General features: G+C 44.0%; 1 protein-coding gene and 1 long non-coding RNA gene across 3 annotated transcripts; one reads left to right on the forward strand and one right to left on the reverse strand.

The window, feature by feature from the left end:
* The first annotated feature begins 20,224 nt into the window (after nt 1-20,224).
* LOC141981518 (uncharacterized) lies at nt 20,225-84,034 on the forward strand. Of its 2 annotated transcripts, none has more exons than XR_012637809.1 (3): nt 20,225-20,343; nt 77,765-77,893; nt 83,682-84,034. It is a non-coding gene; the product is annotated as an uncharacterized LOC141981518 (long non-coding RNA). The 2 variants fall into 2 exon arrangements; XR_012637810.1 differs by lacking the exon at nt 20,225-20,343 and adding an exon at nt 69,721-69,788.
* A 21,123-nt stretch (nt 84,035-105,157) lies between these two features.
* Nucleotides 105,158-138,976, reverse strand: LY86 (lymphocyte antigen 86). The gene is made up of 5 exons (XM_074943175.1): nt 138,621-138,976; nt 117,156-117,242; nt 116,209-116,337; nt 109,866-109,918; nt 105,158-106,886 (listed from the first exon to the last, which is right to left on the reverse strand). Exons 1-5 carry the CDS (start codon nt 138,787-138,789, stop codon nt 106,803-106,805), a joined length of 522 nt encoding a protein of 173 aa, XP_074799276.1. The 5' UTR covers nt 138,790-138,976; the 3' UTR covers nt 105,158-106,802.
* Between the last annotated feature and the right edge of the window lie 5,203 nt (nt 138,977-144,179).

Raw genomic sequence — 144,179 nt, forward strand, 5'->3', positions numbered from 1 at the left:
GCAGTAGCTAGGTCAATGGAAGAATCATCCTGTGACCTAGGTCGGCTTAACTACATCACTCAGGGGTGTGGATTTTTCACACATCTGAGCAATGCAGCTGGGTCGACCCAACTTTTAGCACAGACCAGGCCTAAATAGACAAGATGGACAAAGAGCAGAAAGGGTAAAAGTCTGATCTACACCTAAAACTTAGTTCTACCTAACGATGTCGCTCAGGGGTTGTGAAAATCCTTCTGTCGACCTACTTACTGCCTCTTGGAGAAGCAGATTACTTACAGCGACAGAAGGGATTCTTCCATTGTCATAGTGCTGCAGATGTGCTGCTGTAGTGTTTCTACTATAGACATACCCTCAGGCCTGGTCTACACTAGGAAATTAGGTTGGTATAACTACATTGCTTAGGGGTGTGAAATATCCACACCTCCTGAGTGACGCAGTTAAACTGACCTAACTTCTGGTGTAGCACGAGGCCAGCAAAGGAATTCTCCTCTTGACCTAGCTACTACCTCTTGTAGAGGTGGACTACCTATGCCAGTGGGAGAAGCCCTGCTGTTGGCATAGGTAGTATCTTCACTGAAGTGCTACAGTGGTGCAGCTGCAGTGGGGCTGCTGTAGCATTTCAAGGGTAAACAAGCCCTAATAGGAGTCTTTATCATCCTTTCAGTTAGAAAGCATTTATCAGAGACCCTTGCTAACTCACAGTATGAGTTGACCTGTCATTGGTAATCACAGGCCTTACAAACCGGTAATTAAATGTAGCAATCTGCCTGAGTAGTTCTGATCTGAGATGTTTACAAGATGGTGTGCAGAGACCTTGGGTTTTCCTTCCCAAAATGAAAAGGTTTCAGGGAAAGTGAATGAAGGCTCCCAGACCAGTGTTGAATTAACCAGGCACCTGCTTCTGCCAGTCACCTGGTGTCATGAAAACTCGTAAACAGATTGTGATGGGTGGTGCTGAGAATACTCACCAAGCAGGCTCCTCATGCACTGCTGATGCTTTGGCTGTGAATCTTGGTTTCAGGCCACACATTGATTCAGTCATCTGTGGCCAGAATACTGAAATAGCTTTACTCTGAGTAAACTGATCTAAGTATGGACTAGTGCACAGTGATTTTTAACTAGGAATGGGCCTGTGCCCAAACCTCAGCTCCAAACACCCCTCCAAACTCTGGGGGAAGTTCATATCCAGCTGTGTATTTTAACTAAAGGATGTACATAATGTAATTGCAGTTACACATGCAGTGCCAGATCTTTCACGGGTGTAAATGGATGTAGATCCTGTGACTTCAGTGGAGTTGTGTTGATTTATGCCAGCTGAGGAGCTGCAGTTTTGCCAACCCCAACTCGAAGCATTCACAAACCATAAGTCAGGCACCCAAAATCATGAGATTGGTTTAAGGAGGTGGCAGTTTAAGAAAAACACCAATATTGTGCGATTTGTGATAATATTGCAAGGGTTTGCAACACTGGATCCAGCCTAGAATTTTATGTATGTGTGCAGTGAATTCATATGTAGCGAACCTCCACCTAAAGCCAAAGAAAATGAAAGTCCTGTATTGTTCCACAGTAATGCACTTGGCAAACTATAGTTCTGATGATGACAAAGCTCTGTGTTTTATAGTGGAGTTGTTCTGTGATGAAAATGACTTCACTAGATTAGGATTTTAGTGCAAGAATGATAGTGTTGCACTAGAAATGCCATAGTTACTGCTGAGATTGTGAAGGCACTTTTATTATACAGTAAACCATTATTTCTGGCTCTCACTAGTTTGATACAAATTGGCCTTTATCTAATCGAAGACAATTTAGAAAAAAAATTGAGAAGGGAGGCAGATTTTGGGCAAAGTTCCACTGAGGTCATAATATGGAGGTTTTTCCTCCCCCTCAAATTATGGGCTAGATCCTCATCTAATGTCAACTGGTGTATGCCAATTTCCAGTAGCCAAGGATCTGGGCCTCTATTTTTAGCAAGCTAATTTTGGTCAGAGAAACCAAATGTATTATAATAATAATAATTAATTAATAAACCCCTTCAAACTTGCTCTGGATATGGCAGTACTAACTTCACCTCCCTTCCCCATCAAAATCTGGTTAAACTTGCCTGGTTTGGGGTTTTGATAGAAATACAAAGTTCACAGAAGATTTGGTTTTGGATTTGTCTGGAACTGTCCCATAACATTCTCTACCTCACTTTTCCACAGGAAATCTCCCGAGGGGAGTATGTGGTTTTTTGTTGTTATGTCCTGTCCCTCTCCTCCCCAGTCTGTGCTCCAGATTGGGAAACACTGTTTTAAAGAGACCACCTACATTTTAAAGAAATAAAGAACTCAATGAAAAGTATAGGCCAAAGCTTATATTTAAGGGTCAGATCTCTACAATATTTATGTAGTTGTCTGAGCTGGTGTTGGGCGTAATTTTAACTGCAGAGAAGAAAAAAGCATTAGCATGTAAGGGCTGGGAAGGTTACCTCTGTAAAACCTAAAAACAACTGGAGGTGTGCCAGCAACAGGAAGGGAAAATGCCTGGGAGACCTATGAGGTATGGTAAGGAACGGGGCAGAGAGAGAGCACTATTTGTAGAATGGTGGTGGGACAGAGCTAAACTTTTTTATTTGGGGTCTGCATCTTGCATCATTTCAGAGATTTCTCCCTGTTCCTAAAGGGGGAATTGAGACTTGATGAAAAATGGAACTCTGACAAGAAAATGCACTTTTCCTTTCAGACTACCCCAAGGGGTCCGTAGGGCTTTCTGCTCTTCAAATTTCACATTTTTGTAAAAAAGACAAACTAAAAAAGAGAGAAGGAAAAGAAACCCAGTAATTTGGAGCAAAGATCTCCTTTTCTCACCAATGTACTGAACTGGAACATAAATTGTAGGCTATCTGTTTCAGGGCTCTTTCACTACACTGCTCTCTCAAGAGCACCAGTGTAAGATAATCCTTTTGAGTTCACAGGCAGTGTGTTGTTAGCAAAAGCACAGAGGTTACATTTTACTGGTGTCTTGGGTACCCTTGTCCTAAAGAGGTAGTACCAGCCAGGGACCATGTAATCTCTCTCCCGAGCCTAATTATATGTTCATTATCCAGACACCAGGTTATTCAACTACACTTAATTAATATTAAGGATCTGATTTAAAACCCACAAATGCAAGAAAGGTTAGAGTTAAGGGTGCAAATTCAAGCTAACACTCTAGCTTTAGGTGGCACCATTTAAAAACAATTGCATGAGTTATGGTTAGAGAGCCACACTCTGATCTGTTACATTGGGGTAAATCCAGAGTTACTACTGAATTACAGTCGAATTACTCTTGATTTACATAAGTACAATTGAAAGCAGAATTGGACACCGTTTGTGTCCACCTGGATTTCAGTCCTTCAATCAAATTTCTTTTGCCTTGTGGGTTTAATAGTTTTTTTTATTTTTAAAAAATGTCTGTACATATTTTAAAAATTCCACAGATACATTTTCTTGTGGTGGGACATCAGGTAAATTCCTTAAGACTTGCTTTAAAAATGTATTTACCAGACTGGGATTACAACTAAGGTAAGGAGTTACTTAAACATAATCCATAAAGATTTTTCTTCTTCAAGTGCTTGCTCATGTGGATTCCAAGTAGTTGTGTATGCGCTCCGTGCACGGTCGTCGGAAGGTTTTTCCCCTTGTGGTACCCGTCAGGTTGGCTGTGGAGTCCCCTAGAGTTATGCCTTCATGGTGGTGTATAGGTCCCTGGTGACCCGCTGCCACTTCAGTTCCTTCTTAGTGCCCATGACGGTTGTTGGAGCTGCATTATTTCTCTCTTGCCTCGGCAAGTGTTCCCTTAATGGACTCTCTTGTTCAATTCCTGTAAATAGTTTAGATTAGAGTTAGTGTTTGTGTAGTACTTTAGATTAGTTAGAAGTTTTCATTTGGGGTTCCCCCCCACAACGATTCCCTTCCCCAGGACTGGGACATGCCTCGGACCCAGGGTTTCAAGCCATGTGGGTCCTGCCATAAACCCATGCCAAAAGGCAATCAAAATGACTCCTGCTTTAAGTGCCTGGGTGAAACCCGTCAGACCAATCTCTGCATGATTTTCAGAGGTTTTCACCCTGTGACCAAAAGGGAGAGGGACTTTAGACTGAAGCAACTGCTCATGGAAGCAACTCTTTGTCCCCAACCAGCCACAGGCCACTCGGATCCGGCACCCAGCACTTCGGTGTGGAGTGCGTTAGCCTCAATTAGAGAGGCTACGGCACCAAGGAAGGACTCTGTACCCAATGCCTCTTGGCACCGCCATTCTCCAGCACCGAAGCCTGTGCTGCCAGCCCGGCACCACTCCTACTCGCTGGTGCCTCACAAGAGGCACAAGAAAATGAACAGGGGGTGGTCACCCACAACAAGATGGTCCCAGCACTCAGCGCTAGTGAAGTGCGTCCCGTGTTGGGGCACGTGGCGCTGGCGCCGAGTGCCCTAGAGGCAGCACTGTGGACTTCAGCCCCGCAAAGGGGTTCCGTCAGGTCCGGCGCCCGCGGAGTCCCTGTCAGAGTCTCAATGCAAAAAGTCTATCTGGGGAACTCCCCACCACTGGAAGATGGTGTTGACGACGTCCGGGTGAATGAACCACTCGTGACTGTGGAAAGATCTGTTTCGATGGTCCACCAGCTTGTTTTAGGGCCTGGGAAGGTAAGAAGCCTCTAGGTGTATTGAGAGAGCAATGCGCAAGTTCCACAGCTTGAAGGCTGGATGAGGAAGGAAGCCAAAGAAAATGAAAGTCCTGTATTGTTCCACAGTAATGCACTTCTGTGAAGGAAGGAAGGTTGGATGAGGCGATAACTGGACTTTGTCCTTATAGAATATCGTGTATGGGGGTTTGGCTTCCTTGCATAGGGGAGATGAGTGTCCTCCACCCTGTCTATATAAAACATCACTGTTGTACTGTCCATCATAACTAATATACACCTGCCTTCCAGATGGGATTGGAAGGTTTAGCAGGCTAGGCGAACCGCTCTCAGCTCCCTCACGTTGATGTGAAGTGAGAGCTCCGCCTGGGACCAGAGGCCTTGAGTTCTGAGATCCCCTAGGTCTGCTCCCCACCCCAGTGCTGATGTGCCCGTAACTAGAGAGAGTGAGGGCTGGGGCCTGAAGAAGGGGACTCCGGCACATACCATCTGGGGATTGAGCCACCACAGGAGGGACTTGATAACCGGGGGAGGAAGCAAAACTATCTTGTCCAGGTTGTCTCTGTTTGGTCTGTATACTGATGCCAGCCATGCCTGCAGCAGTCTGAGTCGCAGCCTTGCATGTTGAACCACATATGCGCATGTGGCCATGTGACTGAGCAGCTTCAAGAAGTTCCATGCTATCGTGGTCGGAAAACCTTTGACGCGCTCTATGTTGGAGCAAATGGCTCGGAAGCGAGACTCTGGTAGGAACGCCCTGGCTTGAGGGGAGTCTAGAACTGCTCCTATAAACTCTGTCTTCTGGGTAGGGGATAGACTTAGGCACGTTCAACAATAGACCCAGCCTGCTTAAGGTCACCCGTATCAGGTTTACATGCACTTCTACCTGCACCCTGGAGCTGCCCTTGACAAGCCACTCGTCGAGATACGGGAACACCTGCAGTCTCCTCAGGAACGTGGCAACGACTCCCATGCACTTGGTAAATACGCGAGGGGCTGCCAAGAGGCCGAAGGGGGGGGGCGGGGCGGCTGTAGACTGATAATGAGTGCAGTTCACCATGAACCTGAGAAATCTTCTGTGGGCCAGACTATTGATATATGAAAGTATGCATCCTTCAAGTCAAGGGTGGCATACCAGTCCCCCGGATCTAGGGAGGGAATAATGGCAGCCAAAGATACCATGCAAAACTTTGGCGAAATCTCAACAGACTCATGAAGAAGCTGGTCGAGAATGGGTCTGAGACCCCCTTTGACTTTCGGGATTAGGAAGTATCAGGAATAGAATCCCTTTCTCCTTAGCTCCTGAGGAACCTCCTCTACTGCTCCTATGCGTAGGAGCAATTGCACCTGCTATACAAGAAACTGCTCGTGAGAAGGGTCCCTGAAGAGGGATGGGGAAGTGGGGGTGGGAGGGAGGGGAGGAACAGAATTGGAGAGAATATTTCACTTCTACCATGCGCAGCACCCCGTGGTCTGAGGTTGTCTGGGCCCGTGCACGATAGAAGTGATACAGATGGTTCAGGAAGCAGGGAGAAGGATCCGGGCTCTGGGCTGGTATCACCCTCCAGGTGCACCTTCAAAAGGCATGCTTGGAGCTGGAGAACTGCCTTACTGAACCCTGGCCCTGGTTAGACGGGGGCTGAGGAGGCCTTTGTCTGTTGTTCCTGCCCTGCTTCCTAGAGTAGTCCTGCCTATGTTGTGTGAGGTAGAAATGAGAAGGAGGCGGCTGGGGTTTGAAGTGCTTCCTCTCTGCAGCTGGTGTATGAAGCCCCAAAGATTTCAATGTTGCCCTTGAATCTTTAAGGCTATGGAGCTTGGAGTCAGTCTCCTCTGAAAACAGGCCTGAGCCCTCAAAGGGCAAGTCCTGGATGGTCTGTTGGACCTCTTGGGGGAGAGCTGACACTTGTAGCTATGATGATCTTCTCATGGCGATGGCAGAAGACATTGTCCGAGTAGCCGAGTCTACCACATCCAGGGCAGCCTCCAAGACAGTTCTTGCCACCACCTTGCCTTCCTCCACAACCACTGTGAACTACAACCTGGAGTTGAAGGGGAGCAGTTCCTTAAACTTTGTCATGGTATCCCATGAATTAAAGTTGTAACGGCTCAGGATTGCTTGTTGGTTGGCAATCCGAAGCTAGAGCCCGCCGTGGAGTACATCTTCCTGCCAAAGAGGTCCAGCTTCTTTGAGTCCTTGGACGTGGGTGTCGGGCCCTGCTGCCCCTGCCTCTCCCTCTTATTTGCGGCTGCGGGTAAGTAAAAAGGTACTCATATCCTTTAGAGGGTACGAAGTACTTTCTTTCAGTCCTCCTAGCTGTTGAGGGAATAGAAGCAGGCGTTTGCCAGAGAGTTTTAGTGGTAGCCTGGATAGTTTTTATGAGAGGCAGTGCCACCCTTGAGGGGCCCTCTGGTGCCAAAATGTCCACCATGGGGGTCCACTGACTCCATCACCTCCTCTGCTTGGAGCCCCAGATTCTGGGCCACCCTCTGCAACAGCTCCTGGTGAGCCCTGTTGACCATGGGGACCGGAGCTGATGAAGTCCCTGCCACCGCTTCGTCTGGGGAGGACGAAGAGGACGCCTTTGGCGGCACTGGGCCTTCCTGACCTTCCGGCTCGCCGTGTTCATCCTGTGTCACAACCTCCAGCTCGATGCCGGGGCCAGCTCCGCTGTCGATCCCTGTGTCAGCTTTCGTTCTATGGGGTGGTACGCAGTCCCCGGGCAGTAGACTAGCCCGTCCCTCCAAGGCGACGGACCAGAAACTTCTGGAGAGAGGCCCCTGGGCCTGGTGGTATACCCACGGGGTCCAGAAGGGCCATTGCACTGGCACTTGCCACTGGCCAAGGCATCATGGCAGGGACTTGTCTTGCATCCTGCCTATGGTGGCGCCGCTCCGACTGGTTCCAGCTTCGTCTGGAGACATAGGACTCCACTTCCTGGAACTGTCAGTAGCCACTCCGATCACTCTGCCATTGGTGCCAGACCTAATCATTCAGGATCACAGCCACCTCCAGCATCCTAACCTTGAATCTCTCCATCTCACAGTGTGGAAGCTTCATGGCTAAATCCCATGGAGTTGACATGCTTAGAGCCTGTCAGAGACGTCCTCCCTAGCAGCCAGAAGCCATCCACTAGAGCTACTTACTTAGCCAAATGGAAGAGATTTTCGATTTGGGCAGTACAGAAGGGCACGTCTCTGATGCAGGCATCAATACCCTTCATTTTGGACTATCTGTTGCACCTGAAGCAGTGAGGTATGGCGGTGTCGTCCTTAAAGGTTCACCTGGCAGCGATCTCGGCGTTACATCCACAGACTGACAGCTGATCAGTCTTTGCTAGCCCAATTGTGGGCTGCTTTCTCAATGGACTAGACAGGTTATACCCTCCAGTTCGCCAACCAATACCTGCATGGGACCTTAACCTCGTGCTCTTTAGCCTGATGGGGGCGGGGGGCCCTGCTTCGAGCCCTTAGCAATTTACTTGCATCTCTACCTCTCCTGGAAGGTAGCATTCCTGGTTGCTATAATCTTGGCCAGGAGGGTTTCTGAGCTTAAGGCCTTGACATCCAAACCCCCATACACGATATTCTATAAGGACAAAGTCCAGTTATCGCCTCATCCAACCTTCCTTCCAAAAGTGGTATACCATTTTCACACAAGCCAGGACATTTTCCTTCCGGTGTTCTACCCTAAGCCACGTGCCAACAGTCGGGAGCAAAGTCTCCACTCCCTAGACATAAGGTGGGCATTGGCTTTTATATAGAAAGGACAAAACCGTTTTGCAAATCAAAGCAGCTCTTTATCGCAATAGCAGACAGGATGAAAAGCCTCCAGGTCTCGTCCCAGAGACTTCCATCGTGGATCACGTCCTGCATTCGAACTTGATATGACTTGGCAAAGGTGCCAGCCCTGGCTCTGAGGGCACAGGTCTCCTCAGCCGCATTCCTGGTGCAGGTCCCTATTCAGGAGATTTGCGGGGCCGCAACTTGGTCATTGAGCCACATGTTCATCTCGCATTATGCCATCACTCGGCAGGCCAGGGACAATGCAGCTTTTGGCAGAGCAGTGGTCCGATCAGTGAATCCATGAGCTCCGATCCCGCCTCCAGGAAACTGCTTGGGAGTCACCTACTTGGAATTGACATGAGCAAGCACTCAAAAAAGCAGTTACCTACCTTCTCACAGCTGCTGTTCTTCAAGATGTGGTGTTCATGTCCATTCAAAGACCCATCCGCCTGCCTCTCTGTCAGAGTACTCTGGTAAGAAGCAACTGAAGAGGTGGCAGGTCGGCAGGGACCTATATACACCACCATGAAGGCATGACTCCAGGGGCCTTCATAGCCAACCCAACGGGTGCTGCTAGGCGGGAAAACCTTCCGAAGACCGTGTACGCCGTGTGCACTCCCCTACTTGAAATGGACATGAGCAACATATCTCGAAGAACAACAGTTACAAGAAGGTAGGTAACTGTTTTTTAGCCCTTGAAAATATATGCTGCTTTTTTTTTTCTTCCGATTCAAAATATCATAATATTTTAAAAAAAAAAGTTGCAGTTTTTTTTTGAGCCACAATAAAGTCCATTATTATTTATTATTGTTACAACAATGTGGCTGCTTTAAATTAAAATGTATTTGAGCCACCGCATCATTAACCGAACTGGTAGTCAGGAGATCTATGCAGTTTCTGCCTCTGCCACAAACTTACTGTGTTACCTTGGGCAAGTGATTTTTAAGTTGGATTTTCAGAAGTTGCCATTTGTTCCAGGAGTCTCATTTTTGGGAAACCTGATCTGAAGCCATTTGGTTCTGATTTTCTGAAGTGCTGAACACCCACAGCTCGAGATGAAGTCTAAAGGAATGGGATCTGCAGCTACTGAGCCCTACTGCAAAAGCCAGGGACAAGGTGTCTCAGGTTGGGCATCCAAAAAATGGAGGTGCCCAAAATCAATGACTACTATCAAAAATGTGGCACCTTACTTCAGCTTCCCTGCCTGCAAAATGTGGATAATATTTTTCTGCTTTGCAGGGTTGTTGGGGAGGCTGAGTTCATCTATGTTTGTAAAGCACTTTGGGCTCCTTGGCTGAAGATGCTATAGAAGTGTGGAGGATAATTTTATCTAGTTATTGCGAAAGATATGGGCTACTAATTTGCATTTACTATTTTCCTATATAATACTTTGATTTTAAGTTAAACCTTGCTAGAGAGGCTAGAGAAAGGATTCTTGTGTTAGGATTTAAAGGATCCTGGATCAATCTGGGAGATGAGGATACAGTGGAAGCAGAGGCTGCCCTGGACCAAATGGCGCCCCAGGCGAGGAACGTCTTCAGCACCCCCCATCCATTTGTTAAACTTTTGAATACTGTAGCATTACTTTTTAAATGCATTTGTAGCCCTTTTCACATCTTTGATGCACCATCTGCGTGGATGATTTCTTCTTGTCATATAAGACGATAAATTTGCACACTAGGATCTGTAAATCTGTATTTACATTTTACTTCAAACATTCTGTTTTTCCTTTTGTCATTAACAACAAAAACAGCACCCCGAGCCCGGCGCCCCGCCACGCATGACACCACAGGCAGTCGCCTGGGTTGCCTCCCTCTAAATCCAGCTCTGAGGGGAAGGTGCAAGGATGGAAGGAGAATGTGAGGCAGAAAGGAAGCAACAATTTAAAAAAAAAAAAGCTGAAAAGAGGTGAGAGTTGAAATTCAGCTTCCAGAACTAGAGGGCAGGGTGCCAAATTCATTTAATGAGACTCAATCCTGGCCTAGCAGTTTACTAACGGATAAAGCATACCAGGGCAGACTGAGTATCGGCCATCCCATTGGGGATGGTTGATAGTGATATTGAACATCCATCAGTGGCTAGTGACCGAGGTGGCACTTCTGTCACGGCTACCCTGTCTTATAGGAGTTGCACACGATTATCCTGAGAAGGGTGCAAAGGTAGATTGGCTCTGTTTTCAAAGGCTGAAAATTCATTACTATTTCATTCTGAAAAAAGGTAGAACCTAAATGAAAGCAGAGTAGGAAATAAAGGAGCTCTTGCATGCCTTGATCTGGCATACAGTACAGTTATTGTCTGGGAGCTTTTTCACAGAGCATGAATTGGTGCACAGTGTATTCCTTTAACATTTATGAGAACTATTATATGCCTCCACATGCTGTGCATAGAGTTTTCTGTTTGTGCAATAAATTTTTTTTTTAAATTCTCTGTGAAGTAGCTGTTTGAAAGGAGTTTCAGATACTATATGGTCATGAGACATGATTGTGGTCTTATGGTTAGAGCAGGAGACTGAGAGTCAGGATTCCTAGGTCCTGATCATTCCATCAACCGTACTTGCATGATGTATGTGTATATGCAACTCTCATTGAAATCAAAGGGAGTTGTGTGTGAGAAACTGATGTGATATTTGGGCACCCAGAGTCTGTTCCTAGTTCTGCTAGTAATTTGCTGTGGGACCTTTGACACCTTTAAGATGCTGAGTGCTCATGGGTCCCATTGACATGATTTCTCAGCAAGTCTGAGGCTTAGCTCCCCCTAAATTCTTGTTTTGCCTTTTACCTATCAATAGGTGTGACAAATGTTATAATTCATAGCTACCTCACACACTTCAGATGTGTTGGGGCTTGCTTAATAAATCCATTTCTAAAGTGCTTTAAGATCATGTGATACAAGGTGTTTATTTAAGGCCAAAGTGGAACTGAATTTATTTCTGAGCTGTTTTCTCTATGATGTGTCTGGTCTACAGAATGCTTCTTGGATCTGAAAACTTTTTTCTTTATCAGCATAAGCAACCGTCAACTGCAGATCTAATGTCTCTGCATTCTGTTTTACATACTGTGCAGTAATGTCTGTGTGACAGAAGTCTCTGCACAAGGAAACACACTTTTATCTAGATTGTTCAACAGCACGTAGGGCTGAACTCAGCTCTGTTACCCCTTTCAATCCCAGTGACTTCAGTTTCACCTGTGAGCAGAATTTGCCTATAGCCTCTTTGAAGAAGAGTTTGCTCTTTATCAAGATAGGCTCAAAGTAGGTTGGGCTTAAAGAAATTAGTGGATATATGTACATTCCCTCTTGCTCCATAGCCAGCCTTCTCCTACGCAGGATTGGTAAAGGATGCAGAGGTGGAAGTAGCAAAGTTACAGTTTTAATTGTAAAAATAATCTTTGCTCCTGAAATGAGTTTGGTAACCCCCCCCCTGAAAATGAAAGGTTATCTGAGGGACAGATGTAGCAAAGAAAAGTGTGGTTTCAAGACAAGGAGGGCAGGGAGCATGAAGCTTTTTTTGTGCTTTCTGTTTTCTCATCTTAAAGCCTCATCTGTTGGTACTGTTTATATTGCAGGCCAACACTTTCATAGTGAGTCTTTAAGTCTGTTTTATCGGGCAACACATGGTTTTACTCAGAATGTGGTCAGGCTTTGTAACAAGGTGTACTCAAATAGACTTCCCACACACATTTGCTGCAAAATAGCGAGGCAATGGGGAGGCATGGGAGAGAGCGTGTGTGTAACTTTTTTTTAACTTGCTGTTACAACTGGAGGCCAAGGACAAGATTTATTTTTTTTTAAATGGGTGCCTCAAATGAGGCTCCTAAATCATTATTTAGGCCCCAAAATAAATTGGTCTAACATTCAGAATACTGAGCTCTCCTCACCTCCTGCTGTCTTTAGGATCTGAGCAGAGTCTGGCCCAATATTTTTATACTTTAAATTATTTTAAGCTGAATTCAGTGAGAACTGTTGATTGTCATATGCCACTTATTTAGTGCCCAAATATGCACTTAAGAGACTCATTTTAACCACCCATCTTCGAAAAAATTTGGCCCTTGAAACTATAGGCTTATCTACATGTGAAAGTTGCACCAATGTAACTTCACTTGGGTTTTAAACCCATTTAGTTAAAGCAGTGCAAAAGGCTATTTGGACACTCTCTTTCTTCCGTTTAAAAGTTGCTTACTTAGTCTGTAAGCTTTTTGAGGCAGGGACTTTTAGCTCTGTGTTTGTGCACCGCCTAGCACAATGGGGTCCTGGTCCATGATTGGGGTGCATAGGTGTTATCATAATGCAAATAAATAATAATTTTGGTTAGCCACTCAAACCATAATAAGAGTGTCCACATAACTTTAATTAAATTACTTTTAAAATCATGCCTTAAATTATACTGCTAGAGCTCTGGAGGATCTAATGGGCTTGATCTAAGGTCCCCTGACTTCATTGGAAAGACTCCCATTGCCTTCAATGGGCTGTGGACGAGGCCTTTAACACACAGCAGCAGAACAGTGTCATAACTGCAGCACAAACTTGCAGCATCCTCTGGTGCTCTTTCACTTCCCTTTTTTTAAAGCAGTTAGAGGAACCAAAGCATAGATATATCCTGGTATAATTTTAGGATAGCTGACTCTTCCTGTCTTGATATCGTATTCTCACTGCATTGCATCAGCACAGTAGTGGAGAGACAACCCTTGAAATGCTGGTATGTGTTCTGTTTTCTGCCTGGAACATGTAGTCGCTTGTGAGATTTCACAGAATGTATTCTCCATTTGATGAGCTAGGCAGATGAGTCACAAGCTGAAGAGTAGTTGATTTTCTGCTCACTCTATAAACACCAGACATATGTGCTGCAAAGTTTTAACTCTTAAAACATTTATAGGGAAAGCATAATATTGTTTCCAGGTGACCTACACAAAATAGTTCTCCATCTCCAATATATCTGTGCGTGCCCTGTTTACATCTGTGACTGACCCAAATGTAATGGGTTACATCATCTTTGATACAACCAATACTGCACTTCCACCTAATGTGGAGTGAGGGCAGTCGGGGCTGTCTTTAAGCCCCAAGAAAGCAAGTTCATCATGCTTTTGGGTACCCTGCATCCCATGCAAGTTCTTTCACTTCTGGGCTGGTCTTATATCCTTTTCCCACAACAGGAAAATAATCTCTCTATGAGATATCCCTCCTATTCTAGGGTGAAAGAACTAGATGGCGAGACAGCTCATGGCCTGGTCCTTGCATCTTCAGGCCTCATGTGAGGCCCTCCAAATAGCAAAGGAGACAATTTTCTCAATCAGGCATGTTTTAACTCTCTGGGCCTACTTGAGCCCTGGTGAAAACTCCATCGTCTCAATGGCCCAGGCTGTGTACAGGGTAAATTCAAGACATGTACATTGATACTTGTGTCATGCCCTTAAAAAAAAAACCACGTGGAGTCTGACAGCTGGTTTGAATACGGTCACATTGTGACAAAGTGGAAAACATCCCTGGCTTGGTCCTCAGCTGAGATCATCAGTGCCACGTGGGGTCATGCTAAATAAGCCTTAGGAACAGATTATCTCCAGGGTGGATGTTTTATAGGACAGTACATTATATGATGCTGCTGTAGTACATCCATGTTGCAACCATTCATGCTGCCAATAATTCAGTGGCCCTGGCTAAACTTGTACAATGTATATTTGAGGGCTTACATGAACTCAGTCACTCAAAATATATGCCAGGCTGACAGCATATGAGAGGCTCAGGTCAGGTATAATTTATTGGTGTACAAAATGAGAAAAATGCACTTAGGACTGGTAAGCTATGATGTATGGAAAGAAATGGAAGAGTTAATAATCCAGAATGCTTTTTATTCGTTCCTAAATGCTGAATTCTGCTCTCAGTGGTGTAAATCTAGAGCAAGGCCATTGACTTTAACTGGCTTTACTCAGTTACTGAGAGCATAATTTGGCCCAATATTTTTATTAATATTTTAATTGACTTTTCTTTTCAAAAAGATAAAAATCACTTCGATAAATGTGAAGTAAAGGCTGTGAGGGACTGAAGAAGAAATAACTATTTAAATGTTCAGATTTTTAAAGGAAAATATTTAAAGGGTCATATCCCACCACTGAATCGCATGATACTTCTACCATTGCTTTTTAGGCAGTACGCCTAACTGGAACCCAAATGCAGGAAATAATGCACAATCAGCAGGATTTATCAGCATTGTCCCATGTTCTTCTTTGAGTGCTTGCTCATATTGATTCCAAGTAGGTGTGCGCACGCCGCGTGCACAGTCGTTGGAAAGTTTTTTCCCCTAGCAGCACCCGTCAGGTTGGCTGTGGAGCCCCCTGGAGTGGCGCCTCCATAGCGCTCTATATATGACCCTGCCGACCCGGTGCCTCCTCAGTTCCTTCTTACCACCAGCGACCGGTCAGTCGTTGGAACTATGGCATCTTGCTCAGCAAGCTCTCCACGTTTCTCTAGTTCTATTTACTTTAGTGTTTGTTTTTTCCTTAGTTAGTTTAGTTAGTTATTAGTTAGTATAGTGTTAATAGTTTGCTGCCAGGAGTGGGGGTTTCCCCTTCAGCCCGACCGCACTCTCCCTGGGGACTCAGGGTATGCCTAAGGGGTTCAAACCCTGCAAGTCCTCCAACAAGCCTATGCCAACAGGCAACCCCCACAACACTTGCTTGAAGTGTCTGGGGGAAACACATCAGGCGGATAAGTGCAGGATTTGTAAAGGGTTTCGTCCGAGAACGAAGAAGGAGCAGGACTTTAGACTGAAGCAGCACCTCATTGAGGCGGCACTTAGACCACATCCAGCATCGGTCCAGCAGGACCTGGCGCCGAGTGCATCAGTGCGTAGTGCCCTGGCAGTGGAAGAGACCCACGGCACTGCCACTCTCCAGTCCAGAAACCATCAGAGACGACTCGGTGCCAGTCCCATTCCCTGAGGTCAGAAGCAGCACTGGAAACAAGGCAGAAGTGGTTCCCCGACTTTGGGACCCAACCCCTTGGAACCAGCCAATGGGGCATGTCCCAGGGAGGACCCCCAGTGCCGAAAACTTTAGAGCCAGTACTGTTGACTTCGGCCCCGCCAGGGGGGCCGTTGAGTCTGGTGCAATTAGACTCACCTTGTCCGGTGGTAGAGGAGGTACAATTGCCTTCCACCCCAGACACATCTGAGGCCACGAGAGACATGACAGCACCGTGATCTCCAATCGTTCGCGCCAAGTCCCCGATGCCACAGTGTGTGGCACCGTCCTGCGGAAAGGCTGTAATGCTACACCCCTCAGCGCTGTCAGGGACAAGACACTGCTTGGAGTCCTGGCGCCGATCACACTTATGGTGCTGGTCTGACTTGTGGCACCTCTCCAGGTCCCACCAGCAATCCCGTTCGCGGCATCGATTGCCGTCGCTCAGCAGGTCCCAGTCCCAGCAAAGTTCATCTCGGCACCGTTCCAGGTCATCACACAGAACCTGCTCGCAGCATCACCATCCAGTTTCGTGGCACTGCCCTCCAGCCTTGCGGCACCGCCCCCCGACTCAGCAGCACTCGGCACTGCCTTGGTCCTTGTGGTCTAGGTCCAGGTCTTCGGGCTTGGAGACAAGGTCTAAAGTCTTGGCGCGAGCCCGATGCAAGCTGGCGCAGGGCAGACCAGAGAAGGGTGTGGGACTATGGCCCGCACAGTGGCAGGGGCCAGCACATGGCCATTTTGGACCCCTTGGGTGTACCGCGAGGCCCAAGGTTCGCAGTCCAGGGGCTCTCGTTTGGTGGCGTCCGAGGTGAGCGTCCTGAAGGCAGCGGCCAACCGTCCCACCCCGAGGGCTGCGGAGGAGCTACCAGCCCTACCACCTTCCCTGGAACCCACCCTATTTCTGAGCCTGACCCTGGAGGGGCTGACCCTGGATCAGAGGCAGGGTGGGAGGTACCGGAGGACCAGGAAGGTCAGGAGGACCCAGTTCCCCCTCTGGCCTCCTCCTCGTCTTCCCCAGATGAGGCTGTGGCGGGCACCTCCACCTCTGGGCCTCCCTCTATAGATAGCTGTGCCCACCAGGAACTCCTACGGAGAGTGGCATGGAATATGAACCTGCAGGCCGAGGAGGTAGTAGAGTCCAAGGGTCCTATGGTGGATATCCTGACACTGGAGGGACCATCGAGGGTTGCTCTACTACTCATCAAAGCTATCCAGGCCAACGCAAAGACCATTTATCAGACTCTGGCCTCCATCCCTCCCACTGCCACGGGGGTGGGGAGGAAATATTTTGTCCCCTCTAAAGGGTACAAATACCTGTTCACACACCTGCAGCCCTGTTCCCTGATGGAGGCTGCCGTGAATGAGAAGGAGAGGCAGGGGCAGCATAGCCTAAAGGATTCTAGGGCGACAATGAAATCCTTGGGTGTGCACACCCCGGTAACCCAAAAAAGGCCCTTTAAGCCCCAACTGCAGCAACAGTGGCCATATCCTCGTCAGCCAAGGCAGGATCCCTATAGACGCAGGGGCAGAAATGGCAGGCACAAGCCCTCCCATCCTCAGTCTGGGCAGGGCCAGGGCCTGACTAACCTTCGTCGGGCTCAAAGCAGTCATTTTTGAAGGTGTGCCTGAGGACTGAGCACCTGTCTCAGCATCGGATCCTTCCCCATGTTTTCTGAACCATCTATCCCACTTTTACCGTGCTTCGTCCCAAATAACATTGGACCAACGGGTCCTTCCCACTGTAGAAGTGGGATATTCTCTCCAATTCTGCTTCTCCCGTCCCTCCCATCCCTCTTCAGGGACCCTTCTCATGAGCAACTCATCCAGGAGGTGCAGTCGCTTCTCGCCATAGGAGCGGTGGAGGAGGTTCCTCAGGAGCTAAGGGGAAAGGGATTCCACTCCCGCTATTTCCTAATTCCAAGGCAAAGGGGGGTTTCTGACCCATTCTGGACATGTGAGGACTCAACGAATTCATGGTGAAGTTGAAGTTCCATATGGTCTCCCTGAGCACGGTTATGCCTTCCCGGGATCCGGGAAACTGCTGCCCTCGACATGAGACGCGTACTTTCACATAGCCATTCGCCTCTCGCACAGGTGATTTCTGAGGTTTGTGGTTGACCACAGACGCTATCAGTTCATGGTCCTCCTGTTCAGTCTGTCGACAGCCTGTCGACAGCCCCCCAAGTTTTCACCAAGTGCGTGTCAGTCGTAGCAGCCTGCCTTCGCAAGAGACAGGTGCAGGTATACCCCTACCTCGACGACTGGGGATTGGGGGCGCACCAGGGAGCAGGGGAAATCTCAGGTACAGTTCGTCAGATCCACTTTCGAGAGACTGGGCCTCCTCCTCAACGTGAACAAGTCAACCTTGTCTCCGACCCAGAGAATACAGTTCATCGGAGCAGTGCTGGACTCGGTGCAGGCAAGAGCATTTCTGCTGGAGACACTATTTCAAGCCATGTCAAACATCATTCAAGGCCTCAGGCGATTCCTGACCCCTACTGCAAGGAGTTGCCTACGTCTCCTCAGCCCCATGGCAGCCTGCCAGGCTGAGGCTCGGACCCTGCAAGTGTGGCTTGCGTCAGCCTTTCGCCTGGGATGCAACAACCTGCACTTAGTAGTGATGGTACCAGAGCACATACTCGAGTCCCTCCAATGGTGGCTCAACCCTTGGACGGTGTGCGAAGGACTCCCCTTCCACAGCCCTCCTTGCCCCTGGTAATGGACGCATTGGCTCTGGGTTGGGGGGCGCATTTGGGAGACCTGCAAACACAGGACCTATGGTCTTGGGATGAGCTCTCCCTTCATATCAATATCAAGGTGCTCAGGGCGGTACACCTAGCATGCCAAACTTTTTGGGCCCGGCTGCAAGGCCAGTGCGTGGCAGTGAGGACAGACAATGCCACTGCCATGTTTTACACAACACGCAGAGTGGAGCCCGTTCTTCCCGCCCCATGTCGAGAAGCCCACAGGCTCTGGGAGATCTGCATAGCCCACTCCATTCACCTGGAAGCATTCTATCTACTAGGGACTCAGAACGACCTGGCAGACCACCTCAGCAGGTCCTTCCGCAACCACAAGTGGTCCGGACGTCATACACTCCATCTTCCAAAGGTGGGGGTTTCCCCAGGTCGACCTGTTTGCCACTCGCAGCAACAGGAAGTGCCTAGCATTCTCCTCCTTTCAGAATCATAGCCTGGGCTTGGTCACGGACATGTTTCTGCTAACCTGGGGAGGCTGCCTGTTGTATGCCTTTCCCCCGTTTCCTCTGGTGCACAAGGTTCTTCTCAATGTCTGCAGGGACAGAGCGGAGGTAATCCTGGTGGCCCTGGCGTGGCCTCGACAACACTGGTACACCATGCTCTTGGAACTGTCAGTGGACGCCCTGATTGCATTGCCACTCCACCCTGACCTGATCACAGGACCAGGGTCGCCTGCTCCACACAGACCTCCATCTCACAGCTTGGAAGCTTCATGGTTAAACCCCATGGAACTTCTGTGCTCAGAACCTGTAAAGGAGGTCCTACTTGGCAGCAGGAAACCATCCACCAGGGCCACTTACATAGCTAAGTGGAAAAGGTTCACCTGTTGGTGTGCCCAGCATCACACACCTCCAATCCAGGCGCCTATACAGGAGGTCGGACTAGAGCAGGAGGTCAGACTAGATGATCATAATGGTCCCTTCTGACTTTAGTATCTATGAATCTATACCCCACATCCTAGAGTACCTCCTACACCTAAACAACAAGGCCTGGCAGCGTTATCCATCAAGGTACACTTCACTGCCCATTGCGGCCTTCCACCCAGGAGTATCTGGATGTTCTGTATTTGCCAACCCCATGATGGGACATTTTCTCAAGGGCCTGGAATGCCTCCATCCCCAGATTAGATGGCCAGTCCCTGCCTGGGTCATGAACTTGACCCTCTCCAATCTAATGAGGGCCCCCATTTGAACTGCTAGCAACTTGCTCCCGCCACTCTCTCTTGTACAACGTAGCTTTTCTGGTCGCCATTACCTCAGCACGCAGCGTGTCTGAGTTGAAGGACCTCACCTCTGACCCACCTTACATGGTCTTCCACAAGGATAAGGTGCAACTTAGGCCTCACTCAGCCTTTCTTCCTAAGGTTGTGTCCCATTTATACACAAGTCAAGACCTATACCTGCCTGTTTTCTTCCCTAAGCCTTATGCCAGTAACCGCAAGCAGAGGCTGCACTCCCTGGATGTTCGGCGGGTGCTAGCCTTCTACATTGTATGCACTAAGTCGTTCAGAAAGTCTTACCAGCTATTTGTAGCGGTGGGTGACCGGATGAAAGGACTCCCAGTATCGTCACAAAGAATATCTTCCTGCATCACATCCTGCATCTGTACGTGCTACGAGCTGGCCAAAATCCCAGCTCCGGCACTTACAGCACACTCCACAAGGGCACAGGCCTCATCGGCAGCATTCCTGGCCCAAGTCCCAGTCCAAGAAATCTGCAGGGCAGCGACTTGGTGCTCGGTGCGTATGTTCACCTCTCATTACACCATCATCCAGCATGCTGGAGATGATGCAGCTTTCGGCAGAGCAGCACTCCTATCAGCATTTCCTTAACTCCAACCCCACCGTCTAGGTAAGGCTCGGGAGTCACCTAAGTGAAATCGATATGAGCAATCACTCGAAGAAGAAAAAACGGTTACTCACCTTCTCGTAACTGTTCTTTGAGATGTGTTGCTCATATCCATTTCAAACCCACCCGCCTTCCCCTCTGTTGGAGTAACTGGCAAGAAGGAGCTGAGGAGGCGTCAGGTCATATGTAGAGCACTACGGAGGCGCCACTCCAGGGGGCTCCACAGCTGACCTGACAGGTGCTGCTAGGGGGAAAAACTTTCCAACGACTGTGCACACGGCGCACACACACCTAATTGGAATGGACATGAGCAACACATCTCGAAGAACAACAGTTACGAGAAGGTGAGTAACAGTTCTTTCCGTTTACAAGGTTCTGAGAGAGGAAGGAAAAGGAGCTAAGAGCTGCTGTTCTCTCTTGAAGTGGATTAACTATAACATTTATCAATCAGTTCATAAATTGCCACGCTTAAGAGTATTGTGCATCTGATACTCTTGGCAAGAAGAGTATTTCACTCACATGCAGGCGAACTCTTTGACATTTATAAAAACAGTGCATAATCCTGGCTTGATTGTCCATAGAATTCCTGTCCTCTCCTGAGGCAGACCTGCCATTACACATAAGTCACCTTTGTGTAACTCCACTACAGTTCAGTGAAATTATACCAGGGATGTACTAGTTATTATCACTGCCACATCCTTTACTCACATGAATGGTCCTTATGGGACAGACTGTGTTATCCTCACTCAGGTTACTCTCTGACTTATTGCCATTGAAGCCAACAGGACTACTTGTGGAGTAAAGTACTACTCAGTGTGAGGAAAGGTATCACAATCTGGCCCTATGGGAGTAGTCTCATTGACATCAATGAGACTTCTCTTACTCGGTGTCTATACAGTGCCTGGAATAATGGGGCCCTAATCTCAGATGGAGCCTCACACTACTGTAATGTTACTAATGGCTGTTCCTAATTAACTCCATGTGTGGACACTGATTCTGGATTAACTTTCATGTGAATTAAGGTATTTTTGAATAAAGCACTCTGATTCCATAGAACAAGCGTCCACACATGGAATTAATCTGGAATAGTTAATCTGCTTTAAATCAAACCCTACTTTATTTCAGATTAACATTCATCTCTTAATATTCATATGGGCGTACTGTTTATTAGGAGCCAATCCTGCAGGGTGCTTAGTGCCCTCAACTCCCAAAGACGATAACAAAACTGAGAACATTGTGAAACTTTCAGAATCAGGCCCAAAGTTCTTATTTCATAACCCTTCATTTACTTGAATTTCTCCTTTCATTGTGTGTGCACTTTTACATTAGTTAATGGCATGGTGGTGGCTGGGAAATGACAGCTTTGCGGCAGACAGCTGTGTGCGTGCATGTGCCTTTGTGGTAGTGAGAACAGCAAAGTTATATGAATCCCTTTGCGTGTGTCTGCGTTACAACGCTTTAAAGTGCTAACATGTTTATGGAATGCTGTGAGCAAAGCAAAATTGTGGCTACTAATCACTTGTGTAAATTCCAGATGTGACAATCCTTCTGCTGGCAAACAGCCGTTTATCGCCATGCAGCCCTCACATTGAATTAGCTGCTGCTACTAAAAGCTTGCTTAAAATCTCCTGCCTGCTGCTGGGGTGGCTACGTAATGGTCCGTCTTCCTTCCCTCAGGGAGGGAACATAAAGTATCTCCCCATATAAAACATGTTTTCTGAGTTCTTGGGCAAACCATGCAGGGCCCTCCAGAGTATTCTTTCTTCAGAAATTGGATCTCATTCCTGAAAGATAAGACCGGATTAGGGCTAAGGGAAAATGAGTGGCTTAAATGGATGTGAGTTACAACAAAGCTCAGCAAAATGTTTGCCCTTCCCCTCTTTTATTTTTGTAAGGGGGAGGAGGAAAGAGGCCTGGAGGTTGTGAAATGGACAGAAGAGGAGGAGCAATATTTATGCTGCCTTATTGCAGAAAGCATATGAATTCTGTAATGGCAGGATAGCCCTCACTGCTGCCACATGGCTGCACACTTGGGAAACCCTCCCCCCACCTCTCTTGCCACCCCTCTTGAACAGACAGGCACTAGTTATTAGGGATTAAGTGGAACAGATATATGTAAAATGCTTACAGCCTTTTCCAGATGCAATCCCACTTTCCAATCAGCTCAGAGGAAACAGGGTAACTAGATGGAATCGCGGACAGAGAGCAAGATGGAAATTAGCCTGTTCCTACACCAAAAGATCCCAGGCCCACCCCTTCAACTCTCCCGGCCTCCTTTCCTTTCCCCTACTCCAGTGCTTCATGTCATTTCAAAGCTTTTTTTGGTGGAGGCAGCTGATGTCAGCTAGCTGGTGCCAAACAGTCAGGCCTTTGCAGCTGAAATTACTTGTGATACTTTAGCAGGGCCATTAATCAACCGTGTCCCTTTAAAAAGCAACATCTCTTGGACTTGCTACAATGTGCTCCAGGAGTCTGTCATCAAGGGTGCTGACTGGGAACCATGGGTTTATATGATGATCCCAAGGGCCATAGTTTTAAAGATATTAAGGTGCCTAAAGATAGAGAGAGGCTCCCATTAGGAGTTAGGTAGCTAGGCACTTTAAAAAATCTCACTAGGCACCTGTCTGCATGTTTAGGTGCTTAAATACCTTTAAAAATCTGGTGCCTATGGATTAGGAGCTAGCCTGACACCACAATTCATTTCACTTAGACTGCTGAGTAGAGAGACGATAACTATTTCCAGGCACTCCAGACCTGGGGCAGATTTGAAGCAGTGGTTAAGAGGTTCCTTGTAGCATTCATTACCAGCCTTTCCCTCAAGCTCTCACCCTGCCTGTTTAACTTTTGTGGACAGTTTGTATTGCTATTTATCAGCAGGTGACACTCACTCAGGGGTGAAAATAACATAAAAGTCTTACCGGTAAGGGGGCCTGGCTCTGGGCCCCCGGAAGGGGGTGGAGCCTCAGGTGGAAGGGGCGGGGCTGGGTGGGGGTCAGCCACCCCCAGCCAGCCCTTCCGTGCTGCATGGCCTGCACCACCCAGGACTGCAGCAGCAATTTAAAGAGCCTTGGGCTCCCGGCTGCTGCTGTGGTAGTGGCAGTGGTGGCCAGGAGCCCCAGGCCCTTTTAAATCGCCAGGTCCCAGTGCAGCTGCCTCTTTTGCTTCCCCCCCGTCAGCGGCCCTCGGGGGCGCAAAAGGGGCAACAATGTTAAAGTGCTGCCGCAGCAGCGCTTTAACGTCAGCTGTGTACAGGCCCGTACCAGCGGCCACTCCATACTGGTGTGCCGTACTGGCCCACTTTCACCCCTGCGCTCACTGCAAGGTTTTATTTTAAAACCATGAAAAGTCCAACTCCTTTTAGAAAGGCACCAAAGGCAGCATTCCCCTGTGGAAGAAATTTTCCAAGTGACAGTTCAGTTCCGGAATAAACAAGCAGCAAGAGGCTCACAAGAGGGCAGCCATCACAGCTGTAACTAAGCAGAACAGAGCTAACCCTAGACTGGGGAGAAGGCTGACTTTTCAAGGCAAACTAACTCGCAGTGCCTGTTTCTCTCTCCAAATTGATGTCTTCGGTTGCTCCTGATGTGTGGCACCAATTTGCACATCATGGGTATAGTCTTCCAAGATTTACATGGGCTTCCTCTATTAACTCCTTCACTTCTGCCATATGCTGTTATTGAAGTAGGAGCTTCACTTTAAAGGTCCATTCTCGAGCTGCTGGGAAATTTTCCCACAGCACGTTTTCCTGTCAGACAGTGCTGATTCAGCAAAAGCGAAATGTGTCAATTTTGGTGAAATTTAATTTCAAAAGAAAAACTGAAAGTATTTAGAGAAGGTCAAAATGTTCAGCCTTTTTGGAACAGAACATTTCAATTTTCTGTTTCAAAATGGCTTTTTGTTTCAACTTTCTTGTGTTATATAACACAAGGTAAAGTCAAAACCAGAAGGTAACATTTCAGTTTTATCAGAACAAAACATTTCTCTTGACTCTTTTTACTATTATTTATTTAAATGTGCAGGGAATTTGAACTTTTTGTTTTGGTTCCAGTTTGGAATGGAAAAAATGCAAAATTACAGATTTTCCCATGAAATGAAAAATCCAGTTCCCATCTAGCTGTAGTCCATTCAGATAGATGTAAAATGCTGAAGTATCCAGGCAGTTCTTGGAGGTTCGTCTTGAGAACGGTACCTGGCACATTGTGTTTAGCAGAAAGAAATGAACGAATAGCCTCAGCCAACAAAATAATGATTCAGCTTTGGCTATTTCACAATAAACTAGAAGTCCTAGATTAGTCATGCCTGGGTTCACAAACCATCTCTTCAACTTGTGTATGGTTCCCATACAAGTGGTGTTTAGCTAATTGATAGCATCCATGTCATCTTTTATTGCCCAAAAGGCTAAGGGCTGAGTTTTGTCTAATCCTGCATTCAGTATTGCCAACTCCAAGTATTCAAAAATCACAGTTTAGTTCCCAAACATTTCTGTAACTGGCTTAAAAAGCATGAGATTCTTAAAAAATAATCAGCTGGGGTCTTTTTATTTGCCTTCTGGCCCTTGAGCCTTCAGGGTTCATGTTCTCCATCTTTTCTCCACCTTATGAGGGCTAGAAAGTAACTTTTTAAGAATAGAAACTGAGATTCTCATGTAATAATATGACTCCTGGAGGTGGGGCTTTAAGAAAAATACAAAGTAGTGTGACACTAGCAATAAAACCATGTGAGTTGGCCACACTCCACTTGTCTGTGGTGGGAAGGAAAGCGGGTGCAGAGAACCTCTTCCTTCCATACCTGCACAGGCCCTAGCCAACATGCTGCCACCATCACTCCCTCCCACGCATTGCAGCACTCTCCTGCCCTAAAGGAGTGTGATTTACAATCTGAGAGTATAAGCTCTTTGGGGCAGAGACCATCTCTTTGTGTTTGGACAGTGCTTAGAACAGGAGGATCCTAATCCTGAGTGGGGTTTCTGGACACCCACATAGGCACAATGATGGTGTGGCCAGGGCTCGGTGTGTCCAGCAGCAGGCAAGAGGGAGAGGTGAGCGTGCAAGTTGCACTTTTACAAGCCTCCTGCTAAGTGTGTTCCTCCAGTCTCTCCACACAAACACATGCTGGGTTTCTACCCTGCAGGCTCTGCACCCTGGAGTGTTAGTTCTTCATGGTTCTGATTAAAGATCTTGGCTTTTCCCTTCCGTCCCCTCATTCTGGGGTCACTCATTTACCTGTCTTTCCACTTCCTTTTACCCAGTCAGTGACAAATGAAATCCTCAAAACATTCAAAACCTTAGAAGTACAAAAGTGAATATACCAGGCGGAGACAAGGCCAGGATGGCTTTGAAAGGATCAACATGAGTGATGCACATTAAATATGTGCCCTGTCAGTTGCGGCTGTGCATTTTTTCCATCTGCCAGACACACAAGATTGCGAAGTAAATAAACTAATAAAATATAAGAAACGAGCTGGAGCATAAACCAAAGCAAAACTCTATTCTAGCGCAGTTCATTTAAAAAAAACCAAAACACACAACAGCTGGCAGTCCTTTAGGTCAGACTATATAACCTGACCCGATGAATATTAAAAATAGGTCTGTCTGTCATATTGCTAAATGGATTTTAATGTAAACTGTATTACCTAGATTGTCCATGCCAAGTGGTGATTTTGTGAAGATTAGGCGAATCAAATATATTTTATGGTCCTCAGCATGGTATTGGAGCACCTGATGACTGACTTCCCCCTCCGTCCCCACTTCCTTTTAGTTTCTGAAATGAAAAACTGTTCAACGCTACCAAAGCAAAGCCCTTGGAAAAAGGAGCACCCAGCATGCGCATAATACCTTGTTCTCCATTCCCCCACACCCTTTGTGCAGTCATTTACACCAGTGCAACATGCATGTAAAATGCCACCCAGTCAGAATGGTTTGGCATCAGTGGTGACTTGAGTGCATGTTTAAATGCTGAGTCAGGGATTAAATTCTCACAGCCTCCACTGGTGAATAGCGCCAGCCTTGTATCTGAGTCTAGGTCACTGTTTCACCTTAGTGCTCAGTTCCCACACACAATCAGGTGGTAGCCTGTATCTTAGGTTGGGGTATGCTGTAGCTTCCTTACTATCATTGTTATTTGGTGTCACGGATAGGCTCCTGTATCATTAAAGATGCTCTATATTTATTCTCCTTCCTTTACCTGTACAGTCCTCTGGGATGGGTTTAACTTTTTATTTTAGGGGAAACCTCATTGCTAGGGTAACATGAACATATGCTTTAAGGTTATGGTAAACCCTTGGCTGGCAGGGAGATGCAGTAGACGACCTTCAGCCAACAGCCATAGGTCTCTTCTGTCTCTGTTAGGACTGAGGTGCAAAGCTACTATGGTGACGAATACAGTATAAGAACTTGGATATTCTTTCAAAGATAAATAATTGGTAAAATGCTTATTAAATTAGTTATTAGAACAAGGATTATTGAGACATGAGGGTAATCTATTTTTAAATGACTAAAAGTTGATTTACAGTAGCCTGACCTCAAGCATGCATAAAATGAAATACTGATACTCTTGGAACACATTTTCTATATATCTTTTACCTGTCCATGCTGTTATCGCACCATGGGGCTGACCCCCTCCTTCATTCCACCAGCAATGCAAATATCGATTGCATGCTTGTTTGTTTCTCCTACAAACATCTTGGCACTTTCACCCTCCTTAAAACCCCTCTCTGCTGCTCTGCCTGCAGAATATTGCCTTCTGTAAAGAGATATGTAGGCAAAGAATTGTTCTCGTTGCTACTGATGGGATGTGAATGGTGCACATGGCTGGTTCTGCTAAAATAGCCTATTTTTGTTACCTCATCAATCAGCTGTTTGTTTTTTAGACTGTAAACTCTTTTGAGGCAGGGACTGTTTACCACGTGTTAGTACAGCGCCTGGCACAATGGGATAATCTCATCTGGTTGAGGTCTCTGGGTGCTGCTGCTAGCAGTGCTAAATAATAATTTTTTCATACAATACTAAAGAGGGAACTAACAATTTTTGGTTATCCATTTATTAATCAATTAGTGAAGTGTTTGTCAGAGTTACCTGCTTTTAAGCCAAATCCTGAGAGGTCCTGAGCCCCTGTGAACACTTCAGGGTTAGTTACTGCTGGGAAGGTGGAACCTGAACAAGGAGTTACCCAAATAGTCTGAAAATTGTCCCTGTTCACAAAGTCAAATTATTCCAAATAGCATGCCGAAAAGCATTCCATATTCCTGCTCTTTGGGAAGATAGGCACATACTAACCTGGCCTTAAACGGTAGAGGGAGATTTCCAAATCCCAAGGAGCCTTTCCGACAATCAGTGGCTGGATTTAGATTCTGTCGTTAACCTTCAGTATGTGACTCAGCTGTTTTGCAGTCTCTCACGCACACATCATTAAGCAGTGAAGGGAGAAGAGGAAGAAGAAGTTCAGTTCTCTTTCTCTCTGCCGGTTCCTGTTGTGATGCTGCCCTCCCACCCCGGCCCAGCTACTTTGCTTCATGGTGGAATTATTTCTATTGCAAGTTTATGGAAGAGCGCCTGTTATTCAGGGACTATGAAGACAGTTCACAAAAGAACAACAAAGGCCATCAGGGAGCTGCCAGAATTGATCTCTGGGGAAAGATGAAAAGGGCTAAAAATTTACATCTTTGTTAAGTGATGACTAAGTGGGTGACACTGAGGGGAGCACTTAGATACTAAGAATGGGGCCAGATGCTCCAGTCCCCTAGAGGCAGAGTGGAGTAGTGACTATAAGGCTGCCACATTGCATATCCTTGCGCCTCATCCGAAGCTGATGTGTGGGTGGGTAATTTTTGGGGGGGGGTAATAAAGCAGCTGGCTGGTGAGGAGCTTGGGAGGCTGGTAGCTGCATGGAGGGTGTTTTGTACTTTACTGGCAAGGTCAGCGTTCCAGAGAGTTTGGGCTTGAGTTTCCTGCAGATCCTCACCCCTCCACCTCCCCGGAGGTTAATTATCCTACTTGAGATCTCGGTCCTGCTCAGTGCTGGCACTCTGACCTCAATCCAGCAAACAATTAAGCATGTGCTTAACTTTAAGCAAGTGAGTAGTCCCAGTGACTGCAGTGGCTATATTTCATTCTCACATCTATGAGTGCTTCACTAGGTCAGAGCCAGAGTGCTCAGCACCTTGCATGATCAAGCCCTAATAGAGGCAATAATATGTCACAGAATCAGCTAAGCGATCATCACTTCAATGGTCTAAGTTACTCTTCCCATTCTACCACTGTTTTCATGTGAGGGGGTAATGTGGCTCATGAAAAGGAATTTAGCATGAGACCAAGGGTGGGGGAGGTTAATTAGCAGTAATTGGATGAATGAAAAGGGGGGAAATGTTGGCTAAATATCAGGCAAAACTTATGTTTTATTATGATAATATTTGCATGTCAAAATGTTTGCCGACTGAGTATGATTTGCGGAAGAAATCCATAAATAATTCTCAATACAATTCCTATTTAGGAAAAAGGGACATTTTTTAGATAAATTAATCGTGAATTATTGGCTCAACTCTACAAAACATGCCCTGGAGAATACCACACTCCTTCATTTGCCACTTAGGGCAGAGACGGACTGAAATCTCCAGAGGTGAAAGGCTAGTACATTCATTAACTTACAGTGCCATCTAGCCCCCTTTCTAAGACATAAGACATTTATGAGTGGTTGCTTTTTTTTTTTGTTCCCATAATTTAAAAGCTGACTCATTTTGTCTTTAGTCCACAGCTCAGATCACTTGTGTGTGGACCTAGGTATATTGCAGAATATATATGTGTGTGTTCAAATATATTTTTATAGCTGTATGTAGGTTCAGTTTGTCACTGCTTAAATGACAGAAGGGAGCCATCACATCTGGGTAAATCATATACATTTTACAAAAAGAAAACGAGGTCTTGTGGCACCGTAGAGATTAACAAATTTATTTGAGCATAAGCTTTCGTGAGCTACAGCTCACTTCATTTTGTGGATTCAGACTAACACGGCTGCTACTCTGAAACCTGTCATTATACATTTTACAGTTATTAAAGGTGGGGCGGGCAGCAATGTCATACTTATGGTCGCCTGACACTTCCCATTATAAGAGCCTGTTTGCAGTTGCTTGTAACTTTACTGGACTTTAACTGTTTGGGCTGAAATTTTCCATGCTGAGTGGTTGCCTCAGGCTGACTTTTGTGTTTTAAGAGTTTCCTCAAGAATGGTCCAGCCATTTCTGAGAATGATACTGCAGGGGAAAAAAAAACGTTGTTTTACCCATGCCAAAATGTTTTTTACAACCATTTCTTTGAGGAGCTCTAGCAGCAACATGCTTTGGAGCCGGGACTTGAAATTTGGCAGGGGGATAGCCCTGGGGTCAGGGATGTGCCTTTTGCAGTTCCTGCAAAAATTCACCCAAGTTATAAGCCTTTGACAAATCTCAGTTTGCAAATGCGCAATAGAGACTTGTTAGAATTTGGCAGCTAAATCATACGATTCAGTGTTCACTGAATATGCTCAGCCAAGAGCTTCAAGGGCTGAACAGGACTTTCCTTGTGATTGCTGCTCCCAGCTGCTGTAGAATGTGCTGGGGTTCAGCAGGGAGCCTGTCTCTCCTGTGCTCTTAGTGGTTCCTGTGCTGATATCCTGGTAGCATGGAGCAGGAATAGCCTGAATTCAGAGGAGACAAGAATTCAACCGTGTGTGTGTGTGTGTGTGTGTGTGTGTGTGAAGGAGTAAATTTGGGACAAGGAGCCTGTGGGGGATGACCGTGAATGAGACTGGGAGGTGGCCTGCGGGGTTGGAAACTTGGGACTCGACGCTGGGAGGAGACTGGGACAGAGAGATCAGATGAGGACTGGTTGGGCAAAGAGACTGGAGGAAGGAGATGGTGATGAAGATACTGAGGAGAGAGACAGGGACTGGGAGATGGGCTGCAGGCAAGACTGTGATGAGGACAGGGAGCCGAGAGGAGGAGATTAGGACTGGCTGGGAAAGGACTGGCTGGGGGCCGGGATGAGGAGCCTGGAGTGGGTGGAGACAGGACTGGGACAATGACAGCTTGGAGGGAACAGAAGCAGAAGGGTTCTGACTTGGAGGTGGAGGATTGGGACAGAAGGGTCTCCAGAGCCTCGAACAGAACCCAAGATTCCTGAATCTTACTGGCTGCTGGTGGGTGCTAAGCACCCACTAATTTTTTTCTGTGGGTGCTCCAGCCCTGGAGCACCCACAGAGTCAGTACCTATGATTCTGTGTATCTAATATAGTGGGATATTTTTGTATGATAATTTGGTTGTCAAGCAGGAGTATGTCTTTTGGGGACTCCAAAGGATGCAAATACAGTAACGTTGGCAGAGCTGACAACAGATAAAATAATCTGAGGGAAAGACACTTCACATGCTACTTTTGCATGGTTTACAATGTGTTTTTACACATTGTCCTGTAAATCTCTTTCTCTGCCACGTTGCCTTCTGACAGGATAGCAATAGTATCCAAAACCTGGCATGTGCTCATTGCCTGGACTGAGGTAGACTGCAATTACATCCCAAGGGAGCTGATCAGTGTTGGTTTTGTGAACGCACTACACTAAATGCTGTGGAGTCTTACATGTGCAGCAGTGAATTTTGAGACATCCAGGTGCAGTGAAGCTGCATTCTACTTCATGTGTGCTTGGAGGAATAACAAGCAGCAGTCTGAGAAATGTGTTCAGTCTGTTGGATAGTGCACATCTGGCCTCAGTAATCTGAATCAAAATATATAGCTTCAATAATTCAACTGTGTGTTCTTTTACATTAACAATTATAACTCCTTGGCATTGAAATGCTTCCTTTTAAATGTAGTGCTTTAAAGTCCAGTACTCCATGCAGGTCCAAACTTCCTCAGAGTTTTATGGTGTTTGGATTGGGGCTTTTGGTTCAGGCCCCTGTGAAGCAGTGTGTTCACTCTTCCTCCTTTCTGTCTCATAGCAGCAAGAAGCACATTCTCCAGCAAAGCAATCATTTTAATCCAAGCTAGTGAAACCTGTTCTCCGGATGAACAACTGACGTGTCATTTGTTCTGTGGCTCTTCACATGAATGTATTGTTTGTCGGGGCCGCATGATCTCATTTCCAGTTTTCCATCCCTTTTCCAGCAATCCAGAATGGCAGCTTCTGAGTTATGAACGTGTATGAGTCCAGTTCCATCTTTTTCCTTTGCTTCCTGTAATACTCCTCCTACAGTCACACTTGCATTAGACCTTTGCCTCATAAGCTGTTCTCAATTATTTATTGCATAGGTGTGGATGGCGCTTTAAATAAATACCTTTTTAATAGACCATTCATTCTTTATCACAGTACAGTGAGCTTACAGTGTTAAGGATGGAACATGTTTGCCAATGGAGGCGGGAGATACTTAAAAGTGTGTCACCAAAACCGACAAAGGAGTGTTCAGAGTTTATAGCAGGGCTAAAGATTATACAGTTCGACTCAGACTGAGGTGCCTCTATTCACTTGCTACTATGCAAGGTGTGTTTGCTTGGTTATATTAAGAATTTAAAATGGTTGGATGGTCAAAATGCTGGAGGGTGGATATGGGTGTATTTGCCAGAGTCACACTTGTCACTGCTTCTAGTTTGGAGGAAGTGGGCAGGAAGGAAAAAAGGAATGGGGAGGGGAAGTTGAGGAATAAACTGAAAAAAGCTATAGCAAATTGGAGCACACCATCAACTGGTCTGGTTTTGTGGGTAATGCAGTGGACTGAGACTCAGGACAGATGGGTTCAATCCTGCTTCTACCACAGACTTCCTATGTGGCCATGGGCATGCCATTTAATTTCTGTGACTAATTCTTCATTCCCATAAATGGGTATAAAAAATATACCGTATCTCTCCTCCTTTGTTTGTCTTGTCTATTTAGATTGTAAATTCTTTAAGGACTGTCTGGTTCTATGTGTTTGTACCCTACCTGAGCACAACATGGTCACAGTCTCAGGTGGAGCCTCTAGGACAGTGTTTCTCAATGGGGGCAGGATATGTTGGGGGTTAGAATAGATGACTCTTGTGGTCCCTTCTAATTCCATGATTCTATGTCAGAGTTTCTAGGGCTGGTCACAGCAAGACTTCTACTCACTCATGGGGTTGCAACTCCTAACAAAGAAGTGGCCAGCCAATTTTAGCGAATGGTGTTGCAACCTCATGCATGTGGCCACAATGCCCATTAGACCCAGAGATTTTAAGGCCATCATAATTATCTGATCTGACTTCCTGCACATTGCAGGCCACAGAACCTCACCCATGTACTCCTATAGTAGACCCATAACCTCTGGCTGAATTACTGAAGTCCTCACGTCTTGATTTAAAGACTTCAAGTTACTCTAGTTCAAACCAACAAGTGACCTGTGCTCCAGGCTGCACTAGTACTCTTCTATGCTGAAATTGAGAAATACTGCCCTGAAAACTTTGGATATTAAGGTATATGCATTTAAAAGGTTTCCTAGCCTAAGCACTGTTAGACAGCAGGATCAAAGGACTGATTTATTTAAAATATAATCCTCTTTATTGGAATCAATGTATTAATGGCCCCAGTTCCATCTAGATTACATTGGGAAGTCCCATTTTGTAAGGGGGGCCCTCCAAGTTAAAAAAAAAATTATGGCAGGGGCATCATTAAAACAAGGCTGAGAACCCCTATTCTGGGATCTACCATAATAATAATTAATTTTGGGAGTGGGGGTATTCTGTCCTTATCCCTCCTTCTCTACCCATTACATGTATTGATTGTGACAGATGTGGCAATTTCCTGCCACATCCTTGGGGGACCTTACTGAATTAAGTTTAAGTGTCTTTGAGGTCCATTTTATAAAATGAATGGTTTACATATTGCTGTGGGTTGGGATTGTATGTAACCTCAGATATGAGGACTCTATTGAACAGTGTGCCAGACAAGAATGGACTTTTGGGACAATAAGTGTGAAGTGGTTTTCTGGGGAATATCTAAAGGGAGGTGAATATTATGCAAACCCCCAGCCTTTTGAAGCTACACCCTGAAGAGTGGGCCTCTGTTTGCTGGACACTTGTTACATGAGGCCAAGATGAAAGGCCCAAGCTGTATAAAGAAAAGGCAGACCTATTCGTGGTGGTTCTGGTTTTGAATCTGAGACAGTTGTGAACTTCTAACTATTGGGAAAACCTAGATGGTGTTTTTGAAGGACTGACACCTACTGGAGCCTGAGGTTGGAGTTAGGGGTGATTTCTGGTAAGCTTTTTAGCACGTGTGTAGGTTCTTTTATTGTTTTTAATGTTTTGTCTGTTGTGCTTTCACCTTAAGAACAAATGTGCTTGCTTATAAAGAGCTGTGTGGTAACTTATAGCTGCTGTCAATTACACTGTTCAGAACCTCTGGAGAGAAAGCAAAGTGCAGACACTGCCCCTTTGAGGCAAGACTAGTCTCTGCCAAAGAGAAGTGATGGCTGAGGAGCTGGGAACCAGAAGGGGTGCCCTCGAGGGACCACAGAAGGGGCATATAGGTGCAGTTGCCCTGAACTATGACACTGTCACCAGAAAACATCCAAGATCAGTCTTTCCAAATTGGCTGAGCCCAACTTCTACCACTGCATGCCTAACTTATGCCCCAGGTACCCCATATTTGTATGCAATTGTGTAATTTGCACAAGTACAAAACCAATTGTGCATATTAGATGTTTATGTGTAAGTTATGCATGTGCAGATTTACATGTACATTTGTTGTGTACAGAGCCTTGAAAATCTGGTTTGTCCTAAATACAGTTACTCCCACTGGGTTGCCTTTCCCAAGCTGCTGCAGGAGACTGCTGGCCCTTGTTTGGAGCTTCTCCAGTTTCAGCTTGTTATATGTCTTCCAGATTTTGTAACTCTAGTAGTTTGGACTGCTAAATAACAGCTGACAACCCAACAGCCCAGCAAGTGGCACACAGGAGGCACAACTTGGGGAAAGGACTTGGGTGTGCTGTCAGCTCTGGGTATAATCCCTGCAAACAGCATTCTGCACTTGGCAGGTTAAGATATTAAGATATGACAAAAGGTTCACATCTTTGCTGCTGTCGTGTATCTTCTGTCTGGATAAGGAGCACAGGAACAAATATATGGTTGAACTTCTTCAATGCTAGCTTGTATCTCTGATTGCTTGGTACATTTGTGGTTCCTTCTGTAGTTGTTTTACAGTGTATGAAGATAGATGGGTGAACTAGAGTGCCTCGTGTTAAAGTAGGAGATTGATATAATAGGCATCACAGAAACCTGGAGTGAGGACAATCAATGGGACACAATCATTCTGGGGTACAAAATATATTGGAAGGCCAGAACAGGTTGTGCGGGGTAGGGTGGGGTGGGGGGTGGAGTGGCACTATATGTGAAAGAAAATGTAGAATCAAATGAAATAAAAATCTTAAATGAATCCACATGTTCCATAGAATCTCTATGGATAGTAATTCCATGCTCTAATAAGAATATAACAGTAGGGTTCTATTATTGACCACCTGACCAGGACAGTGATAGTGATGATGAAATGCTAAGGGAGATTAGAGAGGCTATCAAAATAAAAAACTCAATAACAGTGGGGGATTTCAATTATCCCCGTACTGACTGGGTACATGTCCCCTCAGGACGAAATGCAGAGACAAAATTTCTCGATACTTTAAATGACTGCTTCTTGGAGCAGCTGGTACAGGAACCCACAAGGGGAGAGGTAACTCTTGATCTAGTCCTGAGTGGAGCGCAGGATATGGTCCAAGAGGTAACTATAACAGGACCGCTTGGAAATAGTGACCATAATATAATAACATTTAACATTCCTGTGGTGGGAAGAACACCTCAACAGCCCAACACTGTGGCATTTTATTTCAGAAAGGGGAACTATGCAAAAATGAGGAGGTTACTTAAACAGAAATTAAAAGGTACAGTGACTAGAGTGAAATCCCTGCAAGCTGCATGGACACTTTTCAAAGACACCATAATAAAGGCTCAACTTAAATGTATGTCCCAAATTAAAAAACACAGTAAAAGAACTAAAAAAGAGCCACCATGGCTTAACAACCATGTAAAAGAAGCAGTGAGAGATAAAAAGGCATCTTTTAAAAAGTGGAAGCCGGATCCTAGTGAGGTAGATAGAAAGGATCATAAACAATGCCAAATTAAATGTAAAAATGTAATAAGAAAAGCCAAAAAGGAGTTTGAAGAACAGCTAGCCAAAAACTCAGAAGGTAATAACAAAATGTTTTTTAAGTACATCAGAAGCAGGAAGCCTGCTAAACAACCAGTGGGGCCCTTGGACGACTGAGATACAAAAGGAGCACTTAAAGACGACAAAGTCATTGCGGAGAAACTAAATGAATTCTTTGCTTCAGTCTTCAAGGCTGAGGATGTTAGGGAGATTCCCAAACCTGAGCCGTCTTTTGTAGGTGACAGATCTGAGGAATTGTCACAGATTGAAGTGATACTAGAGGAGGTTTTGGAATTAATTGAGAAACTTAACAGTAACAAGTCACTGAGACCAGATGGCATTCACCCAAGAGTTTTGAAAGAACTCAAATGTGAAATTGCGGAACTACTAACTATGGTTTGTAACCTGTCCTTTAAATCAGCTACTGTACCCACTGACTGGAAGATAGCTAATGTAATGCCAATATTTAAGAAGGGCTCTAGAGGTGATCCTGGCAATTACAGACTGGTAAGTCTAACGTCGGTAGCGGGCAAATTAGTTGAAACAATAGTAAAGAATAAAATTGTCAGACACATAGAAGAACATAAATTGTTGCGCAAAAGTCAACACGATTTCTGTAAAGGGAGATCATGTCTTACTAATCTATTAGAGTTCTTTGAGGGGGGGGTCAACAAACATGTGAACAAGGGGGATCCAGTGGACATAGTGTACTTAGATTTCCAGAAAGCCTTTGACAAGTCCCTCATGAAAGGCTCTTATGTAAATTAAGTTGTCATAGGATAAGAGGGAAGATCCTTTCATGGATTGAGAACTGGTTAAAATACAGGGAACAAAGGGTAGGAATAAATGGTAAATTTTCAGAATGGAGAGGGGTAACTAGTAGTGTTCCCCAAGGGTCAGTCCTAAAACCAATCCTATTCAACCTATTCATAAATGATCAGGAGAAAGGGGTAAAAAGTGAGGTGGCAAAGTTTGCAGATGATACTAAACCGCTCAAGATAGTTAAGACCAAAGCAGACTGTGAAGAACTTCAAAAAGATCTCACAAAGCTAAGTGATTGGGCAACAAAATGGCAAATGAAATTTAATGTGGATAAATGTAAATTAATGCACATTGGAAAAAATAACCCCAACTATACATACAAAATGATGGGGGCTAATTTAGCTACAGCTAATCAGGAGAAAGATCTTGGAGTCATCATGGCTAGTTCTCTGAAGACGTCCATGCAGTGTGCAGCGGCAGTCAAAAAAGCAAACAGGATGTTAAGAATCATTAAAAAAGGGATAGAGAATAAGATGGAGAATATCTTATTGCCCTTATATAAATCCATGGTACGCCCACATCTTGAATACTGTGTACAGATGTGGTCCCCTCATCTCAAAAAAGATATACTGGCATCAGAAAAGGGCAACTAAAATGATTAGGGATTTGGAACGGGTCCCATATAAGGAGAGATTAAAGAGGCTAGGACTTTTCAACTTGGAAAAGAGGAGACTAAGGGGGGAAATGATAGAGGTATATAAAATCATGAGTGGTGTGGAGAAAGTGAATAAGGAAAAGTTATTTTCTTGTTCCCATAATATAAGAACTAGGGGCCACCAAATGAAATTAATGGGCAGCAGGTTTAAAACAAAAGGAAGTTCTTCACACAGCGCACAATCAACCCGTGGAACTCCTTGCCTGAGGAGGTTGTGAAGGCTAGGACTGTAACAGGGTTTAAAAGAGAACAGGATAAATTCATAGCAGTTAAGTCCATTAATGGCTATGAGCCAGGATGGGTAAGGAATGGTGTCCCTAGCCTCTATTTGTCAGAGAGTGGAGATGGATGGCAGGAGAGAGATCACTAGATCATTACCTGTTAGGTTCACTCCCTCTGGGGCACCTGACATTGGTCACTGTCGGTAGACAGGATACTGGGCTGGATGGACCTTTGTTCTTATAGTCAATGGGAATAGGTGCTTAGATTATGACAGCAGCATAGATTTCTTAATATGGATTTCTGGGAATGGCATATACTGAATTTTCTGTAGGCCAGCATTGCAAAGTATGTACCACCTATGGAAATATTATTCCTATGTTTGTACCCTAGAGCAACGCACTGGAAAAGTGTGTGCGTCCCATTCTCCTCCAGTGGCTGGTCCAGCCTACTACTGTTACCAGCAAATGGAGTTACTCCTCCAGCTCAAGTGACAGAGGCCTGTGTTGCAGTGTTGACAATCCCAGGTTCAATCTGTGCTGATGACCATTATAGGGAGGTTGTTATGCTAGCAATCATGGCTAATAGGTACCATTCAATTTAATTAAGAAGCAAAGCATGCTAGAATTAATGTCTTTTTTGCAATTTTACTGCGAACATAAATTGAGCACAGCTTCTTCCTGTCTCTAATGTACAGCTTCAGCTATTTTAGCAAGTCTCCCTCATAGCTCTTTTAAATTGTTTTTAATGAATGTATTGTATTGCTCCTGAAGGATGCTAGATTGACCAGGCCTGGAGATATGAAGTTGCAAACTGCACCGAGAATGAGATTCTGCACGCGGCCACCCCAATGTACCTCATCTCTGTCCTGAAAGGATCACCTTGATGGCTGAGTGGATAATGCAGCCTTCATCTTCATTCAGTGCTTGCCTTCTCTGCTGAGCCTGTAAAATATGTTCCTGCTATAATGATATTCAACACTTTGATCGAAAGCCTATTCATGTAATTGGAAAGACTCCCATTGACTTTAATGGGCTTTGGATCTGGTCCGTATAGTGCTTTCATCCATTACAAACTATAAGACCCATCTTTTTATCCTTGTGCACTTCGAAACTGTTGACTTCAGGGAGGGCTATTGGGGTACACAGAGAATATAAGTATACATAAAATACCACTGTAATACAGCCACCTCTGGGATGGGAGGTTGTCATCCAACATGTATAGTGCACAATGATGCACAGAAGGGGGAAAAAGTTTAAAGAAAATTAGTATTTGTCATATTTGTAAATTGTTACTAATGTCACCCTGTAGATTCTATGATTCCATGGCCACAAAATTTGCTGCAGAATCCACCTCTAGCTGAAGTTTGCGCTACAGAATCGAAGCTTCCCCGCAATACAAGTAATATTTGTATCTCTTATGGTTGTGCAGAAAACCTTAAAAACATTGTTGTCTTCCTGTATCTGCAGACATCTGGAGACAGTAGCTTGCAGAGTTGTTAATTGTCCCATTTGTATAAATGGGATGTTAGCTCTAAAATTAAAATATGACGGGTCTGGTTCTTTTATACTAATGTCACATCAATATCGCTCTGGCAGTATAAAGGGGCCTTAAAGGCATTTGGCCCCATTACACTGTTTGAATGGCGTAGATGTGACCTTAGTGTAAATGAGAAACAGGCCCAACAATTCAGTGTCAGCACTATCACATTGCTGCTAATTTTGCTAGACACATCCTGCTAAAGTGCTTACCTTGCAATTTTTCCAGACCTCCTCCCATGCCTTTTTGGTTGCAGAAAACCCAACTGTCTCCTCCCCAGCTGCCAAACTTCCTGCTTTCCCTCCCCGGCTTCCAAGGGCTGTAGAAGTTGATGGAAAGACTCCCATTGATTTCAGTAGCTTTGGACCGGTCCCTAATTTTGAAGCCCATTAAAGTCCATGGCAAAACTTCCATTGGAAGAGATTTTTCACCCTACAAGAGCAGTATTTGAGATAGATAAAATCACGTGGTGGAATTATGCCAGAGCTGAACCCTGGTAGTTTGAGTAGCCCCTTTCATGATAGGAGGGTAAAACTAAAGGAAAACATATCCCGGTAATTCTGGTGACAAATTCCAATCCTGCCACAGCTGGAGCAGTGTTACTTTTTAATATGAGAACAGGAACGATGAAAGCAGCTAGTTATATCTGTTGTTTTTTTTTTTTTATCAACATTCTCAATTTACATGGTCACTTTTTGCAGAGGAGCTGATCTCTCTTCTCTAGTCTCAGCGTTGATTCTGGCTCTATCTACCCTCAATTGGTGAGCCTTTACTAATCCTTCAAATGCTGTAGCCCAGTAGTTGCTACCTATCTTCATGGTCCCCAAATCATAAAATCGTAGGGCTGGAAGGGACCTTGAGAGGTCATCTAGTTCAGTCCCCTGCACTCGTGGCAGGACTGATTATTATGATTCTAGATCATCCCTGACAGGTGTTTATCTAACCTGCTCTTAAAAATCTCCAATGATGGAGATTCCACAACCTCCCTAGGCAATTTATTCCAGTGCTTAACCACCCTGACAGTTAGGAAGTTTTTCCTCATGTCCAACCTAAATTGCCCTTGCTGCAATTTAAGCCCATTGCTTCTTTTCCTGTCCTCAGAGGTTAAGAAGAACAATTTTTCTCCCTCCTCCTTGTATCAACCTTTTATGTATTTGAAAACTATTATCCTGTGCCTTCTCAGTCTTCTCTTCTCTAGACTAAACAAACCCAATTTTTTTCAATCTTCCCTCATTGGTCATGTTTTCTAGATCTTTAATAATTTTTGTTGCACTTCTCTGGACTTTCTCCAGTTTGTCCACGTCCTTCCTGAAGTGTGGTGACCAGAACTGAACACAGTACTCCAGTTGAGGCCTAATCAGCGTTGAGTAGGGTGGAAGAATTACTTCTCGTGTCTTGCTTACAACACTCCTTCTAATACGTCCCACAGCAATGTTTGCTTTTTTGAAACAGTGTTACACTGTTGACTCATATTTAGCTTGTTATCCACTATGACCCCCAGATCCCTTTCCGCAGTACTCCTTCCTAGGCCATCATTTCCTATCTGGGCTTCTTTCCTGTGTCTCTATACCCAACGGATAGATTATTTTTAGTGCCCCCTTCCAAAATTAGCCACTCTGGCTCAAGTCCCGCACTCATCCGCTGCTTTTCTCCCAGCCCCTAAAAGTCATGGTTATCACCTTCTGTCTGCTCCTCTCTGAGTTATGTTCCAGGCCTGACCTCCTCTCTTCGCTATTATCTGTAACTTTCCTCCAATCCCGGAGAAATCCTTACCCCTCTCAATTTGCTAATCAGTATAGTCCCCAGCCTTTGCTACAGCCCTACCTCCCCACATGCTGCTTTCCTCCTGGTTCTTCAAAACACTGGTTTGGGCTGAAAGTTAAACTTCACTTCATCAATTGGCTGTGATCAGCATTAGAACAACGGGATGATAATCACGAGTGTTGATGAATTCTTGCATTGCAGGCATGGAGCAAGCCAACCTTCAGGAAGATATAAGCATGCTCATGAGTTAAGCTGTCCAAGTGGGAGGATGTCTGATGCAGCCACAGAGTTGCTGCATGAATGTCTGGGTGATTTTAACTGTGGGAACTATTTTTTTAAAGGCTTGGAGGAGTTAGGGAGACACTGTTAGAAAATGTTGTTTTTTTTTTTTTTTAAATTATGTTCATTTTTGGGCATGGGGATTGGCCTTTTAAATAATTATAATAAAACTGTGCTTTTATAGCACCTTGCATCTGAACACTTCAAAACTCTTTTCAAATATTAACAAATAAAGGCCTCCCAGAGTCCTGGACATGGTAGATAAGCATTATCTCCGCATCACAGATGGGGAAATTGAGGCCCAGAGAGATCAAGTAACTTGTCCAAGGTCAAATAGGACATGTGAAGCAGAGCCAGATCTTCTGACTCAATCTTGTATTTTAGCCACAAACTCAATCTAACTCCCTTATCCCTCTTGAAAGCAGAAAGATTTAGAAGTGTAACATTTGCATTTGTTCTCTGAGACCCACTTGGAATTGTTCATCTCTTTCTCCTTTATATCATTTTTACCATCATGCAATAAGGATGTGAGTAAATCTTTTTTGATGTTTCTTTCTCAGTGGCAGGTGTTTAAAGAAGCAAAAATTGGTGCGCCTGCAAAGCAAGATTAGAAGCACAGAATTATCTCTTTCCTCCTCACATGCCTCAGAACCAGGCATAACTGAGTTGCAGCCTAGCTCTCTAAACCACAGAAAGCGATGGATAGCAACAGGCTGCTTAACCCTTTGCTCTGAAGGGTGGGGAAGACAATGGAAGGGATCTCTCTCTGTACAAGTATGAGCATGAACCTTAGGAAGAAAGATGCAGTTCTAGTTGTAGGAAATATCAAACTAAAATAAAGCGAAGCAGCAAAGACAACACACTAGTACAACCCTAGAATCTTTGACTGTAGCTGCACTGAACTTTCCCCGGCCTGGCACCTCCTGCTAATACAACTCCGTTGGTGGTAGCAATAGCAGGAGAGCTAGTGTAGAATTGCAGTGTTGCCAACTCTGCTGATTTTATTTTGAGTCTTGTGAGATTTGGTATTTTTCATAAAGCCCCCACTACAGGAGTCATGAGTTTGCATTAGAATCTTAGCTTTCATTTAAAAAAAACAATAACAGTAAATGTTCTAGCCCTCGTGGGAGGTTGAAAACATGAAGCAAGTGCGCCCTGAAGGCTCAGAAATTGGAAGACAAGAAGAATCCAAAATGTACTATTATTATTTGGTTTTAAATCTTGTGATCTTTAAGCCAATCTCATGCTTTTTTGGGGCAAGACTCGTGATTTTTGACTGGTTGAAACTGGCACTCCTGAGAATGGCTGGTGGCGGGTTTATTTCTATAGCACCTAATGCAGCAGGCCTAGCTGACACAGTAGTTGAAATGCTGGCAGCTGGATTACATTAGCCCTCCCACGGTGCAGCAATGGGAATTTTTAAGAAAAAGTTCAGGGCAGAGGAGGATTTTGGGTAGTGTTGGACTAACTTGTGCCTCTTCATTGTTTTGTTGTTAGAAGAGGTTGTCGTTTTATTCTCCTGTTTTTAATGACTGGCAATATCACAGCCCAGCATATTTTGAAAGGGATAGTGAACTCTTCGCTTCAGTATTCTGGCGGTCACCCCCACCTTTTGAACTGACTGGAACTTGGTGACTTATTCTTCCTTGTGTGTCATCAGAACAGAATCCAGCTCACTGTCTCTTAGTTGTGTTGACTCTGCAGGGCGAACAGGGGAAAAGAGGAGTGAAAACTTATTTTGGCCACAAATACGAGCAGATATGACTCTGAATACACTTAGGGCTTGTTTACGTGACAGATGCTACAGTGGCGCAGGATTGGTGCTGCAGTGGTGCTACTGTAGGGCCATAGTGTAGACCGTTGCGACAGTGATGGAAGGTTTTTTTCCCCATCACTGTCGTTAATCTGTCCCCTCAAGAGGCAGTAGCAAAGTTGACTGAAGAATTCTTTCATCAACCTGAGAGTGTCTATCCCAGGGCTTAGGTCATCTTAACTACGTCTCTCAGGGGTGTGAATTTTTCATGCCCCTAAGCAACATAGTTAGGTTGACGTAAGGTTTAAGTGTAAACCAGGCCTCAGAGAGCAGATTTGATGACTAAGAAGATGCTGTGTTTGCATGTCACTTCTCAGTGTAGAGCTGCACTTTAATTATTTCCCCTATGATTGATCAGGACATGCAAAAGATTGAAAGCTGGACCTACTTATGCCTCAAAGTGAAAGAAATTTGTGATGAGTGCCCCTTTCACAGTTTTTGGGCGTCTTCCAGAACTCAGTTGATTTCTCTTTCTAAAGTCTGACAGGACTGATACAGTCTTTAAAGTATTATTTTTAGAAGAAAACCCAAGAGTGAGCCCAAAGATTACTATGTTTGAGGTCTTGATCCAATGTCCACTGAAGTCAGTGGAGGTCTTTGCATTGATTTCATTGAGCGTTAGAGCAGGCCTTCAAAGAGGAATTTTTTCTGGCCTCTCCTTGAAATACTACTGTTGGGAATCTCATCTTCCAGTTTAATTGGTTTGATTGCTACTTCTTTGGAGCAAAGAACTTGTCTTCGTATGTGTTTGTACAGCACCCAGAACAAGTACTTCTGGGGGAATTCGGTACCACTGTGTGCATACAGAATTCATGTCCCTCTCAGATTTCTTTGCTTCCCCACAGAAAAATGACTTTCTGATGGGGAAGCTGCAAGAGTGGTCACGTGCCCCTCCCCAGAAGTGCAGGCATGTCGTTTTGAGCGCCCAGAGCAGCCGGTGGAGAGGTAAATCACTGCCGGGTTTTGGGGGGGGGGGGGAGGGTGGGTTTGCCGATGCCCCGGCCAGTGGCTCCTACCTGGCACTGGGTTCAGCTGCTTGTCCTGGCTGAGCTGGGGGAGGATGGGACTTCCTCTTCCCCTGCAAGGAGTGGCTAGGGCCAAGTCAGACCCACCCCCAGAAACCTCCCCTGGCTTCAGGAAGCTCCATTCACCTCCCTCTCTGTTTCCTGCCCCCATTGCTTTTCAGCTGTGGGGGGTGCTGCTCCCCCGTCTGCCCAACCCACATGCACCTGGAACCCCCCCTGGATCTGGACCCCCACCCCTGCACCCAAACCGTCCCCTGCACTTGAACCACCCCACCCCTGCACCTGGACCACACCATGAGCCCCCGCACCTCCCTGGTGAGCCCCGTCTTCCTACACCCAGACTCCCCTGCTGAACCCAAACCACCTTCACTTGGATCTCCCTGCAGAGTCCCATTCCCCTGCACCTATACCCCCCCATGAACCCCTGTACATCTGGATCCCTGCCTGCATCCAGACCCCCTACAGAGTGGTCCGCATCCAGCTTGCCCCATTCAGAATCTTCTCACCCCACATCTGGGACCCTTACACTAAGCCCCACCACACTTGGATCCTGCTGGGCAGAGCCTGCCTGCCTGCCCCACACCTGGATAAGGGGCCAGAGGTGGCCATGTGTGCAACACTCTCTCCGTCTTGTTCACTATCACAGTGTACCTGGCACAGCTGGGCAGGGCCCCGTGGTGTTTCTGAGTCAGGCCAGGCCCTTGTGATGTGTCAGGGTCAGGTGCAGCCTCACCGATGAGCCTGTATCCCAGGGGAGGGAGGGCTGCAGGGTGATCTCCCACCTCCATACAGCCAGTGGCCTGTGCTCCCCCCTGCCATACTGGAGCCTCCACATTTATTTAGTGACAAAATTTGCAGAATTTTAAAATATTGTGTGCAGATTTTAAAAATTTTTTGGTGTGGAATTTTTAACTTTTTAGCGCAGAAATCCCTCAAGAATAAACAAGGGACCATGATACCAACTGGGGTTTCTGGGTGCCATCAGAGTACAAATAGAAAACAGAATTAAAATATATGTACCAGGAATTACCTGCACCTTCTCGATGAGGCAATATATTCCATATCAGGGGTGGCTAACCTGTGGCTCCGGAGCCACATGCGGCTCTTCAGAAGTTAATATGCGGCTCCTTGTACAGGCCCTGCCTCCGGGGCTGGAGCTACAGGCACCAACTTTTCAGTGTGCCGGGGGGTGCTCACTGCTCAACCCCTGGCTCTGCCACAGGCCCTGCCCCCACTCCACCCCTTCCCTCCCCTGAACCTGCCGTGCCCTTGCTCCTCCTGCTCCCTCTCCTCTTCTCCCCCCCCCCCCCCGAGCCTCCTGCACACCACAAAACAGCTGATTGGGAGGTGTGGGGAGGGAGGAGGAGGCGCTGATCGGCGGGGCTGCCGGTGGGTGGGAGGCTCTGGGAGCAGGCGGGGCGGGTGCTGGTGGGGGCTGCTGATGTGTTACTCTGGCTCTTTGGAAATGTACACTAGTAAATTCTGGCTCCTTCTCAGGCTCAGGTTGGCCACCCCGTTCTATATTCCGCATAGGAAGGCGGAAATAACAGGATTCACTAGTGACAGAGCAATAATCCCAGTGATTACTATTTGGCATATGATACTCAAACATTCTAAGGCTAGGCGAGCAGTATCTCCACTGTGGTCTCTGACTCACAATTTAAATATGCCAGAAGAACACAAGAGGGTTGGGTTTGTTCTTTATGCAGTGAGGAAAAACAAGGTTTTAATTAATCACGGAATACATGGGCATAGTTTGTGGCTGTTCTATTGTTCTGCTTTTCTTTGAGGGACTAGGAATCACCAGTGTGCAGGAAACTAAATTGCATTTAAACCGTTCTTAAAAAGTCCAGGCCTGACTCTGACCTTAGCTAACAAAGGTTTAATAAAGGTGTAATTCTGTTGATTTCAGTGACATTACTTCTGACTTACACCCATAAAAGTGAGATCAGAATCAGGCACCCTACAGTTTGTTCATGGCATAGCACATCTACATCTTTAATTTACTAGCTTGACTGGGATATACAATGCCAAGAGCTAATGGTCCAGATTCACTGGTATGCTCTGGCCACTCTGCATCACTTTGACACGAAGCCCATTTTAACTGGCCAGTTAAACCAGATTTACAGCTGCTGTGTGTCATCATAGCAGTGCAAAGCAGATGGAATGCGTTGGCAAATCTGGCAGCATAAATGCAAATCCTTGTCTACACTAGAAAGTTGTACTTCTGCTTTACCTGTACTGGTAGAATTGCAGTACAACCCCCCTGCAATTATACCAGTATAAAAGTGCTGGCAGCAGTATAGCTTATTATTGTAGGGGGAGGAGAATAACTATACTGGTATAAGGTACCTTTATACCAATATAGCAGCTTCCGCACGTATAACTGTGGCTATGTCTACCTTTAAAATGCTACAGTGATGCTGTTAAAGTGCTTCGGTGTAGACACTTACTACAGTGACGGGTGGGGTTTTCCTGTCTCTCTAAGGCCATGTCAACCCTACAAACTTTGGCTGGCACAAGTTACATCAGCATAAAGCTGCTGCAGTTAGTATATCACTCGTGTGTGCATGCTTGGCTCTTTGTGTTGGTGCTTCTTGTACGCACACCAAGTGCTTGTGTCATTGCATAGTGTGGTGCCCCATAGGTAGGTATTCTAGTGTGCACCTGCCACTGTCCAGCACACTAGACTTGGTGTCTTTTGGGAAGTTTTGTCAATGCATGATGGGGCAGAAATGAGTCACGCAGGTGTGACTGGGAGCAAGGAATCAGATTCCCAGGGTGCAGCTGTCTCCATCCCATAATGTCATCTATGTCCCATAATTTTCATGCTTTTTTAAAAAATCCCATGAACCCGTGCTGCCTTTCGCATTGTTCGGCATCTCTGATTCACAGCTCTGCCTGTTGTCGTAAGTGTTGCAAGCACAGGATGCACGTTCCTCCGGTATTTGCAGAGCCTGAAGAAGAACCGACTCAGTGGGGGACCTGATGATTCCTTGGAGGACAGATTGCTGTGGGATGTAGTGAGAACCAACTGAAGGTTGTTAGTGGTGTTCACAGAGCAGCAGCAGATAGTGGAGAGCCACTTCTGGGCCTGAAAAATGAGCACTGACTGGTGGGATCGCATCATCATGCAGGCTTGGGATGATGAGCAGTAGCTGCAGAACTTTCGGATGCACAAGGCCATGTTTTTGGATCTGTGTGCCGAGCTCACTCCAGTCCTCCAGCAAGGGACACCAGAATGAGAGCTGCGCTGATGGTGAAGTGAGTGGCAATTGCACTGTGGAAACCTGCACCTTCGGATTGCTACCAGGCAGTGGGAAATCACTTTAGAGTTGGAAAATCCACTCCGGGGACCACTGTCAGCAAGTGTGCAGGGCTGTTAATCATCTCCTGCTTTGCAGGACTGTGACTCTTGGCAATGTGCAGGACATAGCGGATGGATTTGCAGCAGTTGTGTTCCTGAATTGCAGTGAAGCAATAGATGGCACACACGTCCCTATTTTGGCACTAGACCACCTTGCCAAGAGTACATCAACAGAAAGGGCTACTTTTCTATGGTTATGCAGGCGTTCGTAGATTACCAGGGACACTTCACTGACCTCAGTGTTGGCTGGTCAGGGAAGGTGCGTGACACTTGTATCTTTAAGAACACAGGACTGTTCAGAAAGCTTCAAGCATGGACTTTCTCTCCTGTCTGGTGGATTACCATTGGAGATAGTGAAATGCCAATAGTGATCTTGGGAGATTCAGCATACCCCTTGTTCCCCTGGCTCATGGAGCTGTACACTGGCCACCTTGACAGCACCAAGGAAGGATTCAGCTACTGGCTCAGTTGGTGCAGAATGACTGTTGAATGCACTTTTGCGGGGTTGAAGGGACGGTCACATTGTTTACTCACAGGCTTGGCGCTCTCTGGGAAAAAAACATCCCAATGGTTAGAGCTGCCTGCTGTGTCCTCCGTAATATCTGTGTAGCAGAAGGGGGAGAATTGCCACTGGGGTGGAGGTGGAGTGGGTGTTGGCTGAGTTTGAACAGCCAGACACAAGGGCTATTAGAAAAACTCAGTGAGGAGCTATAGGCTCAGGGAGGCATTGACAGAAGAGGTTAGCAGTGAGCCACAGTAATGCATTGTGTACTGTGCTCTACCTGGCCCTGGTGTTTTGGGGCTTGTTAAGAATTGTGTGGTGCTTGGTGTACATCGATGAACATAACCCTGTCCATCTATTAATTTTGTGGTGCTTGCTGTACATTTTATTATTATTACACTGTGTTTGTCACTGATCCTGTAAGTTGTGTCAAACTGTACAGTAAGAAGTAAGTGGGTGCTTTCAGCACTGCTAGGTGCTCTGCAGCATATGTGGCGAACTAATAAAGATGAATTATTTCCCAAATACGAGAATTTTACATTAAAACCTTAATAAATTAATGGAACAGAACTGAACAAGGGGGCAGAACATTCATGTCCATTTTTAGCTATACATAAAGCAACTGTGGTTGTCCCTAATGTCCCCAGGGGTGCAGTGGTAGGGGCAGGGATGCAGCCCCTGATGCCATGTTGAAGTGGGGTGAAGAGAGATGCCGTAATGCTGTTCTCCATGGACTGCAAAGGGAGGCGAGCCTGTGACTGTTGAACATGTAGATTCACAAGAGTCTGCAGCATCTGTGTTTGCTGCCAGAGAAGGCCCATTATGCCCTGGTGTTTCTCCCTCTCCTTTTCTGTCTGGGTCTCCTGGGCCTTTCTCCTGTCTGTCTGTTCCTTCTCCAGGCTGTCTGCAGTGTTCACCCTCTAGGCCCTCTGCTCATGGTCTGATGCAGCACTGGATTGCAGCATCTCACTGAACATGTCATCCCAAGCCCTCTTCTTTCTTCTGGCTCAGATGATCCACAGATGTGGAGGGGGGACCCCTTATAGCCGCAATGGCAGCAGCTGCAGATAAAACACACAGAAGTACCATTGTTGGTATAGTCACAACAGAAAGTGAAAGTTGAGACTCAGAATTACCATCCCTTGCTCCCCTAAAGTTTTAAACAAGACATGCTTATTGACACTTCTACTTCAGAGTGCTTGTGCACAGTGCCACTCACAGCACCAGTCATGGTGAGTATGGCCTGCTGGGGTGAGGGAAACAAGGAGGGAATTGCTTGGCTCCATAAAACTGAATATAGGGCAATGGCACTGACTACTGGCACCATTTTCCGCAGGCAGTGGTGACTTTACCTATCTCACCCCTGAAGGTAACAAAGTCTGCGTACTGGGGTGATGCCTGTCGAAATTATCATTGACTGGCATGGGAAAGTGTCTGCTGTGGAGGAAGGAATAAGGCTGCCATGGCTAGAAACCTTCAGGAGAGGATTGCAGAGTACCTCCATGAAAGTTTCACTGAGATCTCTCAGGAGGATTCAAGGGACATCCTGGTTACGTAAACAGACTGCTCCTCATAAACCCGCCCTCCCCCCGCCTAATTCTCCAGAAGAATCAAAAGCAGATAGCAGCTCTACCTCTCTTGCTGTACTGCTACCTCTTCTAGTGGGAGTAAATTCATGATAAGTCAATAGCTGTGTCCTGTTAAGTTGGGGGCACCATCAGTACTGTAATAGGAAATACAATTACACACTTACCTGAGGTTCCTTCCCCTGCATCGGGCTCGCCCTTGTTCGACTGCCGGGACCGACTAGACTGTGGTGGAGTTTGTGGCATAGCTGAACCCACTAGCTGTATGTCCCCCATCCTCCTCTACACCTCTTTGACCTTGCTGTTCATGCCAGGGGCCTGTGACTCAGGCTCCTCAGAGGTATCCTCTGTGCTTTACAGGGTGCTGGTGAGGTATCTGCTGAGTATGGCATGCAGCTCTTTAGAAAAGTGCCCAGCCTGCATCTCAGCACTGGATGGATTGTTTACCTCCCTGGCCTTCTGGTATGCCTGCCGCAGTTCCTTTGCTTTCATGGGGCCCTGCTGCAGGCCCCTATCATCCCCTTCTCTTGCATCCCCCGTGCAGTCTGCGTATAGAGGTCCATGTTTCTACAACTGGTCCGGAGCGGTGTCTGCACAGCCTCTTCTCACAGGCCCCGGAGATCCAATAGCTCCTGCCTGCTCCAACCCAGACTGCATCTGGAGCATGGACCCAGCATGGCTGGTTGGGAGGTTGCACACAACAAGGGAGAGCTGCTCGGTGTGCTTGCCAAGCTGGACAATCAAGAAAAGGTATTTCAAAAATGTATGGGGGGGGTGTCTTCTGGTCTCTGTGACCCCTAGGTAGTGGAGTTCACAATTGTGACAAGAGCTGTCAGTGTCGGGCATTGTATGACAGCTGCTGGAGGACTGTTAGGGTCGAGATAGGTAACGCAGTGTTTACACTCATGCTGTGTCTGCCTCAGCACATCTACCATGTCTCAGAGCTGCTTGGGGAGGTGGTGCAACCATGTCGCCATATCGGGGCACTTACATCAGTGGGAGACACATTCAAGTGTAGCCACATGCACAACAGGTCGATGCAAAGCAGCTTATGTCAGTCTAACTTTGTAGTGTAGCCCAGGTCTGAGTTTCTCTGGAAAATTCCCCCGCCTGAGCAGTGTGTGGATTTGGCTGCAGTTATTAAATCATAGCTGTCGTGTATTTTACTGTATATCAGCATTCACTATTGATAGAGAGGGAGGGTGGTGTAGTGGTTAGGATGCTAGCCTGAGACTTAGGAGAGCAAGGTTCAATTTCCTGCTTTGCTACAGGCTGCTTGTGTGACCTTCAGCAAGTCACTTAGTCTTGCTTATCCCATTTGTAAAATGGAGATAATAGTGCTTTGCTACCTCACAGAGGGTGTTATGAGGAAAAATACTTAAAAGATTGTGAGGTGCTTAGATACTGCTGTAATGGGTGCATATAAGTACCTTAGGTATATGAAGAGCTTTGCTTGTAATTATTTTTGGTTGCATGCTTACTTGAGATCTCTGTATGGGGAAGATGATGGGTTTTGGCTCTGCTGAAGAATAATTGAATAATGGTTCTCTTAGGATTTTAAGCTGAGCTTGTTTGGGGTTTTTTCCCCTCTGTTTTTTTTCCCATACATATACTAAATTCTAGAGACTGGTAAGAGCAGGGTGTTTTTTCATGCAAAATGTATCATTCTGTAAGTGTTGTAAACTTATAACTAAATGTAAAAACAAAAACTACAACCCCTTTAAGCTTGACATGTTTTAAAACTACTTCAGGAAACGCTATTGGGGATGGAAAAGTGCAGACTGGTCCTTAAAAAGCTGCAAACTTCACTAGAAGTCTATGCATGTGTGTTTTGTGCAAACAAAAGGTCTGCCAAGTCTAGAACCTCTGTTAACTCGTTAATATGTCTTATTCTGGCTAATTCCAAGTTTGTCCCACTGCCTGGCAGCAAAAGTGCAAATAAGCGGACAGCTGTGATTAAGTGCCAAATATTTAAACACATCATGACAATTCAGGCCACCCACACTCTTATGTAAATACAGCTTCTGCAGAGTCGCTTCAGTCTGGACTGAAGCACAGACAAGTCACTTTAACGTGATTCTAGGTCAAATAGTGCTATACAAATCCACAGCCAAATTGAATATTTGGGGCCAAATTTAGCCCTCTGTTACACCCATGCAATCCCATTTATTCCAGTGGGTTTACATAGGTGGCAAATTTAGGGCATAATTGTCTCTTGATATTGATCAGATTTTTGCTAGCTCAGTAGAAACAACTGCATGTACATTTGAGCTTGGAACATATCTGGACTCGATTAGTTCCCTCGTCCTTGACAAAGGCTGTGATTTGTTATGTGGTGTTTTTTTTTCTTTGTTTCTGCTTTTATTTTCTGTGCATTTTAAAAACAGATTTTTTACAGGCGGGTAAAAGAAATACATGAGCAAAGCTTATAGCCCCATAAAAAGTCAGAGGAAAACCCCCTTCCTTCGCCCTCCACAAAAATACATGCTCACCTGTTACAAAGCTAACTATTAAACCTAGGAGTTTCACACATTACAAAACCACAGGAGCTGCCAAATGTTAGTCTGAGGTATTTTGCAATTGAGGGATTTTTCTGACACAGCCAAAAGATAAAAAGAAAAGGAGTACTTGTGGCACCTTAGAGACTAACCAATTTATTTGAGCATGAGCTTTCGTGAGCTACAGCTCACTTCATCGGATGAAGTGGTAGTGCTGACCAGTACCCCTGGCTGTTTCATCTTGGAACATATAACCATGCTCAAGTTATTGGGACGTGGGTTATACACATACCATGTTGCCACATGCACTGATATATACTAACTTCTGATGTCTGGTCGTTTCCAACACCAGCTGGGAAATAAAATTGGAGAATGGAAGAGCACTGTGGATAGGGGAAGGATTATTCCCCCAGGGTTTACTCAGAGGACTCCCAAACTGGAAGGTCCACCATGGGAGGTCGAGGCCACACAAAGCAGCTATAAGTCCTCTTTTGCATACAAGCAGAATGATGACTGATGGAAGGCAAATTCCATGATTACTTCCCGAAATTTGTGGGTGTATGGGTAGGGGCGCATACACACACACACACTTTCAACTGATAAATATTTTTTAATTAAAAATATAATTTAAATAAATATTTGTCAGAGAGGAAAGTTTTACAGAATCATAGACCCAAATTCAGCTCTGTTACACAGTGTGAATGCAATTACCCCACTGAAGTCAGTGGAGCAATTTCAGATTTACGCTGGTGCAGCTGATAACAGATTTTGGCCCATAGAATCTAGAGACAGAATATCCCTATTCAACAGGTAATGGAGTGTATATACACCCCACAGATAGTCAGGGAGGGGGTTAATTGCATGCAATGAAAACCAGTCAGAAGGTCTGTCTCACCCCAGAGATGCTGCTCAGTCCAAGAAAGGATATTAATAGAAAGGGTTGGTAGAATTAGGGAACTCTCAGGAAGGAATCAGTGCACTGTCCATTTTTTATGGTGAACAAAAATCACAGAGAGTTGGTTACTTCTAAAACTGAACAAGGAACTTTATTAGAATAAGGAAAACAGTATTAGCTGTGTAGCTCCTCTGCCTTGTCCGCTGCTTGGCTCCAGCGTTCCCCAGCTCCCTCCAGCCTGGCTTCTTCCACATTTAAAAATACAGTGCACATTCTCTCTCTCTCTCTCACCCACACATGTCCTGCCCTGGGTAAAGTGAAGTTGTCTTTGTTTGGCAGTTGATTCTCCCGGGGGCTAATGAAAACCTCAACCCTCCTGATTCTCTCTCTGTCTCTCTCTCTCTCACACACACTCTGTTGGCCCAAGCAGAGCAGCTCTTCACAGACAGCCGTGTTGCCTTAAAGCAGCAGGATGCCTGATTTTGTTATTTTTGCACTTGTTTTCCTTTTTATTTGGTGCTGGCTACTACCACCCTGGATCCCTTTTGTAAAGTCACCTAGTGACAGTTCATCTCCTCTCCGTTGCAGGATTGTTCCCTGCTTGATACTTAGGGTCTGATCCAAACCCCACAGAACTCAGTGGGACTTTCCATTGACTTCAGTGGGCTTTGGATCAGGCCCTTCCAGTACTTGCAGTTTTATCCAGTCCAGCTTATATGTGCCAAGTGATGAAGCTTCCAGGACTTCCTTGGGGGGATGATTCCAGATGCTAATACATCTCTGTCAGGAAGCTTTTCCTGCTTTTCTGCCTACGTTTCCACTTATAAAATGTCATCCCATTACTCCTACTTGTTGTTTACTTTATGCATTACTTATTCTTTTGAATATGCTAAATAATCCTGTTCTCTCTTTGATGTGTCCACCCTTCAAATATTTGTAGACTGTTATGTCTTCCCTTCCTCTAGCAGTTTCTTGGCCAAACGGGACATACTATTTAATTATTTTCATCTCACCTTGTAAATCAACCCCTTAAATCAACCCCGCTTTTGCTGCTCATCTCTTTACTCCCTCCCATTGCTGTTGTAGATGATTGTAGCCAGAAGTATAAGTTTGCTTATTTTTCCAGGTTGAGTCTTGTTTTGTTTCCAGACCATTTTTCTAGCCTTTCAAGATCCTATTTTCAAATTCTGTTATTTCTTTGCCCTGACTGGTGATCAGCTCCTCACAATTAAGTGACACCTTCAAACTTGGCTGTTTAGGAGCTAAGAGTGATTAAATTTGCAACAAAACCCAATATTAAAATAATACCTGCTCCCCAAGAATAAAGTGCCATTGGAGTTGAAAGGAATAAGAGACCGCCTCTCTGTACTATACCTAATATATGACTGGATTCCATGAAGACCCTTGGGAGCTGCAAAGTGTAGTATCTGAAGACAAAGCAACAAACGTAAGCTTAACTTTGTGTCTGTTCTGAGCTCCTCAGTTTGTCTGTGAGTTGTGGGCAGCATTCTTACTTCCACTTTGATGTAGGAAACACCCCCACCTTATACAAGAAAGCCAAGACTGCAGCTAAATGCTACCAGACAGATTCTCATTACAACTTGTAGATGAGACTGGATCACTTCCTGCACCAGATATACTACACCAAGGAGGCATTCCATGTTTTTTATGGTATCGTCTTCAGACCTGCAGGAGAAAAAGTGTTTCAGCATTAATAATTGAGCTAACTGTGTTACTTCCTTTCCAACAAGGAAATAAAAAGGGTGTCAACTTGGTTACCGTTTTAGACATAGTGCAATTAAATTGTTGGCTGCAACCCACGCTACTGTCATGGTAACTGATTTTGTAATATGCAACTAACAAATTGTTTTGCCTTCAACTAATTCCACTGTGGAGAAGACATACTGAAAAGGATTCTAGAAGAAAACCAAGTAATGAGGTGGTGATACTGAGGTTGTACATGCTTTAGTACAGGATCTTTTCAAAGAATGAGGAAGAACTGAGAGTGACTGTCAAGATTGACAGAATGTACTGGGAAACGGCTTCCTTAAAAAAAATACTGTCGTCCCTGTGGATTGTGGGACAGATTTTCAAAAGAACTCTGCTCCTTTATAGGCACCCAAGTTAAGTGGCTACATTTTCAAAAAAGCTCCATAGATTGGGTGCACTTAGATGCTGAGTTCTTTCAATAGTCTGGCCAAACAGGTTGTCTGCACAGCCATTAAGCTCCTGCGTCTGGCCCGGGTCAGCTGACTTGAGGTTGTGGGGCTCAGGCTGGAGCACTGTATAATTGTGGTGTAGATGTTCAGGCTTCAGCAGGAGCCTGAGCTATGGGACCCTCCCCCCCGCCATGAGATCCCTGAGCATTTACACCGCCATTCTACAACCCCACAGTCCAAGCCCCGCGAGCTTGAGTCAGGCGCCTTGGGCGAGCTGCAGGTGTTTAATTGCCGTCGACATATCCAATGTGCCACAATGGGAGCTGCTTTGTCCTGACTGCTTTTGAAAATCTGGCTCTGTTTTATTTCTACCACAAGCTATGGTACAAACTGAGACCCACGCTCCTGTGGTCAAGCCCGGGCAGATAGATCCTAGTCAGTGGTGCTCAGTGTGGGCTCCAGGGTCCACTGATACGGAGTTCATTGTGAGGTCAGGGCTAAAGAAGCTATCCTCCTTTATTGTCACACCAACAATAGAGAATAAAATAAAAAATCATCCATGCGTGTCTTCACGTCAATGCCACAGAATCACACGAAAGAAGGACAAATCGACAGGTGACCTCACGTCTTCTATATGGACAGCGAACTGGGTTAGCACTCTGTCCTTTTTGTTCACCTTGCAGATAGACTAGGAAAATAGCCGGTGAAAGCTCTGAGATTCTTAAGAGTTTGGCTTTTTATTTCTGTGGGAGAACTGCTCTCCCCTTACCTCCCATCCTCAACTATTCTCCGCTTTCCCTTAGCTCACCAGCAAAGTGCATCTGTCCAGCGTTGTGGGAGTGTGCTGGATGACATGACCGTTCATCACCTTGGCATGCAACCTGGTTCTAGCTGAATCATATGCAGAACAAAAGAAATGTGTGAATTACACTATGGGGCTGGAATCCCCTGGAGTGGTTCGGCTGTCATCAAACCATGGGAGCAAAGATCAAGTCACCAGCCCCCCATGTGATGTGTTAGCCCCACAGTTGAAAATGTGCCTGTTAATGGTATGATACATGGCCCCAATTTCCTCTTCCACTCCCTGTTCTGCTCCCCTCTTCACCTTCTGTTTCTTCCCTTCCAGGTTATTATTATACTGACATGTCCTATCCCATTCTCACGTCTGTCTAGAGGCTTAAACAGCAGCAATGTAGCATCTGCAAACTCTCCTTCAAATTGCTGCAAGAATGGCTGGGGCTGGTGGGGCCCTCTGAGGTGCCTGTGAGGGAGTAGGGTCTTCTGAAATGCCAGATGTGGCAGCAGATGTAATCTACAGATGTGTTATGCCCCATATGGTCTGTGATTTTTGCTTTAGCTGGTATCATGTATTCCAGTGGCACCTATGTAATGTGAGGAACTAACACACAAAGCAGGTTCAACTTGCTATTAGCAACATCGTAAGGAAAGAGTTTTAGGGATGGTACAATTATTTTGGTTAGGGGTGTGTTTCTTTACCTTATGGTTATACCAGTGCAACCCGAAGTGTGGACACAGTTATACCAATATAAGAGAGCCATATACCAGTATGACTTATTTCCTTTTTATTATAGCTTTATACTGATACAACTGCATCCATACTAGGATTGTGTGTACTGCTTTAATACACCAGTATAGTTAAAGGGCTACAACTTTCTAGTGTAGACAAATCCTTTAAAAATTGAAAGCTAAACAGATCCCCCTTGCCTCTGGCTCAGTCAGACCAACCACCAAGAATAGACACTACTATAACGCTTATTACAAAGATTAATGAGTACCTGATACTCCTGTAGCAGGAATAAACTTCACTGGAGTGTATTTTGGGGTTGTCCCGCTTGGTGATTTGAATTGCTCATTTTACCCTGGGATCAGTTCCAGACTCAGTCTACCAGGTGGTCTGTTTGAAATCTGAATGAATGTATTTGAACAGGGCCATATCTGGCAATTGGATCTGTGTGAGTGCAGGGGTCCACCCACAGAGATCTAGCTGCAAGATCTGGCCCATAGAAAGTCATTTTAATTTGAGGCCCTTGCTGCTGGCTTCCACAGTCTCTTCTCTGCTGCACTGGAGTATTGCTTAAATGTGCCAGAGTTCCAATAGAATGAATGCACTGCAAGGGTGACCACTCGGTACTAGGTCCAGGTGAGCACAGCTGGAGAAACGTCGTGCCTGACGCATACATGAGCATCTTACAAAGTACAGCAAAGTAGAAAGCATGTCGATTTATCCTTATGAAGATGCATCTTGTTTCAAAGTGGATTGTAAGCTCCTCAAGGGAGGGATTGTGTCTTCCTGTGGGTGCGTGCTGCATGTAGGACAATGAACCTCTCTGTTCCCTGCTTGTGTCCTTTTGAGCACTACAACTACACAAATAGTAAATACAAATTTGGGGTCAGATTCATCATTGGCATAACTCCGTTGACTTATTGGAGTTACACCAGGGTTGAATCTGGTGCAAAATGTCTAAAAAACAGAGTGATGAAAGGAACACTTTTGACACATCAAAACACGCAAGTGCTCCACACTGGCTTCTTCCCCATCTTATTTTCCTTTATTTCTATCCACTTTCTCCTTTCCAAATTCATCTGGAACCATTTCTTTAAATGCTTCCAGAATCCCAGGAGGGAGCTTAATTACTTCAGCGTCCTTCTCATACAGAGCATACCTGGCGGCCCTGGAGTGGATGAATAAACTCTGGTGGAGTGAGAGCAATTAGCATTTGAATTAGTGACATGAGGATAACTGGGGATTATCCAATTTAACAGCTGTTGAGTGGTGTTAAAAGGACACAGTCAAGAAGTACAAGCAGAAATGTAGTTGATTTTTTAAATTTTTTAATAAAGGCAGGTGAGTTCCACACCGCATATGATAGAAATCTTCTCTCTAATGGTATAAAAATTAAAACCGCAGTAGAGACATTTTATTATTTAAGCCTGTTGGCTTATTATTTAAGAGTTGGAAATCCAAACATAACTGTACTGTGCCCGTGTATAAGAGCCAAAAAGAGAAAGTGCCTCCAAACAGAAAGAGAAATGGACCAGTCTAGTTTCACTGTTTAGGCTGAGCCAAGTGTAAACAGTAAATGAAGTAATTACCAATATATGTTCTTTATTTTAAAGTGCTTTTGTCAGGATGCAGCTGGAGGCTGCCCACAAATAAGATCAAAACTAGAGATGGGCCTGCATGTGGCCTATCTCTGCCAAAGCCAGATTATTTCAAGTGACAGGAAGGTCCTAGCACCAATGAAAGTATCCAAAGCAGCATAAAGTATCCTTACAAAAACTGCTCACTAAGCACTTGTCTAGACAAGGAGGAAAGATGTGTTTTTAAAACTTGTGAGCCAATACATATTAAAACCCTAGTGTAGACAGGGCAGGTTTAACACTTGTTAGTGGGTAGGAGTTATTACTAGTATTTATGTAATAATTAAATAAATGCCAGATTAGACCAGTGAGCCATCTAGTCTGGTAACCTGTCTTGTATACTATTCACTATCGCATGCTTCTGAACAAGGTGAAAAGAGTCACACAATGAACAATTATGGATTAATCTGCCCATAGAAGGACCTTCTTAACCCTAAATAGCTGTGGTTGGTATTACACTCTGAAACATGAGTGTTTATATCCTTTATAACAATGTCAGGCCCTATTTAATGTAATGAATAATATTTTTTGGAATCATACTCAGCTGTTGGTATGAAATGTTATCTTGTGGCAGTGAGTTCCACAGGTTAACTATTCACTCTCTTTAAAAAACGTATTTCCTTGGATCAGATTTAAATTGGTTGCCTTTTGCTTTCATGGATGCCCCCTTATACTTGAATTTTTAGAGTGGGCAAATACAAGCACCTCACTGACATATATACCATTCTTTATTTTGTAATCCTCTATTCTATCCCCTCTTATGCAGATCCTTTCTAAAGAGTCTGAAGGTGAAATACTGGCTCAGTGGAAGTCAATAGGAGTTTTGTCATTGACTGCAATGGGGCAAAGATTTCACCTCTCTTCAGTCTTTACAATCTCTCCTCAAGTCTTTCCATACTCCTTTGGTCATAGGTCTCTCAACCTTTTCTTCTTCTGATAAATCCTATCTTTTAGGATGGGGTGGTGACAAGAACTGAAGACATGGTTCAATATAAGGGCATATATAGATTTATATGATGATATAATAATAATCTCACTATTATTCCCTATCTGATAATATTTCTAGCCCATATGAATAATCCTTGCAGTTTAGCAAACTCAAAAAAAAAATTAGTTTCCTATAAAGCAGTGGCAGCAACACTGTTTTAAAACATTACTTGTATCTTGACTAGTCCTTTTTTATTACTTGCATTTGGCACAGGCTGAGATGATTTTATAAATGGAGTTTACTGTGCAGTTACAGACGTCTGAAGTAAATGTCTGGATGGTTGGGTTATACCAAAGACTACCTTTTTAAAATAAATTTTCACACTAGCTCAGAATGATTGGTGTAAACTCCTGACCCTGCAACTACATCAGGGCTCCACTTCTTCTCCATCCCTTTTCTTCTGAGCCGCAGTGCTGCCTCCTCCTACTCCTCGGCCTGATCCCTTGTGGTCTCTCTTTTCCTCCTCCACATTTTCTCCTCCTCAGTGTGATCCTTTGTGGTTTCTCCTCCTCGACACAAATCCCTCACTGGCCTTCCTCCTCCTCCTCCTCAGTGCATTCTCTCATGCTCTGTCCTCCTCCTCTGTGCAATCTCTTGTTGTCTCTTCTCTTCCTCCTCGGTGTGATCTCTTGCAGCAGCTTTTTTCCCTTTTCACTTCAGCACGATCCATTATGATTCTCTGTCGTCTTTCACACAATGCCTCACAGCTTCTCCTCCAGGGATTCTCTTCCCATCCCTCTTCCTCTTCCTGGGCAATCACTTGTTTTCTCTCTACTGCACATGACACCACCCTGTACTCTAGTCTCTTGTCATTTCACCCTCTGTCTGCAGTCCCTCCAGTCTTTCTCCATAGCCCTGTCCTTGCAGACTCCAGTGGGTTATTGAGTGAACTTATACTGGCTTCTCCAAGCTCACCTTTCTCTGCTGATCTGTGGGACTGCTGGGCAGTGACTGGGCAGGAGATGATAACATCCAGGTACTGTGGCATCTTCTCCTTTGGTGAAGTATGTCAGGGATGAGCAGTTAACATCACAGCATTGTTGCATCATCTCGTGTGATGACGTATCTGAGGGACAGTGGGGTCTGAACTGATTCTAATCTGCCCAGCCAGCCCCCTGTGGGATCCCAGGTCACTGTGCAGATTATTGGCTTCAGAACAAGAAAAACAAGAATCAAGAGATGCAGTTTGTGTAGTGGTGACAGTAGGGTTTGGCAGTCAGGACTCTGGCCTCTACTCCTGGCTCTGCAGGTAACTCATAGTGTAGCTTTGGATGAGTCGCTTCCCTCTCCAGCTTGGATTTTCCATCTGTAAAATGGAGCTAGTAATAACATTCTCTCAGCTCCCTCTTAGTAAAGTGCTCTGAGCTCCAGGGAGGGGGTACGGTGCTGGAACATGTCAGGCTGTTAGTAACTGACCCAGCTCTCTTGGCCTCATGTGCTGATGTCTCCGCTTCTTGCTGCTCCCCACAGGTGTGTGAGGGAGGAAGCGTCTCCCCAGACCCCATGTGGGACACGAGAGCCTCCCAGGAGCGTCACCCTGATCCTGAACCCCGATGTTGACTCATTTGCACAAGTCTGGGAACAGAAATGACCCTTTGGGTGGAAAGTCCCAGCTCCTTGCAGTTAATAAAGCTCCAGTCACCCTGTTTGCAGGAGTTGGCAGCTCACCCTGGTGTCCTGGCCAAGCTCCTGCTCTGGGATTCCATTCCACGCCCTCTACATTCTCAGTTGGGTATAGGAGTCTTCTTCGTTCCCTGTCCTCTCAAACAGCTGCTGTGTCCCAGGCCAGGGCTGGGGGACAGGATCCCTTTATATCTCACACTCATCTCATGGGGGTTGAGGGTGTGAGAGGGCTAGTTAATGAACAATGATGGGGATATGTGCTTTGAAATCCTTGGCCAAGGGAGGGTTCAGGGCCCAGCTACGCTGGGAAACTCAGCAGGTTTGAACTCATTTTCCTTGTTAGTGAAAATCTGGGCTGGGCTCACTTAGCTCGGCCAGCTGCTGGAGAGGGGGAGGGGCTTCTTTTGAATGGGTTTTGGCAAACAGACTTGTCAGGACCCTTTTGAGTAGACCCATGTGCCGTCCATCCACTGCTCCAACCATGCTGGTGAGAGCCACTGTGGAAATCAAAGTCACTGAAAATGATTTCAGAACACAGTCACTTTCCCCATGTAGATGGGGGTAGGGAGGCAGAAGTACAAAGAATTAATTATTCCCCATCAAAATGACGTTCCCTGCACTGACCCCATCACACGCCATGATAGAACGCTGGCTGATGGGCACACTGCCTTCCACTCATGGGCAGCGTTAATGCTGGGTGAACTCTGTCCCCACTGCACAGACCCTCCTAACACCTACTCCCTTCCATAAGGGGGGTGTGGGGAGCTGGACAGGACAGCTGGGGCAGAATTGAGTTCCTCGGACACCATCTCAAAGCTCTTTTATTTTTCAGTTTGTTGGGAAGGGTGAGCGGGAGTGGGCAGGTTGGAAAAAGAATGGAACATGTGGTCCGCGGCAGTGACACAGACTGGCTGAAAAAACAACGAGGAGTCCTTGTGGCACCTTAGAGACTAACAAATTTATTTGGGCATAAGCTTTTGTGGGCTAAAACCCACTTCATCGGATGCATGCAGTGGGAAATACAGTAGGAAAATATATATACACAGAGAACATGAAAAAATGGGTGTTGCCATACCAACTGTAATGAGACCAATTAATTAGGGTGAGCTATTATCAGCAGGAGAAAAAAAAACCTTTTTGTAGTGATAATCAGGATGGCCCATTTCAAACAGCTGACAAGAAGGTGTAAGTAACAGCAAGGGGAAAAAATAGCATGGGGAAGTAGTTTTTAATTTGTGTACTGACCCATCCACTCCCAGTCTTTATTCAAGCCTAATTTAATGGTGTCCAGTTTGCAAATTAATTCCAATTCTGCAGTCTCTCATTGGAGTCTGTTTTTGAACTTGTTTTTTTTTTTTTTTTTTTGGAGAATTGCGACTTTTAGGTCTGAAATTGAGTGACCAGGGAGGCTGAAGTGTTTTCCGACTGGTTTTTGAATGTTATAATTCTTGTCTGATTTGTGTCCATTTATTCTTTTGTGTAGAGATTGTCTGGTTTGGCCAATGTACATGGCAGAGGGGCATTGCTGGCACATGATGGCATATATCACATTGGTAGATGTGCAGGTGAACGAGCCTCTTATGGTGTGGCTGATGTGATTAGGTCCTATGATGGTGTCCCTTGAATAAATATGTGGACAGAGTTGGCAACGGGCTTTGTTGCAAGGATAGGTTCCTGGGTTAGTGTTTTTGTTGTGTGGTGTGTGATTGCTGGTGAGTATTTGCTTCAGGTTTGGGGGCTGTCTGTAAGCAAGGACTGGCCTGTCTCCCAAGATCTGTGAGGGTGAGGGATCGTCCTTCAGGAAAGGCTGTAGATTCTTGATGATGCACTGGAGAGGTTTTAGTTGGGGGCTGAAGGTGATGGCTCGTGGCGTTGGGCCTGTCCTGGAGTAGGTGACGTCTGGGTACTTTTCTGGCTCTGTCAATCTGTTTCTTCACTTCAGCAGGTGGGTATTGTAGTTTTAAGAACTCTTGATAGAGATCTTGTAGGTGTTTGTCTCTATCTGAGGGATTGGATTGGAGAGTGGCTGGGGCACCTGGACAGTGGGAGGTAGGGGTTACAGATGCAGCTGGATTACATTTTATCCCAGTTACCTTTGTGCACATAGTTGAGGAGGATTGGGGGCAGTTTAGGCACCTAATTATGTATCCAGTCCTACAATTGACATCACATGGGAGGACTGCTGCACCAATGTTTACATTGCCTTCAGCGGGGCTCCATGCAGATGTGGTGAACTGCAGGATCAGGGCGTCTGATTTTTGAAGGAATTAAAATATACATTTTTGATCATGCTGTCATTGTTGTGTGTGCAAACGTAGTCACGCTGTTGAGTCTTCTTTTTAAAATGTGGCCCTAAATAGATACCCACAACTCTGAACATGAAGGGGCAAATTTTCTACTGGTATAATTCCACTACAGAGAACATTTGGCTCTGTATAATTTGTATCCATAAATTACATCATTTATATCTGAAAACAGCCTTTGAGCATCCAGGTTCTGCCCTGCTGGCACAAAACACTTGTGCCCACCAAATTGTGGGTGCAAATTTAGAAGCATTTATGAAACTGTGGCACGGAGACTATTGATTTATTACTGCGCGACTCTAAAATGTTGACAGGCATCTGAGTGAGAAGGGCTGTTGAAAATGTAGCTCCTGCATCAGCAATACCAGAGCATCTCTCTGACCAAGGGGAAAGGAATGTGGCATCTCCTGGTGATTTAGAAAGCTTGGGTGGTTTTACACATAGGAAACTTTTAAAAATGTGTTTCCTCCCAGCATCTGGCCTTTTGTTTTTCAGCCATGCTTGCTTCTGCAGTTGAAAAGCTGAACTCCCCCAAAGTGAACTTCCTCTCCTTCTATAAGCTGACCCCTTGTGGTTGCTATAGCAACTGCAAAGAGGATAATGAACTGTGTAAACACTCAGTTCCTGGTACTGTGACTTGAGAGAGACTCTGAACCATGGCATGTGTGCAGAAAAGTGGCTTGTGGAGAGAGTTGTGAAATGAAAACCCAACAACTTCTCTTCTTCCTGTCTACCTTCCCTGAGGGGAAACAAAAGCAGTAGGATGGTAACAGGCATAAACGTGTCTGATATTGAAGGATTTGAGCACATTGCAGAGGGCCACAGAAATGAAATACAGACATTTACCTTGAGGCTAGGGTTTGAGTCTGAGCTAGGGATGGAAATGTAGAGTGCAAGCCACAAAATCAGATTCATGTGACACTCTCACTTATTGTTGAGCTTCCATCTGTGCTGGTGAGCGGTTTGATATCGACATGCCTGCAGCTCCTTCCATTTAATTAATTCACGCAATTAACCAAGTGTGAAATCCATTCGTTTCTGGGTCCTTGGTTACTCACTTTGATGTCTACTCCTTTTTTTTTTTTTTTAAGTGTATTTTATTACTGTCTGTGTCTGACTCTGTGAACTGGAGAACAGTCTTCTTGCTTTCCGAGTACAGACGCTGATGTCTGACTCTGGTGCAAGGTGCTCCTATTCTTCTGATTACTGTTTAGGGGAATTAGGCAACAATAGCCTGTGGAGCATGCTGAAAATCCACCACAGGGTTGCTACCAGGAGAATAGTTCACAAGCACAGCATGGGTATTTGTACCTCAAGGCCAGTACAGAGATTCTCCTGCACTTGCAGGTACTTGTTCGCCACATATCAGGATCTACAGATTTTGAAATGATCTGTGGAAAGTGCCTTAGGTGTCAGTTCACCAAAGGGTGGGTACTTGATCCAATCTGATCCACAGCAACACCAATCCCCCATCACCCTCCCCATTAGAATCCCAGCCTACATCAGTCAGCTCCCTTCATCAGTCATGCTTCCTCAAAGAGGAAGTTGCATGCAGCACTACTTTGGTCCCAGATACTCCTCCAATTGTTTGGATTGAGCAACTGTACTCTCCTTTCCCCTGTAACCCAGTTCTGATGTTATGCCGATAAGGCAGTAATTATTTACAGTTGCAGATATGGAATGCCCTTATGTGATTTTGAGGTATTAAAGTCTAGCTGGCTTTATGCCCTTGTATTGCTCAGGGTTTAATGTTGATTGATGTGACTTTTGGTGTGGGTACATGGGAGAGTGAATTGATGTATTGTTGATACCAAAGAAGAGCATGATTGTTGCACAGATCACACACAGCTTTTGTTTTCAAGACATTTCTTTTCTATATACAGATATGGTTGCAAGCTGGCTATTAAAAAAAGCAAGTTAACTTATTAGAGAGACAAGGTGGGTGAGGTAATACCTTTTACTGGACCAACTTCAGTTGGTGAGAGAGACAAGCTTTCGAGTTTACACTGAGCTCTTCTTACATCAAACCTGAAGAAGGGCTCTGTGTAAGAAGAGCTCAGTGTAAACTCGAAAGCTTGTCTCTCTCACCAACTGAAGTTGGTCCAGTAAAAGATATTACCTCACCTACCTACTTTGTCTCTCTCATATCCTGGGACCATGCATATAACAGTGGAAGTTATAAAATCTTGGCATCTGAAATGGAAACTCTTCAGGCAACTAACAGAAGTTACTAGATCACAGGCCCTGGTTTTCATGGGGGACTTCAATCACCCCGATATTTGCTGGGAGAGTAATACAGCAGTGTACAGACAATTCAGGAAATTTTTGGAAAGTGTAGGGGACAATTTCCTGGTGCAAGTGCTGGAGGAACCAACTGGGGGCAGAGCTCTTCTTGACCTGCTGCTCACAAACAGGGAAGAATTAGTAGGGGAAGCAAAAGTGGATGGGAACCATGAGATGGTCGAGTTCAGGATCCTGACACAAGGAAGAAAGGAGAGCAGCAGAATATGGATCCTGGACTTCAGAAAAGCAGACTTTGACTCCCTCAGGGAACTGATGGGCAGGATCCCCTGGGAGAATAACATGAGGGGGAAAGGAGTCCAGGAGAGTTGGCTGTGTTTTAAAGAATCCTTATTGAGGTTACAGGAACAAACCATCCCGATGTGTAGAAAGAATAGTAAATATGGCAGGCGACCAGCTTGGCTTAACAGTGAAATCCTTGCTGATCTTAAACACAAAAAAGAAGCTAACAAGAACTGGAAGATTGGACAAATTAACCAGGGAGGAGTATAAAAATATTGCTCAGGCATGCAGGAGTGAAATCAGGAAGGCCAAATCACACTTGGAGTTGCAACTAGCAAGGGATGTTAAGAGTAACAAGGAGGGTTTCTACAGGTAGGTTAGCAACAAGAAGAAGGTCAGGGAAAGTGTGGGCCCCTTACTGAATGGGGAAGGCAACCTAGTGACAGAGGGTGTGGAAAAAGCTAATGTACTCAATGCTTTTTTTGCCTCTGTCTTCATGAGCAAGGTCAGCTCCCAGACTCCTGCACTGGGCAGCACAGTATGGGGAGGAGGTGAGCAGCCCTCTGTGGAGAAAGAAGTGGTTCAGGACTATTTAGAAAAGCTGGATGAGCACAAGTCCATAGGGTCAGATGCACTGCATCAGATGGTGCTAAAGGAGTTGGCAGATGTGATTGCAGAGCTATGGGCCATTATCTTTGAAAACTCAAAGATAATGAGGTGATCGGGGGAGGTCCTGGATGACTGGAAAAAGGCTAATGTAGTGCCCATTTTTAAAAAAGGGAATAAGGAGGATCCGGGGAACTACAGGCCAGTCAGCCTGACCTCAGTCCCTGGAAAAATCATGGAGCAGGTCCTCAAGGAATCAATTTTGAAGCACTTAGAGGAGAGGAAAGTGATCAGGAACAGTCAGCATGGATTCACCAAGGGCAAGTCATGCCTGACTAACCTAATTGCCTTCTATGACAAGATAACTGGCTCTGTGGATAAGGAGAAAGCAGTGGACGTGTTATTCCTTGAATTTAGCAAAGCTTTTGATAGTCTCCCATAGTATTCTTGCCAACAAGTTAAAGAAGTATGGGCTGGATGAATGGACTATAAGGTGGATAGAAAGGTGGCTAGATCATCGGGCCCAACAGGTAGTGATCAATGGCTCCATGTCTAGTTGGCAGCCAGTATTAAGCGGAGTGCCCCAAGGGTCGGTCCTGGGGCCGGTTTTGTTCAATATATTTTATTAATGATCTGGAGGATGGTGTGGATTGCACCCTCAGCGAGTTTGCAGATGACACTAAACTGGCAGGAGGAGTAGATGCACTGGAGGGTAGGGATAGGATACAGAGGAACCCAGACAAATTAGAGGATTGGGCCAAAAGAAATCTGATGAGGTTCAACAAAGACAAGTGCAGAGTCCTGCACTTAGGACGGAAGAATCCCATGCACTGCTACAGCCTGGGGACCGAGTGGCTAGGCAGCAGTTCTGCAGACAAGGACCTAGGGGTTACAGTGGACGAGAAGCTGGATATGAGTCAACAGTGTGTCCTTGTTGCCAGGAAGGCTTATGGCATTTTGGGCTGTATAAGTAGGAGCACTGCCAGCAGATCGAGGGACGTGATCATTCCCCTCTATTCGGCATTGGTGAGGCCTCATCTGGAGTACTGTGTCCAGTTTTGGGCCCCACACTACAAGAAGGATGTGGAAAAATTGGAAAGAGTCCAGTGGAGGGCAACAAAAATGATTAGGGCGCTGGAGCACATGACTTATGAGGAGAGGCTGAGGGAACTGGGGTTATTTAGTCTGCAGAAGAGAAGAATGAGTGGGGATTTGATAACAGCCTTCAACTACCTGAAAGGGGGGTTCCAAAGAGGATGGATCTAGACTGTTCTCAGTGGTACCAGATGACAGAACAAGGAATAATGGTCTCAAGTTACAGTGCGGGAGGTTTAGGTTGGATATTAGGAAAAACTTTTTCACTAGGAGGGTGGTGAAGCACTGGAATAGATTACCTAGTGAGGTGGTGGAATCTCCTTCCTTAGAGGTTTTTAAGGTCAGGCTTGACAAAGCCTTGGTTGGGATGATTTAGTAGGAGATTGGTCCTGCTTTGAGCAGGGGGTTGGACGAGATGACCTCCTGAGGTCCCTTCCAACCCTGGTATTCTATGAACATGGAGAAAACGGAAGCAAAACTTAACAGCAACATCTACTTCCTGAGCAAATGCAAGAGACAAAATGTCATCCCCAGAGGTCGCACTAGCTATAACCCTCTGACCACTACATATTACTCCCAATATGTTGAACAACTCTGCAGAAGGACTTCAGAAAAACAACGTACTGCACCTCATATACTCCGGAAGGGACTACTTCAGACAAGAAATCATCACATGCTCCCACTCACTGGAAGAAAAAGAAAAATAGCCAGACCTGAAGAAGAGCTCTGTGTAGCTTGAAAGGTTGTCTCTCTCACCAACAGAAGTTGGTCCAATAAAAGATATTACTGCACCCATCTTGTCGCTCTGATATCCCGACATCAACACTGCATACAAGTTAACTTGTGTACACCCAAAGTGCAATAGGGATAGTGTCATAAAGGTTTGTAATGTACGTCTCTTCTAGAGACTATGGTGATGGGGCACACTGAAAGTGCTTAAAGACATACATCTTTTGACAGCTCAATCTTGGAGAACATGAGTACATGAGCTGCCAATGTATTTCTACGTTAATATTAAAAACTTCCAGCACTGGAATTATGTTACAGCATCTTTGTGTGTATGGGGATCATTGACCAAACTGATCAGAGCCTTTGATCAGACTTCTGAGTTTGGTTGCAGATTCTCCAGAAGTTCTACATTTCCCTCCCTTTTCTGTCCCACACCCACACTGTACAGAGCATCCATTAGCAAAGGTACAGGCAGAGCAGAGGTTCAGAGGGAGAAGGAGGTTTCTGGAAGAGTGCTTGTCTGGAATCTTAGGCATGCTCCTGTGGCCCAAAGATTCTGACTCATAGCTGAGAGAAGCAGAGGGTCTACCCAGCACACTAATCTGTCTCTATGAATCACTACACCCACTGGGGAAAAAGATCCCTAAAACATCACCCTTGCTTGCTGTAAATGATGGCAAGTGGGTAATGTATTGTACAAAGTACAGTTATTCAAGTGGATTTCTATTCTGCATAGGACAATACCCAGTCCCTATAATGTCTCAAATGTTACAGATGGCAGGAACTGGGTCTGATTCATTTAAACAGACAGCTGAGAGGCAGACAGTAGTACTGGAGAGATGCAAGAATACAAGGATTATTGTTGCTTCTAGATCTCTACTGGTTTGCACTCCTCTGGCTCCCTGGTTGATACAGCACTTAAAAATAGATCAGCTGAATCACTTGGTGTGAGTACATGGTCTCTCCTGCCTTTGTTAAACAAGCTTCTGGGCTAGCCACTCCCAGCTCAGAAAACATTCCAGCATCAGACATTGCCATGAGCCTTGCTGTATTAATGTGAGCAATTCAGTTAAATTTATAAATGTGATAATGACACCAATGCTACTCTTTTCCCTGGAATTAACAGCACATGAATAAACTGCCTGCAAATCCAACATTCTTGTAAGGGCTCAGAAAGTGTGACTTGGGCCAGATGCATTTGGGAATACCTTGAGATAGGACAACAGGGTGGAGAGGTGAGGGGGAGGGAAGTGAGAGAACACGCAGTTCAGATTTGCTATGGCAACTGGGGGAGCTCCAAGCTCTAGGAAACCACAGCTCTGGCTAAGTGAGTTTATCAGTTTTCTTTGCATGAAATTGTAAGCCAGCTGGGTCATGACTAGGGATGGGGCAGCTTCAAAGATTTAGAGTTCGTGTTCAGTTTGGATAAGCAGTTAAAAACTGGGATGCTTTACAGGATATCCAGACTTCTTAAGTGTGCATAGCTGGTCTGTAAATCTCAGGAAAACAGGCTTTCTCATGAAAGGTGTGGTAATTCTGCTTACAGGGCCAAATTCAGAGGTGACTTGTAGATCCACTAAATTAGGCCAGGCCTATACTAGGAAATTAGGTCGGTATAACTACGTTGCTCAAGGATGTGAAAAATCCAAAATCCACGTCCCTGATTGACGCAGTTAAATCGATTGAACCCCCGGTGTAGACAGTGATAGGTCTATGGGAGAATTCTCCCGTTGCCCTAGCTACCACCTGTGGGGGAGATGGATTACCTACGCCAATGGGAGAGTATCAGTGTGTAGGTATCAGTTTCACTGAAGCGCTGCAGTGGTGCACCTGCGGTAGTGCAGCTGCATTGCTGCACCGTTTTAAGTGTAAAGCCCTGAGACTCCCCAGTGCTTTGACTCCCCTTGGCCTCCTTCACCCACTCTAATGCTGCTTAAGGGACTCTAAGAGTTGTGGAATTGATATACCAAAGAGCATATGCTTGGGTACAGTGAAATTAAGAAGGTCTAAATTTGACTGTCAAAGTTAGTGTAGGAGAGTCTAGTTGACACCACCTGATACATCACCTCTGAATTTGGCCAAGTTTCAGCTGCAAATGATCCAAGAATGCCTTTCCTGGTGTATTTTGACACTTCAGATTTTAGTCCTGGAGTGAAACTAAAAAATATCGAGGGAAGGAGTTTAGTACAGTTTGGTTCTAAAAATGGGTGAAGGTTCATGATGAGGATGGTCTCTTATTCTATCCAACCTTGTTCACCCCTCCCTATAGGAAATGTGACATTGTGGCAGAAGATCCTCTCTTGAGCTTCTGACGGTGGGCGTTTGGACAGCTTGCACTGCAATCAGCTGTTTTTTTTTTTTTTCTGTAAAAGCAGCAGTTCCTGTCACCATTTTCAAACATAAGTTAGCAGCACAGCTCTATGAAGGAGACGTGCAGCATGGCTCATTCAGACGCTGCACGCTCACAGGTGATCTTTAGACCTGCACATTTTCCAGTGTAGCTGGCAGCTGCTCATGTTGTGCATACTTGGTTGACTAGCCAAAGAAGGAACTGGGTGGGCATTGATCCAGTTGAGGCAGTTTCGAGCAGCTGAGGCAAGAAGGAAAATTACCAGCTCTGACACCTGTTGCTCCCTGCACGGAGATGACCCAGAGCTGTTACACCAGTTGGCAGCCCCACCCCCTTGTAGGTAGCAGCGGCAGATCCCATTTTTGGCATACCAGGAAATCCTGGTTCTTGCTGTTGTCCAGTGGTTACGGCAGAGTTACATAACCTTTACTTGCAGTCCGTAATACTTGTGCAAAAAAGTTTACTCCCAATATAATGGAGCAGCATATAATAGTTCCCTTTACATGCTGTAGTGAGACCTAGTGTAAGAGGCCAGGAAAAATTAGTTTGCCTAGTAGATGTGGCATTTAGCTAAAAGTTAAACGAGTTGCAATGGAAATCTAGGGTGCTCTTTAAAAGTGGTTGGTTAATAGAGGGGAATGTCTCTTGGAGGTGGTTTCACTGCATTTGGGTATCTGTGTTAGTTATTAATAACGATTATTCATATAACACTGTAGCTCTTTGTCCTCTCAGAATACTTGAGAAGCCAATTCTATGTTTAGCCCTCACCAGTGTAGGCCTCCTGCTCTCTGAGGAGCAGTGAGGACCCAGGGTTCAGTGGCCTGCAGTGTTTGTCAGTAGTTTGTGAGGGCAGAATTCTATTTATCTGGTTCCGAGAACATTTGTCCCACTCTAGCTTGCCAAAAAGAATGCAATGCAGTGTAGCAGCCATCCAGAGTAATGGTAAATATTTGTTCCTTGTACAAATGGTTCTTGTATCACATGTTATTCTGTTGATGTAATTTTTCTGAAATGGAAAGGATTTGGGTTGTAGTCTGTTGTGTTCTAGGATGTCTTGTCTTTCACCAGGGTATGATGCTTGAGAGAGGTAGTTTTATTTGGGAGGAGTAGGAAGAATGCAAGCAAATACCACTGTGTCTAATGTGTCTAATGAATTAACCCCACTAGCTCCCCTTCCTTGTCCTACCTCCGAGTAGTTTGAACTAGAAGCAAAATTTGCAAATTCTCTCTCTTGGGAAATCTCCATCACTCACTTTCATTCTGTGCTTTAGTCGTTGTTTTTATAGCCACAACCTTGAGAGAAAGGACTTGGCTGTACTGATTTCCATATCCTGGTGTGTACCACTGGACTTCAGTACTGTGCCTTTTTCAAATCCACCTCCCCAAGTTTAAATCTCATTCTAGTTTTTGCTGTGTTTACATCTGCTGACTTCTCTGCTCCACTAAATCAGCTCAGCCACTGGGAGGACTAGAAGCATATGTGGTTCCTGTGGATCAGCTGGCAGGACGCAGAATCTCTGCCAGGATCCAGTCAGCATACAGTTTGGGAGATTAGGGGACAAGAGGCATCAAAGAAGTTTTAAAAATTATTACAGACTTCTAAAGATGAGGAGGATGATGATGATGAGGGAAGGCAGATGAGGAAGGGACATTGGAATGCAAAGGCAGACCAAAGAAAAGGGGGAAGGGAATGGGAAGAGGAGGTGTGAGAGAATAGAAGGGATGGAGAGCACCAGGTGACAAAAGTGACAAAAGCAAATTAGAGAATACTCGGGAGAGAAAGGGATGAGATAAATACGAACATTTAAAGATATGGGAGGCATTTATAAGGGGTTGGCTCACAGGAAAGCTGATGAGAAACTAGACTCTTTTTTTGTGGCCCCAGTTTAAAAAACTAGGGAATTTTTTAAGGGTTGTGAATTACTCAAGTGTTTGTGCTCTGGCTACTTCCTTTGTTCTCCTCTGTCTGAAGCAGGAGAACAGATCAAAGAGAGGTTGAGCTTTGTCTCTTCCCCACTGCTTCTCTGTTCTGTGCTCCCTCCTCCTTGTGGTTCTGGTGAGGAGAGAAGTGAGGGACAGAGGGACCATAAGCTCTCCCTCTTCCTTCTCTGGGAGCCAGAACAAGGGTTTTACACTGACTAGACTGGTTCAGTTACTCACCCATGATACAACAATGTCACCTGACAGTTATGACAAGCATTGGCTTTAAACAAAGGTTGGCATGAAACACAGGCTCACTATGTGAGGAGAGTGAAACAAGCCATAAAACAAATCATTTTATACCAGCGTAGGAATATGTCTTGAACAAACATTTTGTAGTTAAAAGAAAATACCTGGAAGGGAACATTTTGAGTGAGGACATGAAAAATGAGGCCATTTCAGGCATAAGTTCTCTGGGCACTGGGACATATGGGAAGCCCAACTCTCCTGGTGTATGGTCTAACTGCCCCAGTCATACAATGTGCGGGCACCAGTGGCTACTGTTAAATGGAAACAGGGTGCTCCTTTCCTCACTCATCTTTCCCCCTTTTCCATTCTTTATTTCCTCCTTGTATTTCCGGTCTACTGTAGGGTTTTATATTGTCACCCATCACCACGGTATCTGAGCACACTTCCCAAACTTCCCTTCACCTATTTACTCTGAAACGGTTCAGAGAGATTTTAAAATGATCTCCATATCCCCTCTCCTCTTTTGCCATCGCTTTTTCTTCAGAAGTGCACCTGGCACACCTATTTTCTCTGGCACAGTACTGATGAAGTGTTGTTTGTAACCCAGTGGATTTATAAATATGAGAGTGAGAGTCAGATTGACATGAATGGAGGACTGTCAAGCAATATTTCCAGCTGTGCACTACTCTGATGTTAAGTATGAGAGAAGCAAGTGATTTAAGATTCACGCCAGTGCCTTCAAAGAAAAATGATCTTGCATGCTTGGAAATATCAGGTTAATCCAACTCTGCAGTTGCTAAGAGGGGAAAAAAGTAAACAAAGAATAAGAGTAGGGGGCGTGATGTTTTTAACTGGCATAATCAAGAAGGACGCTTTGCCTTCTTGAGATAGAAAGATAGAAAATGGGGCTGGAAAAGATGCCCTGGGTCTTCTATTCTATCCCCTGGCATGAAGCAGGATTGCCCTTTGCACAAGCTCTTCAAGTTTTAAATAATCTATCCTTAAACATATAGGGCCTCAATCTCCTTGCTCAAAGGATAATTTCATTGGCTACGGGCCCAAGCTGTTAGGATTTGTTTCTAATGTTCAGTGTGTTCTTCCTTTATTTTGACTCAGTCCTGTAATGTGTTCAGCACCTCTGGTGAGGATCTTCAACTCCCAGGGGTGTCAATAGGAGCTGAGAGTATTCTACAGTTCTCCACTGATACTCAGCATATTGCGGTCATTTCAAGTTGTTAGCCCTTGTTAGGCTATTCTCAGCCACTGAAAATTCTACTGACTCTTTTTTCTAATCCCAGACCTCCCCCCCCCCCCCCCTTGCAGTTTTTCATCACATGACAACTTGCATTTGTATTCATAGATTTTTAAGGCCAGACAATCTATTCTGACCTCTTGACCGTAGATTTTCACTCTATAATTACTACAGTGGAGGGAATTATTCTTTTGTACGATGTAAGAGAACACTATCAAGCCCAAGCACTTGTGATTGAACAAGAGCATATCTTTTAGAAAGCCATTCATTCTTAGTTTATTTAAAGACTCTAAGTGATGATGAATTTACCAGTTCCTGATTAAATGGTCAGTTATCCATATGATTACTTGTCTGATTTTTGGTTTGAATTTTTTTTACTGTACCATCCAGTCATTAGATTTTATTTTGCCTTTGTCTGTTACATGAAAGAGTTCCACTACTATCGGATATCTTCTCCCTGTATAAGTACTTATTCACTGTGATAATGTGGCCTAAATCGAAAGGTACCGGGAAGCTGTACAGAGCATTCCAAATTAAAAGAAATGTGCTAACTTATTATCTACCAGCTGCTTATCTCAAGGCTGGAGAGATCCCTCTTTCTCTTTCACCAGTTTGGGGAGAAATAAAGTGAGGAGCATGGGAGGTGGGAGTGTGATGGGTATTGTAGGGGCCTAACCTCTCATTGCTGCTTTTCAATAGTTTTGGAGAGTAAACTTTCCAAGTTAGGGGAATTCACTTTGAAGATCTTGTTTAAAAGATTGCAACCCACTCCTGTCATGTTGTAGCATCAATAGAGTACACCTCTTCCGCTCAAGGGATTTGAACATGAGAAGGGAGAGTGATGACTGGCCAACCTAAGGAAACAAACAAACAGCCACAGCTCTGTTTCTGAGCGTTATGGTGCACATCTTGAGCACTTTACTGGGTTTTTAAAACAGTGATACAAAATATTATTATATATCAAACTGTGAATAAACAACAAAACCCAATTTGCAAAACCATCCAGGACTGCTAAACCACCTCTTTCCCTGCCCCTAAACATAAAGTCTCTCTAACAGTCCCATGTGCCAATCATATGTATATCTGTGTTTCCTTTGGATAAGAGAGAGATTCTTTCCCATATTTCAGTTTTGTCTTTAATCTAATGAAGCAGATGTTCATATGGAAACAAATTCTGCCATGTCAATATACCAGTCTTTTATATGTGGGAAACAAGAACTTGACCACCTTCAACAGATCAGCCTCAGAGCCTCTCGTCTTCTGAGTTTCTTTTCCAAATTCTGCTGCATGGCAGTGTATCGCTGTGCCATGAGGAAAACTTGAGTGACTTTCAGGTTTTCTTCTGGATCACAGTTCACTTTGAATAGACTTGGGCTGAACTAAAAACTATGCATCCAGACACCCCTGAGCTTTGGGGAAATTGAAATCCAAATAGAGATCCAAAGTTTGGCTTGGATTCCAGTGTAGTGGTCGTGTTGGGGGTCAGGGCCAAAGCAAAACTGTGCTCCACCAGCCCCAGCTGGTTTACGGTCTCTTGGGGACCATTACCAGCTGGGTTAAGTTACAGAAGTTCCTAGCCTATTCTAACCTATGTTGGGGTGAAGGCTGGTGCAGATATGCTATAAGAACCGGGGAGCCATAACTGGCTGCCTTATGGGCCCCTCCTCTCCTGCACAGAGCAGACTTTAGAAGGGAATCTGGGCCACAAATCTTAGAGTCTGAACATTAAATACATTCTTATAAGACTAATACCTATTTTGAGCAAAACTAACCTAGAGGTGCACTGATCTGGTCCCCAGGTATTAGTTTGTCAGTTCTTAGCTATGCCTGCAGTCTTGGCAAGAGCTGGCACCTGGCCTGCCAGTGTCACACTTTTCTGAAATGAGAAAAACATGACATGTTGCTGCAAAGAATCCCTTCCCGGTGTGGCAATGTTAAACATAAATCAAAGGTAAGGAGGGGTGGACCTCACCCACTCTGTATTTATTAGTTTGCTTTTCTAATGCTACACCAAGTGTGGCTACCCGCCAGGGAGCTCCACAGTGTGGTCTGCAGCTGTCCTCATCTGTGTTATGGAGATGCAGTCCGTGTAGACTACAGGTCACAGAATGGAAATGCAGCTAGGCCATTCAGCTCAAGATGGAGCATTGCACTCTGGGACCTTTGCAGACCGCACCTCCACAAGGTTGCGATACATTCTATTTTATGGAAATTAAAGGAAGGGCTTGGTCTTCTTCTTGGGAAGTTGCCAGTGCAGCTGTTGGTTGGACAAAGTCTGGATGCCCCTGCATTCTAGTGATGATGGAAGTATTATTTTTTCCAGTGCAGCATACTCTCACAGTGATGATCTAGAAAGAGCTTGGCTCCTGACAGGGTGCTGGCACAAATAGTTAATTTTGTCAGGGACCAGAACACTGGCAAGTTTTAAGGTTGTATCATATGGGAACAGTGGTGGAGAAAAGAAAAGTGAAACCAGATGTTTGTTTCTTACAGTTGCTTCATATTCATGTGAGGGGGGGAAAAAGACCATAAAAATGTCATAACCCTTGATCCCTGAAACTCAGAGTTACGCTCTGTGAAACCTTGTGCTATAAATCCCCACCTCTCTCTCTGTGGCTGCAGGTTCTGAAGGGACAGGACTGTTTGACACTTGGGGCATTTGCACGTGTGTGTGTGCATGTAACTTGGAGGAAAAAGTACTTTGAGAGTTAAAGCGGACATGCTATTTTTTTTTTATCAGATCTGCTGCATGTAGAATTTCTCCAGAGATGCATCCATGGAGAGTGCTGAGGGTGATTAGCACGTTTGGAAATTTGGTCTGAAAGGGCCTTGGGTCAGATGTAGTGAGTGACACAAGAGTAGAGTTGCCAGGAATATTTTCACTGCACAGCAGAGAGCCTGCACATTATATTCTGAATTCAGAAAGCAAAATAACTTTGAAGAATGTTGAGACAACAGATGGGGTGTGTGTATGTGTATGTGTGTGCATGCACGCATATCAAGCCAAACAGAAGTTTAAACAGAAAACATGTAAGCACAGGAAAAACCTTTTCCGTAATGCACAAGAACTACTATGTGATTCACTACAGAAAGTTGCCTATCTTGCTCAGAAATAGGTCCTCTTGTAGATAGATAATGCTGTGAATCAGATGAGATGCACAGGGAGGACAGCCCATAATCTGATCAGAAATATATCAACTCTCCGGTTGGCTTTTGTAATGGGTCTGAGCCACCAAGTTTGGTCCTGGATCTGAATTTTCTTCCAAGTTCAAGAGTAACCAGATCCATCTCCCTAGCTATAATATGTCTGTGTTTTGACTGCTGATGTGTAAGCCTTTTAGGGCAAGCATGTTAGTAGAAAGTGCAGTGTATAGTTACACTACTACTGCTATGAAACAGTACTTAGAATGAGTACAAAATGAGTTAAGAAGGACAGTTTAGTGGGTATGGCATTGGGCTGGGGTTCAGGAGACTGGGGTGCAATTCCTGGCTCAGACATAGACTTCCTGTGTGACCTTGGACAAGTCACATAGTCTCCTTGTGCCTTGGTTCCCCATTTATGAAATGGGTATGATACCTCCCAATGTCACAGCGGTGTCATGAAGATAAAATCCATTAATGATTATGAGGTGCTCAGTTATTACAGTGATGAGGGCCATATAAGTACCTAGTTAGACTTGGTATTGAAAGATAATTTTTACATACATCCTAAATTGTTAATATCACTGGAAATGGGCTATAACTCACACAGAACGTTTAAAACGTTCAGTGAGGTTTGGGGAAAGAGGGTGGAAGGTGGAATTTTAGACAATACTGGGGACTCGAGGAAAGAGGCATGCTCTAGTAGAACTGGCTGTTTGTTTTACATTGGTGCTCCTGCATCTGTCTCTACTCCAGGAGAGTAGTTTGAAGCCATTAGTAAAGAATGGCCATTAGACTTTTATTAGTTTTCTTCCTGGGGTTTTTATTAAAGAGTCTTTTCCTCTCCTCTCCCTTATTGGTTTTGGTTTAGGACTGCGCAGTAGAACCCCTTCAGGATTCAAAAATATTCATGCTGCAATGCAAGTGTTGGGGGATGAGAGAGTTTGCTGTGGCAACCTGATTAGCTGGGGTGAAACGGTGGTGGGAAAGAGAGCGAGAGAGCACAATGTTCTTTTCTTTTTATGGAAAGTGATATATTACTGTAGACCACAGTAATCCAAGGTCTGCTCTTTGCTACTTAGTGATTTGCAGACAGCCCCCATTTGTGCTGTACTGACCATGTGTGCAGCTGTGCTGGACAGAGGATTGTCAATTAATCTTGATTTGTGCTACGGGATTACATTATATGAGAAGAAATTTATCATCAGATTGAGTTTCAATGTATGTAGATGAACATGTGTGGGGAAAGTACAGAAACGTGCTATTGCATACAATGCACTAGCTCTTATTGAAACTTAAACTGTTGTGTTATATTTGCATAAACAAAGCCCCTTTCTTCTTGAGCCCTGGTCCAGGTTTGTAAAGTTGTAATAATTATCACTTTATACAAAAATTTTCCTCTGCAAAGTACTTTGCAAGTACAGTATTGACCAGTCCATTCTCACAATAGTATTATACCCATTTTAGAGGTGGGTAAAATTAGGGTTGTCTTTAATTATTTGTATTTATTATTTTTATTGTTTATATTACAGCTGAAAATGTGTTGGGCACTGTACAAACCCAGAGATGGGCAAAGTCCCTGCCCCAAAGAGCTTACAATCTGTATAGACAAGACAGGCGGACCAATGGAGAAACAGATAAGCAAAATATTGGAGGTGAAGGTAGGTACACATCTTATTTAGTTTGATTTATTTTTTACTTCCTCCATCTACCCTTGATCAATATTGTCAACTCGAAGCTTTCAAAAATCGTGAGATTGTCTAAAAAATCACAATATTTTAAAAAATAATAAATTTGGGGGTTCTTTTTATTTGTCTTCTGATATTTAAATCTCTTAGGTTTATGGTTTCAAGCATTTCTGTGATCATGAGGGACACAAACTTACTTTTAAAAAATATGAAAACTAATGTTGCATCAGATGATAGTGTTCTTGTGTTGTGACTTGCAACAAATAGTGACCGCTGTAGTGCAGATGATGTACGACACGAAGTGGAGATGGGCGGGTCATGTAGTCAGCAGGCAAGACAATAGGTGGACAACCCGCATCAGTGACTGGTTCCCCGGAGACCACAAGCAACCGCTGGGCAGACCGAAAACATGCTGGGTTGATTCCATGACAAAACTCTGACCAGAAATGAAAAGAACATACTCTCAATAAAACGGAATGGTGTGGCGTTGACTTGCGTTCGTGGAGGGATGGATGAGGATAAGCTGGATAAAGATTGTTGCATAATCACAAGACCCCAGGATCTGGAGCTTTAAAAAACCCACCAAAGAGCGTAGGACTCACAAGAGTTGGCAATGCTCCTTCCCTTCCTCTTCTCCTCTATCAAGGTGTTCAAATCATCTTGCTCTATCGTAATTGTTCCAATAGGCTGCCCTTCACTCTGCTCTTTTTCATCCTGCCCACTCCACAGCACAGATTTCTGGCTCTCTATGAGAGCCAGGGAGAGTACAGCCTGCCAGATGGCATCCATGTTAAGGAAAGTGTTGTCAGCAGGGATTCTCTGGAGCGTGGGGTTCTGCCTGGCCTCACTTGCCCTCCTGCATTCACTGGCAGCTCCAAAGATGCAACCCCTCTATCCCTTATGTAGTAGGAAGTTGGGGGAATGTGGGGGATCTTCCCTCCACCAGGATTACTTGTGGGAGAGCAAAGATCTGTTCCTGCCCCTGTCAGTTCAGGGAAAACATTCAAACTTGAGTGCCTACAGTTCAGCATCTCCATCTGTATTCAAGCACCTAACATAAGTGGTCTGATTTTTCCAGAGGAGCTGAGCACCCATAATTCCCAGTGACTTCTATCCCAGCCCTTTCCATTTCCCAGATATCAGTGCAGGGCCTGAAGGGTAATCGAAAGAGTAGGGGCCTTTTCTACCTCCTCAAGCCTGGGAGTAGTCAGGGGCAGTGGAGGGCTAGTTCATCTTCCTTCTTAGCAATGGACCATCTTCACCACAGACTTAGCAGGAGCAAGGGGGGGTAGCAGCACATTTTTCTCCCCCCCATCCCCAGGTTTCAGATCAGCACCGGTTCTGCTCCTCCTCTTCTCCAGCTCTCTGTGCCTCCCTTTCAGCTCTCCCTGGTGAGCTGCACTGGCCAGAGGAGCAGCTGCGAGTGGGAGCAGAGGCAGGGGAGGACAGTGACAAGACACGGCTGCTAGCTGCTGCTGAGCAACTGTGAGAGTGGCCCCTGGCGACCAGTGGCTGAGCTGGCTGGGCATGGATAGAAGGGCACTCTACTTCCTTTTGGAGGGTCATGGTGCTGCTGCTTCAGTGTGTGCTTGGTGGGAGCCACCTTTTGCAAACACACCAAACCTCTGACATAGAGAACATCTATGGAAAATCTAGTCTGAGGCAATATTGGATTTGAAATTTTAAACTAATCATTATGACTTCGCATTTTAACGCTGCCAGAAAAGCTCTAGGTGTCTCTCCCTGTACAGATAAAGACAAGGACTCTGATTCTGGGGTTTCCTGAATCCCCTGTACACCAACTCTGCTCGCATATACTGCCTGTAAAGCCCGTGCATGTCTCCCTTGGAAAAGGAAGAGTCTGTAGTAATGTAAAGCTGATGGAACAGCCCTATGTCACCCACCCTTGCATCCCTGATGTAGGAGCATGTGGGTTGGGGTCTAGGACAGGTTGTGTTGTGGGGAGGAATGAAGGTGTGTGGCCAGAGTGAACTACATTCTGGCTGGTCTGAGATTTTGCGAGAGACCATAGTCGGTTACTGCAGATGAGCATAAATTAGAGCAGCCCCTGGGACTGTTCTAAATTATGCTGAAAACAGTTCCCATCCCAGAATCCAGGAGATGCAAATGTGGCACAAAGGGTGACCCCTTCACCCCGTTTGAGAATTCCAGGGCCCAAAACCATGAATATTGGGTTTAGCATGGTGAGTGAGGTGGGTGGGGAACAAGGCGGGTGGAGAGGTGTAAAGGAGGAAGGAGAGCAGTGACGTTTGTGAGTAATTGCATAATCTTACTGAGGCTATATGTGGCATGATGAGACGAAAACAATGTGTTTATTTTTCAGATAAATGGAGATGATGAACAGGTTATAACTGGCTACATTCTTGTACAGGAGCTCTTAAATTCTGTCATCAATTTCTATAGCACCCTATTACATTTCTATACAGCCCTGTTGATTTTTCCTAATTCAACTTGATAGGACTTTTAAACAAGCGTGAGGTTGCTATGGCACAATAATTTTGACTTTCCTTACTCTTGCACATTTAAGCATTTCAACTCTACTGTTGCACTAAGACCGTTATTTTGCATGTAAAATGCATTGGAAATTAAGCTTCCAGGACCGTCTCTTACACTTCCTTACCCCATTGTTACCAAGGTACCATGACTGTGGGCGCTCAGTGGCAGTTTTTCTAGTTTATTCATGAGATCTGCCATTGTGGCCTCTGGCAGGCCAGTCACCAAACAGTTTTCGTGGTCACCACATGACCAGCGACTGGTATTTCTAATGACCAAGTTGTTTATCACATAGCCCATGGCACAGACTGCAGAGAAGACCACCTCTGCCTTCAGGAGCTGGTCAGGTTGCCGTCGTTGTAAGTAACATGGCTGCCCTGAGAACAGGAGCGGTGGAGGCAAAAAAACCTAACTAATTTCAAGATGGATCTTTTAACTTCATGAATGGGATTATATGGTGGGGTTGACTGTGAGAGCAGGGCCCTGGTCTCAGTGATGCAGGAGGTCCCTCTCGGTAGCTGTGTCCTGTGTTCCTATGAGGAGAATGTATGTTCACAAGAGTTTAACTTGTGGTGTCTCATTCAAAAAATGTGCCCTACGTGCAGCGAGGGCTAAATTCTCATGATATGCAGAAGGGAATGTAAAGTAGATATCAGAGTGAGCTTTCTCCAGATGCATGCACAATAACGGGCCTACGTTCTAGCCAGTAATGGTATGTCTATATTGCAATTAGACACCTGCAGCTGGCCCGTGCCAGCTGACTTGGGCTCGGAGGGCTAGGGCTCCCGGGCTGTTTAATTGTGGTGTCGTCGTTTGGGCTCAGGCTGCAGCCGAAGCTCTGGGGGTCTCCTACCTCACAGGGTCCTAGCGTCCAGGCCAAGCCCAAATGTCTATACGGCAATTAAACAGCCCCTTAGCCTGAGCCCTGCAAGCTTGAGTCAGTTGGCATGGGCCAGCCACGGGTTTTTAATTGCAATGTAGACATACCTTCCATGGCAAAAATCCACTGACCTGTAGAGGGTGGGACAGGAACATCTGTAGTTTAATTATTCCACCTTCCTGAGGCGGAGGGCTTGGTGTCAGAACAAGCAGTCCTTCTGTCCAGCACAGTTGTGTGCTGCAGGGTTCATGGGAGATCTTTTCCATTCTTCACTGGCCTGTCACCAATCTGTGCCCTAAACTGGTGGGGGTCCCCTTCCATTTGTTCTGCCATTTCACCGGGTAGACTTGTGGTGTGGAGAGGTACAGACATTCCTGGCACACAGTGTGTTGCTTTACTCTGTTTTGTAGTAAGTGACGCATTATCAGTAAGAGGTATGTCGATGGTTATATCAGGCCAGGGTTTTTTTTTGTTTGTGGAAGAAGCTGGCCTGTGAGCTAGCCACACCTACTTTATTCTTGGTCGCACTCGCACTGTGTGGCCAGAACCATGGAACACATCTGGTATTCTATGGCTCACTAGTGTCCCAGTACTTGATTGGAACAGCATGTGGTCCCTGTCTGACATCCACCAGTGTTCCTGTTAAGTTGTGTGCAGTTTGTTCCTGGCTCAGTGTGTGAGCAGCCTCTGGATTTAACCCATAGTCTAAGAGATTTTTCTGGGTGTGTCTGTTACTTGAAATCATTTATATCACATTATGCTACAAATCTCTGACCTGTGCTCCAAAAGTTCTGTAAAATGTTGGCAATGTGATTGGGCAAATATGCTGTTTCTAGTGAGTTGAACAAAATCATTGCTTACTCACTAATCCCAGTTTATTTCTACACTGTGTATCCTACGTACGTAACATGAGACACTTGGGATTGCATGTCAGTGGATGAAAAGAGATGGAATAAAGGAACAACCCATCACATTGACATTCAGAATCCTGGCTCCTATCAACAGTCCTATCCAACTGAGGAAGAAACAGCATTAATCTGCATTTGTTTTATGGGAAAATGCAATTGTTTACTTATTTGGCAGTCTAATAATACAGGACTCAGAGCATGACACACCTCTTTAGCAGCCAAGCTGTCAGTGTCAGAACTGTATTGCGTAAAGCAATGAAGATTATATCCAGGAGGTGCAATCAGGTTTCATTGCTTCTTGTAAAACAAAGTTTCAGCCACAAATGTCCCAGTTAATGCCTGCCAGGGTATTTCTTTCTATTTTCATTACCTGAGGCTGAGAGGGAGCTATGGAGTGAATATTTCACTGAGGACATCCATTCAGCCATTAAGCCAGCAGTGTTCACCAGCGATCTAATTCTCCCTTATATCTCAAGGAGCTGGGGAAGGGTGGTGGCTGGCTTATCTAAAGATACAACATCACGTGTTAGGAATAAAAATGCTGTAATGTCGTATCACTGTACTCTCTGTGAGTAGGTGCTTAACTAAGAATGGCTTTTCTAGTGGGAGACTGTTCTTTCCTTTTTTTTAGGTTACCTTAGCTCTTCCTCAGCCCTTATGTTTTTGCTTATTGGGATGTCCTGTAATCTGAAAGAAAAACTCTGTTAATATGTGTGCTAGGTGCATGCTGCCCTCTAACGGCCAGTTGTGTCTATGAGCCACGTAACAGTGTATTGTTTATATGCGCAATGAAAAATCCATCTAGCCTAGGGTTTTCAGACCTTTTCATGGTGTGGACCACAACTTTACAGATAGAGTACTTAGGAACCACCTTCCCTCCCATTTATGCTACTAAGGACCTCTTTCTTTCCCCCCTCACAACAGCACATACCTCCCCTCCCATTGACTATCACATAACAACCTACCATATGGTAACTGCTTGTTTTTCCTATTAGGAAAATTTAATGTGTTTTTAGCTGACTTTTAATGCAGTTTAGAAGCTGGAAAAAAGGAGCCAAGCCAGCACCTTGAGACTAATCAGCTCTCAGCAGACCACGAGAGATCCATGGACCACAGTCTGAGAATCACTGGGCTAGCCAATGTTTTGGAGAGAATTCAGACAGACCTATTTGTGAAACTCTTTCTTTAGTGTGATAACTAACTTACACAGAAACAACTTCTTCCGGTTTACTACCAGACATGTAATAATGTCTGTGCAGTTCTCAGAAAGCTATCAGTGCCCTGTCTGACTTGTAGATTTAGAGAGATTACACTTCTCACCAAGCAGAAGAGTTCTTCTGCTGTTATCTTGGTGTAAGGTACAATGTGTTACCCTCTTCAGAACACACTTCCCCAAACAAACAATGCCTGTGGAAAGCTTCATCAACATTGTAAAGTTTTCTGTTTTCTCAACAAATAGGAAAAGGTTTTAAGAAAGCATGGCGGTATCCCGACTGCATAACAGAAAAAAGAAAGATACCAGAAAGACATCTGCAGAGTTAATGATTGGTAGACTATGAAGAACACTGCTGGACTTAGTCCGCTCCTCTTTGATGAAGAATTCAGTATCCCTCTGTGGAACAAAGTTCGTGAGTGACAGAGAAAACAGAGCACTAATTCTGGTTAAGGAGACAAACGGTTTGTCTGAAAGTTGTGGACCAGAGAGTACTTGGAGTGGAGCAAAATTCTGGGGGTCTGATTCTAATTTAATTCACATCAGTCTAACTCCTTTAACTTAATTATGCTGCTTTTTATTTTTGTATCCCAATATGAAATCAGAATCAGTATGTGTATTGGGTCCTATTCCTGCCTCTGCCACAGGCCTGCTGGGTGACCTGGGTAAGTCACATCCCCTCTGTGTGCATCAGTTTCCACACCTGTAAGATGGAGATCATGATACTGACCTCCTTTGTAAAGCCCTTTGAGAACTGCTGGTGAAAAGCACTGTATAAGAGCTAGGTGATGTTATTTAATTATATATTTATTAGGGCTGTCAAGCAATTAAAAAAATTAATCGCGCAATTAATTGCATTGTTAATAATAGAATACCATTTATTTTAAATATTTTTGGATGTTTTCTCCATTTCAAATATATTGATTTCAATTACAACACAGAATACAAAGTATACAGTGCTCACTTAATATTTATTTTTGATTACAAGTATTTGCACTGTAAAATAACAAAAGAAATAGTATTTTTCAATTCACCTAATACAAGTACTGTAATGCAATCTCTTTATCATGAAAGTTGAACTTACAAATGTAGAATTATGTACCAAAAACTGTATTCAAAAATAAAACAATGTAAAATTTTAGAGCCTTCAAGTCCACTCAGTCCTACTTTTTGTTCAGCCAATCACTCAGACAAACAAGTTTGTTTACATTTGCAGGAGATAATGCTGCCCACTTCTTGTTTACAATGTCACCTGAAAGTGAGAATAGGCGTTCTCATGGCACTGTTGTAGCTGGCGTCACAAGAAATTTTCTGTGCCAGATGCGCTAAAGATTCATATGTCCCTTCATGCTTCAACCGCCATTCCAGAGGACATGTTCATGCTGATGATGGGTTCTGCTCAATAATGATCCAAAGCAGTGCAGACTGACACATGTTCATTTTCATTATCTGAGTCAGATGCCACCAGCAGAAGGTTGATTTTTCTTTTTTGGTGGTTCGGGTTCTGTAGTTTCCGCATCAGAGTGTTACTCTTTTAAGACTTCTCAAAGCATGCTCCACACCTCATCCCTCTCAGATTTTGGAAGACACTTCAGATTCTTAAAGCTTGGGTAGAGTGCTGTAGCTATCTTTAGAAATCTCACATTGGTACCTTATTTGCATTTTGTCAAATCTGCAGTGAAAGTGTTCTTAAAATGAACTACATGTGCTAGGTCATCATCTGAGATTGCTATAACATGAAATATTATGGCAGAATGTGGGTAAAACAGAGCAGGGGACATACAATTTTTCACACTCCTGAGCAACGTAGCTGGGTCAGCCTAACTTTTTAATGTAGACTAAGCCTGAGGGATGTAAGGTAACCCCTGCTATAAGTCTGGCCTAAACCAATAGGAGTGTCCACGAAAAGTTTTACAACACTTTATCTGAATCCGTTTAAAATCATATCCTTAGTTTAGTTCAGTGTGTGTAGATCAGACCCAAGACTTTGTTTATATTAGAAAGTTTCACGGGTTTGGCAAAAGGAATGATTAAAACCGATTTAGTTAAACCAATACAAACATCTTTTTGGACATTTATTTAGGGTTGGCTTAAGTTGATTAGGACCAGGTCTGAGATAAACAAAAGTAGATCACTTTTAAACTGAAATGAGTGCGTCCACCCAGGGGTTTGCACCGCTTTAACTAAACCAGTTTAAAGTAAAATGGTGCAGTTAGTCTGCAGACAAGGCTTTACACTGGCACAAGCACATTGACTTCAATGGAATTGCAATGGAATGATGTCAATGAGGGCAGAATTTGTCCCAAGGCTCCATATTCAGACTCCCTCATGTAGGTTTCTGAGGATGGACATATAAATCAAAGTTTATTTTTGTCTGACATAACCTCTTACCCCTTCCTCTCTCCCCCCCAGTTCAGAACAATGAGTAGCCAGTGAAGTACTGAATGATTGCTGATATCATCCTATTTTTGATCTGGTCGTACACTTAAAGTTACGTCAGCATAGCTACAGTGCTCAGGGGTGAAACCTACTGGAACTCGGGGAGGTGAGTTTCTACATTGATGGAAAAATCCCTTGCGTCACTGTAGGAAGCGTTTATTCTACATGTGCTGCTGTAATGCCTGTACTGTAGATATGGGCTGAGAGACATTGGGCCTGATTTTGTGGGCTCAATTTTGTGGGCCTTACTCAGGCAACACTCCATTGAAATCAGTGGGCATTTTGTCTGAGGGAAGTCTACAAAGTTTGGCACTTAGTGACTAAAAACTGAAATCGCAGGGGGGAGTTTCTCTTTATTTTTCTTAAAGCAAATAAATAAATAAACACGCAAATCAGGGACTATGTGCCAAGCATAACAGGCTTAGCTCAGTCAGGACACACCAGTGTGAAGTTTGTTCAGTTGTGCCAACAAGAGTCTCATGGCCGTAATTAGCTGCATACGAACAGCGTGTGGGACAGCCTACTGGCCTTTCCTACTCTGGATAGCACAGTTCAGCGCTGAGTGGAAGAGGGGGGAGATGGGGAGATTTCCTTGCTGCTGTTCAGCTGTTTGGCTAGGAGAAGAGCTGTTTTCTACTTGGGCTTGCCTTGGCTGAACAGCCCCTCCTGCCGCAGTATCAAGTTACATGCTATTATGCAGTACTATCCTGTTTTACAAACAATGGAAAGAGGAACCTAAATCATGTAATAGAAAGACTATAATTAAGAGGGAAAAGTGCTTATTTTGCCCCACCACCAATTCAGATGAGCTGACCTAGCAAATCACTTGGCTTATCCTTAAAGAGGAAAACACTTGAACTAGACTAAACTTTGGCTGTCTCACTGTGTTGGGCCAAGACAGCCTTCTGTGATTTGAATGTTACTGTCGAGCTCAGATCTCAGACAGTTAATTCTCTGCACAACAGGGATATGATTTATACCTCAAATATTACAGGTGCGCCCATGGTGTAAGATTCTCATCCAGATTTCAAACACCCCCAAGTTCAGAGGTTTTCAGATCTGGGGTGCTGCTTCACACCCATCTCTGGCAAATGGTGGGCTTGGGGATGAGAAGTAGCAATGTAGGAATGTTGCTAATCTTTCTCTGTTTGCTATCATTGCTGGTGCTAACTCTAGGACCAGTGTGTGTAAGCATTAAAAGCTTTTCCATGCTTGGCTCTACCCACCCAGCTCCCTTTTCTTGCTCTGTTGTGCCTCCGTGTGGCTACTGAATATTTAACAAAGAGAGCTTTTCTTCCAATTGTTAGATATTTGAATTAAACAGGAATTAAAAAACAAAAGGCCTGATACTCCTTTACCTTGTATCACTTTTGCACTGGTGCAATTCCATGGTTTTCAGTTTCAGAGTAGCAGCCGTGTTAGTCTGTATCCGCAAAAAGAAAAGGAGTACTTGTAGCACCTTAGAGACTAACAAATTTATTAGAGCATAAGCTTTCGTGAGCTACAGCTCACTTCATCGGATGCATACAGTGGAAAATATAGTGGGGAGATTTTATATACATAGAGAACATGAAACAATGGGTGTTACCATACAGACTGTAACAAAAGTGATCAAGAAAGGTGAGCTATTACCAGCAGGAAAGCGGGGGCCAGGGGGGGAGGGGAGGGAACCTTTTGTAGTGATAATCAAGGTGGGCCATTCCAGCACTTTACAAGAACAGTAGGCGGGGAAATAAAGAAGGGGAAATAGTTTTACTTTGTGTAATGATACATCCACTCCCAGTCTTTATTCAAGCCTAAGTTAATTGTATCCAGTTTGCAAATTAATTCCAATTCTGCAGTCTCTCGTTGGAGTCTGTTTTTGAAGTTTTTTTGTTCAAGAATTGCCACTTTTAGGTCTGTAATCGAGTGACCAAAGAGATTGAAGTGTTCTCCGACTGGTTTTTGAATGTTATAATTCTTGACGTCTGATTTGTGTCCATTTATTCTTTTACGTAGAGACTGTCCGGTTTGGCCAATGTACATGGCAGAGGGGCATTGCTGGCACGTGATGGCATATATCACATTGGTAGATGTGCAGGTGAACGAGCCTCTGATAGAGTGGCTGATGTGATTAGGCCCTATGATGGTGTCCCCTGAATAGATATGTGGACACAGTTGGCAACGGGCTTTGTTGCAAGGATAGGTTCCTGGGTTAGTGTTTTTGTTGTGTGGTGTGTGGTTGCTGGTGAGTATTTGCTTCAGGTTTGGGGGCTGTCTGTAAGCAAGGACTGGCCTGTCTCCCAAGATCTGTGAGAGTGATGGGTCATCCTTCAGGATAGGTTGTAGATCCTTGATGCCTTGGAGAGGTTTTAGTTGGGGACTGAAGGTGATGGCTAGTGGCGTTCTGTTATTTTCTTTGTTGGGCCTGTCCTGTAGTAGGTAACTTCTGGGTACTCTTCTGGCTCTGTCAATCTGTTTCTTCACTTCAGCAGGTGGGTATTGTAGTTGTAAGAATGCTTGATAGAGATCTTGTAGGTGTTTGTCTCTGTCTGAGGGGTTGGAGCAAATGCGGTTGTATCGTAGAGCTTGGCTGTAGACAATGGATCATGTGGAGTGGTCTGGATGAAAGCTGGAGGCATGTAGGTAAGTATAGCGGTCAGTAGGTTTCCGGTATAGGGTGGTGGTTATGTGACCATTGCTTATTAGCGCCGTAGTGTTCAGGAAGTCGATCTCTTGTGTGGACTGGTCCAGGCTGAGGTTGATGGTGGGATGGTAATTGTTGAAATCATGGTGAAATTCCTCAAGGGCTTCTTTTCCATGGGTCCAGATGATGAAGATGTCATCAATGTAGCTCACTAGTAGAGTAGGGGCATTAGGGGACGAGAGCTGAGGAAGTGTTGTTCTAAATCAGCCATAAAAATGTTGGCATACTGTGGGGCCATGTGGGTACCCATGGCAGTGCCGCTGATTTGAAGGTATACATTGTCCCCAAATGTGAAATAGTTATGGGTGAGGACAAAGTCACAAAGTTCAGCCGCCAGGTTTGCTGTGATATTATTAGGGATACTGTTCCTTACAGCTTGTAGTCCATCTTTGTTTCCCCTCCTACTGTTCTTGTAAAGTGCTGGAAATGGCCCACCTTGATTATCACTACAAAAGGTTCTCTCCCCCGCCCCCCCTGCTTTCCTGCTGGTAATAGCTCACCTTTCTTGATCACTCTCTTGTTACTGTCTGTATGGTAACACCTATTATTTCATGTTCTCTGTGTATATAAAATCTCCCCACTATATTTTCCACTGTATGCATCCGATGAAGTGAGCTGTAGTTCACGAAAGCTTATGCTCTAATAAATTTGTTAGTCTCTAAGGTGCCACAAGTCCTCCTTTTCTTTTTATGGTTTTCAGTGGAGTTCATTCTGATTTACACCATGGTATATGAGAGGAGAAGCAGGCCCCCAAAAGTTTTAAATAATCTGAATAAAAATCACTTCCTCTCTCAATTAATCACCTATTGCTGCCTTGAGTATCTGTGGAGTCACATACCTACTAGCTCCCTAGAGACTTCTAGGAAAAACAAGGAGCCAATTTTTTAATATAAAATATGACGAGAGTGAGCCAGCATTGAGTCTGTGGCCTAGCAGAATAGGAAGTGTTGTCACTGTTCCGATACCCATTGCCCCATTTTTCTACTTTATCCTACATCTTCCTGCTTTTCCTGCTACACTCTTCTTCCTCAGCATTCATGTTACACTCATTTTATGCACCACTGAATGCCAAACTAGTTACACTAGTTATATTGCCCCTGAACAAGCAGGTCAGCTTTTTCATTATGGAGAGTTTAATGGACAAAAATTATGATGAAAAAGGTGTACTTGCATATTATTTGTATACATCTGTGGTTGTACAGTGAATGTGTTCTTGTCCCAGGACTGGCCCAATAATCAATCTCTCTCTCTCTCACACTCACTCTCTCACACTCACTCTCTCACACACACACACACACACACACACACACACACACACACACACACACACACACACACACACACACACACAGCTATTACAACCATAGGCAGAACTCACTGTTTTTTCTACATTCACTCAGACTCCTTGCAGTTAGTTCCCCATGGTTAAGCTGATTTTACACTGGTGGAGTGGAAGATGTAGATATAAATGTAATGTATCTGACTTGGAGAGTATGCTCCCTGTCTCACCACCTGCATGATAGTGGGTCAATACATTATTTACCTGTTTTAACACTTCCACATTATGGACTCGGTTGTGGCTTTGCCACAGACTCTGTGTGTGGGGCAGTGCATGGTTGTGCTGTCCTAGCCGCAGGCCAGGAAATAAGGCTTAGGTTATGTCTACATCGCTTATCCTGGCATAATTTATATGAATAAACCACCCTCGCCAGTGACATAAATAAAGCTCATATAAGCGCTCATGGGCACAGCGCTATGTTGGTAGGAGAGCTCCTGCCAACACAGCTTCTGCCATTTGTGGAAGTGGTTTTATTATGCCAACAGCATAGAGCTCTCTCCCATCAGCATAGAGCGTCTTCACCAGATGTGCTGCAGCGGTGCAGCTGCAGCACTGTACGTCTAGACCTGCCTTTAGCCTCAGAGTGTCATAATCTGGTCCATGGTTCCTCCTTTGCTCTTGGGAAGGTGTGGGAGGGAAGTCATATATGCCAGCCTGACATGGATTACTGCGCCTGTGTGCTAACTCAGCTGCACTGGCTGGTATGTTGTAAGAGGAGGAGCCAAGGCTCCAGCTACTCCCTGCCCATCTGGGAGGGAGGGAGAGCAGGAACTCTGTGGAGGCTGCTTTCCCTCCCACATTACTACTTATAACGGGGGAGACAAGGGGCACCTTAATCTCAATTCTTCCTCGGCACAGGCCCTTAGGGTGACTGACAGTGAGTTCTCTGTATGTTGCCTGTGCTGGGGGGAACAGCAGTTCATGAAATACAGTAATAAGGCGTCCCAGCAGCTGTTCACATTACAGGTGCAAAGACACTGAAAGTATTTCCATGGATAACCATGATGCCTCGGGGAGGGTTAAGTGGTTGAAGTATTTGATACTTCTCCAGAAGTCACATATTTACAAAGTTTGGCACTGACATCACCAGCTTGGTAATTTTAGAGAGAGGAAATGTCTGACACTGGTGGATTCATCAATTTAGGATGTGTGTGTGGCAGGGGGTGGGAGTTGGGGGAGGGGATGGACTACATGGACTTTTCCTATTTTAATCCTTTGATGTTGTGTGCCAGTCTACCCAGGTAGTCCGGTTTGAAGCCTCATCTTCATTGCGGCGAAAAACATTCTCTTCTACAAAGTTTAAATCCAAAGGTTCTCTCTCCTCACTTGACTGCTTGTAACTTTTTCCCTTGCTTCAGATCTCTGTATATCATACTTTCAGAAGGAATCAGACTTACGGCTGATCCCATGTGGAGAATAAAATCGTCTTTTATTATGATTTTAAATAAAAAATAGCGGCTGTGGTGTTCTGCTTCCTGGAGATGATGCCAATCTCGTGCTTGGCTGCTGATGTTTCAAGGGAACCAAGTTATCAGCTAGCCATAGTGTTGTGCTAAAATCAGATAGATCCGTGGATTGAGAGGCAAAATATGTTCCAGCATTAAACCTGCTTTTGGAAATGGACTTGCCACAGGCACTAAGCTGTTGAAATAGTAAGGCAAGAGATCAGCTGCAAAATATTTTGCAAGAATTGTTGCTGTGTCTATTATTAACTATTATTATTTTATTTGTTTGTTTTGTGATCGTGCCTAGGAGCCCTTGTCATGGTCTAGGACCTCCATTGTTTTGGGCACTGTACAAATACAGAACAAAAAGACGGCCTCTGCCCCAAAGAGCATATAATTAAGTTGTGCTGTTTTAATTAAAATTGGTTTAAATATTGACTTAGTCAATTCAGGGGAAAATCTTCATGGCCACATGTATGTCGGGTTACAAATAGTCGATGCAAGCTAAATTGCCATAAGCCAGTTGTAAACCAGTATAAGCCTAGTCACACAGGTTTGGGCTGGTTTAACTAAATAGGTTTTTAACAGAGTTGGTCAAAGGTCAACATTTCTGTACCACAGGAAACTTCAAAATTCTGAAAAAAATTCACTCTGTTTCAGGAAAAAAAGTATAAATTTCTAAGTTTTGCATGGAAGGGAAAATGTGGGGGGAAAAACTGAAATCATCGAAACGTTTCATTTTGGAAATTTTGAAACAAAACTGAGTTTGGGAGCCTGAGCTCCAAGGCTCCCTGCCGAGTCCTGCCTCTGGGCTCTCCGAAGCTGTGGCAGCTGTAAGGGATCTGGGAGCTTGGAAGCCAAACTCCTAACTGTGTGGCAGGGAACAGGAAGCTCTGAGAGCTCCAGCTTGAGCCCGGGTTCTCAGGGCTTCCAGACTGCTGGCTGGCAGGCAGGGTGGAGCTCTGACTGCCTGTGTTTCAGTGGAAGTTCGTTGAAACTGATAAGTTTCTGCAAAACATTTCGGTTCTACTGAATGGACATTTTCTGATGGAGAAACTGTTTTGTTGGAAAATTTGTAACCAGTTCTAATTTGTAAACCTGTTTTAATTAAACTGGTGCTGCTTCTGTGTGCAGACCTGATTCATCATTGCCCTATATCTGCCCTTTACATAAGTGCAAAGTGTGTGTAAAATTCTACCAAATTAGAACGGCACATTTTGTACCCAGTTTGCACTAGCGTATAAGGCTAAGCCAGGTGCAGGGCAACCCCCTGGTTCAACTGAGTTTTGTCTAGAATAGGGTTTAAAAGTACTATGTTATTAAATCCTGTTAGCGGGCTGTATTGAGCTTTCTCTAAGACATTCTAAAGCTCTAGTCAAGACAAAGGGCAGGTCTGCTCTAGTAGTGCTACATTGGTGCAACTGCAGTGTGTCTGGTGAAGATGCTCTGTGCTGATGGGAGAGCGCTCTCACGTCTGCATAAGTATTCCACCTCTGCAAGAGGCAGAAGCTATGTCAGCGGGAGAGTGTCTCCCACCAACATAGTGCCGGTGTGGACAGCACTTAGGTCAGTGTAACTTGCATCAGAGGGGTTTCTTTTTCATACCCCTGAGTGACATAAGTTAGATTGACGTAAGTGGTAGTATAGACCTGCCCAAAGCAAGTTCCCCGCCCAGGACTTAGTTATCCCTGCTAGCACATGCTAAAGTACAGCTTGCTTTGTCTTGACTAGAGTTTTAGAAAGTGTTAGATCAAGCCAGCTAACATGACCTACCATCACCCCTTTAAATCTAGACAAATCCTTAGGAAGAGTTGAAGTCTCTAGTGTAAACAGTTTCATGTTCCCATCTGCAATGGGGATACTAAGTCATACCTCCCTCACAGGTCTGTGACTTTTAAAGCACTTTGAGATGCTGAGATGGAAAATACAAACTAGTATTACAATTCGGATAACTGCCAGGGAACTGATTCAATGCAATTTGTTTCAATGACTGTGTACAGTCGATAAAAGCCACACCTGTCTAGTTACCTGGCACACCTGGTATTGTCTGTTCAAGTGGCGATTGGGTAAGAAATTGGTATTTGCTGATGTAAATATCTGACTGTACAGTCTTTGTTCACTTGGGTGTCAATCATGAGCAATCCTGCAAACTCCCATGGGGAACTGGGGGGAGGGATTAAGGGCAAAGGAGAATTTACCCGCATCACTGGATCCTGCATAGGTTAGGGAGAGTAGTGGCTGCCAGGCTCCCTCTGCCTCCACTAGGAGCCAACTGCACACTGGTGCCAGTGCAGAGATAGAAGTAACCTGCATTAGCAGAAGGGCAAGCACAATTAATTTCCCCCTGGAGTAACAGGGAAAGAAGAACCAGATTGTGACTCTGAAGGTATATCTACACTTAAAATGCTACAGCTGCAGCACTGTAGTGCTTCAGTGTAGACACTACCTATGCTGATTGGAGGAGTTCTCCCATCGCTGTCCTCCTCTTGGGGCAACACAGCTACATGCTGCCATTACTCAGGCTGTACTGGGTACAATTCAGTCTTCCAGGTTGCTTCTAATAGCTGCTACACTACTCAAAACTTCTACACTTCTATGACAGGTTTCAGAGTAACAGCCGTGTTAGTCTGTATTCGCAAAAAGAAAAGGAGTACTTGTGGCACCTTAGAGACTAACGAATTTATTTGAGCATAAGCTTTCATGAGCTACAGCTCACTTCATCGGATGCATACTGTGGAAAGTACAGCAGATCTTTTTATACACACAAACCATGAAAAAATGGGTGTTTACCACTACAAAAGGTTTTCTCTCCCCCCACCCCACTCTCCTGCTGGTAATAGCTTATCTAAAGTGATCACTCTCCTTACAATGTGTATGATAATCAAGTTGGGCCATTTCCAACACAAATCCAGGTTGTGGGGGGTGGGGTGGGGAGAAAACCTGGATTTGTATGATTATCATACAGAAGACTGCTGCCTTCCATGCTGTCCAGCATTGTTTCATCGTTTCCTTGTACTCCCCAATTTGTCTGTCTATCCATCTGTTGTTGCTTGCCTTATATTTATATTGCAAACTCTTTGGGACAGGGAATGTCTTATTGTTTTGTTTGTACAGTGCGTAACACAGTGGGGTCCTGGTCAATGACTCATAGGCTCTGCAGTAATACAAATGACCATAACAATAATATTTTAATTCTAACAACTAACTCTAACACAATTAAACTTTCTGAAAATATATATTAACGCTGGTCCAATTCCTGAGATCCTTACTGCATATTTGATTAAGTTTTTTATTTGGTTCTTACTCAGGGAGACTCACATTGCCGTAATTAGACGCTTACCTGAGTTAGGACCTCAGGTTCCTTATAAACCTTTTTCAAGAAAACCAGTATTTTGGGCTTAATCTACTGGATCATGTTTCTTTAGCTTATTGAACTTCCTCCCACTCCTCTGTGGAAGGTAATGGACGTATAGGGATTGTTTCATCCACTCATGAAGTACAGTCATTCTAGGGAAGCACACAGCAGCCATTAAACGGTGGACAACACCATGTAACATCAGGTTAGGCCAAGGAGTAAATGTGACTCGGATACAGCTCCTATTGAAGTCAATGAGAGAGTTTTCTATTGATTTCAATGAGCGTTGGATCAGGCCCAAATAGTGTATTGAAATGAAACTGCAGATGGTATTGTAAATAAGCAGAATATAATTACCATCCTTGACTTGGATTTTGGCCAGAACACCAGGGACAGCCCCTCTTCTTTTACCAGCTTGAAAATGTCTTAATGCTATGTGCATTGCTGAGATTTAAAGTAATTAATGCCTTAATAGTAAATATCTCCCAGCACATTATATTCCTATGAGTCTCTGATAGTCAGGATGATCTTTTAATTGGAACACTTCTGATATCACCAGGGACTGCACTGTACTGGTAAACTACAGCAAGTAGGCTGCAATTCCTCAGACTGGTAGTTTCTGTTGCTGTGGTAGGAAAGAGGACGTTGGGGAGGAAGAGGCCAGGTTTCAGGGAGAGTGGGGACTTTTAAATAAATACAAGAAAATTTAGGCATTGCAATCTTTTCTGTGATTTGTATAATATCCGGGTCACTGGGTGAAATGGGCAGGCTGACTAATTGTTGAAACATTTACAACATTCCCACTTAACTGAAAAGAAGTGACACATTAGTGTCATTTGTAGGCTTATGCTCTAATAAATTTGTTAGTCTCTAAGGTGCCACAAGTACTCCTGTTCTTTTTGCGGATAGAGACTAACACGGCTGCTACTCTGAAACCATTTGTAGAATTGTTCAAGCACTGGAAAACAGAATTAGTGTAGGCAGGGGATTCCCATTCTGTGATCCGGACTGTTGGTTGTCCACAGTACATTTGCTGGTGGTCTCTTAGGAGAGCTAGCAAGTCACATGGTGCTAGCTCCTTCCTCCCATTGTTTCTAGCTACTAAATTGCATACACAAGAAGCTAAAAATACATTAAATGTGTTCCCAATATCACTACTTTGTAGCAGCAGTAACTACAAGGATACTTTTTATTTGCAAGTGGGATGGGAAGTGATCTGTGCAATTGCAAATGGGAGGTGGTCCCTGGAATGGTGAGCGAGAGAGGAGGTGGTCCACACAATGCTGAATGGGGGATGATCCCCAGGATGAAATGGGGATTCGGTCCCCGTGATGCTCAGTGGAATGGCGGGGAGGGGGGCATGATTGTGAGTGTGAGAGGAAGTGGTCCACAAGACTGTCTAGTGAGGTTTGGGCTACATTATGAAAATATAGGTGTAAGGGGATTTCAAGACCACTTTTGCTATTTTTTCACAGCACATTTTTTATACACTGACTCTGTGTGAGTTTGGGATACAGTGAAATAAAAGACCTTTTTGCTCATAAAGCCGGAAACTTGTAACTATGCCATGTTGTCGTGATACCTAACGGAGAATGTAAGATGCTTTGCTACATGGAACATGCAATCACCCTTTCACCAGGCATCCACTTAAGAAGAGAGGACCTTTTATGTATTGTGTTTGGGTGCAGTGAGGATGTGGTTACAAACAGAACGCTGGGAAGGCTGGCTCCAGATATCAAAGGGTTAAAAACAAAACAAAAGTTCTTAGAATCACTTTGGGTCGAGAAATGAGTGTAATAATATATAACATTTAATAAAACATCTCTCATTCTCAATTAGGAAGCCTTTAAAACATTAGTGCAAGAGACAGAGTTTAACACTAAGGCCATGATAAACCACTGTGCAGTTAAAAACTTCTTATTTCTTATTTATATTTTTAAAACGTGAATCCCTTTCACAATCTCCAAGTCAGGTATCCAGGAAGAATCTTGCAAAAAAGTATACATAGTGACTCTTAGGTTAACACTGCCACCTACTGGAATAGTGTATAACATAAGGACGTAGATGTTACCAGATTGGAATACAAAATGTACATTATTACATAGCATAAGATGTAGAATCCTATAAGTTACTTAAGTCTTCCACACCCAGGTACTGGATCTTGAATGGTATGTAGCTGTAAAGAGGAGGAAAAGGTGTTTAGCGCTAGTCAGAAGAACAACCAGAAAAAATCTTTAGTGTACTGAGTTGAGTAGAGCTGGGCAGGAATCAGATTTTCCATTTGGTGGGAAATTCCATGAATTAATTTTTTTTCTGTTCCTGAACGGAATGGAAACAAAAATTGTGAAATTACTTGCAGAATGAAATTCTGATTTTAGTTCTGGTTAATTGAAACGTTTTGATAAAATCAAAACATTTCGTTCCAGTTTCAGTATTTTAATTTTTTAAAATTTTAATTATAAAATAAATTTTAAACCAAAAATCATTGAGAAATGAAAAATTGAAACATTCCATTCTGAAAACTCATCAAAATCACGCTTGTTTTTGGCAAACTTTTTGCTCTTGAGGAATCAACATTTTCTGATGAAAAAAACATTGTCAGAAAATTTGTGACCCACTGTAGATGTTAGGTTAGCTAAGTGCTGGGAAAAGTCCAGAGTTCTCTTCTCTCATTATGAGTCCCCCTGCCCTGCTCAGAACAGTTACGGTCACTCACCTGCTCATCCCTTCCTATCCCTGAGTCCCACTGGATAGTGAGGGGACACCTGAGTTCTGGGACTAAGAAGTCTGGTGATTTGTACACCAGAGTGAAAAAAAGGATAGCAAGGCTCTGTCAGTGGAAGTTAGCAGGATGTGGACCTCATTTTCTTGAGTAAAAAAGAAAAGGAGTACTTGTGGCACCTTAGAGACTAACAAATTTATTTGAGCATAAGCTTTGTAGCTCACGAAAGCTTATGCTCAAATAAATTGGTTAGTCTCTAAGGTGCCACAAGTACTCCTGTTCTTTTTGCAAATACAGACTAACACGGCTGCTATTCTGAAACCTGTCATTTTCTTGACTGTTAGCTATGTGGGCAAAGCCTCACTACAGCTGGAGTTCAGAGGGGAGGTTGCACTTCCTTCCTCAAAGGTTCTAGCTGGGGCTGGAAAGAGCTGTTTTGCTAGAGAGGATTCTGCTATAAAAGCATGGTCCTGTCATCTAAAAATTACATAAAGTTCTGCTTGAATCCAAGGTAAGCGCCAGTGGTACAAATAGTTGCTTGCCTTGTCTGCACTTGGAGTTTACACCAGTGCAGCTGCTGGTTGCTGGCCATTGAGTGCTGGAATCAGGGCAAATCCACAATATAGACAAGGCTGTATGGCAGCTATGGATAAACAGGAAGATGTGACTCTTGGAGATAATGAGATATTGATATTCCGGAGGAATTTGGCAATATAGGGAATGATCAGGCATTCCACTGCCACATTCCATCATTACTGCACAGAAGTTCCATTTAGGTCCTGCAGCAAAGTGGCTAACCACCTTTCTTTTTAAACATTACGTACAAGATACATATTTGTTTTTAAATGGATCTGGATTTATTTTCTCCAGTTCTGCAGTTATATTTATGGGTGTTAACAAAATAATTAGAGATGGAAAAGAACCATCTGTTTGTGATCTGGATCCAAACTTCCCTAAAGTTTAGGGATGATTGAATTTGATGTCCCTTTTCTATTTATTAGAGAACAGCCCAAGCTGTGAAGAAGAAATACAAGCTTCATGAAAAGATTTTTTTTCACATTCATAGAATCAGTAATAAAACTTTGGTAGTAATTTATCTGTCCTCTGCAAAGCAATAGAAAATCTATGTTGTAACTAGGGAGCTACTGGCAGCCCCCTCATCTTTCACAACACCCCCATTAATGGGTAAATTGGTTCTGCTTTGATTTTTAATTGGCTACAAACAATAGTGTCTCTAGCTAATTGATTCAAGCCTGAACTTTTTATCCAACATTAAGATCAGTTTGGATGGCTACATTTTTTAATACTTACTTTTTCAGTTGACTTTGCTTTCTGGCTTTCAGAATGGGAAATAGCTGGGGTTTAACTTCAATAAATGGAGATGAAAGAGTATAGGGAACTTGTGTGCACTGTTTCCCAGCCTGAAATAACAAGGACTGCAACAGCCACTGCTGTTTCCATTTCAGGGATGGATAGAGGGAGGAGGGAGGGAGACAGAGGGAGGAAAGTTATTGGCATCATGTGGTTGATGTGGGGACAAAGGACCTGATTCTGCACATATGCACATGCTTAACTTTAAGGATATGAATAGTCCCATTGAAGACAAAGTTAAGCATTTATGTTTTTGCAGGACTGGGATCTAGCTCAGTAGTGAGAGGACAGAAGAATCCTTAACATGAGTCAGACAGAGCCAGCAGCATTGTGACTAAAGCATATCAAGCATTAAATAATTAAACCCTATATATCAGTGGTTTTCAACCTTTTTTCATTGCAGGCACCTAACAAATTTTGAATGGAGGTGCAGACCGCTTTGGAAATCTTCGACATAGTCTGCGGACCCCCAGGGATCCATGGACCACAGGTTGAAAACCACTGCTATGTGTGGACCATTCCCCACCACTTCTCCTTCCCCCAAAAGATCCCAGAATTCTTCAGGCTGACAGCTCTCAGCATGATAAAGGGAGGGCAAACAAGTGACAATCTAGTCTTGGAAGGGACAGAGAACATTCAATATTAAATACAAATTTTTAAATACTAAATAAGGGAGAAACCATCAGCACATTGAGAAGCAATAGGCACACCTTGTCACTTTACTAACTCTAGCTGTAAAATTTACTGTAAGAAATCTAGTAAATGGGAGCCATGCAAGCAAACAAAAGACACAGGGTTGCTGGTAAATATTTGTTTTGGCTCTCAGCAGTGCCATTCTCATGATCAAACCCTCAGGAAGTTGAGCCCCTTTCTGGTTGTTTCACACTCAGCATCATGCTGTCCTGTGGTAAGATTGATGGTGGCAGAGCAGAGTGAGGAGAGTGGGAAGAGGAGGGAAAAAAAAAAGCCTATGGGTGGCTACTCAGCGTGTGAGTCAGTGAATTTCTGAAACCAGCCACTACCATCTCACTCTAAAATAGCCTTGGGATTATTATATAACCAGATAGTGGATACATTATGACAATGCCAAAGGATGTTTTACCATCTTGTATACTCATGAGTGGCCCACCAAATAGCAGTTGGGCCCTTAGCAACAGAATACCCTCCTTTGGAACAGTGGTGGCATTTGTCTCATGGTGAGCCCGTGCAGAGCTCAATTCTTGGGCCCCTACAAGCGTTGACACTCATCACGCTGAGTGGACTTGCATCCTTGTGTTGTCATGCTGGGCTGGGCCTGCGTTTCATTTGTAACTCAGTTGCTATGTCAGGGGGCTGCCTCAGGGCCTCCAATGATTGCATGGGTTGCAGGTGCCTAATGCTGCCACTATACTGGAAATCCATCTAAGCAAGAGCCTGATCTCTTTTAGTGTGTCTTGTATGTCTGATCTCTTTGTTCAGGCTTTTTGGAGATGCTTGAAATCACCCTGGCAATTTTCTGTTGGCTGATGCTAATTGCTTGTCTCCGATCCTTTTAAGCTAGTTAGTTTTGCGTGTGGGAGGCCCTCAACTGGTGAAAATGTTATTTTCTCTTGATCTCAACAGTTGTCTAGTACCTTGATGACATTTCCTATAAAACCAAATTTTTCCAAAACCTTTTTTTCCCCCTGAATTTCCATTTTGTGGGAAATTTTGTTTTCGGTCTATTCGGAATGTCAAAATTTTCTGTGAGACAGTAATGCTGAGTGTTGACCAGCTCTGCTTACAAATTAAAGAAGACAAAACAGACAGATGGAGGGTTAGAGGAAGTAGAACAAACAATAGCTAAGATGTCCAAGTGGTGATGGTACAATGAGTCACATCTAGATAGTATAAAATCTTGATGACACAATGTTTCGTTTTTTAAATGATATGTATATAGAGATGGCCCCAAATTGCCCAACAGCCATGCTGTGATATTAATTATAAGCCTCATTGTAGCGGGGGGTCTTCAGGAAGTTGAGACAAATTTGTAACCCTTGCAAAACAATTAATGTGGGCCCCTATCAGCACAACCCAAGAGACAGTGTATAACCTCCTCCAGCCAGCTCTGTCATGCCGTGCAGGGGAAGGTTTTGCGTCTGTAGCATTGGGGGCAAGTAGTATTTAATTATTTATTTTTGCAAAATAGATGAAAATCAACTGTGATGGAAAGGGCACCCCAAGTCCTCTGCACCACTTACTTCCTGCACAGGTAACTGTTGGTATAGCAGTAGTGGAGCCCTTTACACAGATCCAGTGACCCCAATACCCTATACAGTTGACACATGGGGTGGTGACTGCTCTTCCACCCTTTCCCCTACTCCTGTTTCAAATGGGAGTAGGTCAAAGTGCCCCAAGGAACTTCTGGTGTGTGGTAGCAGGGTCCACACAGCCAGTTAGTGTGTGAAGGCTAGTACACTAAAGATATACTCTCCAGTTTGCCAGGCACTAACTTGCCATCTAGACAAGCCCTTAGTGTCCTTTACTCCTTAGCTTTGTCTGCTGGGATACTCTTCGAAGTGCAGACACACTTTCTGAAGTCCTTCTGTTGCTTTGGGGCTCCCGACTGGAATGTGCTTTACAACATTGGAGGCATGGAGATCCCACATCCACATCATCCAGTCATTGTATGCATTTGTAACGTGCCCATCATAGTGTCAGCCAGGCCCCAGTCCTGCAGGAGCTCATGTGGTTGGACCTTTGTGTTACATGGAGCCCCTTTCAGTTCAGTGAGGCTCTGCACAGGTACGGGTTTGCTCCCATGGAGTTCCTTAAAAACTGGGGCCTGGGTGCCACATGGATCCTTCATCAGGTATATGGGTGTGCTATTCTGTTGCAATGAGAGCTGGGTGGTGTATAGGACTAGGGCAAAGATAACTTCATGTGTTAATTTTCCATTGCCTTGAGTGAGGCAAAGACAAAACCACCACTGATTCAGACCTTTCTGAGGTCTCCCCCACCACTGTGTCCCAGAGAACCAATGAAAGTATAAAATGGAGCACCCAGAGCCTTCTTTAGTGACACACCCAAGAGTCTAAAAAGGATCCTTAAAAATACATGCACTCATTTTGAGAAAAGAATAGCATCTTTGAAGACAACAGAAGACTACACAAATCCCCAAAGTTGTTTCCAACCCACACAGTTCCTTCAGGGAAGTCTTTGAGCACAGAATCTAGCCATCAGTTTCATTTCTGCCTCCTCCTCCTCCTGGCTTCAAGGAGAGCTGATGGGAAGTTCACAGGTTCTTGTTTCTGTGAAAGCAGCCTTCCTCCTCTCTAGAGCTGTGAATCAGTGGAGAATGTGCTCTCACACAGCCCAGCTACAATCAGAACTTGTTTGTTGCTATGGTAGCTTTATTTAGCTTTTTAAGGCTATTTTGGAAAGACAAATGCTGTAATTGCTAAATCTGTTCTAATTCAGGCATCACAGTGTGGCTGTGCTCCAAACCTTCTTGGGACATGAAGGGGTTAACACGCTATACTGGGACGTATAGAAAAGACACAAATCCCTGTCCTGCAGAAACTGCGCAAACTGCCAAGCCTGGGAGGGCCCAGCTGAGGCTGATTATGAACAGGAAATAAAAGGAGAAGCTGGGTTAAGCCAAGTGGCTTTTCAGGATGAAGGGACTGAGCCACTTTTTAATCTGGAAGCAGATGAAGCTATGGGCTGCTAAGCTCTGGAGCAGGGGTAGCGAGGGAAGCCACTTAGTTCTTAGGTAACCAATAACTGAGCAAAGGGTTCAAGTACACCCCCAGGAATAAAATGGGTTTCCAGTTTTATTTGGGGAGTAAGGACTTGGGTTTATTTTTAGTCATTTACCTAATTCTCTCTGACAGCAAGAGACAAGCAGTGTTTGTGCTAGGAAACTAAAGACTGTTCAGCTGATCTTGATGTGATGTATGGGCTTTATGTGTGTGTATTTGTGCGAGATCCTCTAGTAGCTGGTCCATCAAGAGGCTAAGGGTATATATACACAACAATTAAATACCCCCAGCTGGCCCAAGTGGGGCTGTAAAATTGTGGTGTAGACATTTGGGCTCGGGCTGGAACTTGAACTCTGGAGACTGCAAGGGGGAAGGTCCCAGAGCCCAGGCTCCAGCCGAAGCCTGAACATCTACACTACAACTGTATAGCCCCGCGGCCTGAGCCCTGTGAGCACAAGTCAGCTGACATGGACCAGCCGCGCCTGGTGTTTTATTGCGGTGTAAACATATCCTAAGGGACCTGCTACAGTTAACATCAAAGGGAGATCTGGAGGATGGTGTGGATTGCACTCTTAGCAAATTTGCGGATGATACTAAACTGGGAGGAGTGGTAGATACGTTGGAGGGCAGAGATAGGATACAGAGGGACCTGGACAAATTGGAGGATTGGGCCAAAAGAAACCTGATGAGGTTCAATAAGGATAAATGCAGGGTCCTGCACTTAGGACGGAAGAACCCAATGCACAGCTACAGACTAGGGACCGAACGGCTAGGCAGCAGTTCTGCGGAAAAGGACCTAGGGGTTACAGTGGACGAGAAGCTGGATATGAGTCAGCAGTGTGCCCTTGTTGCCAAGAAGGCCAATGGCATTTTGGGATGTATAAGTAGGGGCATAGCGAGCAGATCGAGGGATGTGATCGTTCCCCTCTATTCGACATTGGTGAGGCCTCATCTGGAGTACTGTGTCGTTTTGGGCCCCACACTACAAGAAGGATGTGGATAAATTGGAGAGAGTCCAGCGAAGGGCAACAAAAATGATTAGGGGTCTGGAACACATGACTTATGAGGAGAGGCTGAGGGAACTGGGATTGTTTAGTCTGCAGAAGAGAAGAATGAGGGGGGATTTGATAGCTGCTTTCAACTACCTGAGAGGTGGTTCCAAAGAGGATGGTTCTAGACTATTCTCAGTGGTAGAAGATGACAAGACAAGGAGTAATGGTCTCAAGTTGCAGTGGGGGAGGTTTAGGTTGGATATTAGGAAAAACTTTTTCACTAGGAGGGTGGTGAAACACTGGAATGCGTTACCTAGGGAGGTGGTAGAATCTCCTTCCTTAGAAGTTTTTAAGGTCAGGCTTGACAAAGCCCTGGCTGGGATGATTTAATTGGGGATTGGTCCTGCTTTGAGCGGGGGGTTGGACTAGATGACCCCCTGAGGTCCCTTCCAACCCTGATATTCTATGATTCTATGATCTACTTCGGCTCAGGCGATAGAAGTCTGATTTCTGGAGATGCGGTTTTGTTGCTCGGTTGTGTAGTTGATTGTCCACAGCACACAGGAAGTAAGAGATCACCAATTTATTTACTTCTCTGGTAATGGAAATTTTTGGAGGTATGCTCCTGGATTGAAGAATTTGGTAGACAGGGCAATGTCTAGGTTGTAGGGGACGCCTATTTTAGTTGGAAGTGTTTCAACTAGTGAAGGCCCTTGGGATTGTTTTTCATCTGGTATGGTTGGTTGGTTGGTTGGTTGAAGGCAAGGGCATCCAATAGGAGTTTAGCAGCAAGGTTTGTCATGGACGCTAGCTGGACATAGGGAACATTTCCGTGTGCTACTAATGCTTCTAGATGCGATTTTGATGGTTTCTTCTCCATGTTGGTTTGTTCTGACTTTTGTAACCGTGTAGGAGTCTTGTAGAGAGGGCTTAAATTTAGGGAAAAAATAAATTATAAATTACAACTCTTTCTGTGAGAGACAAGGTGGGTGAGGTAATATCATTTATTGGACCAACTTCTGGTGGAAGGTACAAGCTTTTGAGCTTTTTTTGTATTCATTTTTGTGATACCTTCTTCTGGGCAGGTTACAAAGAGTTAAAGTGAGTCTCCATGGTGACTTTTCCGCAACATAGTCATTGTGTGCACATCCACACGCACCATGCTGTCTAACTGTTTGTATGTGGGCTGATATCCCATACTTCCTCAGAGGTCTACCCTTTATAGCTTTACTGTCGCTGAACACAGTTGTGACTCATTGAGTTAACTAACATGATGCTGAGTACTGTTTAGCAGGCAACTAGGATAAACTGTGTTCAACATAGCATCAGCTAATTATGTTTAAACCTGGATCAGAGCAAGGTTTAATCACAATTAGCTGTCAGTATGTTGAATGTTGTGTCCGAGTTTACACTTTGCCCGCTAATTTGTGTTGAGCACTGTCAGTTAACATGGTTATTCACAACCATATTCAGTCATGGTAAAACTTCATAGTGTAGATCAGGTCCCTGAAGACTTGAACACAGTTGGTGAAACTGAGTTTAACAGGTCCACTGCATGGATGGGAAATGGAGGACCATCTCAGAACAAAATGGTTATTTATTGGGGGCACTGTTTGTTCAGAGATGTATTCTTCTGACGAGATCTGGGGGCAACAGTTGGGGAGTGGTCCTTCCTGAGAGTATTGAAGATGGCTTATATCTCTTATCCTGATATTTCTCTGCATTGTTAAAGCCAGGGAGGAGAGGATATTCAAGTTTCAAGCAAGAAATTGTAACTTTTTTGATGAGTTGCTTGCTTTACCTTTTGGGTGGACCGCAGAAGCAAAATACCTAAACAGAAAAAAGAACATAAAGGACTCTTTTTTTCATATGACTTTATTGAGAAGCAGATGGACATAATAGCATATAAGCAGGATGGTTCACAAGCCATTAAAAAAGACATAAAAAACAAAAAAGCTGATCCAAAAAATCAAAGAGTGGAGTGCTGTTACTCCAGAGAGCAGATATGACACAAGGATTGCTCAAATAGCAGGTGTAATACTTCTGTTCACATTCTTTGGTCTCTTTTTTATGGGTTTATTAAAAAGAGTCTACACAGAAAGTGCTGGGGATGTTCTAACCCTATTGAGGACTACAGGGCTACAGTGAAGTTATGCTGTAACTTCTATAAAAGTATGTGGATGAATGCTGCAATCAGGATACTTGAAGAGGCTTCCACATCATGTAGGCCTTTCCCCTACTATCCTTATGTCTTCCTGAACATAAATAATTTGGTTTTCTTCACCGTTAATAAATCAGCTGGTATCTGCAGCTTTTTGTAACATTCATATTGTATTGATTGCAAATGTTAAGTGCATAATACTGAATGCATGTTGAGAGTTTAACTGTGGGGTGGGTGCCTTTCTGACCTTGATATTGTAATAGCCAATGTAAGATATTGGAAGCTTAATTAAAAAAAAAAAATGGCGCTGTGCTAGGTAAGTACTGAATTTGGAAGGGATAATGTAAGGCACTCCCTCCTCCCCACCAGAGACTGAGTGCAAGATAGTGGTTCCCAAGGCATCAATTTATAAGAGTAAGACCTGGGCAGTGCTCGTGCCCTCCTCTCCTAATGCAGCAACTGCAACTCCTCTCCTCTGGTATAATGTTGGCCTGCCTCTCATTTAGTTAAACTAAGGCTGTTCCAAATCCCATATCATGTGAGACTGAGCAAAATTGAAATCTGGGACAATCTAAGCCTATCATTGGATCCTGCGGATGTAAAATGAGACAGACATTGGTTGCACCAAGTTCAGGTAGGAAAGGGTTCTGTGGTTGGGACTCTCTGCCGAGTGTCAGTCACAAAAGCCATAGCTCTAGCAGGCATGCCCTTGTCCCCTCCTGCCTCCAATAGCCCAGGAAAAAAGGGCAGAGTTCAAGCACCAAGCTCTGATCTCCTCCTGCTAGATAGCTCACTGAGCAATGCCTGTCTCATTCAGTTCTGTAGTTAGTGGACTGGAAGGCTTTTGAGAGTTTAAAACTCTTGCTATTTTAAAGCAGCCATATATTATAGAAACAAAAGCAAATGGAATACAGTGAATGTCATAGGATAAATTACCTCTTGGGGTTCTAGTGACTTCCTAAAAGCAGTAGATTATAAACAAGAATAGCACCCGAACCTCTGAGTGGAATTATTTCCTTCAATATCACTGTAGAATATAACTAGCTTTCTTAGCTACAAAGCTTGCACTATTTTGGTGACCTACCACTTTAAATGAACTCTTTCTGATTGCTTCTTTGCTTTATGTGGGGAAAAATTATTTATTTTTTATGGTAAAATCGGCACAAGCAACAGTGAGATGGTCTCCATTATACAGCTTCACTGAAACTGTGTACTCTCCCTGTGTAAAACAAAAGCAAAACATTAGATTAGCACACAAATAGTTACAGTTACAGAACTGCCTCTTCATAGGAGAGAGTCCCCTTTTTCGTTAAAATAGTTATGCCCATCCTGAAAGCTTTTCCAGTCCAAATATGTTTCAATGGTGGTAAAAGGTGTGGCCCATTTTTCTTGCCAAATGTCCCTCTTCGTAGATGTCAAATGTTGGTAGCGCAGCAAATTCAAAATTAAAACATGGTGGTAAATGCTTCCACAGGGAAACAAAACTCTTTGATATTTAAAAATTCCTTTCAGGTCCATGTAGCTTTTCTTGCTCTTTCTGAAACAATTGCACCTGGGCTTTTGTTATTAAGGCTTTCTCTTTACTTTGCAACTGCTGTGTAATCGGAGTGGGAGAAATGTTCTTTTGACTGGGATTCATCCCACTCTAATCTTATTGTTCAAATATTGCACTGTTATAACTTCAGATGAATTTTCACAGATGTTAACATATTAATTGGGTATTTTAAAAAAAAGTATCATCTGTAGAAACACATGACACAGACACAGAACTCGCTGTATTTTAGTTTCAGCAAAACAGGTGGTAACAATAACGCTTCCTTCTGGGGACAATTTCACATCAGCAATCTGCCCAATGTAGAAGAGAAACTATGCACGGTCCAAATATGTAGACCTGGGCTTAGGGGACATCCTAATTTCATAGGTCAAAATATCTCTCTCCTCCTACCAACCAGAGAGGTATTGGGAAAGTCAGGTGGCTAAGCTCACTTAAGAGATTGAGAGGAGGACTTAACACAAAAATTTGTTTTAATTCTGGATTATTGAGCCACATTTGGTCTTCTCTGCAGAATGAAGCGGTAATAGGTCCTTGACTGCTTAATGGGATTGTACACTTTAGTTTTGGTGGCCATGATTCTCCCCACCTGCAAGTTCTTAACCAATGGCTACTTTGATCTAGACCCCTCTGCCCCCTTCCACTGGCCTCATCAACTCTTTGGCAAATGCTTGATGTCTTTGCCTTGCCGAGCACAGCGCTTAGTTGTGCCTGGGCAGGTAAACAGAGGCTAGGAGGCTTTCAGCGTTTCTGGCACTGTGTGACTGTCTGTTGAAATTCAAGCAGGAGATTGGTTCAGTATGGAGTATGCTACTTCCAAAGACATAATAGATGAGCAGGGAAGGGGAGGGGGTAAAATAGGCCAATGAGAGTAGAAGGGAGGCACCGATGGGAAGGAAAAGAGAGGAGAGAGAGGTTGTCTTCTTCTCCAAACTCCTTTCACCTCCTCTCCATTTCTTCCTTTCTCCATTTTTTCCCCTTCCCCACTACCCTCGACACTCATCTTAAGTCTTCAGCGAGTTTAAGATCCTTGCAGCAACTACTGGTATAGAAAGAATTGCTCCAGTGGTGCTAATGGGCCCTTGCAGAGGTGACCTTCCTCTTAGGAATCACCAGGAGGCGCTGCTTCCCTTGCTACCAATGCAAGAGTCAGGGCAGGGCAGTGTACTAGAGGGACAAACTAAAATCATGGGGGAAACTTACAGTGCTGAATGTCCCCAGCCTCCAGTACTAGAAGAGTGAATACGTTGCTGTACTAAGGACATTCTGGTAGGACCATGTGGTGGTTCTTAAGGACATAAGACTTGTCATACTGAGTCAGACCAGTGGTCTGTCTGTCACTGTATCCTGTTTCCAACAGTGACCCGTACCAGAGCTTCAGGTGACGTGTACAGAACAGGGCAGTTGAGTCTTTCCTTCCTGGCTTCTGGCAGTCAGAGGTTTAGGGTTGCTCCAGACATGGGGTTGCATGCCTGATCATCTTGGCTAATAGCCATTGATGGACCTATCCTCCATGAATTGACCTAATTCTTTTTTGAACCCAGTTACATTTTTGGCCATCACAACATCTCATGGCAATGACCTCAACAGGTTAATTGTGCATTGTATGAAAAAGTACTTCCTCTTGTTTGTATTAAAGCTGCTGACTGTTAATTTCATCTGATGATCCCACATTTGTGTATTGTGGGAAAGGGTAAATAACACTTCTCTATTCACTTTTTCCACGCCATTCACGATTTAAGAGACCTCTACCATATCCCCCTTTAGTCGTTGCTTTTCTAAGATGAACAACCCTAATCTTTTTAGTCTTTCCACGTATGGAAGCCATTCCATATCCTTGGTCATCTCTGTTGCCCTTCTCTGAACATTTTTCAGTTCCACTGTATTCTTTTTGAGATTGGGTGACCAGAACTGGACACAGCATTCAAGGTGTGGGGGCACCTGAATTTATAGAGTGGCATTGTGATATTTTCTGTCTTATTTTCTATCCCTTTCCTAATGGTTGCTAACATTCTGTTATTATGCTGCTATTCATGGAGCTGAAGTTTTCAGAGAGCTATCCACAGTGACTCCAAGATGTCTTTCTAAACATTACTCTGATTATTAGCCATGGTGGCATTCTTTTAGTCCTCTTATTGTCTTTTCTGGTTGGGGGTAAACATTTAGTCTGAGTCTCTATTACAGTGTTTTTAAATAGTACCCCATATACTTGCAGGCATTTAACCCTTGTGATAGCTCCTTTTAATTTCCATCTAACAAGCATCCTCACTTTTGTGTAGTTCACCTTTTCAAAGTTAAATGTTACCGTGGTAGGTTTTGGGGGGCTTTTATCACCTTTATGAAAACATTACATTTAAGTACATTATGGTCACTATTACTGATTGGTTCAGGCATAGTCACCTCTTGGCCCAGATTCTGGGCTCCAGTTAGGACTTAATCAAGAATTGCCGCCCCCCTTGTGGGTTCCAGGACTAGCTGCTCCAAGAAACAGTCACTCTTGCTGTCTAGAAATTTTATCTCTGCATCATGCTCTGAGGTGACATTTACCCAGTCAATATGGGGATAGTTGAAATCACCCATTATTATAGTGCTTTTTGCTCTTAGTCAGGTAACTTAGATTTCAGGACATAACTGCAGGGAACTTACTTGAGGGATTTCATGGATTCCCAGCGTGACAGGCCCTTCATAGTAGATATGTTCTGAAAAACAAATGGATGATGATTGTACAATGCACAAAGAAAACAAGCAGCTTATAGTATGCCCTATTTCATAGCAATACTTTGAAACCGTCAGTGAAGTGCTCTAGGACTTAAAAATCTTTAGGGACAACAGCTCTCTGAGAGAAGTGTACAGGTATGGACCATCTTCCTAGTGTAGGAGAGACTATGCTGATGAATGTCATAAGCCACTGAGGTAAGACCTGTGTGAACAGCAGTTTCTGAGAGCCTAAGGTGAAGCAGTCACTGAGTGCGCATGCAGTTAATAAGCACATTCCATCCGGAGATACCTGACTTTTGAGTGTTTACTGAACAGTATACTAGTGTAGTGGAAGTACACATTTCACAAGTGAGTAAACAGATACACAGAGGTTCAGTGACTTGCCAAAGGTATCAGGTTGGTGTCAGTGCCAGGTATAGAAACCCATCTTCCAGTCTCCAGCCCTCTAACCACTAGGCACACTGACTCCCTTTTCACTGCTTATTATTGAGAGCTTCATGAAAGGAGGGTGATTTCAGCACTAGTGGACACTATGCGTGAGCCATTCTGATTGGGCCAGATTTTGCAGGCATTGCATGAAATAAAGTTCTCCTATTTTAAATACAGGGTCTGCTCACTTCATTGTCCTCTGCAGCTGCATGTCTGAGCCCTATCCCGTAGATGAGCTGTGAAATTTACTGCCACTTCTGCTTTGACAGGGAGGGGGAAGTAATATTTTATCTATTTGTGTGAATTTTTCTGTCTTCCTTCTGCCTAGACCCTTTCTCCTGTAGCTGATCTCTACAGCTCCCTGACTGCTGTCTGAGCCTGGTCTCTCTTACTACTACCTTATACTTCACATTTTTAAAGTATGGCACAAGCAATAACTGATCCTCATGCACACCTGCAAGATTCCTATATATTATCTCCCACTTTACTAAAAGAGGAAATTAAGGCAGAGAGAGCAAGTGACTAGCCTAAGGGGCCCAAAATGTTGACATCAACACTGGGATTAGAATTCAGGATATTTTGGCTGCTGACCCTAAATCCAATTCACTAGACTACAGCTGGCTCATGGCCTGGACTCTCCAGCTGCTTCACCTGTGCCATGGGAAGCGTTTTCCTTTTCAAAGAGCTGTTGCCATGGTTGCTCACTTCTGTGCATGAAGCAGGAGCCATAGAGTCTGAGGCTTCTCTGCTGCATCGAGTAATGACTCAAAATTTTAAAAATACAGCAAAACCCTGTTCTGTTTCATTTTGCTAGACCCTAGAAAGGAGTTACAGGCCTGGATTCTGCAGACATTGAAGCACCTGCACAACTTTACTCAGCTGGGCAATGATTACGCTGGGACTCTGTGTGAATAAAGTTTGTGTAGGGGTTTAAGCAGAAGCAGAGGTGTAGATGGGAGCTGTCCTATTTGTAAAGTGCTGGTGTGGACAGTGCAATGCAGAAAGCAACCCCTTTCTGTAAAATCTCCTGCAGTGGGCAGTGTTTGAGAAGGAAAATGCAGCAAGTAGGACAGGCAGCTCGGAACCAGGATCAAACTGCCCAACAAGTCCTGGATAGCAGCAGAGGACAAAAGTGGAGGAAGTATGGGCTCTGAATCCTTCCCTACCAGTTGGAGATAAGAGAGACTTCACAGATCACATGAGTCAATAGAGTCAGCCCTGGAGTATTTCAGAACTGGCAAGGGATTGAAAGTGAAATGGCAGTGTCCTAGCTTTGCAAAACCTATGTTTGAAACTGAATTAGACAAAATCAGACAACACACATACTTCTGAATGTGTGTGGATGCTAGTATCTCCCTGGTGAAGGTAGATGCTAATTTTTCTATTACACCATAAGGCAAACTTTGACCATCCCGCCAGGGCTAGATTAAGGCAATCCTGGGCTGTAGATGTACTTCCCTCATTAGGAGATCCTGAGGTCCTGCCCATGCGTTGTGGCCACACCCTTGCTTGAGGTGATAGCAGCAGGAGCTATTCTTAGGACTACTGTGTGCTGAGCAGAAACCATCACTACCAGTACTATTCTTTGGGGTGTCTGGTGGAGCTGATCTGGAATTTAGTAGGGGGCTAGGAGCTGTGCACCCCCGAGTTCTATTCCTTTGCGACCTGGATGAATATCAGCTCTATTACACAGATGGGGAAATGGACTCTTCTCCCCTGCACCAGTAGGTGGGCCTCTACTGCGGGGGAAGAGAGCAGCTTTAATCTTCAGCTACTGGAGGCTCCCAGGAGATGTTCTGAATCAATAGGTCTACTGGGTTTTACGACCAAACGTCTAGCTGACCAGGACCTCCCACTTTCATGGCTGTGTTGTTTAAACCAGGCCCCTGAAACCACTGTGATTGCCTCTCCGTGGACTTTACAGAGCTGGGGCTACAGCAGAAAACAGCGTCTCCCGAGGCTGAATCCAACTGAATGCATGTCTTGCTTTTGGGATTCCAGTTTAACATAGTATTCTTGATACAGTGCATCTTCCTAAACCCTTGCATTTACCTATCAGTGGGGGGCAAATGAGATGAATTAGTTGCAGTAATTATAACTAAGACAAACACTTAGCTTTGTGCATTGAATGCAAAGTATTGCCTCTTTGGAACTTTCCTGTCTGAGTTCACATAGGTTATATAGTGTGAAAGACTGATATTATTTATGGGATCAATTTATAAATTATGGCAAACTTTCCAGTCAAAAAATTCCTCCATCTTCATATGTGCAAGATACTAATAAGTCACAGCATCTGTTAGTGCAAAACAGCCAGTGTTCTTGGGACATTATCTTCCATGCTCAACCCTTCTCTTAAGGGCTAACATGACTGAAGAGGTTTTCTGCAGAACATCATAAAAAGGTCTCTAGGTATTGCTGACTTCAGGCTTTCTTTTCTATTTTGTGGGTTCTTTTCACTCTTACTTCCTAACAAAAGTAATGTATTCCTTCTCCCTGCCATCAACAGGTCTCTAGCAATTTACAGAAGGAAGTGGAGCGAGTAAGAATTTCCTGTAAATTACTTCAAGTTACTTGTTCTTGTGAAGCTGCCTCTCATTTATGACAAAACACCTATAATGAAATTCTGACTCCTCTTTCTCAACTCTTTCTTAGGTTAAAAATCTTTGAACATTCTTACACTTGTTATACTATATAAAGGCCCCAGTACATCTGCACCCACCTCTTCCTTTTCTGGGCTTTAAACCTTTATAGAATTTTTATTTTTTTTTCTGTGTGAGTAATAATACAGTAATACTTAGCTCATCTAGGGCTGGATCCTATATCCATTCAACTCGATGACACAACTGCCATGAATTCTGTTGGTTCAGAACTGGTCTGAACAGTGCTCATCTATAAATATTGGAGCTGGGTGAGTATCATTCACCTCAGTTTCTCCAACCCGTAAAGTGAGTTGAGAGGATGAGTTTATTGCTCAAGGTCACGTGGCAGATCAGACCAGAACCTAGCTCTGTGGTTTAGCTTCTTGCTGAGAATACATGTCCATTTCCTCACAATTGCACTCAAAAGAAATACCTAACTTCACATCTCATACTCTGCAAGTGTAACACATTATAGACACAAACCATTAAATGTGTATGTTCATTTGTAACTAAGGTCTGAGTGAAGGTTTTTTTGGTTGAGTATGATTGCAAGAAATTGGGTGTGTGCTTTGAGCATCCTGTGTTGCATCTGAAAAAGTGAGTTTGTGCAGCCGCAAAGTCTGTGAGAGTGTTTGGTCATTAATTGGGTAAGGTCTCTGAGTTGTGCTGGATGTTATGTTACCATAATGGGTGTTTTTTCTGGTTTTTGTGACTGCGTAAATGGGAAGTACACTTGAGCAACCCTAACTCTTATGTAACTATTTTCTTGTGTGGGATATGAACGAAGATCAGAAAAATTCCTCCCTAGAGGGAGGAAGCTCATCTCTAAACTTAATACCACAAAGACTTTAGCAACGATTTTTTTCACTACTAAAGTTCACTTCTTTGCCTTCTGCGGAACAGAAGAGAGTGTAATGGGTTTAAATTTCAAAGAAACAGACATAAGTTGTTCAGAATCATGTTTGAGAGACCTCGTCAGCTTTGCTAGTCCGGTTATGACCATTATACAATTTGTTTAAATAAAAGTAAAAAGATAGGTAACAAATACTATAATTGAAACGAAGATGTTGGTAAAACATCCATCTATGTTTGTTCTGACAAGACCGTTCCAATCATGAGTCACTGATATAGAAGTAAAAGATAACAGAGGAAGGAAAATGTTCTCTATTTGCCACCTTTGACTCCTCCTCAATTCCTTTCCACTATACCCTCCTCTCTCTCAGCACCAGATATTCCTGGTGCTCTCAAAAAAGAGCCACAAGATCTATAAACAGAACAAACTATAAAGCCTGTGGCTTTTTTAGGAGGGCGGTAGGAGAAAGCTTTACAGTCTTTGTTCTCACTAAAGTGGCTAACCAAAACCAGCTAGCAACTATATTTAAACCGAGGTCAAATAAAATTTGCTTTACAAATGTTGCTCAATGTGCAATGAAGATGGGGCTCTAATTGACAAAATTCAGCTCTAAAAAGAGAGCACTCTGCCATCTTCACACTTCCTTTACCTCATATTTGATAGCTCAAATTATGGCCCTCTCTACACAAGGCAATGGTCAAGTTTAACAAAAATGCAAACAACTGGGCTATGTCTACACTAGAGACCTTGCAGTGGCACAGCTGTATCTCCCGCTGACATGGCGCTGTCTACACCGGTGCTTTTGTTGGTGTAATTTATGTCGCTCAGAGGGTTGTTTTCTCACACCCCGAGTGACATAAGTTATATTGACAAAAGTGCTAGTGTAGACACAGCCTTCAAATGTGGCTGTGCTGAGCTGCTCTATGTGGGGCTGCAGATCAAACTGCATTACAATATAATGTAAAAATGTACACTGACTATCCATTTTGGAGCCCCATCATCTAGCAAACTTAACCACTTCCCTCTGTGGATTGCATGGGAACAACATGGCTTCTATTAACAACTGTGTGGTAAGGTTCTGTTATTAATTGAGGGCAGTTTCTAAATGAAGATACATGGCATTATTTAAACAATCAAGTGTTGTTTTATATCCTGATGTACTTCAATTAGTGAAAACAATCTCCCTGCCAGGCTAAGATTAAGGACCTGCTGCGAACCCCAGAAGGGTTTGGCTATGTGGCTTAATGTGTAAACAGCAGCTTGTGCTGGGCTCAGGATCGACTCTAGTTTTCCTTAATGTGTTTTCTACAGGGTGTTATTGAGCACTTCGTCAGAATAAGACAGTCTTCCAGTAGGGCTGTGGGTATCTTATTTTTTCTTTAATTCAATACACTATTGAGAAAGCCTCTGAATTTAATTTTTCTGTCTATCTGGCTTGCAGAATTTACATAATTGGTTGCTTGTGCAGTATTTCTCTGCTATTCTTTTTGATATCTCTGTACTGTGTAAAATGTCTTAGCAATTCCCCTGAGGCCATCTTGTCAACAGTGCAGTGCATGGTCACCAAACCCACAGCCCTACAGGAAAATGAATTATCATAGTGCTGATGGAGATGCAGGTGACTGGGGAAAAATAGCTTTCAAAGCTAACTTACTAAACTGCCATTCTCTTAACTCCCTGGGAAATTGCCCTCCACCCACCTTTCTTTTCAAATCAGCCCAAAGAGATGAGCATGGCATCAGGAAGAGTAAGGATTTATTATTATCAGAGATCCTTAAATAAAACCAAACACCTTAGATGGTACCAAAATGTATCATGGTCCAAATGCTGCAGTCTTTAATCCTTACTCATGCGCAACTTCTATGAAAGGATTATGGATCAGTGAACAGGAAACACAACTTTTTAGATAGGAGACATTTCTCAAGTAATCGTGTTCATTAGCTCAGCCCTTGCTTTTACAAACATAGGAGACAATCCTGCAATAGTCCTCAGACATGCAAACAGTCTTGGTGAAATAAGAACTGCTACTGAACATAAGGGGTGTAGGCCCATGCTACTTATTTACATTATATGTTGAGTTATAGATTATCCTTCTAAATTTCCCTTGAACTCTGATGTATATAGCACTCAGACCTCTGTGCCATTAAAACACAAGCTAGTGAGCCCGTTATGCAAAAAGAAGACTTTAAAAGTAAAATGACGCTCCCCTACTGTGTTGCTGTCATCCACTAACATTCTGTTGAAGTCCACAGAACGTTAGGAAGTAGTGGTACATTCAGCCGCACAGCAGGTGTGTCCCGCTTGCAGTGTTCAGCACCCATCAAGTGTTTAGTGTGCTAAGTAAAATTACCTCCTTTTCTCTTTCCACAGAAAATAAACCTGCGGTCATTCGGCTCACAAAGTTTCTGTGAGTAGGCTAGGATACTCTTCCCATTTATGATGAGATTAACGTTCAGAGACAGTTCCTTGATGTTGTGTCCTACGCAGAAAACAGAAGAAGAGTTCAGGGAGAGAACTGTTTGGAAATTGAGCTATTATTATTTACTTTATAATTAATGTATGTATTAAATGAATTAAATAATTAGTTTATTATTTATTTTAAAAAGGTCCTATTCTTTTCTTATTTAGGCCCCAACTCCACTGAGGGTTCCTGAGTCCATAGAACACTATGCAATACAGAAACTGCCCTGTAATGTCCCTGGTGGTAGATAACAAGACATGTACTGAATGAAGAGTAGCTTCCTTTTGAGGCTACTGGATTCAAACCTTGCAATCAGGGGTTGTGAACAAGCATGTGCAATGATTGTAATATAACCCTCAAATTTGTCTCGCTTGTGATCCCTGAAAACAGACCTGCCCCCAGAAGTCTTAGTGCTGCACACCAGTGAGCCACAGCAGCTCAAGTGCTATTTCACACTGTGGTCGCTCTCACTCTCTATCTAGGCTAACTCCGGAGGAGTGAAGACAATACCCAAAGGACAACCCCCTGCCCAAACAAGTTTACAAGTGAACAGGCTGACAAAGGGAGGGAGGGGAAACAAAGGCACGGGGATGGGGGGTGGGGGCAGAGTGAAGTGACTTGCTCAAGGTCACGCAGCAGGTCAGAGACACAGCTGAGAAGAGAATCTGCCTCCTGAGGCCCAGTCTGTGTCTGAGCCCCTGGACCCTCGCATGAGAGCAATAAACCCTCTCATGTTTTATCAAAAGCACTTTATTATTCATCAGACCCTCTTTGACACCGACACGTGCCCAATGAAGTATCTTATTTGTAACACTCAAAAACAGCACTTTACTTACTTAAGATCATTGCAGCTCTGATGTCAAAAGTATTCGTTAAGATTTTGGAACAACCATCGATGCTAAGAGCAAAATCTTGCACGGGATCTGTCAAAAGGTAACAGGCAATTGATTTTTACTTTTATTTCCAGTGCATGGGAACTCTACTTCATAAAAAATAATGATAAAAGAATAGAATCCTTATGAAAATCAAGTCATACATATTTTCTTTGAAATTCTCCCAAACATAATCCCCAAACTCCGACATCGTGTGGCAAAAGGATTAGACTGCTCTGTGCCTGTTTCACTGACATCACACTAATCCCAACTACGTTTGCTTTCAGCCGGAATCCTTCCCCCCCCCCCCCTCCTTTCTAGCCATTAGGACCTGGCCAGTCCTTAAATTATTTAATACTTTAAGGCTTTGTCAGCATATCCATTTCTGATGCTGGGTGTCGACAACAATTGCAGCTGAGCCAGTGCTGAACCTGGTTTAACTGCAAGCATAGACCACCGGTTCCCAAACTGTGAGTCAGGACCCCAAAGTGGGTCGTGACTCCTTTTTAATGAGATCACCATTAGACTGGCATTAGACTTGCTGGGGCCAAACCTACACCACCCGGGGTGGAAGCCCTAGGGCTTCAGCCTTGGTGGCAGGGCTCAGGTTACAGGCCCTGTGCCTGGGGCTGAATCCCTTTGGCTTTGGCCCCCTGCACCCAGGGCAGTGGGACTCGGGCAGGTTCAGGCTTCGGTCCCCCCTCCTGGGGTTGTGTCGTAATTTTTGTTGTTAGAAGGGGGTCACAGTGCAATGAAGTTTGAGAACCCCTGGCACAGACCAAAACAAACCTGTTCAGAACATTTTAGAAACCATAGTTGACTTCAGGGGAAGTTGCCTGGTGAATGAAAATCAGGTCACTTAGTGCCTAGCTAAGAACATAGCAGCCTAACTTTAGGCTCCTATTTTTTGAAAATCTTAGCCCGGGCTTTGTAGGTGACATTTTATTGATCTGGAAATGGTGGGATAGGGACAGTTTCACGTCTTTGCAATTCTAGCGGGGAGCCATTTCGGGGGGCAAAGTGGGGCGGGAGCACCTCCTGAGTTTCGTACAGGAGGTGTGCGAGCTCCCAGGTGAAGCTCTTAGCTACAGCAAAGCATTGGTGTGAAATGTAAGTTCTGCAGAGGAAATGTGCCCCTGGGGCAGGGAGTCAGTATTTTGTTTACAAACAGAGGGAGGGCGATTAAGACAAGAAAGGGCTGGTGATTAAGTTAAGGATCTGGAAGTCTACATGCATCCAACGAAGTGGTATTCACCCACGAAAGCTTATGCTCCAATACGTCTGTTAGTCTATAAGGTGCCACAGGACTCTCTGCTCCTGTAAAACAGGAATCCCTGGGGAAGTGGGTGGGTGGGAGGGAGGAGGCTGTTTTAGAGATAACACAGGGGACTCAGAAATAATACAGCCAAGCCCTCTGGGCCAAGGTTACATTCAGAAAAGGTGGAGATTTGGGGACATATGTGAAACGAAGGGGCCAAAGCCCAGGGAAGGGCTAGCAGTGGTATAGAGAAGTTCCCACTCTCCTGTGGTACTTGTGTGGCCCCATCACCATAGTATCTGAGCGCCTCACAAGGTCTAACCTATTTCTCCTCAGCCCCTTGGTGAAGTAGAGCAGGCGCATTGAGGCACACTCATTCTAAAGGCCAGATTTTCAAAGGTATTTAGGCACCTAGTGGGATTTTCAAAAATGCCTAGAAGGTTAGGTGCTTTGTAAACCCCACTAGATGCCTAGCTGCATCTTTGGGTGCCTAAAAGGTTTTGAAACTCTGTCCTTAACACACTGGCCTGAGATCATGCAGGAAGTCCATCGGGGGGAGTAGAACCCAGGTCTTTCAGGGCTAACTCCTTATCCAACAGACCAGCCTATCTCTCTGCAGCATGCTGCAAAAAAAAGAGGACTCTGATAGATGGGAGCAAAACCAAGGTGGCCAGTTCTCTGAGACTTCAGGAAATGGTCCCAGGAGGTTAGGATGGATGCCATGGTTGACAGCATGAAAAGCAGCACAGAGGTCAGGAAGGATGGAGAATGAGAGTCAGAAGAGAGGAGATCACTTAACTCCCAAGAGGTGGCAATGCCTGCTGTGCATTTTAACTGAAAACCATTTTGTTTTGTCATTTTTTTGTTCTAAGTTCGAGAAAAGGAAGGAATCAGAAAGTGTCATAAAAGTATCAGATGTGTTTATGCCTCAAATTCTTAGGGTTTCAGCTGTATCCAGGCCAATTCCAGAACAAAGAATAAAAATTGCATCCGCAGAGTCCATAAAGTTGACGATTATTATCATGATTTGTATTATTCACTGGGCGCCATCTGTGTGCTTAGCACTGTTCAGAATATACCAGAAAATGTAGTCCCTGAGCCAATGTGTGTAAAATGTGTAGCCCTGGATAAGATGGCTCAGATATTTAAGTCTGAAATACATAGTTATTAAGCACATGTTAATATCTATGAGGAGAGGCACTGATGGCAATAGAAGTTTTACTGGATTAAGGAGTAGAAGAATTGACCCTCCAACTTTCTTTCAAGAGGAAGAGCTGCCCAGAGCTCCTGTGCCTGTTTATTTTCCTTTCCTGCCTGCAGTGGCCCTGATATACCGTAGAAGTCTCAATGTTTTTCTCAACTTTAAAATATGGAATTTTCTTGTTGCTTGGTTTTAAATATTCTCTTGTGAGAACTGCAACTCAATCACTGTAGTGTTGTGTTTAAGAGCCTTTTGGAAACTAACTAGCCTTTAAATAGAAGTTAAAGCAGTATTGCCAACTCTCATGGTTTTATCATGTCTCATGATAATTATTGTTTTCCTTAAAGCCCCAGCTCCTGGAGTCAAGTGGATATGTGATGATTTCAGAACACAAGAATGGCCCTACTGGGTCAGACCAAAGATCCATCTAGTCTAGTATCCTGTCTTCTGACAGTGGCTAATGCCAGGTGCCCCAGAGGGAATGAACAGAACAGGTAATCGTCAAGTGATGCATCCCCTGTCGCCCATTCCCAGCTTCTGGCAAACAGAGGCTATGGACACCATCCCTGTCCATGCTGGCAAATAGCCATTGGTGGACCTATCCTCCATGAACTTATCTAGTTCTTTTTTAAACCCTGTTATACTCTTGGCTTTAACAACATCCCCTGGCAAGGAGTTCCACAGGTTGAGTGTGCGTTGTGTGAAGAAATACTTCCTTTTGTTTGTTTTAAACCTGCTGCCTATTAATTTCATTTGGTGACCCCTAGTTCTTGTGTTATGAGAAGGAGTAAGTAACACTTCCTGATTTGCTTTCTCCACCCTAGTCATGATTTTATAGACCTCTATCATATCCCCTCTTAGTCATTTCTTTTCCAAGCTGAAAAATCCCAGTTTTATTAATCTCTCCTCATATGGCGGCTGTTCCATACGTCTAACCATTTTTGTTGCCCTTTTCTGAACCTTTTCCAATTCCAATATATCTTTTTTGAGATGGGCGACCACATCTGCATGCAGTATTCAAGATGTGGGCGTACCCTGGAGTTATATAGAGGCAATGTGATATTTTCTGTCTTATTATCTATCCCTTTTTCCTAATGATTCCCAAAATTCTGTTGGCTTTTTTGACTGCTGCTACACATTGAGTGAATGTTTTCAGAGAACTATCCGCAGTGACTCCAACAGCTCTCCCTGAAATCTCTCTTGAGTGGTAACAGCTAATTTAGACCTCATCATTTTATATGTATAGTTGGGATTATGTTTTCCAATGTGCATTACTTTGCATTTATCAACATTGAATTTCATCTGCCATTTTGTTGCCTAGACACGCAATTTTGAGAGATCCTTTTGAGCTCTTTGCAGTCTGCCTGGGACTTAACTATCTTGAGCAATTTTATATCATCTGCAAATTTTGCCACCTCACTGTTTACCCCTTTTTCCAGATCTTTATGAATATATTGAATAGGCTTTGGCCCAGTACAGACTCCTGGGGGATGCCACTATTTACCTCTCTCCATTCTGAAATCTGACCATTTATTCCTACCCTTCGTTTCCTATCTTTTAACTAGTTACCAATCCATGAGAGGACCTTCCCTTTTATCCCATGACAGCTTACTTTGCTTAAGAGCCTTTGGTGAGGGACCTTGTCTAAGGCTTTCTGAAAATCTAAGTACACTATATCCATTGGATCACCCTTGTCCACATGCTTGTTTACCCCCTCAAAGAATTCTAGTAGATTGGTGAGGCATGATTTCCCTTTACAAAAACCATGTTGACTCTTCCCCCAACAAATTATGTTCATCTATGTATCTGACAATTTTGTTCTTTACTTAAGTTATAACCAGTTTGCCCAGTACTGAAGTCAGGCTTCCTAATTATATTTTTACACTTCATTTGCCAGAGTTTATGCTCCTTTCTATTTTCCTCACTGGGATTTAACTTCCACTTTTTAAAGGATGACTGTTTTGCCTCTCACAGCTTCTTTGCCTCTGTTGTTTAGCCATGGTGGCACTTTTTTGGTTCTCTTACTATTTTTTTAATTTGGGGTATACATTTAAGTTGAGCCTCTATTATGGTGTCTTTAAAAAGTTTCCATGCAGCTTGCAGGGATTTCACTTTTGGTGCTGTACCTTTTAATTTCTGTTTAACTAACCTCCTCATTTTTGTGTAGTTCCCCTTTCTGAAATTAAATGCTACAGTTTTGGGCCGCTGTGGTGTTTTCCCCGCCACAGGGATGTTAAATTTAATTATACTATGGTCACTATTACGAAGCGGTCCGGCTATATTCACCTCTTGGACGAGATCCTCTGCTCTATTTAGGACTAAATCAAGAATTGCCTCTCCTCTTGTGGGTTCCAGGACTAGCTGGTCCAAGAAGAGTCATTTAAGGTGTCAAGAAACTTTATCTCTGCATCCCGTCCTGAGCTGACATGTACCCAGTCAATATGGTGGTAGTTGAAATCCTCCATTATTATTGAGTTTTTTATTTTAATAGCCTCTCTAATCTCAGCCTTCATTCTTAAAGAAAAATGAAGTTTCTAGCCCTTGTGGCTGTGGAGAAAGCTTCAAAATGTGACCCCAGTGCACCCTAAAGGCTCAAAAAGCAGAATGCAAATAAAAAGAACACCAAATCTATTATTTTTACATAATCTTGTGATTTTTGATGAGACTGATTCATGATTTTTGAACATTTGGGTTTGGCAATACTGTGAAAGTGACTTGAAAGTGTCAGTTTCACTCCTGTTTAAGGTAGTTTCTAGTCTATTTGTAGTGAGGCAACACTCCTAGAACCTCAGGCAGGTGCAGTATAGACTCACAGGGCCTTGACCTGGTAGGATGTTTCCAAAGTTAAATGATCTATTCCAAGCTTGGGGAACTGCAAAAAAGTGATTGAAAGTAATCTAGGTTTTTCTACAATTCTTTCAATTTTTAAAAGAAAAGGAGTACTTGTGGCACCTTAGAGACTAACCAATTTATTTGAGCATAAGCTTTCGTGAGCTACAGCTCACTTCATCGGATGCATACTGTGGAAAATACAGAAGATGTTTTTATACACACAAACCATGAAAAAAATGGGTGTTTATCACTACAAAAGGTTTTCTCTCCCCACCCCGCACCCTACTCTCCTGCTGGTAATAAGCTATTGGTATTAAGTATTGGTATTGGTAATAAGCTATTACCAGCAGGAGAGTAGGGTGCGGGGTGGGGAGAGAAAACCTTTTGTAGTGATAAACACCCATTTTTTTCATGGTTTGTGTGTATAAAAACATCTTCTGTATTTTCCACAGTATGCATCCGATGAAGTGAGCTGTAGCTCACGAAAGCTTATGCTCAAATAAATTGGTTAGTCTCTAAGGTGCCACAAGTACTCCTTTTCTTTTTGCAGATACAGACTAACACGGCTGTTACTCTGAAACCTTTCAATTGTTGTAATCAAGAGTTAGAAACAAAGTAAGAATATACATTAAAATTTTAAACCTAACCAGTGTCCCTTAAGTGACTTGACATAAGATGTGAGAACATGTTAGTATTAGAGCTAAGTGGGTCTAATATTGAATTCTCTCTTTTTATATAGGAATTAGATACAGTGCTCCAATCAGCTAATTTCGAAGTTATTATCGGCAAAAAAAAAAAAATCCTAGAGTTTTCAGGTGCCTAAGTAGCCCCTGGAATTGTGGTTAAAGTTGCCCCTCTCCCTGCCATCAAATCTGAAATGGCGCCCCAAGCTGGAGTCAAGACTGTCTTCTGTGAGGCTGGGTTGCTGTGGCAGCAGTGCATTGTGTTCCAGTTTGAATGTGGTCTTTACAATGGTCCTTCCCTTCCCACAAGTTTAAACTATACGTGTGACTGGAAGGTGGGGCCAGCAGGGATGAAAGTGTGGAGGGAACCTGTAAGCAATGAAGTCCGGTGACTCAAATGCACAAATGGAAAGGAAAAAGCAAGAGGCAATGAAGAGAAGAGGGGCGAATATCGTAAAAGAAACCCCAAACAACCCTAGACCAGGGAAGCATGTAAGCTTTCCAAAGGACCACCCGAAACTTAATTTCTGTTCTTAAAAATAACTATAAAATAAAGCAGTGAGACAAAAAGGCAGTGATATTTGCCCAAGGCTTCATGCCAGTGAGCTGCATTTTATTTTTTCTTTCAATGAACGAGTCCCTTTAGTTGTGTGACGGAGTAGAAAAGGATGGTGCCAAGGGAGCTGTTTAACAGTTACACAAGAGTCAGAAGGACCTGATAGCTTGGTTTCTTTTTTCTTCCTGTCACTTCTTGTTTTGCAACTTTGGTTTCAAAAGTCATTACAATGAGGTGAAAAGAGTCATTTCTTGCTCTTGTGGGAAATATGGTTTTAGACTTCTCTTTTCTCTAAAGCATCTAGGGCCTCCTCCCCACTTTTCTCTGTCCCCTCTCGGGTTGGTTTCCTCTTTGCTTCTGCAAGTGAATCTCTCACTTCTGTATTTAATGGAAAGTGTGATGATAAAGTGTAGGAAGCAGCTGCTCAGATTTTGGACTAATCAGGAGTCAGTGGCTCAAATGTATCAACCAGCGTTGCTCTACTTGCAGCTGCCACTGCTTTCTGTAATACATTGAGCTTGCGTAAGAGCTACAGATGGTTGAATGGTTAAAAGTCCCAACAGTTAAGTTTTCATCAGGGGACACAGTTACAAAGTTATATTGCAACAACTACAGTTTGGTCTTGCTCTTTTAAATGGGATGGGTTTGTTTTTTAACCATCTCACTGAATCACGGCCTGAAGGCTGGTCAAAATTTTTTAGTTAAAACTGTTTTTCAGTGGAAAACTGGGTTTTTGACAAAATGAAGTTCTTCATGAAAGGTGTCTGCTTTTTGTGGAAAAGGTTGACTTTTTGTTGAAAAATTGAACTTATGGGAGTTGCAGTTCAAGTGCCTCATGCCCCTGTTCTCCTTTATGGGCTGGGCTCTCCAGCCGGACTACATCTTCCACAATGCGCTTTGGCCATGGGACTCCCCATGAGACACCACAATGGTTCTCCAGGAGTCAAGACTGTGGTGCATCATGCAAGGTGTAGTCTGTTCAGAGACCACGGCTGTAGAGGAGAATGGAGGTCTGAGGCACTCAAACGACAGCTCACATGAGAATCTGCAGTGGAATTTCCCAATAGAAATTTTATGGCTTTTGAGTTTTTGCTGAAAAGTCAAAACTTTCCACTGGGGGTGGGGACACACATTTCTGACCATCTCTCTATGGTACATTAGTCTAGGACTTTACAATCCAACATGATAGTTCTGTAGTGGAGATGGGACCTCTTGGTAACCGTCCTTCCTGAGTAAGGAGAAGGTAGGATGAGCTGCAGTGCCAGTGAGAAGCAGGCAGAGTGGGTGCAGCTAAAGGAACCTAGAGAACCCAAAGTAGGCTTTTTTTGTTGTTAAATAAAGATGTCTGCAAATTTTACTGTGCCTGTGTAGCTATGTAGCTGAAAGGAGAGACCATTCTGCTTTTTCTGTACTGGCCCTTTAAATGTGGAGGAATCCCCTGGCTCCTACAGGAGCAGCTGTCGTTTCCATTTTCAGATGCACAATGTTCCAAGAGTGAATCAATGTGTTTTGTCTCATGGAGACTTTATACTTGTTCTTTCTTGTTTGCCTCAGTCAGAAGTGACTCATTTAGACTGAAAAAAAAATATTACATGTTATGTCTTTCACATACCCAAAGCAAAAACATTTACCATTTTGACTATAAAATACATGATGATTCCCTTTCCTGCAACACTTCATAGTGCACAGTACTGTATGTTCCCAGATCCCAGTCGTTCCTCCACCCACTCCTTCAATCTGTTATCTCTTCCATAATTAAAGCTAAAAACTCTTCTTCAGGTTTCAGATAGTTTGCTGTTCCAGTTCAGCTTTGATATGTTACCAACATTTGAAATGATTATTGAAATTTTGCAAAAACATGTAGCTTTTTGCAAGTAAATGCTTAACGGAAAAATAGGCATTTTTATGTCTTTATATTTTAGCTTGAGATGGGTCTGAGTCCCAGCATTTGGAACTAGATCTGAACTTTCTCAAGGCATTGGGGTGTCTAGATCTGCAGTTTTGGGTCAAGCCTATCTCTGGTTCTGACTACTTTCACGTGACTACTTTCAGGTACAAATGCTCAGCTAGATCCTCAGCTGGTCTGAATGATTGACTACAGCTGAAGTTCTGTCCCCTTCTTTGAACATAATAGGACCCACGGATGCTACTGAGGTTTCGATTGTATTCAACGTTGAGTTTGCAGCTTTCACCAGGGCCGCACTGCTCTTTGTGAGCTAGAATTTGGAACCCCTTTTGACTCTCTGCTATTCATCAGCCATCAGCTGGAACACTCCTCACTGATCTGACAAATCAGATACAATGGCACTTCTCTCATTTCACTACTTCCTGAATGTTTATCGGGATATTCCTTGCAGTCCGTATTTATATATAGATTGCCTGGCACATTGCATGCAGTGGCACCATAGTGCTGGATTTTAATCTCGTTTGACATTTCTTGTAGCTGGTAGGTGAATTCTATTGGATTACTCTGGAAGAGTGAGTAGACCATCCCCAAAATACTGTTGGTTGGCATTTCAAAGAAATTCACTTGCTACAATTAAAAAAAAGATGTATTTTTCTTGCCTTGTTTTCCTGAGCAGGCCTCACATCGGTATGACTACCACAGCATTGCATAGCAGCTGCACCCCCTGGCTTGAAGAGGTTTCCATCATATCCAGGGTTTACAGTCTGGTTCAATGGCTCTCAGCACCTCCACTATACAAATTGCTCCAGCGCTCCTGCAGCATTGCAGAAACTGGACTGCCACAGTGGAAAAAGGTCTGTTCTAATCATTTTGATGGTCTTTTCTAGAATTGTGCTGGTCTTTCCCCCCCCCCCCCCCCCTTGTTGACCTTGCTCTGGGTTCAATTTCACCTTGAAGTAATCTGATATTGCCCCAAAATACCACTGCTTCCAAGTCATTATAATAAATGAGTGCAGCAGATTAGAGGCAGCAATCATGTGAGCTTTGTGGTGCTCGTGTGACAGAGTTCACATCTCTGCACATCTCAGAGCATTAGAAAAGCTCACCAGTGTGATTCTGGTACCTTTCGGCCTTTCAAAAGCACACTTTTGGGAGCTGATAAACAAGGCGAGTGTATTGTATGACTTTATTAGGGTCACACAAGGACAGTACAGTGCTGCAGAAACTGGAAATTGAGCATGAGGGTAAAAATACTAGGCACTTAAACAGCACTTTTCACCTTCAAAGCTCTTAACAAAACTAACCCTCACAGCATCCAAGTGAACAAAGGAGATAAAGAATAATTAACTGCTTTGGATGCCATCATTTATGCATTCCCTCAACACTTCCCTTTTAATGTCTATTTGAATAAATTAAGCTGAACCTGCAGAGAGAGATTTGAAACGCAGTGGAACCCACTCATAGCGAACTGAGACGGCCTCTGTTGAAGCAGAATGAAAGTCTCAGATTCTGCACATGTACACTCTATTTGATGAACCTCCACTTAGGCCTTGACTTCACTCCAAAACTGTACCATGCGGGAACATGGTTGTGAAGAACGGAGTTAGCTGATGCAGTTCTGACGGTGACTTTGCATTCAGTGTAGAGCAGAACAAATTGTATAACTCACGTCCACTAATGGTGATTAAACCCTGGGTAGCTCTGCGGCTGAAAGGGTTTAATCATGATTAGCTGACACCAGGCTGAGCACACTTTGTTCTGGTCTACACTGACCTCAGAGTCATGGTCAACATTGAGTTTGCTAACTTGAATCTTCAAGTGCAGGTTGGCGTTTCACTTAGCTCAGAGATGCACACTGAAACCCAGTGTAGAATTCCTGCTGGGTTTTGTCTCCAAAACCCCACAACATTTTGGCTTATGTAGGCATCATAGAGGTGGAGTGGGAGGAATGTCACATGTCTTTGGGGCTGCAAAGGACCTGTGCACCCTACTGCAATAGTGCTGCAAACTCGTGTCATATTTATTGCATTACTTAAAGCCCCAGCTCCTGGAGATAAGTGATTATGTGTAAATCTCAGCTATCATTTCTGAAAGAGTAAGTTTCTAGCCCTCATTATGGTGGCAGAGAAAAGCTTGAAAATGTGCAACTGAAAGTCTCAAACCCAGAAGATCCTAAAAAATGTAATAATTTTTTTAAAGCTCATGATACTCAAGCTAATGTCATGATTTTTTTTTTAGTCTGACTCATGAGTATCAAACATTTGGGGTTGGCAATATTGCAAGTAGCAATTATGTACAAAAGGGCTGGATTAAGTGTGGGCACTACATGCTTACGCCTGAGGTCTCAGCTCCCAGAGTCAAGTGATTATATCAGAATTGAAAAAGGGAAAGTTTCTAGACCTCATTGTTGCCAATAAAAGCTTGAAAAACCAGGCTGAGGTTAAGGGTATGTCTACACTAGAAATGCCACAGCAGCAGTGTAGACACTTACTACAGTGAAGAAAGGGATTCCTCAGTCGCTGTAGTAAATCCACCTCTCTGAGAGATGGTAGCTAGGTTGACGGAAGGATTCTTCTGTTGACCTAGCGCTGTCAACAGTGGCCCGGCTTAGGTTGGCTTAATTTTCCACACCCCTCACTGATGTAGCTAGGTTGACCTATGTTTCAGAAGTTAGACGAGCCCTAACTGATGCACTGTCTGCCTAAGTCCAGATCTGCACCAAGTTAGGTCAACCCAACTACATTGCTGAGGGGTGTGAAAAATCCACCCCCCTGAACAACGTAGTTAAGCCAACCTAACCTCTGGTGTAGACAGTGCTAAGTCAACGAAGTGTGGCAGGAGGAGAAGAATGCAGCAGACTCATCCTACCCACCCACCCATCAGATTTACCAGTGTAGCTGGGATTTGTACTGAAGGCCCCCTATTGCCAGTCCTGGTATGGAAAAAGAGGCCCATGCTGCTGCTGCCGCCTCTGGGGTGGGATGGGTCTATTGTGGGGGGTAGAGAGCAGTATAACACCATGGGTGCAATGACAGTGGGGGTGGGAGGCTGTGGGGCAAAGGAAGGGCTGTGGAGAAGGCCGGGTCTGGTGGTGAGCCTAAGGTATGAGATTGCCTTAATCTGGCCCTGGCACACATTCATAGGTGAATACAAAAATTAGTGGTTGCTGAGTACTCACTGGCAGCCATCAGCCAGCTCCTTCTCTTTTTCCCCCCAGGGCCTACCATCCACCGGCGGCCCTGCTGATCAACTCCTCCCCCTCCCTTCCTCCCAGCGCCTCCTGCCCGCCACAGTCAGCTATTCCATGGCATGCAGGAGGCACTGTGGATGAGGGGGAGGAGCAGAACTGGGCAGGAAGAGGCAGGGCGGGGATGGAGTGGGGGTGGGAAGAGGTGGGGCAGGGTTGGACCTTGGGGGTGGGGCTGGGACCTAGGGTGGAGCAGGGGGTTGAGCACCCGTGGGGCTCAGAGGAAACCAATGCCTGTGCACACATTTGTTTTGTGTTTCACCAGACCTGAAAAATCAACTGGAGTCTAATCTCTCTTTATTGCTGAATGTGCTCTGGAGTTATCTGCAAATGTTCTGAGGAAACATTTCCAGCACCTTGTTGTTTGTGGATAGTTTTCTTGCTGACATAGTGGTGATTTCGGAACAGAGCACTGACCATGCTTCACGTTAAATGACAGAGATTAGCCTGGGTCTATGACCTTTGAGAAGACAAATCTGAAACATAAGAATAGAGCAAACTCAGATCTGTGTCTGCCTGACCCATCTCTGTGGGATGACAGCCATGCAACAGATCTGGGCATGAGCATACAGCACTTAGGAAATTCCAACTAGTTCATAATGCTGTGGCATAACTTCTCAGTGACACAGGCTACAGCAAACACATCAGATGTGTCCTCCACTCGCTACATTGGCTTCCCATAGAATTTTGAATGACATTCAAGGACTCAGTCCTTACTTTCAAAGCTCTCTATGATTGTCCAAAGTTCCAGGACAAAGAACTTGGTCAGCAACTATGCTCCTCTGGCACAATGGAACTCTCAACAATAAGAGTAAAGTTCATTGGTGTGGGAGATTGAACCTTCCCTGGGGAGTGGTTTGAGACTGTGGAACAAACTCCCCACGGAACTAAGGACCATCACAAACTGCATCACTCACTGTTCCAAGTGCAAGGTCCATTTCTTTGACTTTGCCTTCTCTAACATAAACACGCAGCAAGAGGTGTATTTATATTAAACAAAAAGTGAAAACCACCCTACCAAAACTGTACCCTCCACTCCACATGCTTCTCCCTCTGGGGAGCAGATGAGAGAGCAAATCACACATGTGTAATCATGTTTTTAATGAACACCTGGAAGGTATCACTATATGTCACTGACCATCAAGGCTTGCCCTAGTGGTTTGGGAATCAGTCCTGTTTCATGTATGAAATAGAACCAAAGACTCCTACAAAGTATCCTGTGGCTAGATATGTGTACAGCACTCTGGATGTCGGACTTCATTGCTAATTACGCACAACAGTGTCTGACTACATGTAAACATACCAGATGTGTCCCATTTTCCTGGAATGGGTTGAAATCAGCTGCAGGGGTGGGGCAATAAATTGGAATCGGCACCGTGTGACCCTAAGGAAACAGCTTTGACTTGCTGCACTACCTGCCATTGAATCATTTCACAGAAGTCTTTCATTTTCCGATGAAAAGAAGGCCCGTATATGGAATTCATTTTGTGGTGATTCTTCACGTCTCTAATAAGAAGCTCTCTTGACTCCGCAAGTAACATCCAGGAGAGGCTGGTGTTTAGTGCTTAGCAGGGTCGGCGTCACTAAAATCTCCTCCTTAAGCAGACTTGATTAGCAGTGTGTTACTCCATTTTTATGCTGCTATACCTCCCACTGAAGTCAGTGAAGTTACACCAGCATGAAACTGGAGTAGCACAGTGGTGAATCACATCCTCCTCCTGGATGAGAAGACATCTGAGCCTAGAGAGGTTTTTTTTCTGGATTATTTTAGATGATTCCTGTAAACTAGGGTTACCATATTTGAACATTCAAAGAAGAGGACACTCCATGGGGGGGATTTGCTTGTGCCCCCTGGCCCTGCCCTAACTCCACCCCTTGCCTGCCCCCATTCCAACCCCTTACCCAAAGTCCCCGCCCCAACTCCGCCCCCTCCCTGCCCCATTGGACTCCTTCCCAAAATCCCTGCCCCGGCCCTGCCTCCTCCCCTGAGCGCTCCGCATTCCCCCTTCTCCCCCCTCCCTCCCAGCCACGCAAAACAGCTGTTTTGCGGTGCAAGCACTGGGAGCTGGGGGAAAAGGGGGGAAATCTCTTGAGTGATCAACGTTCACTTTCTTTCTCGAGTGATCAACATTCACTCTTTCTTGAATGATCAATTCTTCTTTGGGGAAAAATAATAATGGCAAAATTCTGGACGTTTTTAGATATTTAAAAATTCCTCCCAGACAGCGATTTAAGAACCAAAAAGCTGGACATGTCTGGGAAAATACGTATGGTCACCCTAAACTGATTGTACATCTGCCAGGGGAGCCCACCTCCCATATAGAAAGCCCTGCTCTCATGGTAACTGAAGGCATCTGTGGAGGGTTGAGAGCTTTACTAAAGCCTATATGTGCAGCATTCTCTAAATGAGGTAGAATGGAGGTTTCTAGAAGGTGTATCTTGTGGTACAACTAAACAATAAATTTACCATGAGACTGCTCACGAACCACCATTGTTCAGTTCTTGGTCTTTAACGTTATTATAGGGTGGATACGTTTTTTGATGACCTCCACTTTACACAAGAAAGAGAGCTAATTTGAAGGTCTTGCTAGATATCTGGTATATCTTTAGCTCACCTATTTAATACCAAACCTGTCCCCCATACAATATTCCAATTTTGCATGTATTAATAATTGACAAAATCACAGGCTCCTTACAGTTCCTCTTGATGCATTGTACTCTGTAAATATAATTTATAATACTATTTTGGCACTGTTTAATTATGTCTGGGTAGTCCCATGCTTTTTCATAGGGGGAACCATATCTTAATATTAATTATCTTGTGGACTACTTCCCCTACTGTTTGCGATCCCTTAATGTCCCTGTGGCAGCGACAGCAATTGCCTATATGGGAAAGGAGTTAGTTGGAAATACTATCTTTTAATACGATATAGCAACTAGAAATAAAGAGGAAGGGCTGACACCATGTGATCAGTCATCTCTCTGGGGATAACGGACCAGATGGGCATTCAAACTGTCACACCGAGGTATTTTGGATAGAGCAAATGAAAACATTTTTAAGGGAAACTCTAGTTCTTTGATTGTTGTCCATTAGGAATCGATGCTAGAAAAAAACAGTGAGGAGCTGGTTTCATGTGGCTTTGAATAATTCAGGAACAAAAGCAATTGCAGGAGACTGCTTGAGGAAAATAAATAAATAAATAATTATGAAGCATCTGGCTCAATCTAGCTGCCATAAAACAATGAGTAATGGAGAGAGATCCTTCTATCAAGTGCATGATTTAACATTTACCCTGTAGAAGCAGGAAACAAGAGTTTTCTCCACCCACTAACTTCTCCCTAACAGCTAAAGCTCCCGGCAAGCTTATTTTCTTTAATTAAAAAGAGAGTCCATGTACAGATAACATATACACCAAGGGAGAGAGACCAGCAATCTGATTTAACTTGGGGTGATGGGAAAAGCAGAAATTGGTGTTATGTAAAATTAAAGTTGCTGCAAAGATTAATAAAGAAGACAACCTGTTAGCATGGTACTACTGAGTGATCGAAGATAGTCATTCTGGGTTTATAAAATATGATCCCATGTTTTACAGCTCTGCTTCATATCTCATAGCTCATGTTGTTGATTCTGTTAAGTGGAGCTGTAAACACAGTATATTTGGTCCTCAAGAAGCCTTTCAATTCATATGGCAAAGACTTTTGGGGGATGGGAAGAGTAGCTGACCTGGACTCCACTAAGGGCATGTCTACACCAGCAATGCCCCTCTGCCATGTACATTGGCCAGATTGGACAATCTCTACACAAAAGAATAAATGGGCACAAATCAGACATCAAGAATTATAACATTCAAAAACCAGTCAGAGAACACTTCAATCTCTCTAGTCACTCGATTACAGACCTAAAAGTCACCAATATTACAACAAAAAAACTTCAGAAACAGACTCCAACGAGAGACTGCTGAATTGGAATTAATTTGCAAACTGGACACAAACTGGAAGGGGAAACTCAGAGGCAGAGTGTGGGGGTACTGCCCGGGGGCAGAACCCCAGAGAAAGGGGCACTGGGGTCTGTGAGGGACATGGGACGCACAGCTCTGGTGATTACTGGCCTGCAGAGTGTGCTCCATGCTGGAAAAGAGCTAATTCCCAATGACCAGCAGGAGGTGCCGCAGGGGTAAGTCTGCTCCTTTACAGTATGGTAACACCCATTGTTTCATGTTCTCTGTGTATATAAAATCTCCCCACGGTATTTTCCACTCCATGCATCTGATGAAGTGAGCTGTAGCTCACGAAAGCTTATGCTCAAATAAATTTGTTAGTCTCTAAGGTGCCACAAGTACCCCTTTTCTTTTTACGGATACAGACTAAGACGGCTGCTACTCTGAAACCTACAGCAGCAGGTGCCTAGTGTAGTTTCTGAGGAGGGTGTCCTTGGAACACTTGAGAATGCTAATTAACACGAACCTAACCCAATTACAGTTGTATAAACACACTAAGCAGCCACTGGTGGGTGTGTCAGAGTTACACTCCATCAGCTTTGTTTGCATGCACTTTCAGAGTAGGAGCATAACACTTGAATAGCACTGAAATCTGCTCACAGCACTTAACTACATTACCTTCTCCTCCCCTCCCCCAGAGAATTACCTTTTAAAATGCAAACTGAAGAGATCAAGAGCGTTATTATGGTAGAGGTTACTCTGAAGTACAAAGGGATCGGAGTCAAACTTTTGTGTTGCAGATTCCTTTCATATCTCTGGATAAAACTCTCCTATTATGGTTCCTCTTTTTCACTTAGTCAGCAAAATAGTGTTAACAATGCAAGAATCACTTGACTATATTTGTCTGCCAGGCAGTTTTCTTCTTGGAAGCTTGTGGAGGTGATCCCTTTCTTAAACAAAATATTGTCTAATATCCAGTAATATATGCACAGGGGACCAAGAGTAAAAATGCAATTAATCTTCCAATTACAAGGCAGATACAAATAATAAAAATGGTATTATTGTAGCCCCTACAAGCGGCTGTCATGAACCATGACCTCATTGTGCTAGGTGCTGTACAAACAGAACAGAGAGATAGTCCCTGCCCAAAAGAGGGTGCATTAGTTACTCTAAACTATTTGGAGACTAGACTGATGTTACAGTCATTGGACTAAATTAATCCAAGTCCCTGAAATCTATGAAGTTTTCATCAGGGATGGCCTTAACTCTATCTCTTTGATGTGCCCATTCCCTTGGAATCCGAGAGAGAATTTGGCCTATTCTGTCCAACAAACCACTTGATTAAATGACCGAAGCTTTTAGTCACTTTGTCAAATTGCCATTTCACTCAGGCACTTAGTCAAAGAGTTTAAAATATTATGATGTTTCTAGCCTGATTTTCTTGAAAAGCTGTATAAAACAGGCACTCAGACAGACAGACTACAAAGTAATAAACAAGTGGTTAAACTGGCAATGAAGCTTCACATTTGATAAGTTTGAGTTCTTCTTACATGTTTCTTATATACTGAATGATAAAAATTGTGGAAGGGATATTAAACTTCTATGCTTCAGGGTTTAAGCCAGTCTCAAACTATTGGAGAGTGGGATGAGATTTAATGTTGGGAGCAAATTATCCCACATCTGCCTCCTGCAGTGCGCTTATAGCTTCTCCTGAAGGATCTGTTACTGGCCACTGTTGGAGACAGGATACAAAACTAAATGGACCTTGGATCTCGTCCCTGTCTTATGTTTCTGTAGACATTGAATATATATTCCATATGAGAGAGGCATTTGAGCATGTTAAAACATTACATTTTTTCTGAATTCCTTTTGCCTTATTTCATATGTTGCAAGTGAATGCCAAATCACTTGAGATATATGAAAGCTATTCTTTAGATGTAGTAAATCCTGCTGAACACAAGCTGCCATTGTTCCACATTCTAATAAATGCAAAATCAATCTCTCTACACTCCTGGTACATCCATCAGTTTGTCCTCCATATTACTCTTCTCTCTTGATTGCTTTTGGCATTGGAAGAATCTTCAAGAAGATGACCTGTGTTACTTCTGTCTTAATATGTCTTCCAAAGTTTCTGAAGTGATTTGTGGTCATGGTAGATCCTCCTTCACTTTGATCACTTATTCCCTGGTAGACTATATGGTTATCCCTAGTTATCCCACATGCTCACAGTACTAGCTGTTACATCTAGGAGACAGTGTAGCAGCCTATTTACTTCTCTGGGCCACCACTTTCTCAGCCTACATTGCTCACTATGGAGTTACTGATCAGGATTTTTTTTCTTTTTTTGGTGCCTTTCTTGCAGTTCATGGCTCTTTGTCATTCATTAAGCTACTCTTTGCTTCTACCTATCTTCAGTTCTCCGTCTAGGTCTTACACTGCAGTCAACATAGTAACATTTGACCTTATTTTGGCTTTAGTCAGTTTTTTGTTGCCGTCTTGGTGAACTGCAAAGCGAAAATGAACATGTAATACCAGATTTATACGTGGAACTAAGCCCTATTAATCAGGCTGTGTATGGCACTGCGCACAGAAATAAAATCTTGACAAATTTAGTTAAAAATGTCTTTCACTTCCTGAAATCCACTTCGTTTTTCCTCCAGCATTGTCAGTATCCCGGGATGTAAAATCACAAATAACCGGGATGAATCCTGGTCCCATTGAATCAATGGGAGTTTTTCCATTGACTTCAGTTGGGCCAGGATCTCATCCTGGAAGCCTTATTGTAACCCATATCTGATGTCACAGAATGATGCGTTCTGGGATATCTTCAGTGGAAGTACCCTGAGGCTTTCAGACTGGGAGGGAATGAGGGAGAAGAGTTTTACTGAGGTTGGCTAACATTTATTTCTGGGCTGAATATCCCCGGTTGGATTTGTGGGGTTAAAACGAATGTTCAACTTTTGCTTTGCAATTCACCTTTAATGTTTTTCTGCCATTCAGCAGAACATGCCTGTCATGCACAGTAGTACTTGTTATTATTCCCACTCCACCAATGTCCAGGATTCATGGGCTAGGAAGCTCTTAAGCTCTTATTCTGAACTCTTGGACCTCACACTGACACCATGAAAAGCCATCCTTCTGACATGACAAGCAGTCCTGTGGTTTCTGGGCATTGCTGCATTTGAAGTATCTCATAAGTCTATGCAGTGTAATGGGCAAAGTTGCCTGGCTTGAAAGATATTCTAGACCTAGCATCAGAAGGTCCATTGGGAAAGCAATTTATCAACACAGATGAAAGATGGCATTGCTATTTCCTCTGAGATGAGAATAGCTGAAGGGGCTTTTGACACAGTGGGAGTAGCTTGGGGGGCAAAGGGCGGGGGCTCACCCATCTATGCACTTTGTAAGTATCCCTGCATGGGCCAAGTTGGGAGACAGTTGATTAGGAGTGAATTAAGAAGGGGATTCATCTCGTCAGCTGGGACCTGTTAAATGGGAGGTATGAACGGAAAGGGGAGGGCTGGAAGGAAGGGCAAAGAAGTCCAGAATCTCAGAGTGGTGAGACCTGTCTTCCCACCCTTTCACCCCATGAGAAACGTTGGGAAAAACTTTATGGTGATGCAACATGGAGGTGCATAAAATGTTGTAAATAAAGTACGCTATGGTAAGAGTATGTGAGGGCTGCTTGCAAAAAGAAATTCAGGGTGAGGGAGCTCCGACTCCCGTGACTTGGCCGCATGTAGAAAAGTGAGGTTACCTCTTGCATTGCCAGTAGTATATCACTGGAGTAGTATATTGTTGAAAACCGCAAAACTTTCGACTAAAATGAAAAATCTTAGTCAAATCCATTTTTTGTCCAAAAAAGTTTATATATATATTTAATCAGCTCTAGTCAGTGGAGACACAAATCCCAAATCTCCTTTCACCAATGCCAGTCTCTTATATCGGAGTAATGTCATTGCTTTCGTTGGAGTTAGTCCTGGTTTGCCCCAGTGTCAGTGAGAGGAAAATCAGGCCCATGCATGTTGGCTCTGACCTAGGGTATACCTACACTTTGAGCTGTCAGTGTAAATTCCAACATGAGGAGACATTGGATTGAGCTAGCTCACTAAGAACAGAGTGTAGCCATGGTGGTGCGACCGGTGGGAGGGGCGAGCCGCTCTGAGTATGGCCCTATCTGAGACCCTAAGCAAGCACTGGGGGTAGCCTGCTCCTCCTGCCAGCCATGCCACTGCAGGGACATTCTATTTTGAGTGTGCTCGCTCTGTGAGAGTTCGCGCGGGTATGTCTCCTTGAGCTGGGAATCACACCCCCAGCTCGAAGTCTAGAGGTGCCCTTAGCTCTCATGTTGGTTTTACACCTGTGTAACTCCACTGCCTTCTAAAGCTATGCCTGATTCTCGTGGATGTGAGAGCAGAAGGGGGCTTTCTCATGGGGACCTTTTAATTAAGTTCTTTCTTGTTTGTTGTTCTCAATATAAACAATTATTCTGGCTGAAAGTATCTTTGTATGGGGAAACAGCAATTGAGGTGTATGCTCGAAATCAAACATTTTGGCTCATAATCTGAGATGGCGGGGGAGGGGGGGTCCTTAACTGACATACACCCAGCAAGCAATTCTTCTCACAATTTAAAGCAACTTGAAATTTAGCCCACTGCCTCTGTAAAGTCTGCTACTTGTTAACGGAGACATGTTAGGAGGAGGTGGGGGAATTAATTCACACAAGGAATTATTGTTAAAATAAAGGTAATGGGGGCAAAGCTTCCATCCAATATCTAATTAAATTTTTCCTAAAACAGTAGATCCATTTATAATATGTGAAGCCTGATTTTGTTCTCATAGGAATGGGCTTTTATTTTATTTATCCTTATAAAATAAGGATTTTATTACAAATATTTATTTACTCCTATTGCCACTTGCTGGTTTTATATTTAATGGATGTGCAAAGCTGCAGGAGAGCTGCAGGGGAGAAAAAGCCTCATGGGGAACCCTTTGTGTCTGGATGAATTGGAAAAACAAACTCTAGGGTGTTCATTTGCCATGAATCACTTTTCACATCACGTGTGTAATATGAATGAGGCGTCTGTGAATCTAATTCCCTTTGTCCCAGTAGTAAAGCAGATCAGTACGATAGAAGAGGCGCAAGGCCAGCAAAGCAACCAACTTGAAAAGGCAGCACCATTCAGTGAATTCATTTTCAGCTATTTCAGTGCCGTTTGCTCCTTTTCTTTTCAACAGATTTAAAGAACAAACCTACAGTCCACAGGAAATGCCTCTGTTAAGCATGTCTGCTGCAGTCTAGCTAAGCATGGTAGCAGCTTTCGACAGCCTGATTCCTTCCTACTGTCACACGGGGTCTCTTGTAACTCTAAGTGGGAGAAGAGAAAACATGCACCTCCACAGCCAAACTTTACCGTAGGAAAACAGTAGATCAATGCCATGACAGCCTGCTGCCTTGATTTCACAAGAGGGGTAAGGAGGATGAAAATTAAAGGGTTTTGTCTAACTTCAAGATAAAAATCCCAGTTGCGCAACCTTTTTGTGCTAAATTACCTCTATTTTTGGCAGTTATTTATTAATCTTTGGAGAATGTACATGATTTGTTTCCTCTCCCTGTTATCTTTGATCTCAGCAGGAGGTTTTAATGAAGCAAAAACACTGCACGACTAAGCCAATTCCAACTAGAAAATCAGGGCTTGCTCAGAAACTTAACGCTTTCATTCATCACCTGGAATAGGAACTTTCCCTGGTATGCAATAACAACTTTATTGTCCTTGTAAATATAAAATGGAATTTTAAAGATCTCACCACAACTTTTGTAATATATTTCCAAATTCTTCTCCTTGCAGACTGTGTGCGTAGGCCATGCTGTGCTGAGACTGGGATAAAACAGGACTAAAATGAGAATGGCAGCATTAAGCATCTTCATGGTGGTGATGGTGCGGTAGTCTCCGTAATTATTTCTCTCTCTTGTCATGAAGGCGAGGAGGGTAGTTTTCCACTTCCTCTCTCCAAGGACTGTGACAACTGTAAGAGGTTACTATATTAACCGCCTGCACAAGGATTAAATGATTCAATACAGGCTCACAGCTTGAAACAACGTAGTGTAAGCAAGTGGCTAATCAGAATTCTGAGTGTGTTAGTTCCATATGTTCAGACTTCTGCTTTCTGTTTCATGTTAGTTTACGCTAATGACGAATGATCTACTGACACCGACTCATTGGAAAAGCTCCAGTCCGCAGCCTTAATTCTTTGTTGAACTAGATAAATAGTTATTTATCTAATTCCCCCTGCCCCCCGTTCCATTCTCATGCTGTAGTTGGGCACTTGGGGCTCAGAGTGTAAGACAAGTTTAACTTGGCATTTCAGGCTGCAAAACACTGAAGGCAACATTCATAGAATCGTAGGACTGGAAGGGAGCTCAAGAGGTCTTCTAGTCCAATCCCCTGCACTCAGGGCAGGACGAGGTATTCTATTCTCCCACCCTTACTCACAGCGAGTAATACCTTGCTGTATGAGTTGCCAGTTTGCTTTCAATTAGATTGTTTGCAAAGGAAGGTACTATTCAAGGTGAGTTAGGGTTGCTGGCTTTGTGTGACACCTGGAGGTAGAAAATGCCCTAATCTGGCACGCCTCTCCCTTGAGTTTAAATTCCACTTGGATGTAAGCTCCACTTTCTGAATTTTATTGTCACTACATTTATTTTAGCAGTGAGTTTCTTTGCTAAAGAGAACAGAGCTTTGTTGTTCAGTAGACTCGATTCCCCTGGAGCCGGAGCCTTAGGAACACAGCTTCAGGAAGCATTCCGTTACTTTTGGCTGTGCTAAAAATTATTTCTGGTGTGCAATGATGACTCACCTTTCAAGTCCTGATTTAATTATTTTTGGCATTGCATTGATTAACATTCCTCCTTTGCCTCTCTTTTAAGCCAGAGCTCTGGATTTTTCCGCATGTGTACTGACTGCATACATGCACACTATTGAAGTTGTAAATTTGTAATCCAGGCGAATTGTTTCATACAACGTGGCATGTGTAAACTGGCAATTGCCGAAGACAGTAAGGAATACACAGGATAGAAGCAAGGGCTGCTTTAGCTCCAGCAAACATCTGTTGGGTTTGAGAATCAAGATTTTCAATTGGCTTTCAAAATTCAGTTGCTAAAGCAGGAATTTTTTGGACTGAAGCATAACTGGGAAAAAGCTTCAGGCCAAACTCAGCCCTGCAGCAGGTAGGTGCAAGTCTATGGAGTTGAACCAAGGCTGAACTTGGCCCTGTGGTTTGATGGGCTTGGTAAAATATTAGGCTGGTTCACCGCATCTTCCCGATTTCAAATCCTGCAAGGTGGCATGTATGTTCGATTAATGAGCCATGCCTTTAGAAAAGTGGTGCTCTGCTTTGTTTGTCACTCTGCTATTGAATAGAGTTGCAGGGGGAACAAAAAAGAAGCACATATATGGTTGAGAAAACAAAAATGCATGCAACAAGTTTATTAGGAAGTAATAGTTAACAATGGGAACCCTTCGGTTCAGCAACTCCTGGGGGTGAAATCTTGGCCCCACTAAGGTCAAGAGGAGTTTTCCCATTGACTTCAATCAGTCCAGGATTTGAACCTTGATGTCTTTTTTTAAAAGCCGACATTTCAATTACCAAAGCTGGCCAGTAAGATCTGCAAGGTCCAGTGTTATGCCACCCTCTGCCTGCCCTAATTTTTTGGGGATTAGTCACAGCTTTTTTTCTTTAAAGGAAGTTTCCAGTCCTGTTCACTGTGGACACTCTTTAAAATATACACTCACGTTAACTTTCACCCTTACTAGTATGTTAACTGGCACTGTCCTTTGTTTAAAAACTCGTGTGTGTTATGGCTCCCCATACAGCCCATGCAAGCCAGATGTGAATCATGTGGTTCAGGCCCACATCTAGTTTTGCGTTCTTTAGGCACTAGTATAATAGTAAAGCATGTACTCTGTGGCCAGGTTCAGAACCCAGGCAATTGTGCTTAGTGCAGAACATGCACACTGCCCAAGGGCGGGGTTGCTATAGATCGGTTTGGTTTGATCGAACAATTAATCAAACACACCCAATAGCAATGTCTGATTAAAGCAAAAGAAATTACACAGGCAACGTGATAGGGAAACTGGGTCTGGAATTAGTGGTGTACAGGCTGTGGTTAATTTTGATTGTTACACAATCAGTGTGAACCATTCCAAATAAAATGCTGTTCCCACTGAGAACTACGTACAGGGGAAACTTGGGAGTGTTCCTCTATATTCAGTGTTACTGCAATTTGCGAAGTGTCATGGATAGGAGCTGTTAAAGCACAACCGTGACTTCTCAAGCCAAACATTATGAATGATCATAATGGTGCTGGTCCTGAATTTCATTCTTTAATTCAAGATGCTTGTGTTCTTGCTTGTGTTCCAAAAAGGATCAGAGTGCTAACTGGTCAGAAATGGTTTTCCCATCCTGTGAAAATTTTCGAGATTAAAAAATATTCCCCATTCCACAGACTTTCTGGATTTTTTGTATGAAAAAATTAGAATAAGAAAGATCCCGCACCCCAGTGGTCAGGGCACTCACCTGGGATGTGGTAGGGAACAGGAGAGAGACCCCAGGATAGTCAATAGCCCAAGTGGTCAGGCACTCAATGAATCAGGTGGATCAGGGAGTTGAACCTGTGCATCTCACATCCCAGTTGCAGACTATTTCTGGGGTGGGGGAAATCCCTTTCTGTCTCTGACTCTAAATTCTGTCCCAGGCCTAAGAAACCTTTCTGGTGAAATTTTATCAAAACTGATATGTTTCCACAACATTTTTTGTTTTTGATGAATCAGCATTTTCTGATCAAAAACTATTTCATCAAACAATTCCCAACCGGCTCTAGTCAGAGGGCTTATTCTTTAGTCTTGGGGGGGGGGGGGGGGGTTGTGATTATAGGATTCATTGCCATAGTGGGATATGCAATAATTATTTTTTGTTCATGGCAGTGCTGTAATGCAATAGGTGCTTTTCAGACATGCAAGGATGGATGGTCCCCCCACTGAGGAGCTCACAGTCCACAGATCAACAGACTTGGGGGAAGCAGAGCAACAAGCAGAGATTTTGCTGGTACAAGTCATCCTGCTTCACTGAAGGCAGGATGACAAGTGGTTCTTCCAGAGACTTAAATGTGGCCGGGATAGGACAGGGGCCTTGCGGATGAGCTCAGGAAACTCAGACCATGCACAGGGAACCATGTGACAAAACGGTGCCTCTCTCTCTAGATGAAGCAAAATCACCCTTTTCTGACACCGTCCTGTCACTGGCTCTAACAGTTACATCTGAAAATCATTTGTAGGTGCCTTTGGAATGTACCAGGTTGTACCAAATAACAAGTATTTTATAGACAAACATCCTGGAAGGGACACACTGACCCTCCTAGAATGGGTTTTATTACCAATCCCATCTCCTCTGTGGACTACTCCTTCAAACATGAACAGCCCTCCCAGACTCCTATGACTTGTTGGATGAGAAGCTGTGTCTGGTCAAACAAGCAAGTATGTACCCAGGAGTTTCTGTGGGCTTGTGCAGATGCTTCTGAAACCAGCTCCACAGTGTCTTCACTTCTATTTTTAGTGAGTATAGCTAGCCTGGCTACACAAGCTGTCATTCGCACCCCCAGCTGCAATGTGGATGTATCCTTGGTTTCCATCTGAGAGCCCTGCAGAGCCAACACTGCTAACAGGAGTAAAGAGTAGTAAACTTACACTTGTCGTTACTCCTTTCTATGTAGATTCTTGTACCAGTCACTCATTACTGTAGTATGGAGCATCTTCCAGTAGCTTATTAAGTGACATGACTAACATTTCTCATATTGGTTCGCTCTCTCTCTCTCTCTCATCCTCTCCCCAGCATGAGAATTGTGTGTGCAGGGCAGTGTTTTGTTTTGTTTTGTATTTTTACATGGGCATGCAGCTATGTGGTTAGGTTAGAAATGACAACAACAAAAAAGTGCATCTTGTACTTGGAGCACAACGTTTGTGATGTGACTAAAACGAGCAGAGATAACTATATATTCAAGGAACTGAGACGTTAAGAAGGTGCCATTTTGAATTAGTGTCTGAAGACATGTCCTTTTTTTGCTGGTATCTCGCCCCTTCAACCTTGTGCCCTTGTGAATAAAGGAAGAGGCTGGCAGGGAAACTGAGACTTACTGTTGCTCAGTGCAGAGACTATACCAAATGCATAAATTTAAGTTGTGCTCACCGGTTGTCAGCTCTGCTTGCTCACAGTGCAAAGATTCACAGGCTCAAGGCCAGAATGAAATTTTGACCTTTGAGTTATGCAGGCTTTCAAGATCTCCTAAAGCTGAAAGTAACAGCTTACAGCTAATGGTGCAAATAGAAAAAAACATTCTCCTGATCTGAATTTTGTTTCCCAGTGGAGAGATTTTGCTGGCCTCTCTGGAGCACTCTTACCAACTGGAAGGAGTTATTACAATATTTGTCAGATCTTCCACTGTGGCTGCATTGCCCCTTGCAACACTCAGTGGTTTGACTTGCTGTGCATGTTGGTGGTAGTGATGTGGTGTGAAATTATTCTGGTAAGCAATTTTTAATTAGCTAAGAAAACAGCCTCTGGCTTACAATGCACTCTGTGGGCTTCATTATGTCAGGAGTCGGTTTCTTCTGCAACAACTTCATCACCATGTGCTCATGAGCTAGAGCAACTGTTTGGCAATCCACTGTGTTTAAACTGGTATTGGAATCAAAACCACAGTGGATCAATGCCTGTGTTAAAACCCATTCACCCTACCAGGTGGACTATATTTGTTTGCCAACACTGCAGCAATGATGTGCAACTTTGGATCAATGTGAATCAGCACTGCTTAGACTGTAAGAAATGACTGCTTCCCACAGCAGTGACAGATGAACTAAGGCATATTGTTTTGTGTTTCTTTGTAGTCTGCTGCTTCTCCAGGTGAAATCAATGGGAGTCTGGCTCCATTTTAGTTAGTTGAACTTTCTGTATGTTCAGGGGGAAATGGCTGCCTCCATGGAGTAAATTCAGCACCACTCACTGCCTAATAAATACATATACAAGCATACAGGTATCTCTTTAATAATACTTACTGAGACATTCTGACAGAAATGGAGCAGAGTCAATAGTACCCTAGTAGTTTGCTGTTGTGAGGAATGTCAATTCTGTTCTGGATCAAATTTTCTTTATAGCTGACTTGGAGAAAGAGGGGCAGGTGGTGGGAAAAATCAGGGTTGTGTCCAAATAGTGTAACTAGCTCGGGTAAAGTAGCAGTGAAGCTGCTCAAGTAATTACCTAGGATTTTGGACGGGTTTGTACAGTCCACACTGAATTCTGTGTTCCCACAGCTTC

This window comes from Natator depressus, chromosome 2 (genome assembly GCF_965152275.1).
Source record: "Natator depressus isolate rNatDep1 chromosome 2, rNatDep2.hap1, whole genome shotgun sequence".
NCBI classification, from domain to species: domain Eukaryota; kingdom Metazoa; phylum Chordata; order Testudines; family Cheloniidae; genus Natator; species Natator depressus.

Bases quoted from the DNA above. Each gene is read 5' to 3' on its own strand.
- LY86 (XM_074943175.1), bottom strand. From the start codon at position 138,789: ATGACAAGAGAGAGAAATAATTACGGAGACTACCGCACCATCACCACC. The intron at 116,338-117,155 runs GTAAGTAAAGTG...TTTTCTGCGTAG, and splicing joins CAGAGCTGCAATGATCTTAA to GACACAACATCAAGGAACTG. The intron at 106,887-109,865 runs GTAAGTTCCCTG...TGTTTTACACAG, and splicing joins GAATCCATGAAATCCCTCAA to GGAGAGTACACAGTTTCAGT.